Genomic DNA, 129692 nt, shown 5'->3' with positions numbered 1-129692 from the left:
GTATCACTTCCGCTGTACAATCCATATGACATTATGGGGGACATAGATGTTAAAAAAAAAAAAAAAAAAGGCGCAAAAATAAAAGTTAAAATTACAAAATATATCAAAAAGAAAATGAACCCCCGCCGATGTCAACCTAAACCATTGCCATGTGCAGTCTGTAATCGGAGACTGGACAAATTATATATATCAAAACGTCCAAAACAAAATGAGGAATTCATTCCTTTACTTTATTTTAGCGAAAGTATAGAAATTTTCAAAATCAGCTCTAAAAAGTTTTTTTAAATTGTGTTTTGAATTCTTTTTTTTTACCCCTAATGAAACAAAAAAAATATTAAACATTGCAACTGAAAATATGCTTTAAAAAATAAGCCCTTATAGGCCACAGAAAAAAATGTTGCAAAAATAATTTTGGTAGCTGCAGAAAGAAAAAAGGACCGTACAACACCCACATGGTTAAAAAACCCTAATAAGAGTCTGGTCATTTTTGGACACCATGGTCTTTAAGGGGTTAAGGAGACCACCCCTTAGATTTTCAGTTCCACCATATATTATGCATTATAGTCATCTTTTGGGAAGACCACTTCACTGCAATTTTGGATCCACTGCATCAGCAACATTTCAACCATACAATGACTTTTTTACACCATCCACCCATAAACATCAAGTTTAAATACAGGTATACATAAGAGTCTACAAAATAAAAATAGAGTAGTCAGCTCACCAGCATCCACTGAAAACAAGTGCGGGGTGTAAAGAATAACCACAAAACCTATGGTGTAATTTGCCAGTTGCATGAGGTCATTTGGGCACCTGTATATAAGAAGGACATAGCTGAACTAGAGAGACTAGAGGTCAACCAAGGTAAGTAAGGAAATAGGTGGATTTCAAAACATGTTATCAAATGTGTGGTTGTTCAGTTTGGAAAAATACAACTTGGGCGCAATCTAATTAAAATGTACAGATATGTGGATGAACAATACAATAATTATACTGGTCAACAAAATAAAACTTTTTTTTTCATAGTAAACAAAAATACACTTTTCAAGACCAACTTTTCATGCGGCTTCCAAAAATGCATTCAGTTTTCTCCTACCACATTCAGTTTTTGAAATTTGACCACCTATGATTTTTACAGATTTTTATGTATATTTCAGAATGTACCAGAAATGGAATCCTTCTAAAGTAACACATATCCAGCACATTTATCATCAATTCAATCAATTTTTATCCCTATTAAACTTTTTGCTAAACAAAACATTAAAATTAAACACTACAATTTTTAGATTTTTGAAAGATTTGCAGTAATTTTACGTTTCTGTCCTGAAGCTGTAAATAAGCCACAATCACCATACACATAGCAAACAGATGTATCGGATATTTTTGCATTTCTAGGCATTCCAATAAATACTTTTATAGCATGTGAAATCCAAGCTGAAATGAGAAATATGTTTCAGTATTGGTTGTAATAGGAGTACTATGTTGAAAAAACAAAAAAAAACGTTTCGGCGCGGGACAACCCCTTTAACAAAGCGCAGATGCCATGGGGAGACAGCAGCTTTCATAGACTCAAGAACCGGAGCTGCAAGGCTGGGTGAATGTAATGCCTGTAGGGATGCTGCCTATCCAGAGGCCAATATGAGGGTTGCTATTACCACTGAGACTACTACCGGTATTACTACTGGGGCCACTATGGGATGCACTATTATTATTGGAGCCACCAATATACGGGACTCTATTACTACTGGGGCCAATGGGGTTACAGTGTCACAAGAACAATCGGTCCTTTGAAGGGCAACAAAAAGGCTAATTTGGCTAAAAGGGACTACTTGGCATTTCACAATTGTGAAACACGTCTTTGCTCAAAAGGTCATTTGGGGCAGAGTTTGGATGAGTTAACAATGTGGAATTGCTGCAGTTTTAACAAACACAATTCACTTCCAGTGCAAAAAATCTGCAGCAGAAAATAGTCATGCTGTTGCTTTGAAAATCAACTGCGGAATTTTCACTGGATTTTTTTCCTTGCAATGCAATGAGTGAATTTACCATTGAAAATCTGCAGATTTTGATCATACCTATAATCCCAGATCCTGGATCTAAATGAGTAGTTTGCAACACAAGATCCATTTGCATCATGGAAAGGAGTTTGCTGTTCACTGAGCACTCTGTAGGGTAGATGTAGGGATGGATGGTAGTTTGGGAGAGCAGGATGAAGTAAGAGGGGAAATAGCACCACAGGGCAGGCTAGATAGGTCCTGCTAGTGGGGGACTCAATTATTAGGGGGACGAACAGGGCAATCTGCCACAAAGACCGTGATCGTCGAAAGGTGCGTTGCCTTCCTGGCGTTGGAGTTTGACACATCACGGATCAGGTTGACATTACTGGGAGGGGCTTGTTAGGGATATCATCAGAGATTTCTTAGCGTGTTTCATTGCCTGGTCTGAATTATAGTCGTGTACAGAAATCACTGACACATGACACAGTCTGTATCATCCGACAATGAAGCTCTTCTGGCTTTATTACAAAGCATATATAAGTTCCATAATGTATGATCAGAAATAAATGCCCCCATGTAATCATAAGAACTCATGATTGGCTCTAGGTGCTAATGGTTTAACGTATGTTAACACCTTGAGGTGTATTACTACCAAATACGTAATTACAAGGAACCTGAAACTTAAGAAGAATAGGCTTATTCCATATTTGTTCTAATTGCTGCTCCGCTATCTCTGGACATTCATAAGCCATAGTAACATAAAGAATGCTAGGCTGAATGAAGACGATGTCCATCTAGTTCAGCCTGTTTCAGGAAAGGATATGTGGGAGTATGAGCCTGCATCTACGTACCAGTGTACAACATGAGCTGAGTTAACCATTTAGATGCTGGTTATCCACTAAGAAGGAAGATATATAATACACACATGTGTTTGCCTAGGCTGCTGTGAGAAATATATTATTACTAGCTGATATACCCGGCTTCGCCCGAGTTAATTTGGTACTGGTGTTTATCTGGTGTTCACACGGAAATCTTATGAAGTCGTGGTTACTTTAGAGATACCGGAAAAATATATGTTCACCATTTTGCGTAGTTCTCTGTGTTACCCAGGAAACACCACGGGAGGTAACCATGCGACGTTTCCTTTATATAAAATGACATCAGGAAGTGAGAGAATTAGATTCCATACGTAAAATGTGGACGCTAATTCTTTTGCGCTTAGAATTGAACAGTCGAGGTGGGACCCATTAGCTTTTCCTATTTATGACATAATCAATGCTCGTGCCAAATTTCACATTTCTATGACACCGGAAAGTGAGAAAATTACATTCCGTACGTAAAATTTGGACGCTAATTCTTTTGTGCTAGAATTGAATATTCGAGTTAGGACCATTTAGCTTTTCCTATTTATGACATAATCAATGCGCGTGCCAAATTTCACGTTTCTATGACACCGGAAAGTGAGAAAATTACATTCCGTACGTAAAATTTGGACGCTAATTCTTTTGCGCATAGAATTAAATAATCGAGTTGGGACCCATTAGCTTTTCCTATTTATGACATAATCAATGCTCGTGTGAAATTTCACGTTTCTATGACACTGGAAAGTGAGAAAAATACATTCTGTACGTAAAATTTTGACGCTAATTCTTTTGCGCAAAGAATTGAATAATCGAGTTGGGACCCATTAGCTTTTCCTATTTATGACATAATCAATGCTTGTGCCAAATTTCACGTTTCTGGAAAGTGAGAAAAATACATTCCGTATGTAAAATTTTGACGCTAATTCTTTTGCACATAGAATTGAATAATCGAGTTAGGACCCATTAACTTTTCCTATTTATGACATAATCAATGCCCGTGCCAAATTTTAAGTTTCTATGTGAGAAAATTACATTCCGTATGTAAAATTTGGACGCTAATTCTTTTGCGCATAGAATTAAATAACGGAGTTGGGACCCATTAGCTTTTCCTATTTATGACAATCAATGCTCGTGCCAAATTTCACGTTTCTGGAAAGTGAGAAAAATACATTCCGTACGTAAAATTTTGACGCTAATTATTTTGCGCATAGAATTGAATAATCGAGTTGGGACCCGTTAGCCTTCCCTATTTATGACATAATCAATTCCCTGTGCCAAATTTCGAGTTTCTATGACACCGGGAAGTGAAAGAATTAGATTCCGTACGTAAAATTTGGACGCTAATTCTTTTGTGCATAGAATTGAATAATCAAGTTGGGACCCATTAGCTTTTCCTATTTATGACATAATCAATGCCCGTGCCAAGTTTTAAGTTTCTATGACATTGGGAAGTGAGAGATTTAGATTATGTACGTTAAATTTTGACGCCAATTCTTTTGCGCTAGAATTGAATAATCGAGTTGGGACCCAATTACTTTTCCTATTTTGGAGATAATCTATGCTCGTGCCAAAATTCATGTTTCTACGACATCGGGAAGTTGGAGAACTTTTGGCGAGTCAGTCAATCAGTGAGTGAGTGAGTGAGTGAGTGAGTGAGTGAGTGAGTGAGTGAGGGCTTTCAGCTTTATATATATATAGACTATAACAGACTTAATACTTAAAAAAATACTTATGTATACAACCCCATTCAAAAGAATGGGGCTCGTAGTCATGCCACATTTGTGCGTCTCACAACACACAAATCTCGCACGACTTCCTTGGGCATGTGAAAGCGGCCTAACCCTGTGTCAGCATGAATTTATGAGAGATCACTCCTGTCAAACCAACCTGATCAGCTTCTACAAGGATATTAGTTCTAGACTGGACCAGGAGGAATCACTGGATCTTGTGTATCTGGACCGTTGCAAAGTGTTTGATACTGTGCCGCATAAAAGGTTGGCAAATAAAATGAGCATGCTTGGTGTGGGCAAGAATGTGGGTAAGTAACTGGTCCAGTGATAGAAACTAGAGTGGGGTTATATATGGTACATACTCTGATTGGGTCGCAGTTACTAGTGGGGTATTACGGGGGCACTATTGAAGGGGTCACTTACTAGTGAGGTAATGGTAGAAGGATTGTGCAATGAAATATCAATATTTGCAGATGACACAATGTAAAGATTGCAAAATATGGATACGTTTGCAGAAAAATGAAAAGGATTGAAACTGCACATTTGCAGAGGAAATACATTCTCCGAATGTCAGAGGCTCCTGAATCGTACGTGCTGATAATCCTGATTTTATCTACCTCAGCTTTTTTTCTGGTCTGTAATAGTTTCGACCTGTTTTGTTTAGCTGAAAATTCCTTGGCCTCCCTGATGATTTTATATGGGTACCCTCGATCCTTAAATATTTTTGCTAACTTCTACTTGCTACTTACCTGTGATAGCACAATAATACACTACATAATCATGACAATTATCATAGCTATTTATAAGCCACCCAATTAGCTAGTACCTTTTATCCTTCAAGCATACCATGCTGGCATGATTTTTTCTATCATTGTACATCATGCGCTGCTGATGCATAGGATCATCAGGGTAGTTTTTCTTTTTCTTTATTTTTATTTTTATTCTTTATAAGTTTTCCACAGAAAACTGCAATTCAACATTCACCAAGTACAAAAACAAAACATATGTGTACATACATCTTTAACATTCACAGTATCAGTCATGGTATGGGACCAGGTAGATCCTGACACTATGTAATATACCTTAAAGGGGTTGTCCCACGCCGAAACGTTTTTTTTTTTTTTCAAACCCCCCCCCCCGTTCGGCGCGAGACAACCCCGATGCAGGGGTTAAAAAAGAACACCGCACAGCGCTTACCTGAATCCCCGCGCTCCGGTGACTTCTTACTTACCTGCTGAAGATGGCCGCCGGGATCTTCTCCCTCGGTGGACCGCAGGGCTTCTGTGCGGTCCATTGCCGATTCCAGCCTCCTGATTGGCTGGAATCGGCACGTGACGGGGCGGAGCTACCAGGAGCCGGTCTCAGGCACGAAAACAAGAAGACCGGACTGCGCAAGCGCGTCTAATCCGGCGATTAGATGCTGAAAATTAGACGGCACCATGGAGACGAGGACGCTAGCAACGGAACAGGTAAGTGAAAAACGTCTGATAACTTCTGTATGGCTCATAATTAATGCACAATGTACATTACAAAGTGCATTAATATGGCCATACAGAAGTGTATAACCCCACTTGCTGCCGCGGGACAACCCCTTTAACTTGCAGCAAGGGCAAAGAAAGGGAACATAGAAGGTTTGAGGGGGAGGGAAAAGCAACAGGACAAAGACAACAAAGACTGATGAAACAAAACAAAAAAAAGTGGGGGGAGAGAAAAAACAGGTCCCTATATTCCGTAAAAGAAGGCATATAAGACGTGGAAGTGAGGGGATTAATAATTGGCTCAAAACCCCTCTTAGGGAAGCTACCTAGCATTCTGTCCAGAAAGATTCTTATATTCATTAGAGTTTTGGAACTCCAGCCAATGATGCCATGTTTTGGTAAATTTTTCATGAGCGTCTTTGAGTGATGCTGTAAGCTCTTCCATCTCTCTGATCTCACATATAAGATGGAACCACAATGAAATGAAGGGCGGTAGTGTTTGTCTCCAAAGTTTTGGGACACAGGCCCTTGCTGCGTTTACCAGGTGTCTCACCTCTGAGCACCTGTAGGTATACTCCGGGATGTCACTGAGATGCAGGAGGAAGAATGCAGGTGATTTTGGCAGAGCGGAGTCCGTAAATTTGGAGGCAAAACCCGTCAGCACCACGCAGTCTCAGAAAATGTGTAATAAAATCCCCTGGCCTGCATCGCATCTCCAACAAAGTGGGGAGACTGCAGGGAACATTTTATGTAACCTGGAGGACACCCTGTACCAGCGAGAGAGAATTTTGAATCCTGTTTCCTGAATATTGCTTGAAAAAGAGGACTTATGCGTGCAAGTGTAGATTTTTGTTAACTGTTCAGGTGTAAGGGACATCCCCAACTCCCTCTCCCAGGCCAAGACATATGGAGGTGTGGAGTTCTCCGCATCCAAGGATAGAATATTATACATGCGTGAAAGGGTATGGCGTGAGGGACCCGTCCCACTACAAAGTTGCTCAAATAGGGTCTTTGCTTGTGAAAATCCTGTGGCTGAGGGTAGAGAAAGGAGAAAATACCTAATTTGATGAATTTGCCAGAAGTTCAGCTGCATCGGGTCTGTGATGTTGGTTAGCTCATTTACCGACAACCAATGTCCCTCTGAGATAAAATGGATCTCTGTAAACCTGCCGTTACGAAGCCAGAATTGAAACCCACCGACCTCTAGACTAGGAGGGAAGGCTGGGCTACCTAGGATAGGAAACGGGTGTGGGACTGGGTGAAACCCCAGATTTGTGGAGTACCCGAGACATCACTCTAAGAGTGGCTCCTTTTGTAGGATGTGACCTAAACTCCGCTGGAATGTCCCTCTGAACCCAAGGGAGGGCCAACAAGGGTATTGAGGAAAACGTCTGCTCCATTGAGATCCACTGCTTACTTTCCGAATGCCTGATTCAGTCAACCACTCTCATTAATTGGGAAGCCTGGGGGTAAGCCACTAGGTCTGGGAGGCCAAGGGCCCCCATCTCCTTAGGCATGGACAGATGACTCTGGGCTATACGGGTAGGCATATCTGCCCAGACAAACTTTGTGAGCAGGGAAGACAGGTGTTGGAAAAAAAAAAGTCTAGGAATATCAATGGGTAAAGCTTAGAGAGTGTAGAGTACCCTGGGCAGGATGTTCATCTTGAATATTAACCCCATAATGACGCAGCTCCTTTTTCTTTTTCCATTTTCATTTTTTCCTCCCCCCTTCAAAAAAATTGTAACTCCTTTATTTATCCATCGACGTCGCTGTATGAGGGCTTGTTTTTTGCGGGACGAGTTGTATTTTTCAATGGTGCTATTTAACGTACCATATAATGTACTGAAAAACTTTTAAAAAATTCTAAGTGGAGTACAATAAAAAAAGACATTTCGCCATCTTTCAGTGCGTCTTGTTTCTATGGCGCACAAACGGCAACAAAAGCAACACGATAACTTTATTCCATGGGTCGGTACGATTACTACAATACCAAACTTGTATAGATTTTTTTTTTTACTGTACTACATTTTTTTATTTTTATTTTTTAAAACATTTAATTCTATTCAATTATTTTCTGTGGTCATTTTGTGCGCGCAATAACTTTTTTTTATTTTTCCACCGACGTAGTTGAGCTAGGGCTCATTTTTTGCGTGATGTACTGTAGTTTCTAATAGTACCAATTTGGAATACATATGACTTTTTGATCGCTTTTTTTTGCGTTTTTTCCGGGAGACAGGGTAACTAAAAATGTGCATTTCTGGCGTTCTTTTTTTTTTTCGGACGACGTTCACCGTGCGGGAAAAATAATGCACTACTTTGATAGATCAGACTTTTATGGACGCGGCGATACCACATACATATTTTTATTTTATGATTTAGATTTTTTAATAATAGATATGGCAAAAGGGGGTGATTCAAACTTTTATAACTTTTTTTTTTACAATTAAAAAACCTAATTAATTTTAATTTTTTTTAACCTTACTTTAAGGTCCCCCTGGGGGACTACAACCAGCGATGCTTTGATCGCTCCTGCAGTATGACGTAATTCTATACCATTACGTCATACTGCCATTTAACAGGCAGTCTATCAAGCCACCCCACAGGGATGGCTTGATAGGCAGTCTGGCAAGGCAGCCATGGGGCCTTTCAGAAGGCCCCCGGCTGCCATGACACCTGCACGGCTCCCCCGATTTCACTGCGGGGGCCGTGCGGGACCCCCAAACATCATTCAGGGGATCTAAATGGCGCTGTCAGAATCGACAGCGGCATTTAAAGGGTTAATAGCCGCGAATGGCCGGTCGCGGCTATTGCCCCCGGGTGTCAGCTGTAATAAACAGCTGACGCCCGTGCTGTATGAAGAGAGGTTGCCCCGCAACCTCTCTTCATACATACCCCGCCGCTCCATGACGTACCTATACGTCATGGCATGGGAAGGGGTTAAACACTTGACAAAGCAGGAGAAAAAGCCCTTTATCCCTTAGGTAAGGTCTCTTTTGATGTTATTTAAGAGATTCGGGAAATTTGCTGCGTAGAGGGCGGAGTTGTCCGCCGTGAGATATACTCCTAGGTATTTGATTTTGTCTCTGACCCACTTAAAGGCGAAGGAGCCTTTTATCTTGGCCATTGGGGAAAAGGGGAGGGAAATATTGAGAGCTGACGATTTTTGATAGTTGATTTTAAAATTTGAGAACGTGGTGTAGGTATGAAGTTCATGCAGAAAGACAGGAAGGGAGACCTGAGGGGATGACAGAAAAGAATAGTAGGTCGTCCGCATATGCGGCTACTTTTAGTATTGTACCCCCCATCTGGACGCCCCCTTTATTGACATTGGATTGAATATGGCTGAGGAGGGGTTCCAAGCACAGGATAAAGAGGAGGGGGGAAAGAAGACAACCCTGTTGCGTGCCATTCAAGATATTGAAGGGGGAGGAAAATATACCATTTGCTTTGACCGAGGCTGTGGGGGAGAAGTATAGGCTAAAGATCCAGTCCAGCCCTAAGTGACAAAGCGTTTCTTTCAATAAATCCCAGTCAATTCTGTCAAAGGCCTTATCAGCATCCGTAGAAAGAAGGCACATGGATAGGGAGGTTATTTTTGCCTGATGGATGATGTTAATAGCCCTGACAGTATTGTCCCGTGCCTCCCGTAGGGGCATGAACCCCACTTGGTCTCTGTGAATTACATCACCCAGAAGGGGTGCTAAGCAATTGGCAGGGATTTTCGAAAAGAGTTTTAGGTCCACATTTAGGAGGGATATGGGACGATAACTCTGGCATTGAAAAGGATCTTTACCTTCCTTCGGGATTACCGTAAGAAATATTTTCAGGCTATCTCTTGAGGGGCTAGCACCCGAGGTAAGCGAATTGAAGGCTCTGAGGAAATGAGGGGACAGAGTTTCAGCAAATGTCTTAAAGTATCAGGGGGTAAAACAGTCTGGGCCTGGTCCTTTTCTTCCTGTACGGGATTCTTTTAGTACACAGGTAAGTTACTCTTGCGAAATGGGGGATTCTTACATTTGAATTGTGCTTTGTGAGAGCTGAGGTATGCCCGAGTTTTGGAGATAGGTTTAAATCAAAGATCTATGAGAGGATCGTACTTACTCAGAAGGGGGTGGAGCCAGATTGTAGAGGGACTTGAAATCATTGCTAAATGCCTCGGCGATCTGTTGCGGCCCATGGAGGCTACTGCAAGATGGAGAGGAGATGTGAGAGATATATAAACGAGTTCGCTCCTTCCGCAAAGCCCAGGCCACAGTGCAACTGGGCTTATTGCCGTACTCATAAAAGTGTCTCCTGCACTTTGTCAACATGCCCTTACTCGCGACATAGTCAGAAAGCGTACCTTACCTCACAATTGTATTCACTCAGACCCTGCCATAACATCTATGGTTTGTTTATGTGCTGACTCCAGGATCTGAATGCAATTGAGGAGGAGCCGAAGTTGGGCACTACGTTCTCTTTTGACTCTGGACCCAATACTGATAATACCCCCGAATAACGCATTTATAGGCCTCCCACACGAAGAGCAGGGCTGTCTCCTGATTTGTATTATTAAATATTTCTCTAAGGTGTTCTGGATCTCGCTTGTAATTAATGGGTCTTGTAGAAGAGATTCATTAAGACGCCAATGCCATATCCTGTGGTGTAATGAGGGAAAGGAGAGTGAGATGGATCTGCGAAGGATATGTTATCAATATGTGCTGATGTGATTAGAGGGAGACTTGCTTGTTGAAGTAGGAAGTAGTCAATTCTGGAGTAGGCTTTATGTGGATGGGAGAAGAAAGTAAAATCTTTTGTAGAGGGGTGACTGCTTCTCCAAGCGTCCACTAATTGATGCTCACGTAGTATCTTGCGGAACCTGCGATGTGTGGACCCAGGCAAGCTACCAACCCCTCTAGATGTGTCAGTGGATGGGTTAAGAGGAAAATTTAGGTCGCCCCCAAGTATCAGGATGCCCTCCCGGAATTCCTCCAGATCCTCCAAGGCCCCCTCAAGGAAGGAAACCTGGGAGGAGTTGGGAAGACAAAGCGAAGCCAGGGTGACTGGGGTATCTGCCAACTTACCCTTAATGAAGAGGTATCTACCTGCACCATCCTCCCGCGTGTCTAGGTGTTCCCAAAGAATGGAGCTAGCCACCAGAATGGAGACTCCTTTGGTCTTGGAGACCGGACAGGCGCTGTGGAAGACATCCGGAAATCGAATCTGCTCTGAAGTGAGTTTCTTGGACAAAAGTGAAATGCCCTCTTTTTTGCCACAAAAGGCAGAGGAGAGAAGACCTTTTCTCTGGTACATTCAATCCCTGTGCGTTAATGGAAACAATATTCAGATTAGCATTATAAGAAGACATTATTGAATTGGAGGCGCGTCCACACTGACTCCAAAAACCCAGATAAATGTTAACACAGAACGGATCAAGGAAGAGAGAAAGGGGGAGATGAAAGACAGAACAGGGAAAGCCCCCAAGATTGACCTACTGGTATAAAAGCTATAGGTATAAAAGGAGGGATGAAAAAACAAAAATATAACACACACTACAAGAAACAAGAGGGAAACGGGCAAGAGTTAGGAAAATGCAGGAAGAGAAGGACCTACAGAAGGGCGGTTGCACTCCGTTGACTGACTCAGAACTGGATTAGGTCCGCACCAGTCAACAGGGGCAATAAAGATTCTAACCTTTCAGCAAATAAACTAGGACTGCCGCCCCCCTTATCAGAGGGTTAATTGCATCCCAAGAGCCCTAAGCTGGGAAACGTAGGACAGCAAGACAGACCAGGGAGAACAGTCCTGAAAAGTAAGCCGGCACTAGATATAAACTGGTAGCAACTAGTTGACCAGGAGCCCCGGCACCTACCAAACACAGAGCTCTAAAGTGACAGGGGAGCAAAGTCAGGAGAAACTGAGGAATAGAGGGAGTTGCCCGCCAAGCAATATGAACTGTAAACCCCAAGCAATACGAACTGATATGGCATAGGAGCTGCAGCTTGGTAGAGCGTGGGGGGAGCACCTGCATTACAATGATCCCCTCTCCCTGCTTTCCTGCCACAATGAGGGACAGGCAGCCCCTACCAGAAAGTCTCCTCGCAGCCTCCCTCCCTCCTGCACTGCCCTCCCAGTACTGGCTGCTGGAGGTGGTGTGAGTGCACTACGGTGGAGACCCAGCAGATTGGGTGACACATTCTTCTGCCCACTGATATGTAACGCTGGAGCCGGTCTCAGCAGGTCTCCCTGCTCTGTGAGGAGACCTGCAGCTCCGCTGGTGAGACCCGATGTCCTGTCTTGAGTGGGGGGAACGGAGACCTGCAGCTCCGCTGCTGAGCCCCGGTAGCTGAAGGATTTTTTTTTCTTTTTTTTGCAACAATAATTTTCAATAATACATACAGGGGCATAGCAGAGTTATAAAAAGATGTCTTAATACATTAATATAGCTACTAGCCATGTATTTTTGGAGTGTAGAACGTCAAATAAAATAGTAACAATCAGATGTTATCATATGTTGCATTTTTCATAGCTATTTTCAGTATGAACATTACACAAGAATGAACAATGGCCTGGCCAGGGCCAATACACAATACAGGAAGGAATAGAAAGGTATAGGGGAGAATATAAAGGTAGGGGGGTGGGGGAATTCTCTCTCTCAGGGCTGTCTCCCCGGGGGGCAAAGATACCAGAAAGGTGGGATTAGGTTATAAGGCTCAACCCTGCTGTAAGGAAGGTATAATTTATCCATGGAGTCCAAATACTAAGGAATTTATCATTTTTATCTTCTGTTATCGAGGGTAGTTTTTCGTTTATGAGATACGAATTCATTCGGCGTTTAGGGGGGAGGGAGGAAGGAAGGGATGGAGGAAGGAAGGAAGGGAGGGAGGGAGGAAGGAAGGAAGGAAGGGAGGAAGGAAGGGAGGGAGGAAGGGAGGGATGGAGGAAGGAAGGAAGGAAGGAAGGGAGGGAGGGAGGGAGGGAGGGAGGGAGGAAGGAAGGAAGGAAGGAAGGAAGGAAGGAAGGAAGGAAGGAAGGGAGGGAGGGAGGGAGGAAGGGAGGAAGGGAGGAAGGGAGGAAGGGAGGAAGGGAGGAAGGGAGGAAGGAAGGGAGGAAGGGAGGAAGGGAGGAAGGGAGGAAGGAAGGGAGGAAGGGAGGAAGGGAGGAAGGGAGGAAGGGAGGAAGGGAGGAAGGGAGGAAGGGAGGAAGGGAGGAAGGGAGGAAGGGAGGGAGGGAGGGAGGGAGGGAGGAAGGGAGGAAGGGAGGGAGGAAGGAAGGGAAGGAGGAAGGAAGGAAGGGAAGGAGGAAGGAAGGAAGGGAAGGAAGGAAGGGAAGGAGGAAGGAAGGAAGGGAAGGAGGAAGGAAGGAAGGGAAGGAGGAAGGAAGGAAGGGAAGGAGGAAGGAAGGAAGGGAAGGAGGAAGGAAGGAAGGGAAGAAGGAAGGAAGGAAGGGAAGAAGGAAGGAAGGAAGGAAGGGAAGGAAGGAAGGGAAGGAGGAAGGAAGGAAGGAAGAGGAAAGGGGGAGGAGGGAGGAGGACGACAGTCATAAAGATGAACAAAGGCTGTATTTCCCAGACTTCTCTTCTCAACCGGCGGAAAGCAGCGGAACCTAATGATTCTTTTCGCTGCAACAAGAGAAAAATACATCCTCCATCACCACAAAAAAGGGGGAATTAGTTTGGTCAATCACTCTCGGATATTATTACACCTAATCCTCCAAAAAACAGCATATCATCACGCTAAACTGCCAATTTTTCTGCCCCCCAAAAGGCTCTGTTTAAAAGATTTTTACAATTTAACCTTTCAAAAGTATTGATACTTTAACAGACACCAATTTTTTTTCACAGGGCTGCCCCAAGCTCCATTAAAATTAAGCAACAGCGAGCTGTATCTTTAAAAAATGTTTATGGGTTTCACCTGCCCTCGCAGTTGAGCAATTTTTCAGGGGTGCACTTGTACTCTTGGTACACCAATTTTTCTGGCCCTCACCTATACTGTTATCTAACTAATTTTTCTGGCCTTCGCCTACACTCATGGTACACCAATGTTTCAGGGGTTCGCCTATACTCTTGCTACAGGAATGTTACAGGGGTCTGCATATACCTTTGCTACAGAAATGTTACTGGGGTCTGCCTAAACTTTTGCTACAGAAATGTTACTGGGGTCTGCCTAAACTTTTGCTACAGAAATATTACTGGGGTCCGCCTATGCAGTTTCTACTGAATGGTTTGAGGGGTTCGCCTATACTTTTGCTGCAGAAATGTTACTGGGGTCCGCTTATACTCTTGCCACAGCAATCTTAATGGGCTCTGCCTATACTTTTGCTATAGAAATGTTACTGGAGCCTGCCTATACTCTTGCTACAAAAATGTTACTGGCGTCTACCTATACCTTTTCTACTGAATGGTTTGATGGGTTCGCCTATACTCTTGCTACAGAAATGCTACTGGGGTCTGCCTATTATTTTGTTACAGAAATGTTACTGGGATCCACCTATACTCTTGCTTTAGAAAGGTTACTGGGGTCCACCTATACTCTTGCTATAAAAAATGTTACTGGGGTCTGCTATACTGTTGGTGCACATAGACTTCCCATCGCGGTGTTTTACCTATTTGGCAAAAATACACTGACTTGGGCAGAAATGTGGGCCAAGGCCGAGGTCCTTGGCGGGGTGAAACTCTGCCATGTTTGGGCACTTGGGGTCTGGGGATCAATCTTTGTGCACCCACAGCATAGGCGAGCCCAATGAACTCAAAGACTTCCCACTGCGGTGTTGAGCTATCTTACACCTACACAGAATGAAGTTTGTGGGGGACACATGAATTTCCCATAGCTATTTAACTCACGACACCTTGGGTCACACAAGGTGGAGGCTGGGACCGAGCCTGACCCAGGGCCCGCTCACGTATTCCCACACAGTATTGCGGGTTCTACCCCAGTCATGGTTTCTCGGCCTGGTTTCTAGGCCACCTCCTCCTCCTGCTGCTTGGGGTCTGGGGATCAGCACTGGGCAACATGTATTTTCTTTCGTATTACCACAGTTATCTGAGACACTGGTTTGGGCCAAACAAAAGGAGCGTTACTGCATTGAGACGTTCACAGCTGCACTAGCATCCGAGTCCGCTTTATGCCCACAATTAATGAGGGTGTGAGCCGAGGCCCTTGGCAGGGTGAAACTTCCATGTTTGGGCACTCTGATTTCTTTATGTGTAATACTTTCCTTAGGTTGTAGGGGCTCGCCTATGCTGTGGGTGCACAAAGACTTCCCATTGAAGTGTTTTACCTGTCTGGCACAAACACACTGACCAGGGTAGAAATGTGGCCCGAGGTCTTTGGCGGGGTGAAACTCTGCCATGTTTGGGCACTTTGTTTTACTCATGTGTAATACCATCTTTAAGTTCCTTGGGCTCTCCCACGCTGTAGGTGCACAAAGACTTCCCCATTGCGGTGTTTTACCGGTCTGGCACAAATACACTGACTAGGGTAGAAATGTGGGCCGAGGTCCTTGGCTGGATGAAACTCTGCCATGTTTGGGCGCTGATTTTTTTTCTGTGTAATACCAGCTTTGTGCATTGACAGCATAGGCGAGCCCAAGGAACTCAAAGACTTCTCATTGCTGTGTTGAGCTATCTGACACCTACACAGAAGGAATTGTGTGGGGACACATGGATTTCCCATTGCTATGTAACTCACGGCACCTTGGGTCACACAGTGTGGAGGCTGGGACCGAGCCTGACCCAGGGCCTGCTCACGTGCTTCCCACACCGAGTATTGCTGCATTGTGGAGATGTGTAGAACTGCTGGCCCCAGTCCCCTTTATGCCCACGTATGCGTCTCCTGACAATTTTGTGACGGCGGTGGCATGGGATTGGAATGATAGCCGTACGTCAATTTATCAATTCTCAACAGCATTGTGGGCCATCGCCCACACTTTCAAAGAGGGTTACTGCCTGGCCCTACCAACCCTCTGCAGTGTGTGCCTCCGGTTCCTTCTCATCCAGTACACACTTATAAGTAGGCATGAGGGTGGTGTGGCTATCAAGCCAGCGTGTGGCATGAGGGCAGCTGAACGCTGCGAAGGGAAAAGTGTGTGCACTGTGGACGCAGAGTCGTATAAGGGGGTTGGACAGCAATGCTAGCATGTAACCCAGGAGAAGAGGCAGCGGTGTCACCCGCAGGTAGTGATTGTCAATGTTTGCAGGTAGTGTGGTGCTTAGCTAAGATGTGCCAGCGCGTATGCCTTGCTAATGAGGGTTTGTCCAAAGTAAATTGTAAGGGGGGGTGACACCAGACTCTTGCCCCCATTTTGGCTTAATAGTGGGACCTGGGAGCCTCAGATGCAGCTATGCATGCTGCCCCTGCCCATCCCTATCAGTTTCTGTGGTGTCCATGACTTTCTGAGGTTTTCTGGTGTTTGACAAGTCATGGACCTATGCGGTTCCATACAAAAATGCTCGAGTTGCCTATTGACTTCAATGGGGTTCATTACTCAAAATGAGCTCTTGAGCATTACGAAAAGTTTCAACTCGAGCAACGAGCACCTGAGCATTTTGGTGCTCGCTCTTCTCTAGATACTACTAAGATCTCAGTAGATGATCACTAGAGTGTTTTGTGTTAGTTTCTCTCTGGATGTTAGTTCACTACAAGGGGTGGAAGATACATTAGAATGGGATGCAGTTAGTGGGGGAGAAGCATTCAGAATATCAGAGATGATATCATTGTTAACATTATCGTGAATCAGGTGTATTAACCCTTTCCAATCCAATGTCGGGCCTGCCCCATCATCATCATTTCCCTCCACAGCTCCGATGTCCGGGCAGGCCCGACACTGCAGTGCAGGAGTACATGTGCACCCCAATCATCAGACACATCGGGTGCAGATGCACTCCTGCACTGATCCTCATCAAGCACCCCCGAGGAGAAGGCTGAAAGGGTTTTTAACCCTTTCTGCCTTCTCCTTTACACATTACATAGCGCTCAATTAGCGCTATGTAATGCACCCTCTGTCAGTTCAGGAGGGTGCAGGGAAAATGTATTTTTTCTCATCCATTCTCCCCAGCTCCAATTTATTTGGAGCTGGGAAGAATGGATGGGAAAAAAAAGAAATGGATTGGAAAGGGTTAATGAATACATTTATAATGTCCAAATCACCCAAAACAGTAAGATCTCTGCTATAGTAGTTTTATTTACTAAGTATAAAATGCATTTATCACCAACATGTTTCAGACAAGACACATCCTTAATAGTGGCACCATAGCTGCTTTTATTAACTCAAGAACTGTATGTTGGGGTTGTGACTTCTGAGGGTTAGCCTTTGGGTGGTTTCTATTAAACACTCATTCCTTCATTGTGAAGGCATGAAGACCACACATAGCTGCTCTGTGGCACACAGGGCTTTCAGGTAGTGGAGGAGACGTCATTCTACACATAAAATACTAAAACACAGAAATCCCACGATGAGGGAAAGAGCTGATCCTTACCAGTGCTTCCCAACACAGTTCTTAGTTGCTTTGCCACAAGAGCCAGAATGCATGCTAATGACACCATCGTTGATTGATAATTTTAAAGTTCATGGTTTGGCATTTACTAAAATATTAACTATTTTTACTAAAATATCCAACCAACGGAACTTCAGTCAAATTACAAAAAAGGAAAGGCTGGTGTTGACATTACTACAATGCAAGATGCACCTCCACCGAAGTGTGTTAATGGAAGCCACAGAGCGTCTTCACATCTGGAGGGAAAATCTGCCATTGACAAATCTGCATGTTTCACATGTAAATCCACTAAGGACAATATGCAGCAACTCTGTGGCAAAGACGCATCAAAAACCTCATGCAAGGCCGGTTTAACACGCCTGAGAATCTTGCAAGACTGACAAAACTTGCTCGAATATGAATGCCATTCTTTTGAACAAGTCCTATACATGAGCGATGGTTAAGTGAAGAAAATTGTTGCATGTCCTATCCTTTTACGTTCCTTAGAACTAGAGATGAGCGAACGTGCTCGGCCCTGCCCCTTTTTCGCCCGAATACCGCGATTTCCGAGTACTTCCGTACTCGGGCGAAAAAATTCAGGGGGCGCCGTGGCGGCACGGGGGGTAGCAGTGGGGAGTGAGGGGGAGAGGGAGAGAGAGAGGGCTCCCCCCTGTTCCCCGCTGCTACCCCCCGCACCGCCACGCCTCTCCCCGCCCCCCGAATCTTTTCACCCGAGTACTGAAGTACTCGAAAATGGCGGTACTCGGGTGCGTAAGTACTCGAAACGAGTACGTTCGCTCATCTCTACTTAGAACGCATCACCCATTTTTTTATTAGGGGATAGTAGAACATCCTATGGTGTGTGATGCAAGGTTTTCCCATTGAAAACAATGGGAATCTCTTGCTGATCCCCCAACGCGCCTGAAAGCCTTGCTAAAAGGTTGCTACTTCAGACGGGTTGGAGAATTTTTTGCCAGAAAAAGTCCTTGCAACTGCATACAATTGTGTGACACCGGACAGTTTCTCAGTTACCGTATATACCGGCGTATAAGGCGACGGGGCGTATAAGACGACCCCCCAACTGTCACCTTATACGCCGGTATACAGTGGAGAAAAAAAAAAAAATTCATTACTCACCTCCCACGGCGTTCTGTCGCGCTCCGGCAGGATGTCGCTCGCTCCGGCAGGCTGTCGCTCGCTCCTCGTCCCCGGCGCAGCATAGCTTTCTGAATGCGGGGCTTGAAATCCCCGCTTCCAGAAAGCTAATACACACGCCGGCAGCCATGACATCATTGAATGGCTGTGATTGGCTAAAGCACACGTGGCTTCAGCCAATCACACTATTCAATGACATCATTGAATGGGTGGGATTGCTAACACGTGCGCCTTCAGCCAATCACAGCCATTCAATGATGTCATTGAATAGTGTGATTGGCTGAAGCCACGTGTGCTTTAGCCAATCACAGCCATTCAATGCTGTCATGGCTGCCGGCGTGTGTATTAGCTTTCTGGAAGCGGGGATTTCAAGCCCGCATTCAGAAAGCTATGCTGCGCCGGGGACGAGGAGCGAGCGACAGCCTGCCGGGGCGAGCGACATCCTGCCGGAGCGCGACAGAACGCCGTGGGAGGTGAGTAATACATTTTTTTTTTTTACACTTTTTTTTTTTTTGTATTACCGGCGCATAAGACGACCCCCGACTGCAGAGCAGATTTTTCGGGGTTCAAAAGTCGTCTTATACGCCGGTATATACGGTAGATATCGTGCTCTTTGTGTAGAGTAGTTTAAGAGACAAGGATTTATTTGCCATGTGTAAATCCATCCTAAGACTCCATTTTTTGTGTCGTTTTTCTGGGCCATTTTCATGCAATTATTACCAAGCATTTTTGAGTGATTTTTCGCTTCACAAACTTTTAGAGGCGTGTTTTCCACGGAAGTCTATGGGAAATTGCATGAAAAGAAAACAACTAGAGCATGCAGCCTTTTAAAACACTGTGTGAACCAACCGTTGTGTTGTCCAATTTGGAAGTATTGTAGCTACAATATATTCCACAGACATTTCATGCAATAAGCACATCACACGATGATACTCTTGGATAAATTTATTTCATAATTTTTTATATAAACAGTTAATTGTTGAATAATTTACACGCCGCACATGTCCTTTAATAGTCAAAGATCATTTCTGTACATGACGGTTTTAGCTCTAATATGAAAACATTGAAAAAATAAAACCGCTTTTTTTTCTTCATTTTCGAATTTTTTATTTTTTTCTTATATTTAAATTATTCTTCTTTAGATTTAGGATTTTTTTCAATTTTCTTTTTAGAAACAATGGCACATAGATATACTGTAATTTTAGGGTTTTTTTGATCCTTACATTGAATTTTAACTGCTTCCCTACCAGAGGAAAGTTAGGAGGTTAGACCTGAAAAGTCTCTGGTAGCTTAAGGAATAGTTAAAATGAGGTATTTGATGAGTGGATATAAAAGGAAAAACAGGGTTGAAAAAAAAATTGCATTTTGCAGGGTTTAAGCAGGAACAAGCAGCCAACAAAAGAAACCTATTTACTACTCAAGTAGTGAAGAGGTAAAACAAAGTAACAATACAAGAAAAATGATTGTGAAACCAGCCTAGCGCCGTATGTTCCTCCCAAGCTGTAACACGGCTGTATTCCTTCCATTATTCCAATGAACAATTGCATTGCATTCAGTAGACCTACTGGAGGTTTGAATGTTGCAACCTTGATATATAAATTGTTGCATGCGGCCACTTTACAGCCATGTAAAAGCAAATTTGGGTTAACCTATTCAAAGTCAAATGCCACAGGCATTTGGCATGGAAACAGTTAAATGGCAGGAAAGAAATCCTCCATTGCTTAAATTTACATAGATCACATTACAAGACATTAAAAATGCAGAATTAAGAAAGGCAGTGAGTGAGATGAGGCCAACAGGCAATAATTCACAAGACAAATTCCTAGTTAACATCCAAGAACAATTATAAATTATAATGAGTCCGTGGTTTATGGGTACTTGGACTGATAGCAGCACACAGATGTATAGTAGTGATGATTCAGTGAAGCACAATGCTACATCCACACTAGGTCATTCAGCCTCACATCTTTGTTCCCCTTTTTAAAGGTAACATACACAGAAAAAGTTGTATTATGCCAAAATATATATTATATATATATAAATCTTTCTTCTTTTAATGGACCGTGTGCTTGCCCGTTAATATCATAAAGGCTCTTGTGAAAAAGTATCCTACTGTCTGATTGCTGTGTACAAAAAAACATTTTATTGGAATTTAAAAGGGACTTCCAAGACTTCAATATCAGATAGCTGGGGGTCCTCCGCTCGGAAGCCCCACCGATCAGCTGGCTGAAGTTGTGGCTCTCAGATGAGGGCTACTGCCACTTCACCGCATACTAAGCACAGCAACATACATTATACAGCAGCTGTTCCTGGTATTACAGTTCATCTGAATGAGAATGAGCTGCTCTCATATGACTGAAGAAACTAATATCACAAGCCTGAGAAGAGGCCACGCCACTCACTCGAGAATCATTGCCTCTTTAATCAGCTGATCGGAGGGGGCCCTGCTGATCCGATAGCACCTATCCTTATATTTTAGTACTGGAAACCCCCTCTAAGTTTTTACTCCATGAGGTGTTCCACAATATTAGTGTCGTGGAAGATGCTGCTAATTAATGAAAAAAGAAACCAAAAACACAATACTTTTATATAAAGCGGAAAGAGATGAGACATTCATGCTCTAACAATGTAACGCGAGTGAAGCTTAAAGTGCCCCGTATACATTAGATATGAACATATCCCTCCAAAACGGTCTCAATTTATCTAATGTCTACGCGGAGAACATACAATTTAATAAACGGTTACAATAACATGGGTGAAGCCCCAGAGTTTTGTATCAACATATAAATGATAGAGATTGTTTGAGACTATTGCTGACCTGAACATATTTTAGCACAATAGCCAAATAGGAGCGTGATCCTTGTCCTTACACAAAAGATCCAAAAAGGTCACATTTGGTCACTTGGCAGATCAACTCAGGGAACATTAAAAAACTAAAGTAGTACAAAAAAAAGGGACAATTACATAGTTAAATACATGTCTGTAGAAATCTCTATAATCAATATGATCTTGTTTGCATGGAATATAATAATGGATTGTTTTTTATATGTCCAGTTTGGAAATCAAAAATTCATAACATACTTAAAAACTTCGTTGCAGGGCAACTTCACTTGCCCAAGTAACAGAATAAATGGCCGCAAAGCCAAAATGGGTGAATCACTGTTCATTTTGGCCAAACAGAGCTAGATGCTATGGGGCATAATCAGCACGCACTACTCTACTGCATTCTAAGCTATTTCCCCGTTGAAGCGATAGTTCTCTTCCTGCACAAACACCGATCTGCAGGCATCTAGGTCTTACAGGACTAAGCCATCCCCAAAATATCAGCAAACGCAGTACAAACGTGATTCTACCCCCATTCATAGAATAGATCTAGTTAATGTTCACTCTGAGCAGGAACATCTCCTGTATAATATTTGCACATTTTGAGACCAAATACGATCGAAAATTTTTAAAAACTTTTCATGTAGTGGCACCTCCCCATAAATTAGGTAACCTTTGAAGTTCATCTTGCGTTTCTGGTGGAAAATTGTGTAAGGAAAAAAAGCAGTACAATCTCATAAAAGATGCATCATTAAATTCATACAGAATCACGGCCTGAAAGGGAAGTCGTTAAAACACACACAATGGGGCATATTTAGTATTGAGGCAGTTTTCTGGCGCAAATAAAAAATAAAAAAAAGTCTAACACTTTGCAACACATTTACAAAGCATTTTCTACACTTTCGGACAGTTTTCAACACGCCGGACAATGGGGAGTGCCTTTGTGGAAATGGGTTGTGGCCAAAACTTCAGTGGAATTTTTAGTGTTCTAATTTAACAGATTTATCATTCAGCAGAGCCACAGTGATAAATCTGGGATATGTAAAGACTGTTTCAGTTTGCACTGTCTAACTATTATAAAGTTTTAGTAAATGAGTCCCAATGCTACACTTGACATTATTGGAAAGCTGTAATCACAACCGATATACTGTAAAGGTCTAGTGCAAGGCTAGGGGGAGCAGTGAATGACAAGGAATCAAAGGAGATCCCCCAATTCATGCACCACAACCTCAGGTTCCGCACAAGTAATAACAGTCTCCCGTTTTCCAGTCCGATACAAGCACTTTACAATAAAAAAGTCTGCCATGAGCCTTAAACACTTAATACAACATACTCCTTTGGAAAGGACATAGCCTAGAGCCACCTATTCACAATATTGAGAGTCCTAGGCTCCCTTCAACAGTTAAGGTCTCCTGGAAAAGACACCAAACCAGCAAAACAAGTCATGTAAGCAGTGAATGGGTGAAATCAGCCAAGTACCCCGCTTTCCTAAGAAAGGACAGGAAGTTGAGGTGACTTTAGCCACACTAGAGAAAATGCACAATTAGTAACACCTTGTTGAAATTTTAATTAATTATACATCCAAGAGGTATTCCGTTTTTTTTTTCTATTTTCTAATAAGCTAATATCAACCGGCGCAAACATTAAAAATTATAATTACTTTCACATTAATTATACCGCAACAACACTCGCACTTGACATAAGTCTGCAAGAAAGACGCTCCCAGGTACCACATGCAAATCAATTAAAAAGCAGCAGTACGGTGGAGGAAAAAGTCATCATACCCATTTCTAGAATATTGTGATTTATAAAACATTAAATAAGAAAATAAAAAACTAAACTAAAAAACGCCAATGGTTTAAATGATTCTGACTGCAAGCCGATAAGGTGAACAAAAACAGAAATTGCAAGTTGATACGGCCAATTCCTGTAAATGAAAGATTCAGGTCATCAAAAAAATTCTATCAGTCTTTATCTACACTGGTGAAATGTGACTGCTGCTTGGCGAAGAATAAACCTTCCATTTGAGACATTAGGGATTTGGCCTTTAGTAATACCTAAATCATTTACCGTTTTTGCACTTAAAACCCTGATGCGCTCACAGATTTATGAAGAGCTCAAGATACATATTGTGTAATGGAAAAAAAAACAAAGGGGAAAAAAAAGACCATATCTTTAGAATAAAACAATAGTAAAAACGAGCAACCAGTTTTTGATTCACAGTTGAAGTAACTGCATTTTTTTTGAGGGAATGTAAAATAGATCTTATTTGAATTGCTTTCCCACAACGTAACAATTTTCAAGAGACGTTATAGAGTGCTGACGATATTTAAAAAGTATTGTCCAAGCTCATTTTCGTTTTAAATTCCGGAACCCCATGCCTAAAGAAAAAAAGATTATATACTGACCTCCTGACTCTAGCACTGCATCCTCTGGACTATCCCCATGACTGTGTGTATGGGACATCGCAGGCTGCAGCAGCCAATCACAGACCTCAGCAGTAGAGGCCTGTGATTGGTTGCAGCAGCCTTTGAAATTCTGTAAACAGGCTGACTGCAGCCTGTCTACAGACCTAATGCGGAGCAGCAGGGAGTATACAATTTCCTAGTTTTAGGCATGGGGGAGCAGGAATTTAGAAGTAAAGTATTAATTTTTTTTAACCTGTGTGATCAAAGAAAAAGTTCAGAATTCTCCCTCAAGAATGATTGTGAGGTGCGCACTTGAAATTAATTCTTCAGAGCCATGAAGGGTTGGACAAGAATATATGCACAAAACCGGTATGTATTTTACTTTCCCCTTTAACGTTTTGTGTTAGGACCTTCAGTAGCAACTCGTACATCACGATTATAAAGGGATTGATGGTTGTTTTATTAGAAAATATTCTCGTGTTTTCCTCAGTCTGGGACTACCTGAGCTAGTTAAATTAATGGTGGTTTCATAGACCTATGGAAAAATGTGAGTAGAGTTTTCTGATCCAAAGCCTGAAACATATCAGCAAGAAGGACGACAAGTCCTTTTTTGTACTTCTAAAACCATTTCTGGCTTTGATCCTCAAAAAAAAAGAAAAAAAATGACATAATATGAAATACTGGTGCATCTCTCTCCACCCCCACTTCGTTCACATGAGCACTGTTTTCCCGCATTATAAGTGTGTGAAAAGATTGGTTCTAATGGAACCAATGGTTTCCTATAAAAGCGTTCACATGAAGGAAATTTAGACGCACATAGAGCTTACATCAAATAAAGATAGCTGCAAGGCTCGCATCTAAGGTCCCCGAGAAAAGACAGGACCTGACAATATATTTGGTGCGTGCTTTCCATAGATTCCTATGGTAGCTGAAACACATGCAACTCCGATTGTGTTAGCGGGCTAATTAAAATGGCTGGAATTCACACGTTAACGCAATCTTTTCACGCTCTAAATACAGCACTCGTGTGCACGAGCCCTCAAACTTACATCATTCTAACATAGCACTTCTTACTATATACTTCTAAATGGTTTGAGATGTATATTACACTGCTCTGAATTGACCATGCAGAAGTACTATAATCCACATAAGATGTGGTCACTATCAGTATATCCAAGGTAGTACTTTATCTCATCCCTAACATGGGCTATTTTGCATTAGTTAGGCTAATACATATGCAAAAGACAGGAAATGTGCTTGTGATATCAATAACCCAAAGTCATCAAATTTCAGAAATCGGACCATTGGCAATCATGAGGACTTTGGCTGTGGCTAGGCATGCAGAAACCTAGTAGACGCAATTAGATCTGGCATTCATGATCAAAAGTATTGCCTGTGGCCGTGCTAAAGCAGAACCCCCTCTTTATTTCCATGTATTAGGGAGAAAAGTAGAATAGGCTTTGAGGAACGTAAGGGAACAAAAAAAATAAAAAAACCTTTTAAACTAGACAAAAAAAAGACAGAGGGAAAAAATATAATTCATGTAATTCATTACTAAAAGGGCAGGGACAAATTGGACAATACACAATAGATAAAGAGTCAAGAGAAGTGCCTTCTTGTTCATTGTGTTACCTCTCAGGAGGTGTATTTGCATCACAAGTTTTTTCTGTCAACCCTATAAAACAATTACTTCTGTTGGCTTAATTGTAAGCCTGACAGATGGATAAAACAATAGCTAATGTATCTTCTTTCTGCTTATTAGCTGCGGGAGGATTCTGATAGCCTGCAGGTCCAGGAGAAATCTCAGGGTTCCTGTGAAGCTCTGCAGATACGTCAGCAGATTACAGAAGTGGAAATCCGGGCAAAAATAATCTTGTAAATTCTTTAAACTCGGATCACTATAAGATCCAGGATGAAGGGGCGGTGGAGCTCTATAAAGTGCAATAAAACCCCTTAGGGTGCCTTAAAACAGTGTGGAATTATTTCACAAGATGCACATAAATATGAAAAAATATTTGTGCCAAAAACCGTATGTATACATGAGAGCCATGGAGCTGAAATCTGCAGCAGATTAATCCAAGTCTTTAGCTTCGTCTTGCGGAATAATTCTGCACTGTGTGAAAGAATCCCCATCAGAAATACTGGGAACGTTTGACTCCATAGTCTAAGCAAAGCTTCACTTATCCGAATGGCCCTTTACTAAGAATGTTGTAACCAAAATATGAGACATGCCATTCCCGGAGGGGATCTTCTAACTGGCTTTTAGGAAAATCTTTTAATATCTGTTTTGGATATTTGCCATTGACATAATTTTCTCCAACTAATGCGGATGACCATTTCGCCTGGAAGTATTGACTGAATAAACCTGCACCTCGACATGTTATCAGATTACTTCTGCAGCTGGTGAGGGCCATTTTCATTCTAAAAGTTTTTTTTTAGGGAATTTATTTTTAAGCAGCTCCAAAAGGTGCCACCTCCTGATCTACAACACTATCTCTCTATATTAACGGAGACCTAATATCAGGGTAAGACTTCAGATACGTCTTCAGAAGATTCTAAATAGTAGTAGTATTAGGCTTCCTAGGATTTAGAATAATTATCTCCAATTGCAAAAGATTACTCTACAAATCAGATTTCTTACCATAATATTTGTGGGCGATTTACCATGACCCCTGATTATTTTGTTAATTATCGGAAAGCAGGGCCAATTGTATGCTTCCCTCCTTTATTAACCCTTTCCAATCCAGTTTGTATCCTGGTTTTCCTAGGGGGCTTATTATTTTCTGCCGTTATACAACAGCGCTATATGCTGGCTAAAGCCAGTACTGCATGAGGTGACACGTTGGATAGGGCTTAGACAGCAGAGTGGCTGGCAATATATAGTAAGAAAACCCCGACGGGCGTCTTCCGACATCGGAGCTGTACAGCCTTAAATCATAATGTCTTTAGACGTCAGACTGTGGATTGGAAAGGGTTAACAAGAGTTGTTCCAGACGTGACCATTTCATGCCATGGACTAATCTGCATCTGTATGTCTTAGGCCGGGCTCACACAGCCATATGCGCAAAACGCTGCATGCTGTGGAGCCGGCCTGCTGCCATGACAGTGATACTGTCCCGTACATTACAGCGCATCTCACGCACGCCCTCACGCAGAGTCTAACTTTATATTTCCCACTTTGCAACAACACATTTATGCGCCGCCCATACGCAATATAATTGTGTATGGGCAGCGTTTACGCGCAGAGAGCACATTGGGCTCTCGGGTGCTTAATATGCTGCAAAATAGAATATGTTGCTTTTTTTTGCCCTCCTTAATTACCCAAGTGTGAGCGAACCAGTAGAAGGCAATATATTTGACTGCTTGTGAATTACCACGTAAAAGGCAGTAAATGTACGCTCGTGTGGGCCTAGCCTTACATGCTGCTTTTATGGTGGATATGCAGATTTCTTCCCTTGCAATGCACTAGGTGGTATCTGCAGCAATTCTTCACCAAATTCAGTTCATTGCACATAGCTCAATGCAAAGGGTGAAATCCATAGCAATTCTGCACCTAACTCCCCATGGAGGTGTATTTTGTAGTAGATTGGTATGTGATGTACATAAAGCCAGATTGGAATCCACCAATGTAGTGAAAAAGGCTCAAACAATAGTTGTCTGAGATTAGAATGTGAAATGGAGTATTAGGTTCATTGAATAAAGCCTCAAAATTCACCTAACCTATAAAATTGCTGTAAAAATGGGTGCCATTCGCCATATTCAGCAGAAAAAAAAAAAACCTGTACAACAAACCGGCTCCTAACCACATGTATTTCTGGGTTCATACGGGTGAATCTACAATGGCCAAAAAATATACAAGCTATAAACTATAGAAAACAAATATTTGATGGGTTTTTGCAATACACAGAAACAACATCTTGACATTTTTTATCATCCAAATCAATATAAAGAATTTCAAATTAACAATTTACAGAAATATAACTGAAGTGTTAATTCATCCATAAAAGAGATCATCTTTAAAGATTGCCAAATCTTAAAGTGTTGCATACTGGAGTGCTCGCAGCCTAGACCGATTCTTTCAACCATTTTAGTCCCTCTGAGAAAAAGGGTTATTTAAAAAATAAAAAAAACACACAACTTGGTGCTTTAATAAATCCCCTCATCTTCCAGCACATCTGGGGTTAACTATAGATGTAGAATATATTGAGGTAGATAATGTGCTAAAACAAAACAGATTAAAAATAAAATTAAAATTGCTCCGCCGACCCCTCACATCCTTTAAAAGAAAAAAAAAAAGTACATGCGCATATATATATGTATAGACAAAATGAGTTTTTTACACTATTAAAGCTAATTAATTTTCTGTACAGTGATTATATTAAAATAAATACAATTCTCTCTTAAGAAAAATCTGTTGAATTACAAAAAGTAACCTGACGATACATACCGTTATTTCTGCCATTTCCACTAAACGTGTAGTGTATTTTTTTTAATCATTTTTATTTTACTTTTGATTTTTTTTATTCGTTGTTTTTACTATTGTGGTGTTTTTTTTGTCTTACATTTAAATTTGACGGGAGGGGATGAATTTTTACATAAATTAGAGCTTGATGGAGAATTTATAGGCACTGTAAGGCTGAATTTCACAATGAAATACTGGGATTTTTATACAAAAAAAAAATGGCAGACAGTGGTGGACACAGCTTGATCAGCTTTAACAAAATGCTATCCCTTTAAGGGGGTTTTCTGGGACATAGGGGGTGGGGGAAGGAGTTATAGGAAAGATTGAAGCTTCAAAGAAAAATTGAATACTCTCCTATCCAGTCTAGCGCTGCAGCCAGGTACCCGCCACAAAGAATCCGGAAGAAGCGGTGGGCGGTCAAGTGCCATTCACTGTGCACATTAACTGCTCACAGCTTCTTCCAGAAAGCGGGCACCAGAGCTGCAGGGCTAGACGAGAACCCGCCAGAATACGCAAGAATTCAAACTTTTTTCATGTCTGAGAAAACACCTTTAAATATTAACTGCAAGATTGCCTGCTAGGTGACCTGTTAAGTATTTCCACAGCAAGCAGATATGTAATAACAGAACAACTTGGGGGTTTCTTATTTTGCAGTAGAAACTATATAGCGGAAAACACAACGCTGTTCCGTAACGAGCTTGTACAATTAAAGACAATGTAGAAAGAGCAGCAAACCTTTGCTGTCAGCTTATAGATTGATCTCCCATTATTTGAACAATAAAAACGTCAAATGATAACTTTAATGATGGGTGGGGGGGACCGACCACTGGAACCCCCACCAATCTCATTTCAACTACAGCACCAGAGATTGCCAGGCGCTTGCACTCTGCAATTTCGGCCGTTTTATCCATGCAGGCACCTTCAGGACCCCTGTTCTTGAGATCAGTGGGGAATCCCAGCAATTGGCCCTCCAATGATCAGAAATGTATCCCCTATCCTTTAGACAGGGAATATCCATATAACTTGGCACAACCCCTTTACGAGAAGCTGCTAAAAGTTGTCACACAACTGACTTCTAACACGTGTAGCATTTGGTGGTGCGGAGCTCAACCTCATGATGAAGTTCTGTTCAGCTCAAGTTTCTCATGTAATTTCCACAAGAAAAAAAGTTTCTGATTGTGTATAGACTCCAGTACAAGCATCTTTCTCAAGAAGGAAAAGTCAGTCACATGGCATAAATTAAAAAGTTATAAAGTTATAAGTTGTATTATGACCATGTATATGGTCATGTAGCAAGTGATCAAAGGATCATCGTAACAACGGCACTGGTAGTTATAAAGAGATAGATCTAGAAATATATATCTATATATCTCTTACGGAGAATATTCAATACCCGAGCGATGAAAAGTGGCATTCTAATATACCGTGTTAGCAGGCAACAATCTGAGCGATATTGTTAGCACCGGTAATCTTACAGTTCCATTATTTCATGTGAGGTGAATGCTGAAAAGAAAAAAAAAATGTCACTTACACACAGTGCAGGCACTGAAGTTACTGAACCTGGGGAGGTCAGGAAAAAAAAATGTGCTAATGAGGAAATTATTTTAAACAACTCTCCTTTTGCCTCTCAGTACACAAAATGTAATAGAAGCCCGATATATACATTTCTTGCGATATACACAATCTTCTTTTTTTTTCCCATTGAAAATATTCAAACAAATTCCAGCATGCCTTAAAACAAACAAAACAAACAAACAAACAAACAAACAAACAAAAAAAAAAGATTGCCTCCAAGCACAGATCAGAATCAGATTGTATTAAGTAGTAGTTTCTGATCCAGGTATGGCGTATGAAAAAATGCCAGAATTTTTTTTTTCAAATATATATTTTGCTTTCTGTTCATAAATTTAGAAATCATTTTAACCAATAATTAATTGGGAATTTTTTTTACCATCAAAAATTATATATAAAAAAATTATTATATATATATATTGCGTATACATGAAAATAAGCAACTGCTATATTTTACTTGAAGTTCACGCCAGGCAAGACCTTATTTAAGAAGCTTTTACACATACAGAAGCCGTTTAGTGACCAGATACCTTCCTTACTGGTATAGCTAAAACACTTGCATTCAGAGAAAGAAAGGAAAAAAAAAAAAAAGAAAAAAAAAAAAAAGTCTTTTGCAAGTTGATGCGTACAGAAAAAAAAAAAAAATGCTGATCCTAATTTACAGGATAACTCCATTACTTTACTCAATCTTCGTTGTGAGCAGCTTGTGCAAATAATAAAAAAAAATGTAATAATTTACTGCACAAGCAATTAAGGTTGTGATTTAGAAGAAAGGAGGATGGTGAGCGATCACTCCCTTTTTGGTCTGATTGAGAACATATCTGACAAATACCAACCATCCCGGAGGATTGTTTAACCTATACGACCCCCCACCCCCACCCCCCCCAAAAAAAAATAAAAATCACCCCATCAATATCTCCCAGATTCTTGACCTCAAGGTGAACAGGAAACTATATGCATCCGTACCAGAAGGAACATGGGAAGGGCGCACAGTTTATGCACCTCAAGTACGAGCTCAACACATATGTTTACTGTAGTAAAATTTCAGTAGGTCAGGAAAATGAGTAGAAGATGGGGGGGTGGGGTAATATGAACTTCACCATAATAGATGTTCCATGTGAGGTATACTGGCTGCGTGCTTATCCAGAATATCTTCACTTTTTTTCTGCAAGTTATTTCCCATTTAAACGTATGGGAAAGCTAAAATCAGACATTCCCAACCTGCTGGATCAAAATACTTAAAAAGTAAAGAGCGAGCTTTAAATGTTGCCTTCTTTCAGAGCTTCAGTTTTATCGTGTTTGCTGTGTGTGCTTTAATGTCATCCAAGTGCATCTACTTCTTTCTTCCACTAAGTATTGCACACATTTACCTTGCTAGTCTGGAAATAAATAGGCAATAAAGTGTAGGTGAAAAGAATGGAGTTCCCTCCTGTTATGTCTCTTCACAGTTTCGGTTTCGTCCAATAGTCAGCCTGTCAAGTGATTATTTAAAAAAAAAAAAAAAAACACCAAAAAAAAAAACCCACAAACACACACAAGATCATACAGTCAATAACCCGATGGGACGATGAAACAATCAAAACCTGAAGAGGGCATTGGTGTTTTGATGTTCCAGCCATGGGTACAGTTCTGTCCTGAGATTTGACGGAGGGTAGTTCACTTTCAGAGGGCAGAGTTGTGTGTGTTAGGATGGGCTGGAACGCGGGAGGGAGAGAATTCGTCCATTTTTCCTACTCCCGTTCATGTGAGTATAAGGTATATGTTCCTCATAGAGGTTTCCTCGCTGCCCCTCATCCCGTAGTGAACACGAAGATGGGTCCAAAGGGGTGCTTTCCATGGTTTCAAAATCAATCTCAAGGTCATCCGTCTCAGGCGGTTTGTTTTCTTCACTGTAGTAGAAGGAGACCTCTCGGAAAGTAGTATGGAGGTCATCCTTTAGCATATCAATGATCTCCAAGAACGTGGGACGCATTTTAGGATTATATTGCCAGCACATCTGCATCAGACTCTGACTGAAAAATAGGAGTTAGAGGTAACATTAATAACTATTGTAACATCTTCTGTTTACGTCACGAATAGGAATGAGGTTATTGATACTTTACATTATCTATAGAATTTCACTAATTTGTAGTCTACGGCATCAACTTCATTACACAGAACATTCCTTGAAGGGTTTTCTCTCATTAGTATGCTTCTACAGAAAAAGGGGCCAAGAAAGCAACAAGAACCTTTTTTGAAGCCATGGTTAAATTGTAGAGATGAGCGAGCGTACTCGGATAAGCGGTACTCGCTCGAGTAATTGGCTTTATCCGAGTATCGCTGTGCTCGGGGCTAAAGATTCGGGTGCCGCTGCGGCTGACAGGTGAGTCGCAGCGGGGAGCAGGGGAGAGCGGGCGGGAGAGAAGGAGAGAAAGATCTTACCTCCGTTCCTCCCCGCTCTCCCCTGCAGCTCCCCGCTCCGTGCCGGCACCCGAATCTTTAGCCCCGAGCACAGCGGTACTCGGATAAAGCCAATTACTCGAGCGAGTAGTGCTTATCCGAGTACGCTCGCTCATCTCTATTAAATTGTAGTATCAAGCCATCATTATTTTATTTTTTTATAACAGGCTGGCTGAGTAATGAAAAGTAATTTTATGCAAAGATATACTGTTCATTTAAAGCACAACCCCCCCCCCCCCCAGCAAATGGTCTCATATTACAATTAAAGGTGATGAACATATTAATAAACCTGTCAGGCCCAGGAGATCAGCCATGTCCACTTCTCCTCAGGCTGCTCTCACACAGACCTTTTTTACAGAATTTAGCTCAGCGTATCAAACGCTGCAAAATGTCTCCAGTGATTTCAATGGTGCTTCTCAGATGAACATAGAGTTTTTAACGCCACAATTTTTAAACAACATTTGCTCCATTTTAGTGCATTTCAGCACTTAAACGTACCTCATTACCTATTGCAATGATGGGGTGTGTTAAACACTGTTGAATGTGTTTGAAAAACGCCATTCGAAAACACTGTTTAAAATGCGATTTTTTACAGATGCCTGTGTGAGAGTGGCCTTAGACTGGCTTTAGCAGGAGCCTCCCCCCCTCTTCCCTGTCTGTGGCAGGACAAAAGGATCATCAATCCCCCTTAGACTAAAAATGGAAGAAAGCAGCCAAAAAGTAACCTGTGTTCAATGCAGGATTTCTAGGCTTAATGTTCATTTAATAGTTCGTCTTTAAAACTTACAGTCTAGAGTGACAGTTTTCTGGCTGTTCAAGGGAACCTCCATCCATAACAAACTTGAGCACTTGCTCGTTGGACAACCCCTGGTACGGCTGTTCAGCCAAACTTGTTATTTCCCAAAGAACTACTCCAAAGGACCTGAAAGAAAGGAAAATTGTTGTGATTGATCATTTCAACATGTAATTTGCTGTTAGTCTACAGCTACAAAACGACTTTGGTTACACACGGTGAGAATGCAATGTCTCATTGTAACATTGTACATAAATTTCCAATGTGGTCGTTTAATTGAATGCAACATGACTTGAACTAATGGAATTTTGGTTGTAGGGGAATATCATCATAGACCACGTGCGACTACAACTTGCCTGCCACTACTCTCTACTTTGTAAAATTTTCTTTAAATTCACTATTAAAAAGGTGTTGTCCCGCGCCGAAACGTTTAAAAAAAAAAAATTCAATAGGCCCCCCATTCGGCGCGCGACAAACCCAATGCATGTGTTAAAAAAAAACCAAAAAACGTTTAGTACTTACCCGAATCCCCGCGCTGGGCTGCCGGGATCTTCACCAACGATGCACCGCGGGTCTTCTCCCATGGTGCACCGTGGGCTCTGTGCAGTCCATTGCCGATTCCAGCCTCCTGATTGGCTGGAATCGGCACACGTGACGGGGCGGAGCTACGAGGACCAGCTCTCCGGCACGAGCGGCCCCATTCACCAGGGAGAAGACCGGACTGCACAAGCGCGTCTAATCAGGCGATTAGACGCTGAAATTAGACGGCACCATGGAGACGGGGACGCTAGCAACGGAGCAGGTAAGTGAATAACTTCTGTATGGCTCATAATTAATGCACGATGTACATTACAAAGTGCATTAATATGGCCATACAGAAGTGTATAACCCCACTTGCTTTCGCGGGACAACCCCTTTAAGTTAACTTGTTACACTTTGCATACTTTTGGTCTTCCTGGAAGCAGTCATCTATGAAATTGCCCCCCCAAATAGACAGACATTATAGTCCTCCCCAGATAAACCTACTAAATCACACAATCCCTTTCCTACTAGTGGTAATGAAGTGATAACATTCAATTTCACTGTAGGCTGTAAAACTAAAACAACTGCTTTAATCGGCGTGGCAGGGAAAGGGTGCTTGCCAAACTGCTTGAGCGCTCCCCTAAAAATTATGAAGCTTTCTGCCTGATCACAGAGGAAACTGTGCAGCCATATAGTAATTACAGTGTCCCTTCTCATCTTCTCCCCCATGCCCATCGCCATCACTGGTCTAGTCTAAAGCACGAACCTTTTAGAGACTGAGTGCCCAAATTGTAACCCAAAACCCACTTATTTATCGCAAAGTGCCAACACCTCAGAGGGCAGGGCTTATCACGACGTATGATTTTACCTTAGTCATGCTAAAAAGGCCAAGGCTGTTTAAAATAGACAGCGTGCAGATTTTGACTGCTTTTTGGATGCTGAAATGCCGCGGAATTTGCCACACAAATTTCCGCTGAGGACATTCTACAGCATTTCTACCTCATGTAAACATACCCCAGCCGTAACAGTAATTCCCCCACCGGCCCCAGCCGTAACAGTGCCACCCCCTCCCCCACGGCGGCCCCAGACTCAGTGCCCCCCCGTCCCCCACGGTGGCCCCAGACGTAACAGTGACACACACACACGGCGGCCCCAGAAGTAACAGTTTTTTACCTGTTTTTGTTTAAGTGCATGAATGCAAATTGATTGGGTTACAGCTAAACATTGCCTTTTATTTAAAGGAAATATGAAATCTAAAATGTAATATAAATATATAAAATGCTGCAGTATTTATAAAATATTGATTATAGAACTTAAGGAATACCCAGCAGCTGTATATAATATATAGGTTTTTCTCTAAAATTCATACCAGACATCTGAAAATGTAGTGAATACTCCATCTTTAAGCGATTCAGGGGACATCCACCTCACAGGCAGCAGGCCCTTTCCTCCTTTACGATAATAATCGGTTTCATAGATATCACGAGTCATCCCAAAATCTAGGAAAAAAAAATAAAGGCAATGATTGGCAAGAGCAGATTGTAGATTTATAGAGCAAAAATAAAATATGGAGAAGTTATAAGAAAAATCTGCTTTAATCGGCATGGCAGGGAAAGGGTGCTGCCAAACTGCTTGAGCGCTCCCCTAAAAATTCTGACGCTTTCTGCCTGATCACAGAGGAAACTGTGCAGCCATATAGTAATTACACAGTGTCCCCTCTCATCTTCTCCCCATGCCCATCGCTTTGATTACTGCAGGGAGGTAACAAGAAGCTGAACCATCAGTGTGAGAGAGGGGTGTGCCTTGTGTAAGGTATGGAGAGCAGTTTGTGATAGAGAGCAGTCTGTCCATTCTAGTCTTCCTGCTATAGGGACATCGCAGTAGCCTGGAGGGTTGAGGAACCTGCACACCAGATATGTGATATTAGTTCTTCCTCTACTACAGACCGCAAGGGATACTGACATTAATTTTGTCTCTGCACTAAACCATCGGGGATACTGACATTAACCCTCTCTCTGTCCCAGAGCACAAGGGCCACTGACATTAACCCAATCAGTGACAGACCACCAGGGATAGTGGTACTCTAGCATAAAAAAAACAGGAAGATACTGAAAATAATCTCTTCTCTGCCCTAGACCCAATGGATGTCACCCTACACCCATCAATTACCATAGTTAATTATGATCAATTATTTGATACTATACAGCAACATGTTTTGCAACTGTTTTGGATAAGGCTTAGAAGGAACAGAGCGCAGGGTTTTAACTTCTGTACTCACTAGCTACAAAAACTTAGGAAACAAGAAAGAGAGAAAATGATAGATTCAAAGAATACAAAAAATATTAAATGAGTAGGAAAAAAATGACAAAGTTGTTTTAGCATTTTTAACAGTCAACTGAATATCAGAACTACAGCAGGGGTGTCCAAACCGTGGCCCAGGATAGCTATGAATGTGGCCCAAAACAGAAAAATTGTAAATGTACCAATGGAGCTATTGTACATTACTGCAATTACTCAGCATGTACTATTTCAATTTTTTTTTTACCAACAGGTTGCATAAATTCTATCATTTTAATACTCCATATCCCACAGGTAATATAAAATAGGATATGGAAAGAGAATATCTCACAATACCTCCAATTTTGACAGTAAAATCCTCAGCAACCATGCAATTGCGAGCAGCTAAATCACGGTGTACAAATTTCTTAGCATTGAGGTAAGCCATTCCATCGGATATCTCAGCAGCCATCTGTATCATTTCCTCAAGCGTAGGGGCTGGTCGACCAGGATTATTCTAGAAAGAAAGGTTTAAAAAAAAAAAACAAACAAAAAAACGGACACATTCTGTGAAACAGTAACGACCTTCAGAAGAACAACAAAAGCTTGTCTACAGATGAAAGAGATGGAGTCATTTGGAGTAAAAAGGAGTTCAGTCTCTCTTTTTAAGTTTTTAGCAGAAGAAAGCTACCATTATCATTTTCCAGTTTTTCCTTTTCTACAGTAATTTCACAAGTGAAATAAAGCATGAAAACCTATCCCACCTCTGCATCAGGTCGTAGTGAGCGCAAGTAGCTCTTAAGGTCACCATGTCCCATCAGCTCCATAATGACCAAGGTAGGTTGGCCCTTTGAGACAACACCTATCAAGCGAACCTGCAAAAGTCAACAATGTACCTTTGATCCAACAATAAATAATCAGGCTACAAAAAGAAACAATACATCAAACAATACATTTTCTTCACTGACTGCACAGTAATGTTTAACAGTAAGGCCAGGCTCACACAAGCGTGCTGTATGTATAATGCAGTGCTTCGCCGCCATCTAAACCGGCGTATCGCTGTATATGGCAGCGGTTTTTCAGTGCGCTTGACACTGTATCACACTTCCCCCCCGCTGCCATGTGCAGTCTTTTTTAAAATTTCTCGCTGTCACTTAACTTAGTGTATAAATACCGCACATTCGCAATGTAATTGCATATGTAAAGCAATTGTGCACCCATAGAGAATAGGGCTCGGTCCCATGTAATACGTGGTGAAATAGAATATACTGCCTTCTTTATGCTATGTATATACGCAAGTGTGAATGGATCAATGAAAATCAATGTATTTGCATTGACTCCATTCACAGCATATAAATGCTGTGTGAGCCTGTCCATGGAGAGCATAGGCCATGCGATTATGTCCCGGTGGGGACCAGAGGTATCATTAAATAAGGATTCTAATAATCTTGTTTCTGTGGCGCGACTAAAAATCCGGAGACGCCTTCAACCCCTTAACAACATAGGACATACATTTACGTCCTGTGAGTTTGAAAACTGTATAGAGGGGGATCAGGAGCAGATACTGCTCCATACAGATAGTGGCAGATTCACACAGCTGACACCTCCCAGCAACAGCAGCGATCAGGCCACGTGAGGGCTGATTGCCATGTTAGACTGCCTGTTAGATCATGATATAATGTAATACTATGGCATTACAATATATTGTATGTGCGATCAAAATGATTGCAAGTTCAAGTCCCCTATAGGGTAAAAAAAAAAAAAAAAAGTACAGATGAGATTTAAAAAAGAAAAAACCTTCAATTCGTATAAAAAAAAAACTATATAAAAACGAAAAAATAAAAACATCATGGCTATCAGAAGATGGTAGCAGAAAATAAAATCTCTGAAAAAAAACAAAACAGAAAAAGTAGTAGAGCGCAAAGATAAAAAAAACCTAATTATGCATGATTAAAACTATTAATTACATAAAAAAATTGTATTAAAAAATGTGGTAGTGTTGTAATTGTACTGACCCATAGAATAAAAGTCATTTTTGCTACATTGTATACGCCTTAAAACAAGACACCCCCTCCAAGAGATTGTAAAAAACCACCATCTTATAATGCACTGGAAAAACCTTCAGATTTCTATGGTACATTAGATAGCACCATTGGGAGAGAGAGAAAAAAAAAAAAACTCGTCACACAAAAAACAATTCACAGACATCTACGTCGATCAATAAGAGTTCTGAAACCACGCTTTGTTTTTTTTTCGGAAAGCGGGGAGGAAAAACGAAAATGAAAAAAAGGGCCATGTCCTTAATGGTGTGTATTATAATTTAAGATCAAATAGGGATTTTATTGGACATTAATATCCAGTAAAAATGAACATCGTTCTGTACAAATTTAAGTTCCTACCACATGGTGGCAGCTGAAACCCTTCATGACGGAAGCCTCGTTCAGGAACTCTATCCTCTCTCGCAAACTTGCTGACTCGTTGACAGTTTTCACAGCCACTCGAACCTCTGCCTCTCCTTTTATTATGTCCTTGGCAATCCCCTCATAAACCATTCCAAAGGAACCCTGCCCCAGCTCTCGGAGTAAGTTGATCTTATCTCTTGGTACTTCCCACTCATCCGGAATGTACACTAGGGAAAAAAAAGTGACATTACTAACTTGGTTGTCACAAATCTATGACAAATTTAACTGTGTAGTATTCATTAAAAGGTTATTAAAGGCCAAGTATACAACAGTGTTCCTTAACTCCGGTCTGCAAGTCTCCCCAACAGGTTCTGGTTTCAAGATTTCCTTAATAATGCACAGATGATTTAATAGCCGTGAGGTGTTTTATGGGCGCTTATTTTATAATTAAAATCTGCACGTGGACATTGGGCCTTAATGTTCTGCATGATGGCATAAGATTGGCGCTTGTCTTAATACATCAGGCACATCTTGGGCCATACCTGCATGAAGTAAAGAAATCTATACCAGCCACGAGCTTGTTTACATTTCAACTATAATTTACACCATCTCGTTGCAAATTATAGTAAACGCAACTAAGGCTGCCCAAAATGTGGCCGTGCACAAAAATTGTGTTTTTTTACGCTAGATAACTGGTGCGTGGACATTGGTAACGTTCTCTCAAAAGGTTTTCACTATAATCTTGATTAAGACAAATTGATGAGTCTGCGGTTTCTGTGCAGCTCCAAATCACTTCATATTTACAGATTTTTTTTAAAAAACCCGCTGTCTGAGACAGATCCTACATTCGTACTTCCCACCTCGAGTAACCTTTCTGCCACGGCTTTCTATGCAAATTGTTATGGCGCCGTTTACATGAAAGGATTTTCAGCATGATGTTTAAGGTCGACATGCAAGATCCAATTAGCAATAACCTAACAATTAATCGATAATTGTTCGGTTGCCGCATGCATTTACACCAAACAAATGCTCTTTTCTCCTTAGGGAGAGCAACTATATACTATAAACTAAGTGAGGAGACTCAAATGGCCACGCACGCTCCTCTAGGTAATATGCAAAAACCCTGAAACAGCTGCATGTACATGGAGTCTGGCTTTGCTTGTAATTCCCGGTCATTAACAAGGCTTGTATAAAAAGTCCCACTTTGACTCGAAGGAATGCTGCCTTTCAATAGGTGGCACTGTGGAGGATTTATTCCATCTCCCTTATTTGCATATTACCTAGAGGAGCGTGCGTGGCCATTTGAGTCTCCTCACTTAGTTTATAGTATATAGTTGCTCTCCCTAAGGAGAAAAGAGCATTTCTGACCCCCGTCCCAGGCCTCTGACTAGCAAAGCCAGACTCCTACTGTACACTGATGAAGGGCAAAAACCCTGAAACAGCTGTCTGTGCATGGAGTCTGGCTTTGCTTGTAATTCCCGGTCATCGTAACAAGGCTTGTATAAAAAGTCTGACTTTGACTAGAAGGAATGCTGCCTTTCAATAGGTGGCACTGTGGAGGATTTATTCAATCTCCCTTATTTGCATATTACCCAGAGGAGCGTGCGTGGCCATTTGAGTCTCCTCACTTAGTTTATAGTATATAGTTGCTCTCCCTAAGGAGAAAAGAGCGTTTCTGACCCCCGTCCCAGGCCTCTCACTAGCAAAGCCAGACTCCTACTGTACACGGATGAAGGGCAAAAACCCTGAAACAGCTGTCTGTGCATGGAGTCTGGCTTTGCTTGTAATTCCTGGTCATTGTAACAAGGCTTGTATAAAAAGTCTGACTTTGGCTTGAAGGAATGCTGCCTTTCAATAGGTGGCACTGTGGAGGATTTATTCAATCTCCCTTAATCGCCAAACAAATATGCTTAATCCAACAAATATTCGCACAATAAAAGCGCCCTTGGGGTTTATTCAGATTTCAGTGCTTCTGCTCAGTTATGGAGCAAAGGAAGGAAAATAGAACAGCCTGCTTGTCAAAATGACCGAACCGGGTGCATCTGAGGGAACTCACTGACTACAATGGGTTCCACACACTTTCCATCATTTTACTGGAGAAATAGCACTGCTTGCTGTGTTTCTTCAGGCATTTATGACAACTGCTAGATAGAATGAACAGGTTCAATCAATCATTTTAAGGCTCTCTTGATATTTGAAAGTTCCTGCAATTTATTAACCATGAAAATATGGGCCCAGGTAGACTGAACTCACCTTCACTAGCACTTAGATATTCAGGATTAGAGGATGCGTACAACGGTCCCGTCGGGCCTTCTGCATCTCTATGTAAAAACATCAAATAACTGATTAAAGAATGTTCTAGAAAGCCATCTTTCAGCAGATAAATATGGACATGATCGGTAATGGGATTAGAATAGTAGCCCACGCATTATAGGTCAGTCAAAGAATAATGGATAAAATGGTAAAAACACGAATCACTAAGGACAAAATGGTAAAAACATCACACATATGAGGGAAGCGACTGAGGACAGAAGAAAATGTCAAGCTTGTTTCACGCGGCCAAAAAACTCACACAAGATGTGTACTTTACAAGAGGCACAAATGTCACGTAAATCTGAACCCCCAATTCTTTTAAATGAAGTCATATACAAAAGCGGTGCAGGAAAAAAATGACTGCATGTGCTATCGTTGGACGTTCCACAGAACGCATCGCCCATTGATTTCAATAGGACCTTTAATGCATTGCATGGCATGCTGTGCGATGTGCATGCGAAGTTTCCCATAGAAATCAATGGGAAGCATTTCTAATCCTGTATAAAACTCGCGCAAGATGGTCGGTATTTCAGAGGCGGTTCTGCCGAGGAGAAAAAAGGGGGAAAAAAAAGAAAAACCATGGGTAAGGCACACATTCACAAGCACCATATCGGGCCAAGTTTCTCAGTCTGATATCGAGCTTGCCTGTGTGTAGGTAGCCTCAAGAGACTGTCGCCATCTTTTTGCAGCCCTCACAGCACACTGATTACAGTGCTGTGTGGACTAGTTTTGGAGAAACTTGCATTTAATTCAATTCTGACAGTAATAAGAGGATTTTTTAGTCACCGTAAAATCTCCTTCTCGTCATTGGGGGACACAGCAAAGACCTTGGGATATAGCTACTGCCACTAGGAGGCAACACTAAGCACAAAAAGTGTTAGCTCCGCCTGCTGGCTATATCCCTCCCTGCAGACACCCGGCTAATCAGTTTGTATGCCAGCAGTAGGAGCAGCCATGCGGGAACGGAAAAAAAACAATAGTAAGCAATATGACGCAAAGGTTCTAACTGTAATGAAAACACAGCACTGTGCAACCCTACAGAACGAGGGTCCTAGCCAGGATAAAAAAAAACGGTGTCATATTGAAAAGAAGAAAGGGTGGGTGCTGTGTCCCCCAATGACGAGACGAGAAAGATTTTATGGTGAGTTAAAAAAAAAAATCCTCTTTTCTCGCTCGTGTCATTGGGGGGCACAGCAAAGACCTTGGGACATTCCAAAGCAGTCCCAGAGGTAGGGAAAAAGGAAAATCCCCAACACACGTGGTCAGTTTACAGTCGCCTGTAACCTTCCGCCTAGTGAAGCGTCGGCGGACGCAAAAAAGTGTGCATTCGATAGAACTTAGAGAAAGTGTGTATGAACGACCAGGAGCCCTCCTACACACTTGCAAGGTGGAGGCACCATTGCCGACCGCCCATGAGGCTCCCACCGCCCTGGCAGAGTGTTGTCACCCGAAATGGTGGTGTCTTACCCATAGCCGGGTAGGCCTCAAGCAGCAATGAGTGAATCCGGCGTGAGAGGACGACTTTTGGAGGCCGCGAGAGCACGCCGCAGACACTCCGGTATCACGAATAGAGTTTTAGAACGTTGAAATGACGAAGTTTCAAATAGATCTTCAGAGCTCGCACTAGGTCTAAAGCGTGCAGAGCCCGTCATCTTGGGGGGACTGCCACCAGACAGAGCAATGGCAGCACAATGTCCTCATTGATATAGAAAGACGACACCGCCTTGGAGAGAAAAGAAGGAATCGGACGCAATACAACCCCATCCTCGTGGTACACTGTAAAGGGTGGCTTCGCCGTGACCTCGGAACCCTTCGGAGGGAAGTAACCGCCACCATTAGGGCTACCTTCCAGGATAATAACCGCCATGGTACCCTTGCTAATTGTTCGAATGGATGAGCCTGTAGGGTGTGCAAGGCCAGATTCAAATCCCAAGGTGGTACGGGGAGCGAAATGGGGGTGCGGTGTGAGCGACTCCCAGCAAGAAAGTACGCACAGCTGATCTGGATGCCAGGGGGCGCTGAAAAAGGACAGACAAGGCGGAAATCTGTCCCTTGAGGAAACTAAGGCTGAGCCCCATCTCCAGCCCATCCTGATGAAAGGACAGAAGGGCCAAGGAAAAACACATAAGGTGAAAAACCCCCTGCCAAAGGGCAGACCCTCTCCACATGCGATGATATAACCTCGACGAGGGCGGCGTCCTAGCCTTAATCATCATTTGGATGACCAGGTCCCAAAAAAAAAAAAATACTAGATTTTGTAAGAAACTTACCTAAAATCTCTATTGCACCCGTATTATTGGGGGACCCAGCTTTGACTTTGAGACATTCAAGAGCAGTACCCAAGGGGTGGGAATATACAAGAAGCCGCATGTGTAAAGAAGCAAAAATCAGCTTTTTAACCGCAAACAGGTGCCCTAGGCATCCTGCATGCTGAGAGACAGCAAAAAGAGGGTTTGCGAACCAGCTCACCACCGAGAAAAAAAAAAGGGGCTTCCAACTAGGAGCTTCCAATGAGACACCCGTTCTAGAAATATGTGCCGTAACAAACCTGAACATATTGTCTCTGGAACAGTAACCCTGCACTCCCGGCTCCAGTGCGAGGAAAACACCAAAGAAATCCAAGGCCCCACCAGTGGTGTCAGGAGCAACAGCAGAGAGCAGGTAGATCGAAGAACCTCCACCCAATAGCGCATTCCGCTTAGTAGAGATGAGTAGACCGGGCAAGCTGAATGTGACATTAGCACCATTAGAAAGAGGGGATGAAACTAAAGAGCTGGGGCCCCTTGACAAGCGACCGAGTTGCCAGATGTGAGCCTCGCTGGTGAGCGCGCTACTAACACAGTCTGATTAAAAGCTTTGTCTCCCTGACTGTGCTCCTACCTGCGTAGGAAAGCTTCATGGAGAAATGCTGTAGGAGTGAAGTCGCAGACCGCTCTGACTATAGGGTACTATAGAGACATCCATAATAGGGGAGAATGTGAGGCCTGTTCGACATGATGACCCATGTCCACATTGACACGGCTGACTGAGCCTGCCGCCCCAGTCCTAGAAAGCAACGGATGCTGGTTTGGTTCCGAGGCTGCCAAGAGAAGGACCCATAGTGGTTTAGCATGTCAGAGCTGACCTGAGGGGACCTAGTAGATGGATCTACTGCCCCCAGGCTCCTTGTTGGAGGAGGAACCCCCCCAGCCTACCACTATACCTAGATAAAGCGAGATATCCGGACTGGATGTCCATCCCACATAGCGGCGTGAGTGCACATAGTATGCAGCTCCGGGCGGCCCCAGCCCACGTCTACTCCTGTATGTGAGAAGTGCTAAAGCTGCCTGCAAAGATAGTGCAGACGGCCACCATAGGGAAGCTAGCCGTCAGGTACGGCTCCCCCATTGCAGAGTGTAGGGGGGAAAAAATATATGTTTGTGGACTTCTTATGCCCCGTACACCTTCCCTAAGGAAGTTACTACCGATGTCAGCAAGTCCAGAGTACTGCTGATAACCAGTCTGAATGCACTCTTGTACTGCATCGAGAGCACACATGGCACGTGCTTCTTGCCTGCAGTCAGACACGGACACTGTGTTAAAGCTGCCTGTCGAGAACCGCAGGCAGCACCCCTCAACGAACTAGCCGCTAGGCAAGGCCCACAACCTGGTCTATAACAGACCTGAGGGGCGCTGAGTCCAGAGGCTTCCTGTGCAAGTACTCCTTCCACATGAAGGATACCACAGGTGTCAGCAGGGCCGGAGCCATGCTGCAATTAGTTTGCAAAACGAGATCTTCTCCGGCTGGATGCCTGTAGCGAGAGCGCAAATACATAGCTCTGGCCGGCTCCTCTCCACGTGTCATTGTGCACACGGACACTGAGCCAAGGCCGCCTGCAGGGAACTGCAGGAGGGGCAACTGGAGAGGTACCAACAGGCAAGACTCCACCCGGTGAGCGATAAGTCCGGGTACTCATTCCAAGTGGAGAGTACCCATGCTGAGAGTCATGCTGGCAATTTATTCGAGTACAATTTATTTAGTTCATAAAGACAAGATATTCTCCGTCCGGATGTAATCTCGTACTGTAGCGAGAGAACACAATAATATGTGGCTCTGGCCAGCCCCGACCGCATGTCATCCTGGATACGGACACTGCGCTAAGAATCCCTGCAGGGAACTGCAGGAGGGGCAACAGACGGGGCTCACCTGTATTCTCTATTGGATGCAAATCGTGTGGCGAGAGCGCACTTGGTATGTGGCTCTGGCCGGCCCCTGTCCGTGTGTCATCCTGGACTCCGACACTGCGCTACGGCTGGCTGCAGGGAACTGCAGGAGGGGCAAGAGGGAAGCTACCAATATGGTAGGCTCAACCCGGTCTGGAGCGGCATAGAAGGTACCACAGGTCAAATAACTCGAACACTGTTGTTCACCACACGAGATAACCTGTAGCTCGGTGTAAATCTCATACTGTGTGCAGGTACTCTTCCCCATATTGGAGGAACCACAGGTCTCAGTAGGACCAGAATCACGCTAAGGTTCACTGCGTTTGCCCTCCTGAGTAGGGGGAGATTGGAGAGTAATACTACTTTATCAACCTGCAGGAGGAGGTGGAGCTATGGCGCCAAGAATGGAACACCTTGCTACTGGTGAGGGGGTGGGGGAACAGGAATTATGCAAACACACTACAACGCGCGGGAGCCAATACATACATGCCCATGGCGGCACCAACCAAGCCATGTGACCGCATGCAGAACACGCGTGTCTACACAGGAAAAAGTTGCTACCCCAACCAGCAGCCAGGCCGTACCTGAAAAGCCGCCCAGCCGCATGGCGGCAGGTCAGTACCTTAAGGCCTCATGTCCAGGGGCAAAATATGATTTTAAATCCGCAGCGGATCCGCACCCCATAGGGATGCATTGACCACCCGCGGTAGATAAATACCCGCGGATGGTCAATAAATGCTCCATTTTTTTAAAAGTGAATTTTAAAAAAATGGAGCATGAAAAAAAACCGTGACATGCTCCATTTTCGTGCGGGAACCCATGGGGACGGCTCCCACAGGCTTTTATTGAAGCCTTTGGAAGCCGCCTGGATCCGCGGGAGACCTAAAATAAGGATAACTTACCCGCAGCGGACCGGGCAGGTCTTCTCTTCTTCACGGCCGGATCTTCTTGCTTCGGCCCGGCGGATGTGCCCGGCGCATGCGCGCGGCACGCTGCCGACGTGCCGAGTACATCCGCCGGCCGAAGAAAGAAGATCCGGCCGTGAAGAAGAGAAGACCTGCCCGGTCCGCTGCGGGTAAGTTTATTCTTATTTATTCTTCTTTTCATCGCTCATGTCCGCGGGGCAGGAGGGACCCGCTACGGATTCTCCATGGAGAATTCGTAGCGGGCCTGATTTTCCCCGTGGACATGAGGCCTAAAACTATCGAAAGCCGCATAGTAAAACACAACATGCTTTTGAATGGTAGGAGAGCAACCCCCCCCCCAGATTAGACACGAACCCACAATCCCTGGCTTAGGATGTCAGTGCCTTATCCATTAGGCAACTAGGGCTACATGCACTGACTTGCAGGCATGCCGCCTGACAGCGGAAATCAGTTCCTCCTGGATACATCATACACGCAGGAGAATGACACTGTTCACAGCAGGACATAGCAGAAAAGACAAACAGAAGTATGACATAGTTCACACCGAACAGAAACTGCGCAGAAATGCAGCAGAATGATACTGCTTATAGCAGGACAAAGCAGAACAAACATACAGTAGTATAGTACAGTTCACACAGAACAAACTGCGTAGAGACACAGAAGAATGATCCTAATTGCAGCAGGACATACCAGAACCATGCAGTGCTTACAACTGGCCCACACATGACTGCTCCAGAGAACCAGCAAACACTGACAAGGAGCTCCCTTGGCTGACTGATGCCCCAGCACAATCAGCCCCAGCACAATCAGCCCCACATGTGCTATTTTTCTTACCTGCTCCTGTATACTCCGCTCTTTTAAGAAAAAAAAAAACGGCTCCTCAACTCCAGCATAGCTCAATCCTCACCATCGCCTGCCTTTGCACAGAGAGGGTGTGTGGACCGCCCGGAAAAAAAACCAAAAAAAACGGGGAGCTCTATGGCTGGCGGGTTATAGCACCCTTGGGGTCAGCCAGCCATCACTTCCAGCAGAGCACTCACCCCAAACATCGCCTGCCCTGCGCGGGGAGGGGATGCTGATACGGACTAATGGGGGGCTCTATGGCTGGCGGGACACACACAGGAGTACCTGGGTGGTCCTCCGTTTTTTTCTGAGGGGAGCAGGCAAACAGAAGGACTGTTCTACTTCTGCTCGCCTACTTGGTAGGGTTAAAAGGGAGTGTTAAACCTCCCCATTAGCCCTGGCCCATTCTTGAGAATCCATTCAGCCCTTGCTGGTGAGATCATCCAGCTCCTATTGACACTAAGCTAAAAGGGATTAGTCGGGTGTCGGCATGGAGGAATATAGCCAGCAGGCGGAGCTAACACTTTTTGTGCTTAGTGTCGCGTCCTAGTGGGAGTAGCTATATCCCAAGGTCTTTGCTGTGTCCCCCAAGGACACAAGCGAGAAATAATTTAAATCTCCCAATTGGTGATCCCCAATGGCCCCCTCGTAATAAGATTGTATGGTGCCATTCTGTTGTCATCGTAGTCCAGGGCCTTTTAAAGGCCCCCAGGGCTGCCTTCTAGACATGCCTATCAAAGCATGGCCGGTGGCATGTCTTGAAGAACTGCCTGTCAGAATGGGCATTCTGATTCAATACCATGTATGGGTATAATACTGTATAAGCAATAAAACAATTTTAAGTTTAAGTCCCGTTAAAGCTCAGGGTAAATGTTAGGAAAAGATTTTTTTTAAATAGTTAAAATTAACACATTTGGTATAGTCGTGATCGTACTGAACCACAGAATAAAGTTATCATTCTTGTCATAGTGTGTACATCAAAACCATATTCTCCCAAAGATGGCGAAATTGGGGGGGTTTTTTGCATATCACTCAACTTAGAAAATTTTTTACAGTTTTTCAGTATATTAAATAGTACCAATAAAAAATACAGTGCATTCCGCATAAAAAAACAGGCCCTCTGACATCTACATACAAATAAAAGCTTTATGATTTTTTTTATAGTTTGAACCATTGAATGCTATAGATCACTTAAACCGCTTTAATTACAGTATTACCTATACTCAAGTATGGAAAGTCCAAGAATCACTCACTTCTTTTTCTGGACCATGCAGATTATCAAAGTGACGAGGAAAGCAAACAGTAAGAGGACTGGACCTATGACGATCTTCAAGATGTTACCTGGGTAGTTCACTGAGAAAACATAGTTAAAAAAATTATATGGTAACATACATCCTTGTACAGCTGAAAAAAAAATAAAAAAAAATTTTACATAGATTAAGGGCTACACTGCGCATGTCCGAGAATCTGGCGTCATGGACACGCGCAATGTGATTTTTTTTTTTTTTTTTAAATTCCCGGTCTGTTCGAAACGCTGTCCTCTTGCAATGCCTGTGTAGGGCAGTGTTTTCATCCGCAGCCCAAAGAAGGGCTCTGTATCATACGCAGAGAAAAACTGCATGCTGCAATTTATTTCTCTGCCATATGTAAATGCTGTGTCCACACGCTGGTGTGCGTGGAAGAATTAAATTTCATTGATTTTCATTGCCTCCATTCACTATGTGTCACGCACACGTAATATTTGGTGAAAAACGCCCGTGGCCATTAGCCCTAAAGAAAACAAAAAGGATGTACTAATCCAATGTTGGACTTTAACGCAGCTGCAACACAATTCTTACACTATAGTATATGGTACAAGCATGTCGACAGCGGACCATACACCAGTATATGAGCTTGTTGGACAACGCATCTCAAAACCACAGATGGGAATGTGGAGTTGACCCCCATCTGCAGCTCTAACAGCCTCCATCCCTCTGCGAAGCTTCCCCCAAGATTTTGTAGTTTGTGAGAATTTGTGCAGATTCAGAGAACTAAATCTTTTGTGAAGTTCGGCACGGATGTTGAATAAAAAGGTCTGCATCACAATTAGTGTTTCAATGCAGGGTAGAAGTGTTTGCTGCGGTTGAGCACAGCACTCTGTGGGAGCCACTTGAGTTCCTACATGTTAAAAACTTGCCAAATCATGTCCTTATAGACCTCGGTTTGTGCAGAGGTGCAACGTCTTCCTAAAACAGTTGCCACAAATTACTCTTCACTGGAAATAAGGGACCGACCCTAAACCATGTTAAATCTGGTGGGATAACGTGCTGGTTTTTCAACAGCTACATCTTGCAGTATGTAGCATTCTCCATGAATCTGCCCAACCAGATAAGTCCATCAGACTGCCCGATAGTGTATTGTAATTCATCTCTCCGTAGGACACGTTTCAGTGCTCCAGAGTCGGGCACATGATGTACACCACGCTGATGTTTGGAACTACGCATGCCGATCTGCTCAAACAAGAAAACCCATTTCTGGGACGTTCTTGCGCACTTTGCAGCTCTGCAGCGAGCGATGTAACAGAGGAGAATAGATGTTTACATAATACCTGCTTTGACACTCTGCAGTCCGTTTTGCGAATGTTTGGTCCAGCACTTTGTGACTAAACTACTCTTAAGGTCCCTTTATATAGTACGACTCTCAGGTGCCTAAGTGACTGAAAGTCGTTCCACGGACTACTGCCCGGCTTTCACAGGAGCGATCGTTGTTCCAAGTAAATGGTGGCGGAGCGGACCATCTCCATTCACATTAAAGAGGAGCCTGTCAAACAATAACTCTGGATAGATCATCAGTCGTTGATGGATGATCTGCCGCTCGGGATTCTCGTTCATCAGCTGACTGTCAGGCCCCACTGTTGAGTGCAGCTGCCCGTATGCAGTCAATTCACAGGGAAGGAAATGCCGGCTTCACTCCAATTGAAATCAGCGGGAGATCTGCAGTAATACAGGACTTCTAGTCCTGAACATCAAAAAAGCAAGAAGTCCCGTAGTAGCGCGGGGCACCCACTGATTACAACGAGAGTGAACTTCCACCAATGTTGGTCTATGGAGACTGTCTGGCTGTGTATTTGATTTTATCCACCTGACTGCAATACAGTGTTCAAACATTTGGTCATGTAGTGTAAAACAAGATAGCGCACAATTCCTCCGGCTGATAACCAGGGCCATCTATCAGATTAGCATAAAAGCCAATATGGCTCATAAAGCAGAGCACAGAAAAGATAGATCATGTATGCCACATGTAAGGATCAGTCTAGAACTGTAAATGTGTGAAATATGTAATATATATGTCGCAGAGCAATGCATGGAAAATATTTCTTTATATTTGAAGCAATTTTAAATGTTAATTGGATTTTTTAATTTATTTATACACCACGTTGTGCAATTCCTAATAAGACAGAAGCTTTTCCAGTCAAAATAAATGATACCTTTTCACATAATAGACCTCTCTGACCTCTAAAACTAGAGGTAGCAATTGGCCAACTTCACTACTAAATGATGCCAGGGGCTGTTATTTGAAATCTGGAGAACACTGGCAAACTAGAGGTAACAAGGCATCTCCGGGTAGGACAGTAGCGTTAAAGTCATTAAACAATATTTATAGAATATAAAAAAGGTTGATGGGAAAAAAAACAAATATTTAGGCCGCCTGCAGACGGGCGGGTCGGATCCGAGCGCCTGCAGGGACCAGCGCGTACTCACCCGCGCCCCCGGCTGTTTGATGTGCCGGCTTGCCGGGCAGCCAGCGCATGCGCAGACCAGAGCCGGCGGCGGGGGAGTGACATTAGTAACGCAATCCTATGCAGGCTTCCAGCGGCGGAAATCCCGCTTGTGTGCAGGCGCCCTTAGGCTGCGCTCACACGCCCATAAGCAGAATTCCCTACTGGCCTCCTGCAGTGTTACTGCTGTGAGCCCGGCCGTGACCCTGCGTATAGCCACAAAATTGCGGATATACATGCGGACTATATGCAGTACAACCATAAACAATAGGTTCTATGTCCTATCGTAGACATACAGGGTAAAATAGAACATGCCAAGTTTTATATTCTGCTTGCAGATTACACAATTATGATATACTGATGTGATTAGAACTGTGAAAATCAATGCATTTGGTTGATCTGCGTATTACTGCGGATCATACACTTGCGGAGTCCGCAATGCAAATCTGGTCACGCAAGACCAGCCTAAGACACTGCCAAACATCAAGTACATGGAATGTAACAATTGAAAATTGACCTGACTACATTCAGCATACCGTATATACCGGCGTATAAGGCGACGGGGCGTATAAGACGACCCCCCAACTGTCACCTTATACGCCGGTATACAGTGGAGAAAAAAAAAAAATTCCTTACTCACCTCCCCCGGCGTTCTGTCGCGCTCCGGCAGGATGTCGCTCGCTCCTCATCCCCGGCGCAGCATTGCTTTCTGAATGCGGGGCTTGAAATCCCCGCTTCCAGAAAGCTAATACACACGCCGGCAGCCATGACATCATTGAATGGCTGTGATTGGCTAAAACACACGTGGCTTCAGCCAATCACACTATTCAATGACATCATTGAATGGCTGTGATTGGCTAAAACACACGTGGCTTCAGCCAATCACACTATTCAATGACATCATTGAATGGCTGTGATTGGCTAAAACACACGTGGCTTCAGCCAATCACACTATTCAATGACATCATTGAATGGGTGTGATTGCTAACACGTGCGCCTTCAGCCAATCACAGCCATTCAATGCTGTCATGGCTGCCGGCGTGTGTACTAGCTTTCTGGAAGCGGGGATTTCAAGCCCCGCATTCAGAAAGCAATGCTGCGCCGGGGACGAGGAGCGAGCGACATCCTGCCGGAGCGCGACAGAACGCCGGGGGAGGTGAGTAATGAAAATTTTTTTTTTTACACTTTTTTTTTTTTGTATTACCGGCGCATAAGACGACCCCCGACTTCAGACCCGATTTTTCGGGGTTCAAAAGTCGTCTTATACGCCGGTATATACGGTAGATATACTTTCTATTACAATTTAAATATTGTATGCCATTTGGATAATGAAACACAATCATCCACTTATAATTAGTTATTCTAATAATGCTCTGCATGCTCGCAGAGAAACTGTTACTCGTTTTTCTTTCCCATATGCTTCCCAGGTTTCGATCCGGATAAGTGGATTTCCCTTTTTTCTTGCTGTACCCACCCCAAAATTTATAAATAAAGAATTTATACAAAAAAAGAAAAATTGTCACAAAGTTTCTTTCTGCCTAATGAGAAATGAATGCTCACCATGGTCTGGTACATAAAAATAAGTAGTCTGAGTCCAAGAACCATTCCCAGCCAGAGAAGTGGCCCGAACTCTCACACTGTAGTTTCCTGGGTGAAGTGAACGTAACTTTGCTCCTTTATCCTGGAGATACTGTTTCTGAGAAACACAGAGATTTTCTTCCTGCAAAGTGATAAAAGAATATAAAATCACTACAAGACAATAGGACATCCGAAAAATAATATACAAATCTGCTAAACATTTACCTGATTGCCTCCAAGACGAGAGTATTGTACCTCATACAAAATAGTCAAGCCATTCGGTTCCTTTGGCTCCTTCCACATGAGGTGGATGTATGGCGAGACATACTCTGAAGTCACTGGCTCCTCAATGTTATCTGCTTTAGCTGGAATAAATCAATTTGCTCATTCAGAAATTAGGTCTACAGATATTAAATATTGACTATTTTGTGTTACAGCATGCTATGGCAGAAAAAGAGGCCACTTAAGAAAACGTGCGACTACTAGCAATTTTCAGTCAGTAGAAGAAAGCAATGTGCAGCCATCCTTAACCCCTTCCCGCTGCAGGGCGTAAGTTTACGTCCTGGCAGCCTGGTACTTCCCGCAACAGGACGTAAACTTACGTCCTGGAGATAGCGCGGGATCACATATGATCCCGCGCTATCCCGCAGCGGGAGCCGGCTGTCAGTCACAGCCGGCGTCCCGCTGCAACAGCGGGGGGTCATCGGAGATGCCTCCCCCACTGTTAACCCCTTCCCTGCCGCGATCTAAGTAGATCACGGCAGAGAGAGACTTCACAGAGGGAGCCGCGCTCCCTCTGTGTCTCCGGCCGGAACTCGCGATGTGATCGCGAGAGCCCGGCCTGTCACCATGGCAACAGGACGCCAGACACTGGCGTCCTGTATTGCCTATAATCGCTGTACAAGCAATAAGGCATGGCATGGCAGAGCAGTAGCTCTGCCATGCCTTATACCAGCGATCATCAGGGCAGTGATTAAAGTCCCTCAGAGGGACACAAACAGTGTAAAAAAAACAAAGATTAAAAAAAGAATTTTAAAAAAATGTAAAAAAAAGAGTAAAATAAAACCCCATTTTTTAATGCTTTTTCTCAGATCAGCATAAAAAAAAAAGGTAAAAAAAATATAAAATCCCACATATTTGGTATTGCCGCGTCCGTAACGACGCGTACAATAAGTTGCACATGCTTTTGACTGTGCACGGAAAAAAACGCTAAAAAACTGAGGCAAAATGCTAATTTTTAGCATTTTGCCTCACTAAAAACGCAATAAAAGTGATCAAAAACGCCGTATGTACCCCAAAATGGTACCAATAAAATCTACAGCTCGTCTCCCAAAAAATAAGCCCTCATAGAGTGCCGTACATCAAAAAATAAAAAAGTTACAGGACTTTGAATGCAGCAATTTAGAAAAAAAAAAAAAAAAAAAAAAAGATTACCCAGAAAAAGGGTTTTTATTGCAGAAAAGTGGGAAAACCTAAAAAAAAATGTAAGAATTTTGGTATCGTTGTAACCGTACCGGTCCGCAGAAAAAATGGAATGTCTCATTTATGCTGCATGAGTACCGCTGTAAAAAAAAAAAAAAAAAAAAAATAAAATCTATGGCAGAACTGATGCATTTTCTCTCCCTGCTATCATTAAAAAAAAAAAAAAGGTTTTACAATATAGTCTATGTACCCAAAAGTGGCACCAATAAAAACTACAGTTCGCCACGCAAAAAACAAGTCCTCATACGGCCGCGCCGACGGAAAAATAAAAAAAGTTATGACTTGATAAACTGAGAAGAAAATCCGCCAAAAATTGTTGTGTCCTTAAGCCCAAAATAGGCCGTGTCATGAAGGGGTTAATGGGGTTCGCCACTTTCTGAGCTTTTTTTTGCAGGTTGGCTGGGAATACACTGCACTAATATTACTGTTTGCTCAGAGAAGCACCAATCTTGTTAGAAAACACATCTGACAAGCAAACTCTGATATCATTCGCTCATTCAAATGAGTCTTTTGGTGTAAATGGACCATTATTCAATAGAGCGCGGTTGATGAATGTGTATGGTCACACGTCCGGAGGTTGACTATTTTAGAAGGAAACAGTGCAGGGAGTACATAAGATTTTTGCAACAAGGTGGCGGCGCTTCTAAGAGGACAGCGAGCAAACAGTAATATTAGTAAGTGAGCAGTGTATGGTTCCCACCAAACCTCTAAAGGGGTTGTCTCACGAAAATACCATGTCACCTAATTACAGGATAGGTGATAAGTGTCTGATCAGTGGGGTCCAAATTCTAAGAAACCCATAAGAATGGAGGTCCGAGTGCCCTAAAATGAGCTGAGCGATAGTCACACGTGGTGCTGTCGCTCCATTTAACTCATTGAAAATTAATGGTAGAAAAAGCCTATATGGTCCATCTAGTCTGCCTTTATTTCATTCTTAGGATAGATGTATACTTGAATATTTATTGTTGATTTTCCAACCACATCTGCTGGTAATTTGTTCAAAGTATCTACAACTCTTTCAGTATACAAACATATACCCCGGATGGACCCTTGTGGTCACCACTTGTAACTGGTCCCTGTTCAGAACACTCCGTTAACAATATTCTGATAATCTTTTAACCAACTGTGAATCCATCAGATTATCAAAGGTCATGTTCAATTTTCTATAACTTATCCATGAGCTCTTTACACGGAAATGTATCAAAGGCTTTAACACTAGAGATGAGCGAACGTGCTCGGCCACGCCCCTTTTTCGCCCGAATACCGCGATTTCCGAGTACTTCCGTACTCTAGCGAAAAAATTCGGGGGCGCCGTGGCGGCACGGGGGGTAGCAGTGGGGAGTGGGGGGGAGAGGGAGGGCTCCCCCCTGTTACCCCCCGCACCGCCACGCCTCTCCCCGCCCCCCGGCGCCCCCCAAATCTTTTCACCCGAGTACTGAAGTACTCGAAAATGGCGGTACTCGGGTGCGTAAGTACTCAAAACGAGTACGTTCGCTCATCTCTATTTAACACCTATTGTCTATTCTGTGGATCAGCAGTATTGTTTTTGTGAGGCAACCCCTTTAAAAATAGGTTTTCCCAACAGCAATACTACCAGATATGAAAAAAAGTCAGGTGAGACACCTAGAACCGAAGAAGGGTCATTTAGGATCATTCTGTTTACACATCCACAATAGACTTGGACAGGGACCGTGCATGTGTACCGTCTTCTGACTGGAACAGGGACTTGGTCTGATAGGGGATCTGTTCCCGAGAACAGAGACACCCTTATGACAGGTAAAGTACATATTCCCATAAAAGCAATTCCTCAGTAAACCCACTTATTATAGTTTAAACGGCCACTCCGTTTAAACTATAATAATTGGGTTTAACCCTTTCCAATCCAATTTGTATCCCGGTTTTCCTAGGGGGCTTACTCTTTTTCTGCTGTTAAACAATGGCGCTATATGCTGGCTAAAGCCAGTACTGCATGAAGTGACACATTGGATAGGCTCCGACAGCAGAGAGGCTGGCAATATACAGTAAGAGAACCCCGACGGACGTCTTCCTACATCGCAACTGTACAGCCTTAAATCATAATGTCTTTAGACGTCAGACAGTGGATTGGAAAGGGTTAAACGGAGTGGCCGTTTAAACTATAATATTGATGTGATGTTTTATGTTCATTCATGATGTAGCTATCCCCCTAGTATTGAAGTGAGATAGAAATAACTAAACCAAGGTAATTGTCTGAAACTACCAGCCTCTTTCTCCTCAAATGGTCATGTTATCTCAATTCTGACCAACTCAGATCTGCTTGGGATTATGCATTACTTTTCTACTCAAGTTCTCAGTTTGTGTGATGCTGTTATATGGATAGAACACAAACGGTGTTGAGGGGATGCAGAATCTGCTGTCAGTTACTGATGACACCGCTATGATAGAGGAGAGCACAGCTCATTCTCCTGACTGTATATTTATGGTCTAATTTATTATTGTCTTTTATAACCAACTAAAACAAGCCAAATTCTTCCACCCCGACCCTCTCCCCCAAGCAGGAAAAAAATTGCATATCCTGCTGTGAGGATGCGTCATGGGATTGACTGATTGAAAGTGAAAATAAAAAACATCTCCCTCTCAACATGGTGCCCGACAAGCATCAGACAGGCATGGAAGTGGCTAGAATACACAGATGAGACCTCTAGAATGCGACAGGTAACCAGGTAAGGGGTGCAGACAAAAAAAAAAACAACCTAAAAACGTGCTTTTACCGGAGTGGCCCTTTAAAGATCAGTATAGTGTACAATGCAGATGTGCTTTTAATTCCCATGCGACTTGTCATATATAAAAAAAAAACTGATTAAAATATTAAGTTTGACAAACTGTACCCTGGATGGATCGCTCACCTTCTGGCATGGTTCTGGCACTGACATATGCAGCTACACTACAGCCAAGTGAAGGTTCATGGTTGCAGGCATGGATTTCAATTCGATATGCAGTGAAATGCTTCAGCCCAGAAATGACAAACGTTTCCTTGAACCAAACCTTCTGAGAATGCTTTTTGGGCTCAAGATCATCAGGTGCTCCAGTTGAGGTTACATTGGATAAAGGATTGGGCGTCACCTGATCTGACACGGTATTATTTGCAACACCAAATGTATCTCTGCGTTTTCTAGAGGGTCTGTAGTAAAAAGTAAAACAGATCTGTAAAAAACTCATTTTACTCCTTAGCACTGTAGCCTCACCCACAAACAATCATTTAACACCTATCCACAGAGTATGTGGTAAATATATAATCATTGTGTCCAGCCTTGATCACTAGAATGGGGGTCTCTAGTCATCAGGCTTTCACTAACTGTTGTGCATTTATAGGATGTATTCACAAGAGCAGGTAGTGTTAAACCCCTTAGTGACCAAGGCCGTTCGCACCTTAAAGGGGTTGTCCCGCGAAAGCAAGTGGGGTTATACACTTCTGTATGGCCATATTAATGCACTTTGTAATGTACATTGTGCATTAATTATGAGCCATACAGAAGTTATTCACTTACCTGTTCCGTTGCTAGGGTCCTCGTCTCCATGGAGCCATATAATTTTCAGCGTCTAATCGCCAAATTGCAGAGCCTTTCAGCGGCCAAAACGATGTAGAACCCTCCCCCCACACAAATTACTCCATTTTAAAAACTAGACCTCTTAAAGGGGTTGTCCCGCGCCGAAACGGGTTTTTTTTTTTTTCAACCCCCCCCCCGTTCGGCGCGAGACAACCCCGATGCAGGGAAGTAAAGAAAGTTTACCGGAGCGCTTACCTTAATCCCGGCGGTCCGGTGACTTCAATACTTACCGCTGAAGATGGCCGCCGGGATCCTCTGTCTTCGTGGACCGCAGCTCTTCTGTGCGGTCCACTGCCGATTCCAGCCTCCTGATTGGCTGGAATCGGCACGTGACGGGGCGGAGCTACACGGAGCCGCTCTCTGGCACGAGCGGCTCCATAGAAGACTGCTGAAGACCCGGACTGCGCAAGCGCGGCTAATTTGGCCATCGGAGGCCAAAAATTAGTCGGCACCATGGAGACGAGGACGCTAGCAACGGAGCAGGTAAGTAAAAAACTTTTTATAACTTCTGTATGGCTCATAATTAATGCACAATGTATATTACAAAGTGCATTATTATGGCCATACAGAAGTGTATAGACCCACTTGCTGCCTCGGGACAACCCCTTTAATGAATTTATGTAGGGGTCTACTGCAAGTTTTTACCTCTAAGTTTTTGAATGAGCAAAACTGAAGGAAACAAATTTCAATTTTCATTTTTTTGGCTATTGCTTCATTTTAATAACGATTTTTTGTTGTACAGCACACACATAAAAATGAGGATTGACACCCTAAAATGGATACCCCTGTTTTTCCTGTATTCAGAAACATACCCATTGTGGCCCTAATTTTATGTCTGGATGCACAATGGGGTCCAAAATTAAAGGAGCAGCCGGTGACTTTCAGAACAGACATTTTGCTTGAAGGTGTTTCAGGCCCCGTTGCACACTTGTGGAGCCATTGAGTGGCCAAAACAATGCAGAACCCCCACAAATTACCCCATTTTGAAAACTAGACCCCGTAACCAATTTATTCAGGGGTATACTGCATATTTTGATTCTACACTTTGACATAGGTGCTTAAAATGAATCTAAGCAAAGCAAACAGGATACCCCTGTTTGTCCCGTGTATAGAAACATACCCATTGTGGCCCTAATCTACTTACTGGACACATGGCTAGGCTTATAATGAAGGGAACACCCGTTGGATTTCAGGGCACAACTGAAAAAATTCCAGGCCCCAGTGCCCACTTGTAGAGCCATTGAGCGGCCAAAACTATGGTGAACCCCCACAAACGACCCCATTTTGAAAACTAGACACCTTAATGAATTCATTTAGGGGTGTATTGCGAATTTTGACACAGTTTTTGAAATAATCTAAGCAAAGCTGAAGGAAATAAATACGATTTTTATTTTTTGGGCAATTGTGTTATTTTAAAAACAATTTTTTTCGTACAGCACACATAAATGAAGACTTGAACCTCAAAATGGATACCAGTTTCTCCGGTGTTCAGAAACATTCCCGTTGTGGCCCTAATCTTCTTACAGGACACATGGCTAGGACTATAATGGAGGGAACACCCGTTGGATTTCAGGGCACAACTGAATAAATTCCAGGCCCCATTGCTGCGTGGTATGTCCGAATAGTGGGGTAATTACGGGGGTCTGGGTGAGATGGGCACATGGGGCAATAAAAACGGGTATCCACTCTCCACTCGTGCTTTTTGGGGGGCATTTCTTGACCTCAGCGGCAGGGATGGGGTGTAAAAAGTGGCGCTCTGTGAGGCTCTGTAAGCTCGCTGAGGTGCGGCGGTCTCACACAGAAGGCGCTCAACAAGCTGCTCCTGGAACTGCAGGAAGGCGAACGTTACCGGGGCTTCTTGTAAATTACGTATTACAGGTAGCGGTCTGAATAACGCCAGGCTCACAGGGCCATATGTCTTAGCTGTGAGCCTCGTTGTGGCCCTACGTATGACCGCATAATGTACTGTGCATAACTGCTTACTCTCACAGGCGGTCATGCGCAGTACACCTTTTCTTCTTTATATTCCCCGCGCCGTTGCTTAGTGACAATGTAACAATGTAGTTACGTATGGACTGCAGGTATATCCGCTACCATGGAGCACAATGGACTCTATGTCGCCGATATCCGCAGTAAAATAGAACCTGCTGCGTTGTTTTTTCGTGAGTGGACTACATAATTGCAACCAGATAATGTGAGCGGAATTGTGTAATCCAATACATTTGATTGATCTGTGTATTACCTCGGATGAAACGCAAGTGGAATCCGCAATTTCTATCCGGTCATGTGAGACCGGTCTAATGGTAGATCGCTACCTTTTTATCACGTGACCACGGACCACTCATTGAGGCCACTGGTGACTGCTCCAGGCTCTCGGTGACCATTGGTCGCCAGGAGCAAGGAGATTTTAAATTTCGCAGGCTACCCGGGTCCTACGTATATATGTGTCCGGCATTTTGCTGGTGGGCGCATACGCAGAAGCCAGAATGATCCATGGAGAGGATGATTGTGTCGGGGATTAAATGCGAAGGCCTCCGGGAAGATGTTTCATCTCCCCTCACCGATCTCATCGGTGAGGGGAGATGAAACTTCAACTTTTTAGAGAACTTTTACGTGATCGCCACTATAACAGCGACCCCGTGACCAGGACACATACCGAGTCTCCCTGTGACATCTCCAGGCTCTCGGCCACCTTTGGTCGCCGGGAGCAAGGAGATTTTAAATTTCCCGGGCAATCCTTAACTTTTGAGTATGCTGACGGGCGCAAGCGCCAAAGCCAGGGTAAGGCCCACGGATAAAGATCACATCGGGGGACCTTAGTTATTTAATTTCATCTCCTCTCACCGATATGATCCATAAGCAGAGATAAAATTTTAATTTTTAAACTTTATTAATTTTTTTTTTACACTTTTTAACTTTATATGATCACTGTTATCCATCGGGTCCGATGGATAACAGTGATCATGTGACTGGGAACCGCATACAACAGTTCCCGGTCACATCTCCCTGCACTCGGCTATCTTTGACAGCCGGGTGCAGGGGAATTTTAAATTTCCTGGGCTCACCGGCCTTCTGCACATGCGCGCTGATTGCATTGGGGAAGGGGTGGGGCTTTAATCCCTGCAGGAAACATGTTTCTACGTCCTGAAATTAAAGCCCACTTGGGCAGGATGTAAAAGGACTATGGGCTGATCACTAAGGGGTTAAACTCTCATAAAAACAGTGCTGCAAAATAGCACATGGTTCATCTCCATTTGGCATGATTTCCGCACACCGCAGCTTGTACAAGTTAGGCATCCGTATTCCACAGCAAATCCCACCCATAGTGTCCATGAAGAATCACTTTTCCACAGCATGCTAACGTAAACCAATTGGTTTCCACTCACAGTTGAAAAATTACAGCAAGCTCCATTTTTGCGTGGATTCTGCGCGGACGGCTTGAAGTCAATGGAAGCCATCCAACCTGCGGTCCTTCCACAATTGTCTTTGCCAAAAACAGGAGTTTAAAACAAAATTTTTTTAAATCTGTACTGCGCACGTCCGACGGCGAGCAGTGCAGACCATCCGCAGTACAGATTGAAGAAAACCAGGTATGCGCAGACACCGCTGCTGACAGGGCCAGCTTCTGCATGTGGAATCAGACCCGCCCGTCTGCATGCAACCTTAAACTCATCCAAACAGTTGGGCTTATTTACTAATACTGTCTAAAAATTAGACAGTGCAAACTGATTATAGACCGTGTTAAAATGCAGAATGTGCCAAGTTGGTCACAGTAGCTCTGCTAAATGCTAGATCTGGTTGAATTTCACGACTGACTAGTCTTAGTTTAAACTACCTATTATTTGGCTTCGTTTTAAGTCAAATACTGTGCCAAAATTCTGGCACAATTTTTCAAACTTTGGCATAATTTAGGCCGTGTCCCTTTTCAGTTGAGTCGGAAAATTGTCTCAGAATGGCTACAAACGACACTAAGTGGCAAATCTTCCTCATTGTGTTTCAACTGTACAATCTGCATAAAATACTGCTTCCCGTGCTGGATGTTTTTTTACTGCGTGGCGCACTACCTGCCTGTGTGAACAGGCTTTAAAAAAATAAATAGTTCCTAGATCTGTCTAAGATTTGTACAAGCAAGCTCCATTTCATTGCTCTCTGAAGGCATTAAACTGGTCCAGACGTCTTGCTTTCAAATCTTACCTTGGAATGAAGACCACATTGTGCAAATAATTCTCAAAGGTTTTCTGGAACGCCAACTCAGTCTGCTCAAGCATAATTTGAGCCTCACTTTTCGGGCAGGAACAGCAAGCTTTATTTGAACCCTCATCTGTATCATTGATTTTAGTAGAATCATCCGTTTCTTGAGGAGGTGACACTACCCTGGAGGGCAACTTTATACCTGTGAAAGCATGTACTGGTTAATATCACGGTTCGAACAACGATAGGACAAGATAATTGGCACAAATGAGATCTGAATGTTATGATTAAGTATTGAGAATAGTGACAGATTTCATGAAACAAATATTTCAGACCAAGTTCTTAGATTTCACATAAGCAAGGTCTTCTCCTAGCTTCTGGTTTTAAGCACTTATGTTTACTATAAAATGTATACGTTAAAGGGGTTGTTCCGATGTGACAAATGAAGGTCTACACTTCTGTATGGCCATTACAATACACTTTGTAATATACTTTGTGCACTATTAATTAGCCATACAGAATTTATATACTTACCTAAAGTGTTGCTTTTTCAGGCCTCAAGCTGCCATGGGAACCAGTTGGTACCTTGCGATCACACTACAGGGTGCTGATGGGCGACAGAAAGAACCTCCTTCCCCATCATCTGCTTACATGATACAGTTGCTATTTTTGCATGTAAGGGATTAAGCTGCCGAGATCGGAGTTTTCTTCATTTCTGCTTGTTAGAGCAGGAGTCTGGCTGTCAGTAATCAGCCAAGCCACCACCTTAAAAAGATGTATTTGTAGGTTTTTTAATGCCCAATAGTGAGGGCAGTAAAAAGATGTATTGTGGTCACTAAGGAGTTAAAAACTTTTATGACCATTGAAGTTGTAGATACATTTTCTTATGCTTTTAATTTGTATTGTGGTCTCTAATAGAGTGGCCAAAAATGGCATCCAATTTGCTTGTGTGCACCTGGTGTAGGTCGTTGATATTATTTTATGTGGTTACTGCAACTAAAACCTCTGCTCCAGTCACAGACTATTACCTCTCTGGTCATCTGGTCTGAGTCTATGCTATCTACTATTTTTTTTCGCTTTGACTAGGATTTTTGCTAACTGATAGAGCTGGTTTACCCAACGGCAGACACACAATCAGGAGGCAGGTGGCAAAGCTGCTCTTTTGCAAGACGGTTGCTCTGTAAGGGATATTGCAGTTTTTTAATTTGAGTGATGTCAATATCAGCCCATCTTACTGCCACACTGGTATATTTCTAGAGACAGTCATTTTACCCTTCTGTGCATGAAATACGCAGCTTACCAGGTTTACTCATACTGTGCTATGCATGTGAAGATTGTGATTCAATGACATCAACATCAAGTATTAACTGGGTTACTTAAATGATTTAAGTTCAGTCTTTAACCCCTTAATGACGCATCCCTTTCCCCCCCCCCCCCCGCCCCTCTAAAAAAAAAATTGTAACTCCTTTATTTATCCATCGACGTAGCTGTATGAGGTCTTGTTTTTTGTGGGACGAGTTGTATTTTTTAAAAGGGGTTGTCTCGCGCCGAAACGGGGTTTTTTTTCCCCATAGGCCCCCCGTTCGGCGCAGGACAACCACAAGGGATGTGGTTAAAAAAAAACAAACATATTACTTACCCGAATCCCCGCTCTGCGACGTCTTCCTTCTTCTTCCTTCACCAAGATGGCTGCCGGGATCTTCACCCACGATGCACCGCGGGTCCTTTCCCATGGTGCACCGTGGGCTCTGTGCGGTCCATTGCCGATTCCAGCCTCCTGATTGGCTGGAATCAGCACACGTGATGGGGCGGAGCTACGCGATGACGCATAGAAGGGGGCAGAGCCAGAACGCCGCTCGTGCCTGGACCGAGCAGAAGGGGAGAAGACCGTACAGCGCAAGCGCGTCTAAAAAAGCAAGAAGACATCAGAATTAGACGGATCCATGGAGACGGGGACGCCAGCACCGGAGCAGGTAAGTGAATAACTTCTGTATGGCTCATATTTAATGCACGATGTATATTACAAAGTGTATTAATATGGCCATACAGAAGTGTATAACCCCACTTGCTGCCGTGAGACAACCCCTTTAATGGTGCTATTTAATGTACTGAAAAGCTTTTAAAAAAAATTTAAGTGGAGTAAAATGGAAAAAAAAAAAAAATGATGACCGTCTTGTTTCTATGGCGCACAAACTGCAACAAAAACATAACTTTACTCTACGGGTCAGTACAATTGCTACAATACCAAACTTCTATAGTTTTGTTTTATTTTTAATTGTACTACTCTTTTTTTTCAAAGACAATTTTTTAAGTTATTTTCTGCCGCCATCTTTATCACAGAGTAACTTTATTTTTTCGTCGACGTAGTTGAGCGAGGGCTCATCTTTTTTGCGGAATGTCCTGTAGTTTCTCATAGTACCAATTCAGAATACATATGACATTTTAATCGCTTTTTATTGCATTTTTTTTTTCAGGAAGACTGGGTAACTGAAAGTGCATTTCTGGCGTTATTTTTTTTTTTTTTTGGACGACGTTCACCTTGCGGGGTAAGTAATGCGCTACTTTGATAGTTCGGACTTTTATGGACGCGGCGATACCAAATATATATTTTTTATTTTATTATTATTTAGATTTTTAATTATAGATACAGCAAAAGAGGGTTGATTTAAACTATTACTTTTGTTTTACAATTAATAAAACTTTATCTCACTTTCACTTTTTTTTTGCATGTGTGAGGTCAACACAGATGACATGGCTGATGCAGTCTAGCCACATATGGTCCGTATGAAGAGTTAGTGTTTCACAGTCCGATCCCTAGATGGTTTGGGTTACCCAGTCCTGAAGAAATCTGCGAGCCATTGGAGGTAGAGGATAAGAATAACAACAAATATAGCAATAATCTCTGGCAAGGATTAAAAACCCAAAGAAAAACAGAAACACTCCACACTCACCCTTCATACAGTAATCTAGCTCAAGCAGTTCACTATCCTCCGGTTGTTCCTGCCAAAACACCAGGTAGTGAGTGACGTTCCCATTGGGTTCAGATGGTGGTTTCCATTTCAGTATAATCTGAGAGGATGTGTTAGATATAGAGAATGGGTCAAGTGGAACTGAGGGTGCTGAAAGTAAAACACATTATATGATTAAAACATAATTAATTTTTGTTGAAGGTGTTTAAAATAAAACCGAAGACACTTGAACGTCCCATTAGACATCTACTTACTGGTTTCATTTGTTCTTATATAGATTATCTCACTCTTTGCTCCATACGATCTTCCCCTTTCATCTGATGAAGACACTAGAGTCTTGACAAATATGGCATATTGCGTCCAGGGCTTTAAATTACGTAACAAATACCCTGGGGTGGTGGGTGTCTTGCCATCTGTAGTGCGTTGTGGAGGATCCACATCCACCACTGTCCAACTATTGGAGCCACATGCATCCTGACCGTCGAACTCTGTAACATTCTGATAGGGTCTTAAGAATGGAAGACACAAGAAGCGCAGATTAATATGCAAACTATATAGTTGCTGGTGATGATTTAATACAGTACACACGTGCGGACCCATCTAGTACTACGGTACCAAGTAGGCCACAAATAGTGCAACATACACAGAAATGGTAAAATGCACACATTGCAATTCACTTTTTTCAGCTGAAAAGCATAAAGGAACATAAAAACCTATTTTATCAAACTAACAAAAAATGGTATACAAATAGTAATTCGCCAATAACAGCAAATGACTACATTCTAAAACAAACCAAAATCTGAGACACAGTTCGAAAACCTCTATGACATAACTAATTTCCAGGAACCTTTGGGCTCTGCCATACAAGGTGTGTTTGTGGAACATTTTATGCAACGTAAAACCCCGCCACAAAAAATCTACAGAAAATCCATAGCAGCGGAAAATGCACCAAAGTGCACGTCTTTTTTCACAGATTTTGGTGTGGAAATGCTGCGGATTTCACCCTTTGCATTACAGAAGGTGAAATCCACAATATAAATTGACATGGTGGGAATTTAAGATCTGCGCTACAGGGCAACTTGCAGTGTGGATTTTTCACAGGTTTTGATATGACTGGTCGTACTCTTAGGCCACGCAAAAAAATTGCGGCTCGCGTGTGGAAAAAAAAATGTTGCGTGAACTGAGAGCTAAAGGCATGTTATACATTTGTGCATAATTTGCTTGTTCAAATGATCGGAGGTGCATGCTGTGTGTTAATCTAGCTCCCACAGGAGTCAAATAGGAACTCCTGCATAATACGCACCAAAGATCCTATCTTTTGACGCAGCACACGCCTTAGATGCGGGCATTGTAGCCACACATCCTATCTTTTGCAGGTGCGAGCATTTTGAGCGTCTAAAAATCATTCATGTGAACATTTAAATAGGAAACCATTGGTTCTCATAGAAGCTGTCTTTCTGCATGGCTATTTGTGCGTAAAGAAACAAAAAAAAATGCTCATGGGGCGGATCCTTCAAAGCTGGTTGCAGTTCCTTGCACAGCCAGGTGGCCACCAGCATTGCAACAACTTCTTTCTCGGAATCAGTGATGGTCCAACTTCTTCAGGAAGTAAAGGTATATGCTAGATAAGAATATTTGTTTATGTAGGTAAACTCTGCAATTCATGGAAATAAAAGGTTGGACCACCACCCTGGATCCTGCATCTACTTCACTGTCTTGACCACTACAGGTGTGAACTTGAAAGCTAGCTGCAGATGTACTTCATAAACAACCCAAACGATAACCACTAAAAGATTTTTACAAATGGATTTTCCATTCAAACAGATGGCAGAAAAGAACTATATGAGTGTATGCAATGACATATTTCCTTTAGAGTGCCTGTTCGTGGGCGAATCACGCCTTTTGAAGCTTTCCATAGCACTGCTATGGGAAGTGCCGGCCCCTGTCCACGAGCGGAGAATCATTGCGATTCTCCGTTCGCGGCGGGCAATTCTCAGCATGCTGCGAATTGCCCCGATTCTCCGCGGTCAGCCTATATGTCAGATAGGGGTGATCGGCGGAGATTTGGCGGTGGAGATCCGCCGCGGGATACCGCAACGCCCGTGGACAGGGGGCCTTAAGGGGTTGTCTGCAGCACAGAACTGCTGCGATCATGTAAACAAAACCCAGCTGGGAGGTCACGTGTGTATACAGGCACATCACCTCTAATCATGTAAACAAAGCCCGGTGAGGAGGAGGACTGTTGCAGGCATGTAAATAAACCACAGCCAGGACGACAGAAGATGCTGGATCAGCTGGAAAACTATATACTTTATAAAATTTCCTGCCCTCACTGAAATTTTTTCTTCAAATGTTCCCTTCCTTTTGGCTTTTTTTCCGTTTCCAGCAGCGAACCATCCAGATTGGGCACCTGCTTTGCACTCACTTATCTATAGTATGTACAATCATACTCTATTGTGGTGCCGACGTACTTAGCAGCGTGGATTAATACATGCTCCCACTGGGAAAAAAAAATTATCTTCCACCTCTATTACAAACACCCAGTGTCTACATGAAGATCGATCATTCTGGTCTTAAAAACATACAGGGAGGATCCGGAGGCTGCTTGTAAGTCTATGGAAGGGATATTCAGGATTTCCGAAAACCACGCATGTACTCCAATAACTTTAGAAAGACTTAAGGATGATAATACTTACGCTTCTTTATAATGAAACATAAATCCCAACAAATCTCTGTAGTCAGGTGGCCAGTATGGGTCCCATTTAACCACTACCTTATCGAAGCCTGATTTTATAAGGTTGAAGCGCAGCACATCAGTCGCACCTGTAAAAGGATTATTACACCCATAAGAACTGATGAACTACTATTAATGGTATCAAAGCTTAGAGTAACTAAACTTTTAAAACTTTACATACAAGCAAAAATAAAAAAACTTTGCAACATAACTTTAGAGAAAAAGCTTCCTTCTCCCTTTTCCCCCTGCACTGATCACTTACTCTACATGTACTAAGAAAATCTGTACACAGAAGTAGAGGAGAGAAAAAAAAAACAGGAGGGAATACAGATGGTCATCATTCCTGTAAAAATCATCAGCTTCAGCTGAAATTCATCTAACGCACTTAAGAGGTCCTGTTAGGTCCCCCAACAAGCTTGATGGGCTGTCTACCTTTATTGCCATGTCCCTCCCCCAATTTAATTCTGGTTTAAAACTCTCACCAGTTTTCCTGCAACGCCTCCCTTTACTTAGAGAGCCCAATACTAGTTCACTGTCAGGTGAGCAGGTCCTGATGCCCAGTGTCAATCAATGACTGAACATTTCATTAACAGCAAGGAGTAAAGACTACATTTGGCAGGTGAACAATGAAGGGCGAGTGGGGGTTGGTACCAAGATAGAACCAGCAATGCAGTCATCAGGGTTTGTAAAACTATGCAGAAGTCCTAAGAGTGTGGGCTGTACTGTACCCCCCAGATGAAGAGAATTGAGGACAATAGCAGAATACAACACTGTATGAAAAATGATCATTAAATACACAAAAGATGGTTTTCATGTGTTTTACAATGGTGTGTGTTTAGTTAAGTAATGATTATGATTGCAAACTACACAAGTCACCCTAGGGTGCTTTCACACCTGCGTCAGGGATTCCGTTTTCCTGCTCCGCTCAGGGAACAGGAAAAGGGAATCCTTGTGGCCGAACAGTTCCATATCGGAACGGAACTGAACAGCGCCGGACAGCCGCATTGTCTCTATAATGGGGTCTGCCCATTTTCCCCCCAGCTGCCCAGTTGTGTGACGGGTGCGGCATGCAGCACTTTATCTTCTGGTATTTACAACCACACCTGTGATAGAACCTCCGGCTGGATGTTTCGGCGCAGATCGGAGACCAGCCGTACACCAGCATTTTGTATAATTTTTATGTTCAGTGTTCCTAGAGAGGATTGACTTTTAGATCATTTTCACCATATTTCTCAAACATGTGTACATATAAATAGATGTAATTCGTAACATAGTATGTTAGGCTGAACTAAGACAGCCAAAGAGCCCATTCGGGGGGAAAAAAAATCCTTCCTGACTCCATAATGGCAGTCCGAATAATCCCTGTATCAATCTTTGATAGGTCCTACCTGAGTGTAAGACCCACATCAACAACCCGATGGTCACCTAATGTCTATATCCTGTAATATAGCGCTCTAGAAAGACGTCTAGTCCCCTCTTAAACTCCTCTATGGATTTTGCTATTACCACTTCCTCAAGCACAGAGTTCCACAGTCTCACTGCTCTTACAGTAAAGAACCCCCTTCTGTGTTGGTGATGAAACCCGCTTTCTTCTAGACTTAGCGGATGCCCTCTTGTTACTGTCGCAGTCCTGGGTAAAAACAGATCATGGGAGAGATCCTTGCATTGTCCCCTCATGTATTTATACATAGATATTTGGCTGCCCCTTAGACCTTTTTCCAGGGTAAATAATCCCAGTTTTGTTGGCCTCTGGGTATTCTAATCCTCCCATTCAGTTTATTAATTTAGTTGCCCTTCTTTGAACCCCCTCAAGCACTACAATATCTTTCCTGAGCAAAGGTGTCCAGAACTGTACACAGTATTCCATGTGAGGCCTGACAAGTGCCTTATATAGTGGGAGGATAATGTTCTCATCCCTCGCCCCTATACCTCTTTTAATGCACCCCAAGACTTTATTAACTTTCGCAGCAGCTGACTGGCATTAATTGCTCCAGTTAAATCTACAATCCACCAGTTTCTGGGAACAAGTTCTTTGAGAACAATTAAAGATAACTACCTTGCCCAACTTGTGCGGGAACAAACGAGAAAGGGGGCCATTCTGTAGTACTAACTAACAAATCGGACCGAATAAAGGGGGTACAGGTTGAGGGACACTTGGGGAACAGTGACCACAATATAATCAACTTCCAGCTGTCATTAAATAAGACAAATAAGCTAAACTTTAGTAAAGCAAAATTTGATCAGCTTAGAACTACTATCAGTAACATTAATTGGGACAACATCCTCAAAGATATCTGTACAGGGGACAAATGGAAAAAGTTCAAAAGGATCCTAATCACCTCATGTGAGCAATTCATTCCCTTTAAAAATAACTTCAAGTAAAAGGAAACCAATGTGGCTCGACAAGACAGTAAGAGGGGCAATAAACGAAAAAAAGAAAGCGTTCAAACTACTAAAACGGGAAGGCAGCGAAGAAGCACTAAAATCGTACAGGGAGAAAACTAAATATGCAAAGATAAGATCAGGGGTCAGAAACGCTCTTTTCTCCTTAGGGAGAGCAACTATATGCCTTTCAATAGGTGGCACTGTGGAGGATTTATTCCATCTCCCTTATTTGCATTAAGATAAGATCAAAATTGCTAAAGAGGAGGCAGAAAGACTGATTGCCAAAGAGAGCAAAAACGACCCCAAGCTATTTTTCAACTATATTAACAGCAAATGGATTTGCACTGAGGACACTGGCCCTTTAACAAATAATGCAGGAGAGATCATTGAAGATGATGGAAGGAAGGCAAACCTATTAAATAGTTTTTTTTCAAGTGTATTCACAAATGAAAAGAAAATGCCACATGAGATGCAGGGGAATAAAATGAACCCCTCACAAAATCTCATACCTAACACAGGAGGAGGTACGAAACCGGTTCAAGAAGATTAAAAATCGATAAATCGCCAGGGTACTAAAGGAACTAAGTGATGTGATAGCTAGGCCGCTATATCTAATATTTGTGGATACTATCAAGACCGGGGTTGTACCATTGGATTGGCGCATTGCCAACATGGTTCCAATTTACAAAAAGGGGTCAAAAAGTGAGCCTGGTAACTACAGGCCAGTAAGCCTCACTTCAGTAACTGGAAAAATATTCGAGGGGTTTCTGAGACGCCATTGAAGAATACCTCAAGGAGAACGGAATAACTCCTCACCAGCATGGGTTCATGAAGGGTCGATCATGTCAGACTAATCTGATCAGCTTCTACGATGAAGTAAGTTCTAGGCTGGACCTGGGAGAGTCTATTGATCTCGTATATCTGGACTTCTCTAAAGCATTTAACACTGTGCCGCATAATAGGCTGATATATAAAATGACAGCTCGGATTGGGTGAAAACGTGTGTATCTGGGTAAAAAATTGGCTCAGAGAAAGAAAACAGAAGGTGGTAATAAATAGTTTATACTCTGATTGGGCCACCGGGTTGCCACAGGGTTCAGTGTTAGGCCCCATTCTGATAGAGGGGCTGCACAGTAAAATATCAATATTTGCAGAGGACACAAAATTATACAATATAATCAATGCAAAGGAGGACCATATGCGGCTACAAACGGACCTAGATAAGCTGGGGGCTTCGGCAGAAAAATGGCAAATGAAGTTCAATGTTGATAAATGTAAGTTTATGCACATGGGCAGGAGAAACGGATGTCACCAATATACAATAAATGGGGTACTGCTAGGGAAAAGTGTTAAGGAAAAAGACCTGGGGGTACTGGCAACATAGAATGTAAGGCCTAGAAGTTCATCATATCAATCTGATCAAATTGGTCTGGCATGATCGACTCCTCATGAACCCATGCTTGTGAGGAGTTATTCCGTTGTTCTCTGAGGTATTCTGAGAGTTACCAGGCTCTCTTTTGGACCCCTTTTTGAATATTGGAACCACACTGGCAATGTGCCAATCCAATGATACAACCCCCAGTCTTGATAGTGTCCATAAATATAGTCACAAATCACAGTGGTATGAGATATCTATATAGTCGAAGCTAAGGCCGTCACAGATATAGAATTTAAAAATTGAAATTTTATTAGGAATTATTTTAAAAAAATCAAGGCCAACCAACGTTTTACGCAATTGTTTTTCTTTGGTTGGCCTTGATTTTTAAAATAATTCCTAATAAAACATTTCAATTTTTAAATTCTATATCTGTGATGTCCATAAATATAGGAAATAGCGGTCTAGATATTACATCACTTAGTTCCCTTAGAACCCTTGGATGTATTCCATCTGGGCCTTACGATTTATCGATTTTAACCCTCTTTAACCGGCTCTGCACTTCTTCCAGTGTTAAGTATGCAATATTTAGCAGGGGGTTCCGTTTTTTTTCCCTGCATCTCGTGTGACATTCCTTTTTCATTCGTAAATACACTTGAAAAGAAACTAATAGATTTGCCTTCCTCCCATAGTCTTATGATTTCTCCTGCATTATTTGTTAAAGGGCCAGTGCTCTCCACGCAAATCCTTTTGTTGTATATTATCAAAGATAAATTAGTTTAGGGTTGTTTTTGCTCTCTTTGGTGATCAGTCTTTCTGCCTCCTCCTTCCTAGCAATTTTGATCTTTTCATTACATATTTTGTTTTTTTTCCCTGTATCATTTTAGCGCTTCTTCGCTGCCTTTTTGTTTTAGTAGTTTAAAACGCTTTCTTTTTTTTGTTTATTGCCCCCTTAGTCTTGTCGAGCCACATTTGTTTCCTTCTACTTGTAGCTCTTTGGTTTTAAAGGTGATTAGGGTGTTTTTAAACTTTTCCCATTTCTGGTCTGTACAGATATTGTTTAAGTATATATATTTTTAGGAGGCCAAAAGGTTAGTTTACAGTTGAACTCCAGGATAAGCTCTTACAGAAGGGTTATTTGACTCGGTAAATGTAAGGCCGGCTGCACACGAACGGGCCGGATTCCGGATACCGCACCAGAATCAGACCCCGTACCCGGCCTGTGACCCCACGTACCTGTCATTTTCTGTGCTGTGTATGGGCCAGACGTATCGCTTTCTGACATGCACAGTGCAGATTTTATTTATTTTTTTTTAGACCCCCGGCTGTACTCCATCACTAGGAATCTGCAACCTTTCCACAACGTCAATTGCGGAAAGGCTGCGGGTCGGATGGCTTCCAATGACTTTAATGGAAGCCCTCCACGCAGAATCTGTCAAAAATAGAACGTGCTGCGATTCTTCCTCCGCGAACAGAAAAATCACAATTGGTTTCTGCTCGTGTGCAGGAAAAAGAGCTCTTCAATAATATGCTATGAGGATGGTATTTGCTGCGGAACCTGGAGGCGGACGCCTGCTCTGGATTCCACGATGCAAATCTGGTCGTGTGCAGCCGGACTTGGGCAATAACTGTTTTTTTTTCCAAATATACATCACTTACAAGATGCCTGGTCCCCATTAGTCTTGGTTGCAACATCATTTTTGTCCTGGCGACTTGCTGCTCCCACTATTCTCACCATTTCATTAATTTCTCTTAGGCAGAGCCGAGGGTTGTAATGAAAAAAGAGCCTTCCTTTTGCAATTTTTAAAACGTGCTTTTGCCAGTCCCATAATTGTCGCAGGTTGGCGTTATCCAAAGCATAGAAGGCGTATTCACTGCAATTAAAAACAATTATTCAGCAAAAATGTAAAGTATTACTTCTGAACTGGAGTGCTGCATTGACTTTCCATGCAATTAACATGTATTGCTCAGGGTAAATGCTTTTCCAGAATGAATAATGAATGAGAATTCGTTCGTTTGTCAGTCGTTCAGTTTCTGCATGCAGAAAACTGAACGACGGATCAGCCGTATGAACAGGCAGTATCACTTATGAACGACTGTCCAGTTACGGTGTATAAAAGTGGGTGGGCCGGAATGACCACTGGTCCGCTAAGGCTAAAATCACTAGCGATGGAACGATTAATGCTAAGACGACTTGTCGGGCATCTGTTCCCGACACGTCGCCCCGAGTAAAAGGGCCATAAGAGAAAAGACATAAATAAGAGGAATGACAATGCATGGCCAGTAATTAAAAGAAGTCCCATGTATCAATGTTTGCCTATGAATTACTCCCCCTAGCATTATTAAATCTGGTTATGGGACAAACATGTGAGGTCAACATGGGCATCTTAGGAGAGAAAGGTTGGAGAGAAAACCAGATTCACTCATATGGACAAAAGCAGTTATAATATAACTAGTAGTTAGTATTACTTATAGTACCAGTGTTTCTGGTGGCACAATGCGCCACTTATAATATAATATAGTGAATGACATCACATGTAACTCACTGAATGACTTGTGAGGACGGTTTGAGTTGGTCAAAATACTGAAGGACCTGTGATGACGTCAACGTCATGCGATCAGGGGTGGAGCATGTAACTCACTCTCTCGATGAAGGACCTTTGATTATGTCACCGTCATGTGATATGGGGCAGAGCACGTAACTCAGTCACTCGCGGACAAGTGGACTTTAGTACTTTGATTGCCATTGAGAATGCAGCCTCTACCACTACTAACTAGAGTCAGAATGCCATCTATTGCACTTCGCGCAGGAAAAAGAGCCATATAACTGACATGAGGTAATGCAAATCAACTCCAACATTTGGCTTCAGGGTCACTTTATATCATCCTTTCCACGGCTCAGTAACGCTACTTAAAGGGGTTTTACCGCGAAAGCAAGTGGGGTTAAGCACTTCTGTATGGCCATATAAATGCACTTTGTAATGTACATCGTGCATTAAATATTGGCCATACAGAAGTTATACACTTACCCCCTCCGGTGTTGGCGTCCCCGTCTCCATGGCACCGACCGAAGCCTTCTTCTGCCTGGATTAGGCGCGCTTGCGCTGTCTGCCCTCTTCGGCGTGCTCGCGCCGCAAAGGTATTCTGCGCATGCGCAGAAGACCTGTGTGGCGCGAGCACGGCAGAGCGGCCCCTTAATCCAGGCAGAAGAAGGCTTCGGTCAGCGCCATGGAGACGGGGACGCCAACAGCGGAGGGGTTAAGTATATAACTTCTGTATGGCCAATATTTAATGCACGATGTATATTACAAAGTGCATTTATATGGCCATACAGAAGTGCTTAACCCCACTTGCTTTGCGGGACAACCCCTTTAACAAAAGGGTCAGGGTAGTACTATAGACTTGAACGATCCTCTTTACCCTCAAAGTCTGAATGGTGTATATTAACCCCTTCATGACATGGCCTATTTTGGGCTTAAGGACGCAACCATTTTTGGCAGATTTTCTTCTCCGTTTATCAAATCCATAACTTTTTTATTTTTCCGTCGACGCGGCCGTGTAAGGGCTTGTTTTTTGCGTGGCGAACTGTAGCATTTATCGGCGTAATTTTTGGGTACATTAACTATGTTGTAAAACTTTTTTTTTTATGATAGCAGGGAGAGAAAACACATCAATTCTGCCATGGATTCTTTTATCTTTTTTTTACAGCGTTCATCATGCAGCATAAATGAGACATTCCATTTTTTCGGCGGACCGGTATGGTTACAAAGATACCAAAATTCTTACTTTTTTTTAGGTTTTTCCACTTTTCTGCAATAAAACCCCTTTTTTTTGGAAATCTTTTTTTTTCTAAATCGCTGCATTCAAAGTCCTGTAACTTTTATTTTTTGATGTACGGAGCTATATGAGGGCTTATTTTTTGCGCGACGAGCTGTAGTTTTTCTTGGTACCATTTTGGGGTACATACGAAATTTTTTGATCACTTTTATTGCGTTTATAGTGAGGCAAAATGCTAAAAATTAGCATTTTGCCTCAGTTTTTTAGCGGGGTTTTTTTTCTTTGCGCTTTTTTCCGTGCACAGTCAAAAGCATGTGCAACTTATTGTACGCGTTGTTACGGATGCGACAATACCAAATATGTGGGGTTTTATTTATTTTTTTTTACCTTTTTTTTGCTAATCTGAGAAAAAGCATTAAAAAATGGGTTTTTTACTCTTTTTAATCTTTGTTTTTTTTTTTTTGTTTTTTTTTACAACAACATTTGTGTCCCTCTAAGGGACTTTCACCACAGCCCTGATGATCGCTGTAATAAGGCATGGCAGAGCTACTGCTCTGCCATGCCTTATCGCTTATACAGTGATCTCAGGCACTGGTAACACAGGACGCCAGTGTCTGGCGTCCTGTTACCATGGTGACAGGCCGGGCTCTCACGATAACATCGCAAGAGTCGGCCGAAGACACAGAGGGAGCTTAGATCGCGGCAGGGAAGGGGTTAACAGCGGGGGGCGCAACTCTGATGCCCCCCCCACCGCTGTTGCAGCGGGACGCCGGCTGCGACTGACAGCTGACTGAAAGCCGGCTCCCGCTGCGGGATAGTGGGGGATCATATGTGATCCCGCGCTATCTCCTGGAAGTACCCCGCTCCCAGGAAGTAAACTTACACCCTGGAGCGGGAATGGGTTAAACACCATAGACCATCAGTGCACACTCACTTTCCTTCAAGGGTTTCTCCATGAATTAATCGTAGTTTCCGGAAAAATGATAGAGACACTAAAGCATAAGATCGTCTGATCTTAAGATATCCAGTAATTTCCTCGATTAGACCAAGATTCGCTTCCAATTCAGCGGCAATATTATCTGTAGGCACAAAATCAAAATATAGATAAAATATTAGATGAATGTTCATTTATACATGCAGGAAAAATATTAAAAAAGGACATACAACACTGGTGATGCTTCTATTGTAGTGTTATTAGCAATGAACATCAAGTAGATTCTCTTTCGTATCATAAAGCTATAGGCTGGAGCAATAAGTAAGGCCTCTGTATACATTAAATAACTATTAGCAGTGAATCCGTCGCTGATCTCCTGGGTCCGGGGCTGTTCCTGGCAGAACAGGATATGATTGATCTGTTTTTTTTCTCCCTTCTGCAGATGCTATCGCATCTCTTCCTGAGATAAGGACCAATATTCACACCACAGGGTTGATGCTTCTGCATAGCGTTGGTCAATCACTAGAATTAAAATACCATATGGCTTTTTATTACTAATGAGAAGAGAATCTTTGTGAAAGGTTATAAATTTGTGCTTCCCTACTACGATTTATTTCTTTTTCAGTACTTTCCAAACAGAAAATTGTGTGAAATGCACCATAACAGGCGGTAAAATATAACTAAGATATAGGTAGCTGCTTTGCAGAAATAAAAGGCAATTTCATTATATACCGTCTGCTAAGGAAAGCTCCAATTTCAAGCTATCCGTCAGAAAGTAACAGATCGATTTAAAAAGTCTGAAATTCATTTGTAAACACCACTGTCTGTAGTCTTTAGTTTTAGATAATTCATGCAATCTGCTGCATTTTCTCGTATTTAATCCAGTAATAACTATTCTAGAAGGCTGCAATACTCACTGCCACCCCGGATAATAATGGCGAGACTCCCGCTGATGACTGTGCATCCTTTGAGATCTTGGGCAGAAGTGACAGAATCTATAACTTTCTCTTTTTCTTTCACTACACAAATCTTTGGACAGGGTCCTTCACACGGTTCACAGGTCAGACTGCAGGAATAAAAAAGTAGACAGATTATACAGGCTTGTAGAAGTATCGATCATATGGACTGAAATGGAATACTGACATATATTCAAGTTTTCAAAACAAAATTCTGCAACTCATACTGGGGCAGATTTTAACATTGGAAGTTTGACAGTTTACTGGCACAAATTGCATCAGAAAACCGTCTTACATTTACATCATTTGCACCACATTTACAATGTGTTTTTAGACCCTTAACCCTTTCCAATCCAATTTCTATTCTGGTTTTCCGGGCTTACTCTTTTTCTGTCGTTGTACAACAGCGCTATCTGCTGGCTGAAGCCAGTACTGCATGAGGTGACACGTTGGATAGGCTCCGACAGCAGAGGGGCTGGCAATATACAGTAAAAGAACCCCGACGGACGTCTTCCAACATCGGAGCTGTACAGCCTTAACTCAGAATGTCTTCAGACGTCAGACAGTGGATTGGAAAGGGTTAAACGAAACATTATGCGCCACTAATTGTGCAGACATTTCTGGTGCAACCAAAGCTAGGTACAAATTTACACTAGACCGTCTAAAGATACGCCAGATTTATCATCCAACAGAGTCAGGCCACTTTCACACGGGCGACAAAAATCACACGAGTTTCTCGCGATATGTATGTGAAGCCCGTGCTTTCCAATGAGTTCCTTCACATCAGCAATGTTTTGTAGGCTGCTACATTGTGAGAAGAAAAAAAAAAAAAGTGGCATGCTTTATATTGCTGCGATTTGCAATATTTTGTAGCCCATGTTTACCTATGGAGCCTTCCTTGGTGTTGCATCGCACAAAATCGCTGTTTTCGTGCGGTGTAACTTTTACCATAGGAATACCTACAGTTTGTCTCTAAAATAAGCCCTAGCTGCATAAAAAAAAAGAAAACCCACAACAAAAAATGCATTACCTAACAGGCGCTATCCGCTCTACCACACGTCTCCTACCAAAGCTCAGCCGCCGCTTCCTGGTCAGGGGGTTCATAAATCCCACTTCCAGGAAGCGCTGGCTCGGATTGGTTCATCAAGCGCTGCATTGATTGGTTCTCGAGCACCGCAGCTCAGCCCATCCCTGTCCTGACCAGGAAGCGGCGGCTGAAGACTACAAACAAGTGTGACAAGCTTCGGGAGGATAAGTGCGGTGGAGCAGACAGCGTCTGTTAGGTAATTTTTTATTTTTTTTTAAGGGAAGGGCTTATTTTTCAAGCCTCTTTAAAAGAGAATCTTGCAGATACCCTTCAATTAAAATCCCTGTCTCAAGAGTGAAACTTCAGGGTCCTGCACTAAACATAATACAGCGTATTACACACCCTTGACCTCAGAAGAGGTGCCGATCCGAAAGAGAAAATGCAGAGAATTACTTACGTAGTGGAGTTAGTGGTATATCCAGACGGACATTCTGATATGCACTCCCCCTTGTGAATGACATACCGGGGACAGGAGCTATCCGTTGAATTCTGACACTTATTGTGAAGTGCTTGGCATTCATTGAAACTGATGCAACGCCATCCTAGCAAGCCATATGAGCCCAGTGGGCAAGACTCAACACATTTCCCCTCATGAAGGTAATTACGACATGCCACACATTTAGTTGGATCGCTTGGTTCCATGCAGCTCCCAAGGCACTCGCTGTGACAACACTGGTCATCGGACGTACAGCCATGGTATTTACATGCAGCTGGGCAAACTAACAAAGAAACAAAAAAATTAGTTCATAGAAAGGTCCCTATTTAGATATACAATAAGGCCGATGTCCACGGGCAGATTTGAATTGCGGAATCCGCACAGGGGCACCAGCACGGAAGATCCCTAGTTCAAGCTGCCCATAGGGAACCATGGGCGTCCGAACTTGAATTTACACATGCAGATTTGCTTTCCGGAGTGCGGAAAACAAATCACAGCATGCTCCATTCTAGTGCGGATGGCTTCCATGTCAATGGAAGCCGTCCGATCCGCGGCAAAGCAGGAGCTTTTTAAAAATAAAAAAAAATTGTACTGCACCTTCCAGCACTTCCACTCGCATCCGCAGTACAGAAAAAAGAACCACCGGACAGGTACGCAGATTCCTCGGCCACTGGCAGGGTCGGATTCCGCTGGGGGCTCCCGCCAGTGGACATGAGGCCAAATGCAGAGAAAGCTTAAGGCCTCATGTCCACGGGGAAAATCAGGCCCGCTATGGATTCTACATGGAGAATCTGCAGCGGGTCCCTCCTGCCCCGCGGACATGAGCGCTGAAAATAGGAATTTAAAAGAATTTACCCGTCCGTAGCGGGCGGGGAAAGTCTTCTCTTCCTCACGGCCGGATCTTCTTTTTCGGCCGGCGGATGAACTCATCACGGCTGCGGCACGTCACCGACGTGCCGCGCGCATGCGCCGGGCACATCCGCCGAGCCGAAGCAAGAAAGATGCGGCCGTGAGGAAGAGAAGACCTTCCCGCCCGCTCCGGATGGGTAAATTCTTTTAAATTCCTATTTTAGGTCTCCCGCGGATCCGGACGGCTTCCATAGGCTTCAATAGAAGCCCGCGGGAGCCGTCCCCTCGGGAGACCCGCATGAAAATGGAGCATGGTCCGGATTTTTTCATGCTCCATTTTTTAAAAAATCCCTTTTATTGACCATCCGCGGGTATTTATCTACCTGCGGGTGGTCAATGCATCCCTATGGGGTGCGGATCCGCGGGCGGGAGAAGAGTTAAAATCTGCTGCGGATTTTAATTCTTATTTTGCCCGTGGACATGAGGCCTAAACTACATGCTTTATAAAACCTAGTTAGTTACATTTTCATATTGCAGTCGTACGGATGTAAGAGATAACGTCATCCACTGAATAAGAAACAGCCCGATAACTTACGGCCCTTTTACATGAAATGACTGTTCAACAAAAACGTTCAAAAGAGAGAAAGTGAACAATTTTTCAGTGTAAACACGACTAACAATCAGACGAACAATAAATAGTTTGCTTTTCGCTCAACGTTCATTGTATGCAGCATAGAAAACACTGTTGGCTCGATCACCAATGGTTCGGTTTGAAATACTGATTGTTCGGTCGTTCTCACTGATACAGCGAATGTGAGCAACTGAACGATTTCTCATTCGAACGAGCCAACGACGCATCTGCTGTATAGACAGGCTGCGTGAGACCAAACGAAAAAATTTGGCAGGTCTAAAAACAGACCCTTACACAGAAAAAATATATATATACAGGTCAAAGTAAGCCAGGCTCAAGCTTATAGTACCACGTTATATACAAAGTTGGGCGCAGATGTCTGGCCATACTGTTCAGCATTACCTCCCCACCCCCTACTTCTTTAGTCATGCATGGTTAAGGGCTTATGAAATTGTGAACATCTTAATAAATTTAAGTGAAATTTATGCCTGCAGTTCTTTAAAAATGATGCACATCCCTTGCAACTATTTCCGCCCAGAAGAGAGAAAATGCGCAGATTTTGCAAAAAAAAAAAAAGTGTGCAAAAATTTGCAAATACTGGCGCCAAACAATTCCAGCGATAGTTGGTAATGCCGTTGTGCCAAAGCATTTATTTCTGAATGGACATCCGCCGACGTTCAGATGAGTCAAAAAAATAAATCTGGTCCGGCTGGGTTTCTTTCAACGACACCTCTTATTGGAGGGTGCAGCTTCATAGGGTTTCCCATTTTTCGTATCTGGCTTCAGTTCTAGCTTCCCTTTTGCAGTGTGGCTTTCTGTAGGACCCTTAGCAGTAGTGAGTACAACAACTGTCAAGGTGAAAGCAGGAAGGAAGCGGACGCACTAATGGTCCTGACAACGTGTTTTAATCGTGATTGTATGGCAGCCATATCCAAAATGTTGTAGTCCACTAGAAAAGTCCCCGCGCTGACCATTCCGACTGCTGCGGGGGTCGCTTGTGGTCAAGTCCAACAACAAACAAAGAGGAAGTGGAAGCAAATGTATCATTACTGAAGGGCACAGTAGCAGAGAAACTTCCGAAGTGATGAGACCTTCACATATGTGCAAAGGCAGGAGAATGTGTGTTTAATTAGAAATAGCAAAAATAGGTATTCAGCAGGTTTTCCTGTAATACCGGGAATGTCTACAGCCAGAACTCTGTAAAATCTACAATCAGAGGTGTTTACGGACAAAGCCTCGGGCAGTGCTGACAAGGCACATCTGCATGAGTACATAAGCAGATAAGGTCACAGCGCTGCGTTCATCCCCCTCCAGATCCAGGCTCGCTCCATTCCAGGACTCCGCATCTACCCAAGTGCCGCCCTTATACTTCACCAATCACAAGGCGGCTGGAAACAGCCCAGCCTGGGATCTGCCCTCTTCTCTTCCAGAGCTTTCGCCCTACCGAAGAAACCCTTGATGTGCTTGGGTAAAAAGGAACTATACACTACAGGAATAACCCTTCCCATGCTGGGTGCGGCTAGGAAGTGAATGGGGAAGTGTTTGTGTAGCTTGCTGCAGGGGAATGAAGCAACACCATGGATTAGGAGGAGGCACTGCGCAGGGCTAGAATATATATATATTGTGGGAGGAAAGGAACACAACCGCAGACACTTGTCTCGTATCTTCTATACAGTCACAATATAGAAAAAGGTTAAACAGACGGAAATTGCAGCAAATTCCTCGTGAGGGACTATATAGTTATATGTAAAGCGATGGATGTCATGACACATACGTTGGATCTGGGGGCGATAATTAGCGTATATTATCCTAAATTAACAGAACCGGCACAAACTGTACGACTTCTAACATGTGGATAGATTTGTCAATCACAATTTTTTTTTCTTTTGTGCATATATGACCATATTTGACAATCCCAATGACAATATGTTCTACGAACAAACGGTCCATATCTTTACTACTCATCACAAAGCACAATTAAGTGCTGAAAACCAACGTCTAACGCCGCTCACACCAGCCGCTGTTGGCAGGGATTAGCACGGTGTCACGAACGACACGCTAATTGCAGTACAACTCTCCCATTGATTTCAAATGGGGCCTTGCAGACCTGAGCTCGAACGCAGCATTTCTACCGCTGCGATTTTCAAGTGCTGTCTGTTTTTTGTTCCTGCGTTTTCTAACGCACCTCATCATCTATTACGGTATTGGTTTGCGTTCGAAAGCGCTATCAAACGCTGTACCATGCGTTCGAAACCACAGCTCGAAATCGCAGTAAAATACAGTGATGACAAGTGGCGTTTATCTGCATGCATGTGAGAGCAACCTAAGGCCACTCACACAGGCGCTTGGGAAAATGCAGCATTTTTCAATACTGCGATTTTGACACGCGTTTGACAGTACTGAAAACTATCCCCATTCATTACAATTGGCGGCGCATCGCGTTTGAAAACGCTGAAACGTTTGAAAATAGAAAAGACCGCGCTTGAAAAAAGGCGGTGTCAAAAACGTCTTCAAACGCTCATCCGAGAAGCTCCATTGAAATCAATGAAGGTGTTTTTACAGTGTTTAGTGCTGCGTTTAAAGGGGTTGTCCCGCAGCAGCAAGTGGGTCTATACACTTCTGTATGGCCATATTAATGCACTTTGTAATGTACATTGTGCATCAATTATGAGCCATACAGAAGTTATAAGAAGTTATTCACTTACCTGCTCCGTTGCTAGCGTCCTCGTTTCCATGGAGCCGACTAATTTTCGCCGTCTAATGGCCAAATTAGCCGCGCGTGCGCAGTCCGGGTCTTCTTCTTTCCTCAATGGAGCCGCTCGTGCAGGATGCCGGCTCCTTGTAGCTCCGCCCCATCACGTGCCGATTCCAGCCAATCAGGAGGCTGGAATCGGCAATGGACCGCACAGAAGCCCTGCGGTCCACCGAGGGTGAAGATCCCAGCGGCCATCTTCAGCAGGTAAGTAAGAAGTCACCGGAGCGCGGGGATTTAGGTAAGCACTCTCCGGTGTTCTTTTTTAACCCCTGCATCGGGGTTGTCTCGCGCCAAACGGGGGGGGTTTGAAAAAAATAAAAAACCCGTTTCGGCGCGGGACAACCTCTTTAAAACGCTTAAAGAAAGCGGTGTGTGAGGGTGTCCAGAGGCCGGCTGCTCACGGACATATTTACCAACGCAATACGCAATGAATAGAATCCATTGATTTTCATTAGTTCATTCACATTTCCGTATCTTGGTTGCACAAAAAAATAAAATAGAATGGCACATATTCTATTTTTCTGCATATTTGTACACCAAAGGTCCACAGAGGTCAATGGGGGGTGGGGGTGGGGGGTGCACGTGCAAGTGAACATGCCTTGAGTGCAAAAATTACAGTAAGATACGCTGATGAGCGTACAAAAAAAAAGCAGCGCTTGTTCCACAAAAAAGCTACGCACATGCGCGCAAATATGCAAACGCTTGTGTGAAGCCGGCCTTGGGCTACTTTTACGGTGATCGATAAGTCGTTCACACAAATGTACGCTGATAAGAGTTCGCTCGCGCAGCCTGTTTATACAGGTAGATGAATGTGAATGACTAGACAATCGCTCGTCACATGCAAAGACGTGCAAACGATTATTTTTATACCTGCATAAAACGAACGAGAAGTTAAGAAATTCTTATCTGGCATTCCTTCAGTGTAAAGGCAGCCAATAATTGTGCGAAGTTTGACGAAGTGTGGCGCAGAGTGCTATGGCAGCGGAAATGCAGTCCTTAGCTCTCACTCACAAGCTGGTTCAATCCCCATGTGGTTCAGGGAGCCTGCTCAAGGTTGATGCAAACTTCCATCCTTCCGAGGTTGGTAAAATGAGCTTGCTGGGGGGTAAAATTTGACTGGGGAAGGCAATGGCAAGCTACCCTGCAAAAGCAGTCTGCCAAGAAAATGTCACCCGAAGAGTCATCATGACTCTGTGATTGCACTAGGGGACCTTATCTTAGCAATCTAACAAGGTTTTCAAATGATAATGGTCCCATGTAAAATGGCCCTTAAAGGGGTTGTCTCGCGCCGAAAGGGTTTTTTTTTTTATTCAATAGGCCCCCCCGTTCGGCGCGAGACAAATCCAAGGGATGGGTTAAAAAAAAAAAAGTTTATTACTTACCCGAATCCCCGCGCTGCGGCGACGACTTTCTTCCTTTACCAAGATGGCCGCCGGGATCTTCACCCACGATGCACCGCGGGTCTTCTCCCATGGTGCACCGTGGGCTCTGTGCAGTCCATTGCCGATTCCAGCCTCCTGATTGGCTGGAATCGGCACACGTGACGGGGCGGAGCTACGAGGACCAGCTCTCCGGCACGAGCGGCCCCATTCACCAGGGAGAAGACCGGACTGCGCAAGCGCGTCTAAAAACGCCGGAAGACAGGGAATTTAGACGGATCCATGGCGACGGGGACGCTAGCAACGGAGCAGGTAAGTGAATAACTTCTGCATGGCTCATATTTAATGCACAATGTATATTACAAAGTGCATTAATATGGCCATACAGAAGTGCTGAACCCCACTTGATTTCACGAGACAACCCCTTTAACTAGCACTACTCTAAATTGAACAGGAAACACTTTCTTCCTCTTCTGACAGTCATAACATCGAGGATGCTGTGCGAGGGCTCCATTTCTGGGGGACAACCTGTGATTTCTATTGGTAAGGATGCCTGCAGACGGGCAGAAATTCCGCAGCGGGATTTCCGCCGCTGGAAGCCTGCATAGGATTACGTTAACTTAAACGCTCAGGTCCTCGGCGAGAATTCGCCGGATCCAACCCGGCCGTCTGCAGGCGGCCTAACAAGAGTACATAACATTTTGTTCGCTTTTTATAAACAGAAAAAAAAAAATGTTACTTTGAGACAGGATGAGAAATAAATACACAAACATCAGAATTGTGCCTCTTTGAATCATGTTCACTGTTCAGGACCAAAAAAAAGCATTACTTTGATAGATTAGACTTTTAAGTATTCAGTGATATCAAAATAGGTTTTCATATTTTTAGTATTGGAGGGTTTTTTTTCCTTGTAAATACTCTTCTCTTTACATGTTTTTGTAGTCCCCATAGGGAACTTCTTAAACCTGCAATCGTTTGCCCGCTCATATACTACAAGGCAATACCATAGTATTGTATTAGACTGCCTGTCAGAATGCATTATATATCAAGACATTCATGGCAGCCCAGGGGACCTTTAGGAGGCCCTGGGCTGCCATAATAACTGATTAGCACCCTGCGATATCATTGTAGGGAAGGCGGAGGGGGGGGAAATCTGGACCACGAAATGCAGATCAGGGGCTTTAACCCTTTCAGTGGCGGGTTTCTTACCCCCCTGTCAGACCCACCAGGGAAGGTTTTTTAAATGAGCCAATCATTTAATTTCAACTAATTTTCCAGTTGCGTTCCAAGAGCCACAACTTTTTCATTTTTTCCATTGACACGGCCATATTAGGTCTTTTTTTTTTGCAGGACAAGTTGTATTTTTTTGATGGCATCATTTTTGGGTATATATAACTTTTGCAAAAAAAATTGTAGGGAGATTGGGGGAAAAAAATAAATTCTGCCATTTGCAGAATAAATAATGTGATAAGAGTCTTTGAGTCAATACGATTCCGGCGATACCAAGTTTATACAGTTTTTTTGTGTTTTGCCATTTTTGTACATTTAAAACATTTTTTCTTCTTAAAAGGTTTTAAGAAAAAAGTAAAAATAAGATTAATAGATTTTATTGTAAAGAAAACAAAAAAAACCTAAGTTTAAAAATCGACCCCCTTTTGTCATATCTATTATAAAAAAATCTAAATCCTAAAAGAAAAGGCAGGAATTAGGTCCTACCTGTTAATTCCTTTTCTTGAAGTCATCCTGACAGCATACACCTGGAGGTTGTCCGCTGGACACCTGGTGGGACAGGAAGCGGAAAATACAAAAGGTAACTCCCACCACCGGCTCACCAGTGTGTACCAAATAACTACAGTGACCCGGCTTTGCTTAACCAATCATTTTTAATACAGAAACCATAGTACAATACGTTACTTCACGTAAAAATAACTCAAGGGGAGGGAAAAGCCCCTATGCTGTCAGGATGACTTCAAGAAAAGGAATTAACAGTTAAACCTAATTCCTGTCTTCCCCTCGTCATCCTGACAGCATACACCTGGAGAAGTGCCAACAACCGAGGGCTTTAGGGAGGGACCACTGCCTGTAGCATCTTCCGCCCAAAGGCCATATCACGGCTGGCCCCCAGGTCCAGGCGATAGTGTTTAGTGAAGGTATGAGTGCTCGACCATGTGGCGGCCCTGCAGATCTGGTCGGTTGTCGCCTGGGCTCTCTCCGCCCAGGAACAGGCGACCGCCCTAGTGGAATGGGCTCTAACGTTGCCCAGGAGTGGGATCCCCTGGGATCTGTACGCCTCTTCTATGGCCCTCCTGACCCAACGCGCTAAGGAGTCCTTAGTAGCGGCCCCTCCTCTGCGTGGACCCGGAAATTGAATAAAGGGATTGTTAGACTTCCTGAAGGAATGTGTAACCTCCAAATACTTCAGGACTGCCCGTCTAACATCTAGATTATGGAACCTCTGCTCCGTGGTGTTACGGGGTTCCTGGCAGAAGGAGGGAAGTACTATTCGCTGTTCTCTGTGGAAGTCTGAGAACTTTCGGTTGGAAAAAGGGGTCAGGCCTGAACTCTATTTTATCTGGGAAGGTGGTCATGTACGGGGTCCTAATAGAGAGGGATTGGATCTCCCCGATCCGTCTGGCGGATGTGATGGCAACTAGAAAGGCAACCTTATAGGAGAGGATCTTCACTGATAGATCTTCCAGGGGCTCAAAGGGGTGTGCGCAGAGGGCCCGCAAAACAAGGTTCAGGTCCCATGGGGGCATGGTTTCCCTTATAAAGGGGTGGAGTCTAACTGCCCCTTTCAGAAATTTCTTAACTAGCCTATGGTCGCCTAAGGGGAAGTCAAAGAAGGCCCCAAGGGCGGCCACCTGGACCTTAAGGGTACCAGGTCTTAGCCCCATGTCCAATCCATCCTGTAGGAACTCCAATATCTTGTTAATGTAGGGCTGTTGGAGGTCATGTATACTATGCCCCAACCACCTAGAGAAAGTATCCCACACCCTAGAGTATATATTTCTGGTGGATTTTTTGAGGCTCTCACATAAAGTAGTGGTCACCCTCCCTGATAGGCCCTGGCTCAGGTATTTTACCCGCTCAGCTTCCAGGCCGCCAGTCTGAACTGTCGGACCTTTGGGCATATCAGGGGACCCTGCTGAAGGAGGTCGTCTCTCTGCGGCAGATGTAGAGGATCCTGTGTCGAGAGAGCGGCCAGGAGCGGGAACCAGGGTCTCGGGCCAGAATGGGGCCACCAGGATAACGGAGCCTGCGGACCCCTGAATTTTCCTTAGGATCAGAGGAATCAGGGGGATAGGTGGGAAGGCGTATGCAAGGTCCCAATCCCAAGCCTGGGATAGTGCGTCTATTCCCAGGGAGTCCCCGTCTGCTCCCCTGGAGAAAAACCGGGGACACTTGGTGTTCTCCCGGGAGGCGAACAAGTCCACCTTTGGTGTCCCCCATCTTTCTATAATTAGCTGGAATGCGTGTGGATGTAGAGTCCACTCCCCGGGGTCTATCTTCCTGCGGCTGAGATGGTCCGCCATGGAGTTCTCTGGGCCCCTTACGTGGTACGCTGTGACGGGAGGTTTCCGCTGCTCTATCCACCCGAGAACTTTCGCCGCCAGGTCTTGGAGTCGGGGGTTCCGCGTGGATCCCTGGTGGCGAATGAGGGACACAGTTGTTATGTTATCCGAAAAGATCTTAATGTGTCTACCCCTGATCTCTGTCTCGAAGCCCCGAATGGCCTTCCAGACAGCACAAAGTTCTATGTAGATGGAGGATTGAGTAGCTTCCTCCCGGTTCCAGCCCCCTTGGACGTAATGACGGTCTAAGTGGGCCCCCCAGCCAGTTGCACTTGCGTCAGTAAAGATGGATACTGGGGATGCGGGGTACCAAACCGTGGCTCTGGCAAGGTTAGAGATAGACATCCACCACTCCAAGGAGGACTTTATCTTGTGGGTAAGGACGACGCTCCGATCCAGGGAGGCGGGGGATTTATCCCAGTTGCTTAGGATAAAGTCTTGGAGAGTTCTACAATGTAACTGGGCCCAAGGGACTACCCCGATGCAAGATGTCATGAGGCCGAGGACCTCATGCCTCTCCTAAGGGAGACTTTGATGGTTAGAGAAAGTGCCCGACACGCGTCCTGGATCGCTTTTTGCCTTTCTAGGGGAAGGGATGAGCACTGGCGGTGTGAGTCCAGAATAACTCCCAGAAATTTTTTCTTTTGCTCGGGCAGAAGACTGGATTTAACGGAGTTGATGATCCAGCCTAATGACTCGAACAGACGGCGTGTGAGGTTGACCTGGAGCCGGAGTTCTGAAGCCGATCCTGCTATGATCAGGAAATCGTCGAGGTATGGGACAATCAACACCTTGTCAGTCCTTAGTGCCGCCACCATCTCTAACACCAGTTTGGAGAACACCCGGGGTGCGGAGGAAATCCCGAACGGCAGACACGTAAATTGAAAGTGAGAGACAGACCCATCTATCACCAGGGCAAATCGCAGAAATTGCTGGGAATCTGTGTGTATAGGGACATGGTAGTAGGTGTCCTTTAAGACCACGGTGGCCATGACACTATCTGGCGCAATTAAGGGGATTGCTGACTGCACCGATTCCATTTTAAATCTTTGATAGGAGATAAATTCCTGAATAAATCTCAGATTAATTATGGTTCTATAGGACCCGGTTTTTTGACGATGAACAAGGGGGAGTAGCACCCCTCACCCCTTGAACAGTTCTTCTGCGGGAACCCGAGTGATGGCCCCTAGGGACAACAGCTCCTGCACCCCCAACTGGAGGGCCTGAGCAGACGACAGTGACTGGCAGGGGGTGACCACGAACCTCCGGGGAAGAGGGGAGGAAAATTCAATTTTATAACCTTCCGAGACTAGGCGTAAGGCCCAGGGATTGGAGGTCACCTCACTCCATCTAAGGGCGAACCCCCTCAGCCTACCCCCTACTTGTAGGATCCTGGAAGGCGGATTCTCACCCTTTCCGCCTTTGGGATAGGACCAGCGTCCGCTTTTTCCTTTCCCCTTGTATGTTCTAGAGGGAACAAAGGGAGGAGGGTAGGAGGAGGGAGGCCGCTTGAAGGATTTCTCCGACGGTAGTCCCTGGCTCTTATCCGATGCCTTCTCTAGGAGTGTATCCAAGGAAGGCCAAAAGATTCTGTGTCCTTGGAAGGGCAGGGAACGGAGTTTGTTCTTGGAAGAGTTATCCCCTGTCCAGGCCTTAACCCAGACAGCCCTCCTGGCCGTGTTCGAGAGGGCTGCTGAGCGGGCCCCGAACCTCACCGACTCCATAGAGGCGTCTGCCAGAAAGCCGGTTGCCTGCTGGAGGAGGGGAAGGCAGTTGGAGATGTCTTCCCTAGAGCCCCTCTGAGAAATCAGTGTCTGGAGTTGGTCCAACCAGACCGTCATAGATCTCGCCACAGATGTGGCCATGATGTTGGCTTTAACGGTCAGGGCCGCAGTCTCCCAGGCCTTTTTCATTGCGGAATCCACTCTGGTATCTAGTGGATCCCGCAGTTGGGAAATGTCCTCAAAAGGGGAGGGCTGCTTTCTTTGAGACCCTGGCGACCACCAGATCTACCTTAGGGACGGTTTCCAGGAACTCGATATCTTCTGGTGTGAAGACCATCCGATCCTTAAATTCCTTGGACAGGAAGAATTTCTGATCTGCCTGCTTCCACTCTGTCAGGATCAGCCGTTTTAAGATGTCATTAACTGGAAATGACGGTTTTGGCTGTGGTAGGAGCCCCCGGAACAGGCTATCCTGAAAGGATGGCTGCTGTGGCACCTCTTCCTCCACCTGCATGGTGCACCGGACCGCAGTTAACAGCTGACCCAGGTCCGCCGATGAAAAGCAATACTTCCTTGCATCTTCCATGGGCGGCATGGATTCTGAGGGAGAATCTTCTAGGAGTCCCTCCTCAGAGTCCGACTCTTCCATTCGTGACCGCCTTACCCTTTTCGTGGGGGGCGGTAGAGAAAGATGAGAGAGAGGCTTCAATCTCCTCGCGGATCATGGATCGGATGTCCGACATGCCCGAAGAGCCCTCTTCACGGACCACTTTCTCCGTACAGTCCGCACATAGTGGCTTGGTGTGGCCCTCTTCTAGCCGCCACAAGCAAACCGGACATTTGCGCACTCGCTTTTTGGCCTCTCTAACCTTTTGAGCCTCTCTGTCCTAAGAGAAGGAGACAGCAAAAAGGACTTCCAGCACCTGATACTTGTTTTCTCAATCCTACCCCCCCCCCCCCCCCCTCCGGTACAGACAGTGGTCTACTCACCAGCAGGCTGCTTTCAGCGTCCTCTCTGGCTGACATCTTCAGTAAGGTGCAGACAGGAGAGATGCAGGGGAATCCATCCTTTTAAATTTTCAAATTTGGCGCCGACAGGCCCCCTTTAAGCTAGGCCCCGCCCCCCGTGTGACGCGGCCGCGCTGACGGGACGCCGCCGACTAGGACACACGTGGAGCTGCTGCCGCGCGCACACCGACCGGACCCGCACCCGAGTGCCTCTATCCACGCTGGCATACCTGTCTAGATGTGGATCCCCGCTGGAGACGCCGGCATCCGAGCCCTGCAGGTACCGGGGCTGCTTCCTACCAGTACGACTACCCCACTGGGCAGCGTACTGGGGGAGGATTTTCCCACAGGGGGAACAGTGCTGGGTAGATCCTGCGGGTGAGGGTCCCCTCGTAGGGTCTCACCCACGCAAGCCCTGCCAGCCCGAACAGAGTCGTCCCCCCACGGGCGGACAGGCTGCATGGGAGTCCTCTTTCTTCATTTTACCTCCAGCATACACCTGGAGGCTCCGCTTGGACTGTCCTGTAGGGACAGGAAGACACTGGTGAGCCGGTGGTGGGAGTTACCTTTTGTATTTTCCGCTTCCTGTCCCAACAGGTGTCCAGCGGACAACCTCCAGGTGTATGCTGTCAGGATGACGAGGGGAAATACATATTTGGTATCGCCGCGTCCGTAAAAGTCTGATCAAAGTAGCGCATTATTTACCCCACAATGTTGTGAGAAAGAAAAATAAAGAAAACGCCAGAAAAGCACTTGGTCACCCTGCCTCCCAGAAAAAAAATGCAATAAAAAGCAATCAAAAAGTCGAATGTATTCCAAATTGCTACTATCACAAACTACAGAACATCCTGCAAAAAATGAGCCCTCCCACAACTATGTAGACGAAAAATTAAAAAAGTAATTGCACAAAGACGATGCAGCAGAAAAAAAAATGTAAAAAAATTAAAGGTCTTAAAAAAAATACTAGTACTAATACAGCAAAAAAACCACCTATACAAGTTTGTTATCTTCGTAATCGTGCTGACACACAGAATAAAGTTATCATGTCATTTTGTTGCAGTTTGTGCGCCATAGAAACAAAACGCACTGAAAGATGGAAATTTTTTTTTTTTATTGTATTGCACTTAGAGTTTTTCCAGTTTTTCAGTACATTATATGGTACTTTAGATAGCACCATTGAAAGGTACAACTCGTTCCACAAAAAAACAAGCCCTTATACAGCGACGTCGATAAATAAAGGAGTTACGATTTTTGAAAAGGTCCGGGGGGGTGGGTCATTACGAACGCAGGGATACCACATGTGTAATTTTGGTTTTAATTATTTTTATTTTTTTTTTTTAAAGTAAAAAGGGAGAAAGGTAGTGTTTTGGTGTTTTTTTTCCCACAGAGACCCATCAGGATCCCCTGATCACATTGCGGGGGTCCGATGGCGACAGCGCTTTACATGCTGCGGTCGCATAGATCGCGGCATGTAAAGGGTTAAACGACTGAGATCAGAGGTTCTCTCTGTTCTCTGCTGTAAGAGCTGGTGCCCGGCTATCATTTGACAGCTGAGCACCAGCTCTCCCTACCACAGAGACCATTGGCCGGCTTCTGACAAGCTGATTGTCTCCGTGGCAACCTGTAAACAAAACAGTGCAGGAGTTTAAAAAACAAAGTAGGAAGTTGCCGGGAGATATCTTCCTGCTTCTTTTTTTAAAGTCCTGCACTGTTCTTTGTGGGTCTATGCAGGCAGAGCACACTGCCACAGCTTATGGCATTGTGCTCCGCAGGTCCCATAGTGAAACATAGCCCAAAAAGCTTCTGGGCTATATCACTATGGGCAGTCGAGCTCGTCCCGGAAAATTTCCGGGCGTTACACTGAATGATGTCAGAATTGTAAATAAAAAAAGATTTTTTTTATATAAGATATACATCTTTCAATCAATCAGGTTGTGTTCGGGCTGTGGACTGTGGTTTTTATTGGTACCATTTTGCAGTACACAACTTTTTGATAAATTTTTATTACGTTTTTTCTTGGAGACAGAGTGGACAAAAAAAAAAAAAAAAAACACACAATTCTGGCATTGCGTATTAGGATATCCTTCTGAAGACCACTGTACAGGATAAATATTTCATTGTTTTGATAGATTTTTTTTGTTATTAATAAATTTATCAATCTATATAGCGGCAACATATTCCGCAGCGCTTACAAGACAGGGGGAACAACAAAACCACCATGAAGTAATCAGTTAATGGAAACAGTAGGGGTGCGAGACTCCAACGAGCTTACATACTACAGATAATGGGCTGGTACAGAGGGTAAAGGGGCTTGAGATGTGCACGGTGCGGCGAGGTGGAGAGTGTGGGCTGCCGTGTGGTGGCAGAATAGATATGACTGCCAAGGGCAGTTGATTACGGCTAGAAGGGATTGCAGTCAGTAGGACAGGGAGCATGTTTTCAGGCAGAGTACAGAGGGTTTTAGTTTAGGAGATATTGTCTGCCTCCCTGAAGAGATGCGTTTTTTGTGTCAACGACTGCCCAGATAGTTTTGGGTAGCGCGTTCCAGAAGACCGGTACTGCTCTGGAGAAGTCTTGGAGGCAGGAGTCAGATGTTAATGGGTCCATGGGTGGTGGATTGAGATGAGTGAGGCAATGTAGGGCGGTGTGTTGCTGTGAAGAGCTTTATGGATGAAGGTAGTGACTTTGAATTGAATTGTGTATTTGACGGGCAGCCAGTGCAGTGACTGGCACATGCGTCTAGAGTAGCGTCTGGACAGGAAGAGGAGCTTGGCTGCCGCATTCAGGATGGATTGGAGGGGTGGAGGGGGGAATGGTCTGGCGCGGGGGAAGCAGATCATCAGCGAGTTGCACTAATCGACCTGAGAGTGGACGAGGGCAGCAATGAGCATTCTTAGCATGTCGACGGTGAGAAAGGGCAGATTTTTGTGATGTTCTTGAGGTGCAGCTGACCCGTTCGAGCCAGAGATTGGATATAGGGTGTAAAGGAGAGAGTGGAATCAAATATAACCCCAAGGCGTGCTGCCTGGGAGTTATCATGCCACACACCAAGATGGAGATGTCAGGATGAGGTCGGTTAGTGGAGGGCGGAAACACCAGTAGGTCAGTTTTTGAGAGATTCAGTTTTAGGTAGAGAGAGGACATGGTGTTAGAGACAGCAGACAGACAGTCTATGGCGTTCTGGATGAAAGCTGCTGTAAGGTCACAGGAGGAGGTGAACTGAGTGCTGTCAGCATAGGGATGGTACCGAAAGCCAAAACACCTGATGGTGGGGGGAGGGGGTTGGAGAGGTTTAAAGGGGTTGTCCCGCGCCGAAACGGGTTTGTTTTTTTTCAATAGCCCCCCCTGTTCAGCGCGAGACAAACCTGATGCAGGGGTTAAAAAAAAAAAAACGGATAGTACTTACCCGAATCCCCGCGCTCCGGTGACTTCTTACTTACCTTGCGAAGATGGCCGCCGGGATCTTCACCCACGGTGGACCGCAGGTCTTCTCCCATGGTGCACCGTGGGCTCTGTGCGTTCCATTGCCGATTCCAGCCTCCTGATTGGCTGGAATCGGCACACGTGACGGGGCGGAGCTACGAGGAGCAGCTCTCCGGCACGAGCGGCCCCATTCAGAAGGGAGAAGACCGGACTGCGCAAGCGCGTCTAATGGGGCGATTAGACGCTGAAATTAGACGGCACCATGGAGACGAGGACGCTAGCAACGGAGCAGGTAAGTGAATAACTTCTGTATGGCTCATAATTAATGCACGATGTACATTACAAAGTGCATTAATATGGCCATACAGAAGTGCTGAACCCCACTTGCTTTCGCGGGACAACCCCTTTAATTTAGTTTTTCTGCTCCAAAAATAAGGCTGAGAGACAGAGTTATGCTAAAAAGCCCAAACCCAAGTGTGAATGTAACCTTACCAACAAAAGGACTGTATCCAGATATACGTTAGCATATTTTTTTTCAATCTATTTCTGATTTAAGTTAAACACATGGTTTGAACTAAGCCTTAAATATTTGTCAACTGCTGCAAAACCACAGCGCTATAGGGTGGTTTAACATCCGCACTTGGGATTACGCTTTTCTGCTCCATTCGGGGAATCCCTACGGGTCCACCCGCTTTACGTCCAGCTGCCCGGGATTTGGACAAAAAGGAGAAAGTGCTGTATGCAGAGCTTTTTCTGATATTTTTCAGCCGGATCTGCGACAGAACCGCTGACCAGAAGCTCTAACATAGATGTGAAACTGGATTTACTCCGATAGGACCTCACTGGGTACATAAACAAAGTGACAAGACAACAAATGGCATTTGCATGTTGAAGTAACAGATGTAATGGCATCCATCAGCCTTTTTTTTGAAGGCGGTAAAGCTTTAAAGGGAACCTGCTGCCAGTTTTTAGCACAGTGAAACAATCTCTGCACTACAATAGTGTAGTTGTCTTTCCCACACGGCTGCTGTTATCAGTGTTGATAAAAGAATACTTGTGTAATAGAGGTTTAAAAATCTCCTGCGCTATCCTATTTGTTGCCAGCTTATCCGCGTATGTGCCAGGCGCGGACGGCACAGCATCATCCACGTCACAGGGGCGTGGATAGGTGGAATAAAAACACGCCGTTTAGGAAAGTCGCCCCTCCCACCAGGCTGCTTGGCTGCATTTACATATGGTGCAGGAGATTTTAAAACATTGATTATATAGGTATTTTATCAACATTGATAGCAGTAGCACTGTGGGAAAGACTGTCAACCCCTATTGTAGCGCTGATAGTTTCACTGTGCTATAAACCGGGGCAGGTTCCCTTTAAGCTAGCTTTGAACAAAAGTTTAAAAAAAAAAAAAAAAAGCCTGCTTTTTTCAGTAATCTGATCCAGGGCCTCCAACAAGGCCGGTAATTCCAGCCATACTGCATACCAAAGACACTGGGTGTCTAACATCCAATTCCAAATGGAGGCCATGCTGAAACCCGAAGATGAGAAGGCCTAATAAAAGCACTTCTACAAATGCATTTTTACAGTTTACCTCGTTTTAGGTGTGTACCAAGTTAAAGGAAATCTGTCACCTACAGAGTCCTAATAAGCAGAGCATGTTGGCTGACAGGGGTTGGCCCGCTGAGTTCGGGGATTTGTTTTGCTTACGTTCCACATCATTCCCCTGGTGTGAGGGCTGTAGGTCGCTGGTCAGCGCATTGAGCGGGGCTGTCAAGTAGTCCACCCATTATACAATTAGCATGGGCGGACTAATTACAACGCTGCTCAATGCACTGCAGTGGCGACTTCCAGAGCTCACACGGGGGGGGGGGGACACGGACACCACTTACATCCTGGGATTCACCGGATCACCAATTTTCAGCCCATAAGCCTAGCTTACAGGGTAAAAGTATTGTGGCATAGTCTCTTTAACTTAATTGATTTTGCATTCCTATTAAAGAGACCCTTCGGGCCTGGAGAAACAAATGTGGCCGTGCCACTTCTTGGTAGTCTAAAGGCTCATTTACATGCAAAGAATCTTTCAAACGATTGAAAGATTGACAGTTTTAGCGATCAGTTTGCATAAAGTACTAATGGGCAATAATTCCTATTAGTACTTTATCAGCCTAGTTTGCGGGCAAATGAGCCTCCAGGAGAGCTGCTTGCAGAACTCAGCATGTTGTCCTTTGTATTCATATCAGCAGCCCGTGCGAGAACAATGTAATCAGCTTGCTCCTGTGCAGGGGCTGCAGAGAGAATACAATGTTCTCTCTAGCTCCCACGGAGAACACAGCATGCGGTCTGAACTATGGTTTTTAAACTCACTAAAAAAAATCATCATTCTGACAAAGAGTGCACAATGGTAGCATTTACACAAAACGATTATCACTTTAACAAGTTTTGAGTGATAATCGTTGCGTGTAAATGGGCCTTAAAACACTACCTTCTGCTCTGACTGGTGAGTGCCGCCCAGCACTGGTTAAGCAAAGCAGATGTAGTGTCTTAGGCCTCATGTCCACGGTCATAACGGTAAAATGCTGTGGGTGTGTCTGCAGCGTTTTAGGGATTTTGTGGGTCTCTGCAGCGTTTTAGGGATTTTGTAAGCACCGACTTTTTTGTTTTAATTACGCACTCTGTTTCACAGTGGGGATGCGTATGAAAACACTGCTCGTATGCATTGTGTATGGACAGTGTTTCATAAGCTGCCTATACAAGTGTATAGGCTCACACTGTGTGGTATTCAGTGAAATAGAGCATACTGCAATCTATTTCTCATGTGTATCAACATCTATTTCTCATGTGCATGGATCAATGAAAGTCCATTGACTCCATGGCCATGCAACGCACGTAGTGAAAATACGGTCATGGACATGACCCCTTAGACCAATGATATATACTAATGTATAGTGGCATTAGGTAGTCCGAGAGGCTGGTGTGGCTAACTTTGTTTCTCCAGGTCCGGGCAGTCTCTTTATAATTAAGAGAAATCTCATTTTTGATATGAGAATTGCATTAACAGCCATTTCCTAATATTTTACTATCAGCCGTGCCTCTTGGCTGACAATATGTACAACATACACTGATCAGGCATGGCATTAAAACCATCTGCATCACTATTGGGTAGGCACTCTGTGTCACACAGTGTGGTATTTGCAGCCGCATGGGACAGAACTTCCGGACGGAGATTCCAGTGCAGATGTGAAACAGTCCTTCGATTACCCAGAACTGTGACTTCGATAAACACTAAACACACACCACCACCACAGTTCATGTCACTTATCGTGCACATTGAGCAAACCTCCGAAGTACAGTGAGAGAAAGTAAGTGAACCCTCTGGCATTCCATGGATATGTGCATTGATTACTAATAAAACGTGGTCTGATTACGTTTGTTATTCAAGTCACAATTCTAGACAAAATTGGACCACAATCAGCAATCAATGCCAAATTCCAGGTACTACAGTCTAATGTCTTGTTGACATGTTTTCGATTCGCGTTTATCATGCATAATTGTTTATAAGCCAACTTAGACAGGCTGACTGTAGTGCTCTTCAACAGGGTAAGTATTAAACAACAAAAAGTCATCTCTCTCATGTCAATACTTCTCCAGTCTTGAGAAACTCCATAAACTCAAAAATCCAGTTTAATGAGACTACTCCCACTACAATGGGCATTTGTGATAAACACACACTGATCAGTGCTAAGGGTCCATCCATTTAGACAAGCCAATTTCTCTTTTGAACAAGCAAATGACGTCGGAGAAATAGTTCACTCTTTCACAGTCGCAGTATAAGTGACTGAGAAGGATCGAACGAGCGCTGGTTAAACTGAATAAATTGACCCTTCCGTGTCTCAATGGCAAGAGAGGATGTCACACCTTTGTCATATGGAGGAATTGTGTGCGGAAAATGCAAGAAAAGTGAACAAATACTTGTCAGTGTGGCAGCCAATGATAGATTGAGTCTTTCACAGAGTTCCAAAATTTGTTTTCTCAGGCAAGATGACTATAGGACCCATTTGTGGACCATCAGATTGGCAGAATAAGTTTACCTGCTGTTTTCCCCTCCCCTCCTTGCTTATCCTATTCCACTCCCTACCTATATACCTTTAGACTTTTTAAGTATTGAAAGGAGTATGATGTAGGATTTGGCCTGAATTGTCCTATTTTGTGTTATTCCCTGACTTGTTAAATTTTCTTGTCCCAAGGTCCTACGCGACCTTCTTGAAAAGTTTAATTTTATGTGATAAAATTCTTAATAAAGCAGATAGAACATAAACTGAACGAGCCAACAATTGTCTGCATGCCTGTATAAAATGAACAAGAAAGTAAAAATTATCATTCGATGTTTGCTGTGTTTAGTGATAGTGTTCGCTTTCACTCGTTTGAACGATAAATTGTTCTGTGTAAAAGGGCTTTGACACCAACAATACATTCACACAGGCTGGAAATGCTGCACATTATTTGCAATCTGAAATCAGATTGGCCATTGCACATTATTGCGGGGATTAGCGGATATTTGCTTTAAGTTAATGTCCACTTTGTGCATAAATAAAACAATGGTTACAAAAAATATATCAGTTCCAATTAGTGGGAATTTGCTCCATTGGTCATAATACCTATGGCCCTATGGTTTACTACTAGAGATGAGCGAACGTACTCGGATAAGCACTACTCGTCCGAGTAATGTGCTTTATCCGAGCACCTCTCTGCTCGTCCTGAAAGATTCGGGACGCGCTGCGGAGCGGGGAGCTGCAGGGGAGAGCGGGGAGGAACGGAGGGGAGATCTTTCTCTCCTTCTCTCCCGCCCGCTCTGCCCCGCTCCCCGCTGCGACTCACCTGTCAGCAGCGGCGCTCCCCGAATCTTTCAAGACGAGTACAGCGGTACTCGGATAAAGCACATTACTCGGACGAGTAGTGCTTATCCGAGTACGTTCGCTCATCTGTATTTACTACTGTCCAACAGCTGCAATGCAAATGAACCTTGCTTAAAATTATTGCAAAAATTATTCATGGTGCAGGAAGTGTCTGAGTGCATCTGTTTCTCAGGGAGCGTTCCTAATATGATGTACTAACTACCACCCGTGTCCTAGTGATCCACAACCTTCAATACCAGTTCCACAACCAACAAAAGAAACCTCTTACTTTTCTGACAGTGATCCTGTGTCCAGCACCGGGCCCCGAAAACGGTATTCATAATTGTAGATGGGCAGCTGGACTTTCCTTTGAAAGCACCGGGACAAGAATCCCCACATTCCTCCTTGTTATCTTTATTTAGTTGGATGTAGTTGTCCTCAACAGAGTCGAGGATTTTGGACCAGTCAATAGTGGAGAGGTAACAAAGCTCATTGTTCTTTTCAATTCTGACGGAGCCCCTGCTTATATGCATGAGGCTGTGGAGCCCAATCTCCTTCAGATGAACCATCTCAAAAATAACAAGGGCGTAGTTGAAAAAGAGTCGGGTACCACGGATGACAGTGAGATTTGGAAAGAGATCTTTGAGGCTTTCCAGGCCGTAAACGCGAAAGAGCAGGAGGTAGTCCGTTATCATTGTGAGGTTGGGAAAACTCAATTCTCTAAAGTTTTCGCGTTGGGTGCTGAACATAAGCAAAATTTGCAGATGACCTTCAATCACAGTACATTCCTCCAGATCATCAAATCTTGTCAAGTTATTCCGGATATCCATACTGGGACATACTGTGGAGTAGAAAACAAGCAAGTTAAAAAAAAAAGATAATAAATATATGCACAAGTCAAAATCTAAATTGTATACAGTGTGTGTATATGTGTATATATGTATACACACACACAAAAATTATTTATATCTCCATATAATGGTGTTATTTTGGATTAGTAATTCCTGTGGTTGGGTACATCTGTATTCTACTCCTGTGGAATTGGCTTCATTCCATTTTATTCTGCGCATAGCGGCATTTTATTAGCAAGGCCATATGCTAAAAATATGGCTGAAATATGGCCTCGAGACGAAGAAAAATCGCAGCATGCTCTATTTTAACGAGGATTCCGTACCGACGGCCTCAATAGATTTCTATGGATGCCAGCGATCTGCAGCCCATACGCAATTAATATTGCTTATGATCAGCGGGAACTCTCACAACTTGATAGGAGGAGAGAATAAAAAAAAAAAAGCTGGCTGGAGGGGAGAGAAAGATCTATCTTCTGCGAGGGCGATGCTCTGTGCATAGCGTACATTCACGTGAAAAACCAACATCCATCTGCGGTCATTCACCGTTTATTTCCGCAAAGGATCGCAGGTCTTTCGCTGTGAAAATCTGCATTCGGAATCAGACCTATTCGCGTGAGCTCGGCCTTACCTAAAAGACTACAAAAACTATCACTGAAGTTTGCCTATAAGTTCAAAACTACATTTTGGGCACTTACATGTAATGTGGACTAGTATGACCTTATAAGTAAAGGCCCTTTTACAAGGAACGAGTATCATTCAAAACAGTCATTAAAACGAGTAAAAATGAACAATAATTTGTTTGCTTTTCCTTCATTTCATGCAAGCCTGAAAAATCATTGTTGGCTTATTCGGTAATCCTTCAGTCGTTTACATTCACTGGTACTATAAGCGTAATTTAATCGCGTATTGCACATACACGCATAATATGCAGTTAATGGATCCAATGAAAGTACATTGATCCATTTACATGTATACATTGCATATAATACACGTGTAAAACAAAAAAAGGAGGAAAAAAAACAGCATGTTTATTTAACTGCATATTACACACGATAGAGCCCTATTCTCTATGGCCGCACAATAAATGTTGTACATGTGGAATTACATTGCGTATAAGTGGTGTTTAGACAAACTATCGCTAAGCAACTGTGCGGCAAATTTAAACATGGAACCAGGAAGACTGCGCATGACAGCATGTGTGAAATACGCTGTGGTGCACAATCCAAAAACCGTTGCCATCGAAGGCAAAACGCTATTTAACCCTTTCCAATCCAATTTGTATCCAGATTTTCCTAGGGGGCTTACTCTTTTTCTGCCGTTACACAACGGCGCTATATGCTGGCTAAAGCCAGTACTGCATGAGGTGACACGTTGGATAGGCTCTGACAGCAGAGAGGCTGGCACTATACAGTAAGAGAACCTCGACGGATGTCTTCCAACATTGGAGCTGTACACCCCTAAACCATAATGTCTTTAGACGTCAGACAGTGGATTGGAAAGGGTTAAGAGCGCATACGCTCATGTGAACTCGGCCTTAATATGAACGGCTGAACAATTTATCTGCCGCAGGCTGCGCAAGTGAACTCTGACATTGTTCACTCGTGCAAACGATAAATCGTTAAATGTGGAAGCACTTTAATTTGGTCCTATAGCACAAAACATCCATTGTAGCAAGAAGCCTCATCCGCATTAGGCGGCCAGCATTGAGGCCTGTATAACTTCTCTGCCATAATGCATGCAATTATAAATACTGGAAGTGTCGGGGTTAACCCAAGTGGTTCAGGAGAAGAAATCACATTCCAAGAATTAAGAAGCAAACAGAACAAAAACGTCTTGGGTTTCCTTCCCACAAATTAAAGGGGATCTGTTAGAGTTTTGCACCAAGTTGTCCAGGAACCCGTGAGCCACTAGAGCCACTCACTAGTCCAATATCATTCTGTAACGCCTCTCACTAGCCATAGAAGATGATGCAGATACTAAGCCATACGTAGCTATACATACTCCATGTAATCTCAGCTCCTTCAGAAATCACAGCACTAGCGGACTCCTTTTTCTATGGTTTAACCCTTTAGTGACAGGCCTATTTCAAGCCCTAATGACCAAGGAACTTTTTTCGTTCCCTCATTTAACAAGTTCTAAAACCATCATTTCTTTCTAGCTTTTCACAGACACAGCTATACCATGATCTGGTTTATGTGGGGCGAGTGGTGGCATTAAAAGCTACAAATCTGGGGTACATACAATGTATAGATAATTTTTTACTAACTTTGGGGGTTGCTGTGGGTTTAAAAAAAATGTAAAACATTTAAAAAAAGGATGCAAAAGAGAAGCCAAGTCTATGATTCTTACACTTTAAGTATTGTGCCATTGTAAACCATCACTAGCAATTCTTAAAAAAAAAAAAAAAAAATTTAACATGCACCCAATTCCTCAGAATAAGCCAGTGTGTACATAAGAAATAGCACTATTTCTGGCCATTATAGGACTTGCATTCTGAATTTATCACCATTAATCTTCCCTGGAGGCTGCATTGACTCAGTTCTCCTAGAACTGGTGGGAAGAGTGTTAGATTTCATGATGTCTACTGTACATTGCACACAGAGAAGGCTGCAGACACACATACATATCATCATGCAGGTCACTACAGAAGTACTCTGAGCAGTAGAGATGTGATAACACAGTAAGCAATCACTTACTGTAAACTGAAGGCAGTGTCTGTATGCGTTTCTGCTTTTTTCCTCTTCCTCCTCCCCTCTGTTCTCTACAGACTTTAATGAGCTGGATGACTCCCACTACCCATTCTACTGTGGTGCCCTCTCAGTAAAAAAGATGACAACTAACACCAGGCAACAAGTTGGGAAGAAGGGAGACCCCTAGTGGACAACACTGTAGAGTGAGGTTTTTCAGCACAAAAATATGCTTGGTAGATTAAATAAAATTGTGAGAACTAGCAAAAGTATATTAGCGATCAAATAACCAAAAGTTATTGGAAAAGTTAGTGACCATTTAAAGAATTAGCCATTTTCTGATCACACATTCCTTTGCCATTCTGGCTGAAGGGCATGCCATTGACAACTGGTACCTTGCCCACAGCTGCATTTGAAACTTCCTATACCGCCCACTCACTTTTGTAAACCTGTCCATAGAGACTCATGACTATCTCTAATAACTCAATTATTATACCTGGGCTTTAACCCAAAGGCTTTTTAATGGTGGGAACCGAACTACCTCATCCGTTTCCCACCCTGAGGGCAATTTTGTTTTATTTACTTCCACCTCCTATGGGAGAATCTTCCGTTTCTCATATGTATGTAGTGGAAAGACCCCTTTAAATATTGTTCAGCACTCAAAAAAAAAAAAAACTATAGACAGATGTAGAACCTAAGTGAAATAATTAAGTAGATATATTGATACGGTCTAAAATGTAGACAGCATAAACATAGACAAAACAGGTAGAAGAGGTGCTAAAATTACCACAGCCGCACACGCTTCGTGATATATTTGGCGCATCTTGCTATGCATTTTCTATCTCTTTACACCACTTTTTTTTTTTTTTGCTTACGTTACACCAATATTTCCTGCCAATGTTATGGCACGTGCCATTATTAAAAATTGCCAATTTTATAGCGTTTATCCCTTTTCTAGACAGCATTTAAAAATTTCTAGTAAGTCGCAAATAGCATCTAAAGGGCATAACATATCGGACACATGAGTGCACCAGTTTTTTGGTGCACCTGAAGCCAGGACTTTGGTGCATTTTAAAGGGGTTGTCCAGCGGCAGCAAGTGGGGTTATACACTTCTGTATGGTCATATTAATGCACTTTGTAATGTACATTGTGCATTAATTATGAGCCATACAGAAGTTATCAAAAGTTTTTCACTTACCTGCTCCGTTGCTGGCGTCCTCGTCTCCATGGTTGCCGTCTAATTTTCGCCGTCTAATGGCCAAATTAGACGCGCTTGCGCAGTCCGGGTCTTCTGCGTTTCTGAATGGGGCTCCGTGTAGCTCCGCCCCGTCACGTGCCGATTCCAGCCAATCAGGAGGCTGGAATCGGCAATGGACCGCACAGAAGCCATGCGGTCCACCGAGGGAGAAGATGCCGGCGGCCATCTTCACCGGGTAAGTAAGAAGTCACCGGAGCTCGGGGATTAAGGTAAGCGCTGTCCGGTGTTCTTTTTTAACCCCTGCATCGGGGTTGTCTCGCGCCGAACCGGGGGGGGGGGGGGGGGGGCCCCGATAGGGTGCAAAGTATGCTCTACAATGCCGAAAATAGAACACGCAGCGTGCGATTTTGATTAAATATGCTGCGCAGAAACACTAGTGTGAGAGGCCCTATTGAAGGGCATGGAGCCGTAGTGCTGCATAATACATGGTAAAAAAAAAAAAAAAGTTTGCGGGAGATTGGCCTTACAGTACAGAAATGCACTGTGGGCAATTGAGTAACATGCACGGGTCAGTAGCTGTAACTGTTGAGTAATATGCCATTAAATGTTTAAAAATAAACCTTCAAACATGCAAATAAGTAAGCTTTTATCAACCAAAATACAATCAGAGAAATCAAACTGAAGGAAGACAAAGCGCGTGTCAACCAACGGTTTTCATTACAGTATCTTCCATGCACCTGAAGGACACCGTTACACATCTGGAAGAAACCATCAAGCGCTTGTAACTACAACAGCTACATGAATGATCCTTATCAATCCACTGAAAACAAACTTTCCACCCTATGGTCACATTACTGCGGTGGTGGATGTATACTGGCATGTAGCCATATAGGACGTTGTCAATAGGGTCTGAAAACGATGGCGCTGCAAACTGCTGCAAGTTTGCCTTATTCAGGATCTGCATGCTGATTACTCCCTTAGTAGCCATATAGAAGTGCAGGGTCACACAGAACACAGTCAGTTCTCTAGTACAAGAGTTGCAAATGTACAATCAGCAAACAAAGCCAATAGTGAACCTTGCGGTACTTGCACCCCTTTCCGTGTACATTACTCATGGTTTATTTATTCTAGCAAGGGGAAAAGTGCGCAAGTACACAGAATTCCGCCGAACACAGACGCACAATGGTATAGTGGTTAAATAAATAGGGAAGGTACAACACTTTCTAATAAACAATCCGTTATCAACTCAGTATGCGTTTTGTGCAAGGAAAGAAAGGAAAGTATGTAAAACAAAAAGTAAACCTCACAAAAACCGTGCTCCCAATCTTTTGTATAGAACGCTGCACTTGTGCTCCCAACTCTCTGGACGGAAACGGAGACCACGTTCCATGAACTAATACATTACCCCCAATGCACTCTAGAAGCCAAAAGGTACTTCTAAGCCTCATGTCCACGGGGAAAATCAGGCCCGCTACGGATTCTACATGAAGAATCTGCAGCGGGTCCCTCCTGCCCCGCGGACATGAGCGCTGAAAATAGGAATTTAAAAGAATTTACTCATCCGGAGCGGACGGGGAAAGTCTTCTCTTCCTCACGGCCAGATCTTCTTTTTCGGCCGGCGGATGAACTCATCACGGCTGCGGCACGTCGCCGACGTGCCGCGCGCATGCGCCGGGCACATCCGCCGAGCCGAAGCAAGAAAGATGCGGCCATGAGGAAGAGAAGACCTTCCCCGCCCGCTCCGGATGGGTAAATTCTTTTAAATTCCTATTTTAGGTCTCCCGCGGATCCGGACGGCTTCCATAGGCTTCAATAGAAGCCCGCGGGAGCCGTCCCCGCGGGAGACCCGCATGAAAATGGAGCATGGTCCAGATTTGTTCATGCTCCTTTTTTTTTTTAAATCCCTTTTATTGACCAGCCGCGGGTATTTATCTACCCGCTGGTGGTCAATGCATCCCTATGGGGTGCGGATCCGCGGGCAGGAGAAGAGTTAAAATCTGCTGCGGATTTTAATTCTTATTTTGCCCGTGGACATGAGGCCTTAGACAGAACGATTATCGTTCAAACGAGCAAAAGTGAGCGATTATTCACTCAGTCTAAACGCAGCCAACAACTGAACGATAATCATTTTTTGCAGGCGTACAAATCGTCGGCTCGTTCCCTTATCGTTCTGTTTAACCAGCGCTCGTTCAGTCCCTCTTAGTCACTTATACGGCGAATGTGAAAGACTGAACGATTTCTCCTTTGAACAAGCCAACGATGTATCTGCCAGTATAAAAACAGAGCGAGAGAGCTAGCGGTGACGTCAAGCGATCAAACGATAAATTGGCTCATCTAAAACGGACATTACATATAGTTTGATAGATAAGGGTCCCCTCAAGATTTCGGCCCAACAACCCACAGGCCAGCTGTCTTACGATTTTTTTCCATTAGCTCCACACAAGTCAATGTGGATTACAAAAAAAAAAAAATTTAAAAAAAAAGTAGCGTAGCAAGCTGCACTCTTTCTTTAACTCCTATTCACTTCTATGGGAGTGGAGGAAAAAAAATATAGGAATAGTTCTAGTTCAGCTGAGTTTCTCAGCCAGATATCGCACGCTCCCATCTGTAGGTAGTCTATTCCAGTGTTATCAGGGATGAAATCTGTGAAATAAATCTGCAGAAAAATTTGTGTTACACATTCAGAATCTGCTGTGAATTCATCATGGATTAGCAGAATATGCAGACCTACCCCAATAACCCTAAAGTAACAAACTGCAATATTACAGCGTATTATAGAAGTGATCAAAGGATCGCAAATTTAAGGCTCTTGGCGGGGGGAAAAAAATGTGTGTTCATAAGAGGGGGGGGGGGGGGGGTAAAAAAAAAAAAAAAAAAAGGTACCAGTCAACACTACGGCTTGGTTCCCACAGGGCACATTTGCCGCAAACTGCTGTTGCATATCCGCACTGCGGCAAAACCGCTGTATTTGCAGTGCAATGCAGCACAAATGAGATTTGCCAAAAAGCTGTTCTCACAGGACGGATTTTTTCCCGCACAGCCGCAGTGCGGAAATGCAACAGCGGCGCGGTTTTAAAAGATGCAGCATGTTCATTCTACGGTCTTTTCCTCAGCGCTTTTTTGTCCACAGACCTCTATGGACACAGCCAAAACCGCTTGCGGATTTTTCCACACGAAAATCCGCAAGCCCAAATTAACCTTTGAAGCGGTTTTGCCGCAGAAGCAGTTCTTCTGCGGCAAAACCGCAACGGAAAAAAACGCGGCAAATCTGCCCTGTGTGAACCCAGCCTACAACTTTAGAGAAAAAAAAGTCCTATTAAGCTACATCAAAGAAATGACATAAGGAAATACTTTGACAGAACATTGGTTTTCACTGTGCTAAAGTTGTGAACTTTGCTATAAGTTTTGTCATATGCCATATTTACCCCCCAAAAGATAGTATTACTATAGATACCAGTCATAATTTAAAAGATTTTAAGAGGTTTTTTTTAAACTTTTAATAGCTATCCGGTAGGAATCTCACCACTGAGATCAATGGGGCTGACAGATATAGCCGAGCGCGTTTGTGGATAGGTGATAAGTCAATTGTTGGACAACCCCTTCAGCAGGCCTTTTGTTATTCCATGCTGCCTTTAGAGAAGACTGCATAAACTAGGCGACAGGTTCTCTGTTAAGGCCCATTTACACCAGTGAATGATCGCTAACAAAAAAAAACGCTTATCTGCGATAATCGGTGCATGTAAATGTGCACCCATCGTGCGCTTTTCGGGCACTGTTAAATTCAAGCTAACCTAAAAATCGTCCTTCACTTTTATCAGAAGTTCTCCAGGGGGAGTGCTGATGGTATTGTTTCCCCGTGGAGAACAAAGGATCTGAGCGCAGATAATAGCCTGGGCTATTAACTGCTTTCAGTGAAGGCTTCATTTGCACACCTAATTGGTATTTAAGTAGCCGAGTAGCTACTTAATACTTTATGCAAAATGATCACTCAAAGCTGTCACTCAAACTGTCGTTTGAGCGATCGGCCCGTGTAAACCAGCCTAAGGCCGGCTTCACACGAGCGTGACGGGCTCCGCTGCGGAATATTCCGCAGTGAAGCCCGTCACGGCGCCCCCCAGAGACCCCATACTTACCAGCAGAAGATAGCGTGAAGACGCTTCCCCGCCCACCGCCGCCGCGTCATGTGGCACGCCCACCGCGGGAGATTGCGTGAACGGACGGCTTCCATTGACTGCAATGGAAGCCGTCAGCGCGTACACCCGCGGCAAATAGAGCATGCTGCGGGTGAGGACGGGAGATTTCACGGTGCGAAATTCCGCATCGTGAGCATTGTGCTATTAGGTTCAATAGAACCTAATAGCAGGGGGCAACGCAGCGGATTTTTGCCGCGAATTTACACCGCGTAAATCCGTTCGTGGGAAGGAGGTCTTAAGGTCAGTTTCAGACAAGCGTATTTTGGGCGCATTTATACAGCCATAATGTGGAAGAGTGTCCTGGCTCAACTGTGGATGTATTAACCCTAACCTGAAGCATCATCAGGTCCCTATGATGTTCGGGTCAATACACTCGTGATGGCACTGGGACACTCATCTGAATTAAAAGGCCATGAAAAGCCGAGATAGAAAGGCCTGGCCCCTCTGTTTCCGGCCACCTGTCAGAAACAGAGTGCTTCAGCGCAGCTTTGTTTGCGTCGTTCTTATTGAAGTGACTGAAGCAGGGTACAGCATCATACAACAGACTATGCTGTTTCCACAGCTCCAATGCACTTCAATGGGAGCTAAGCAAACATGGCTGCAAGAAAGTTCTTGGCTATCTCTATAGCAGCAGATTCCCATCTTGGCTATGAAAAGCAGAGATGGGAATAACCCTTTGAGGTATAAAAGGGTGCGTGTGGCCCGGCAGAGCCTGACAATGTCAGCACTAACTGGACAACGTCTTAGGTTTTACAATCCAGTCCTGTCTCTTCCTCTGGTTTCCATCTTTTATGCTAGATATTAATAAAATAACGAGGATTAAACTTTTCACGCTATGTAGCTTTGATTCTGACCAGTAAAGTCCCACCAGATCTCACGTTTCCAGCTCCGTGCAGAGCAAAGACCTGCATAGAACTGGGACCGAACTACAAGGTTTGATGTGTGAATCAGAGACCACTTTGGTAACAGTTTCACAACTGGACTTGTCTTTGTAGCTGGATAGAAAAAAAAGTGTCATTCATGGCAGGATGCAAATATTGTGAAAGACAGAAAAGGTCTACGTCTCATACATTTAAGGGGTTTTGCAGGGAAAATGCTATTGATGACCTAGGTATTATTGCACCTTATCACCACCGGAAGTTAGGGGTGGTGACGAGGTACCAGCTGTTAAACAATTTAGTAACGCCCCAGCTTCTGATTACTAAATTCACACAGGCCAGGACGACAATGGCGGTGAGCGGCGGCGCAGACAGGGCAAGAGGCAGCGGAGGAGACCGGGCAGTGCCGTTCTGAGACGGCAGGAATACAGCGGCGAGCCTGGGAGCATCGGCACAGGTAGAGGCGCCGGAGGACAGCGGTGACCTCTTTCTTAACACTACCATTTAATGTACTGTATCGAAAATGCAATTTTTAAGTGGGGTAAAGAGGAAAAATGCAATTGCAGCATAGAACACTGTAATTATAGGCAACCTTTATCTTTTTCTACTCTAGGATTTGTATGCTATAATCTGTCCCCGTTTGGCTGTTCCACTGAAGTCAATGAAAGACGCCCGTCTCGCAGCACTTCCGCAGTGAGCACTGAGGAAGTATTGTGGGATCTGCATCCTCGCAGAGCGCCGGCGGCTACTGCGCATACGCAACAGAGCAGCGGTCAGCACATCCGCAGCGCCGTCCGGAAGACACCGGATAGGTATGCAGGGGTCATCGGCTGGGCAATGGCGCGAACTCCGCTGCTGGAATCCTGTCTGCGGGGTCCAACCCGCCCGTGTGCAGGAGGCCTTCAAAAGAGCTTTTCAACGCCATATTATGAGACTAATGACCTTTTCATTTTTCCACTGATCGGGCTGATGGGGGGCATTAGCCCTTATTAAAGAGAATATGCTCCAGCATTGTGTTTAGTATAGATTTGCACCTCCAATAAAATATTAGGCAGCATTATGTCAGCGGTCCTCCACTATCTCTGTTGCTGTTTGATGGTCAGACTACGGACCCATTACATGTTGAGGAACGGATTAAGAGAATCCCACCTCGCCGTACCACAGCGTTTGACGGTAAAAAGCAATTAACATGCCCATCGAGCTCCATGTGTGAATGCGGCCGAGAAATCTCAGTGAAATTGCAATGTATTGCGTATGTACAGCCTTGAATACGCAACCCACTGAGAACAATAGGGATGTATGCGCGTAATACGCAGTGAAACAGAAAATGCTACAGGGTTTTCTTTTCATGCGCGTATTACACGCAATGTATACACAATGTATTTTCATTCATTCTATTCACCGCAGTGAAATTACACTTGTGGGAAGGAGTCCTGCAGTGTTTTTCCGGACTATGCGCACTTACTGCGCATGACTATCTTACGCATACATCTCATGCACGCAGACTAAAAAAAAAATAATAAATGCCCCACTCCGTCTCATAGCAGAGCTGCATATGCATTATCAGCCATATGCAATATATAGTGTATGAACAGCGTTGCATATACCGTCCAAAGAAGAATATAAGGCTTGTGCTGCGTCATACAAGGAGAAATAAAGCATGCTGCCATCTTTTTAAATAAATCTTGTTATTTGTATAGCGCCAACTTATTACGCAGCGCTTTCAGGTAATTATTTACCCCCCACCAAGCTGGGTTCTCATTTTACTGACCTCGTAAGGATGGAAGGCAACTTTGAGCCGGCTACCTGAATCATGTGGGGATTGAACTTGCAACCTTCAGGTTATAGGCAAGAGCTTACACACTGTGCCACACGCTGCTCTTTTTCTTGCACATACATACATGCTGCACTTACACGCAAATGTGATCAGATCAATGAAAGTCCATTTGCTTTAACTGATACCAGGAGAAAATGGCCTCCAGGACTGCCCCTTATTGGCCAATGTAATACACTAAAATACTGATGTACTGCAATGTATTCAAAAAACTACTATTTCTGATGAAACACAAGTTCCCTTGTGGATCAAACACAGTTTAATAAAAACGGCAAAAAAAATATTAAATAAAATTCAAGGCTCCACAAAAGTGGCATCCGTGCATTCATAATGGCCAAAGTAAAAAAAAAAAAAATTTAAATCACAGAAAGTGGCCATATTACTTACTGATAGGCCGCCTGCAGACGGTTGGGTCGGATCCCGCTGCGAGAATTCTCGCAGCGGGACCAGAGCCAAGCCCCTGCAGGGACTAGCGCAGCACTCACCTGCTCCGGCTCTGTGATGTGGCGGCTGCTGCCCAGCCAACGCATGCGCAGAGCGGAGCCGGCGGCCGGGGAGTGACGTTTCTGTGCAGGGCTCTGTGACCCCCGCACAGAAATAGAGCGTGCTGCGATTTGTTTTCTGTGCGAGATTTCACGCGGACGGATCGCGGCCGTCTGCATAGGATTGCATTTTCTAACGCAATCCTATGGCAGCTTCCATGGGCGGAAATTCTGTGGCAAATACCGCCGCGAAATTTCCGCCCGTGTGCAAGGGGCCATATACTAATACAGGAGGGTAGGTAAAAACACCCCATCCTTCAACATGCAGACAGCCAGACTGCTACATGGAGGAGTCACTACACAGAATCTGCAAGGATCTGTTACAAAAAGGATCTGTCATGTCTGCCATTTTTACAAGCCGTGTAAACCAGAAGCTAACCCACTTACACCTCGTAAAAGGTCAGCGCACCAGCAGGAAATATGTATTAAAGGAACAATTCACAGAAGATTAAACACAGGGAAATGCTTCTAAGCTAATGCCTTTAATCTCCTATGAATTGTAGGTGACTTTAATAAGGATTATCTATATTTCTGATACATCCCCCCGGTGTGCTGACTTTTGTAGCATACTAGTTTTTTCAGCGTCTGCATAAGTGACCTTTTGTTACAGACCCATTACTAACAGGTATCAGGCATTCTGGCTGTTTGAACACACCTTTGCTTTTTAGCCGTTTAGCGCACGCATGAATATGCATCAATATGCAGTGCCGAGGTCTACCAAAAGTGAGCAACTCCAAAAGCAGTCCCAGCATGCAGTGCTGAGGACCTACTGAAACAGTGCACCTCCAAAACCAGTCCCAACATGCAGAGACAAGGCTTACCAAAACCGTGGACTTCCAAAAACAGTCCCATCAATGGGGTGCCGAGGCCTACCGAAACCATGCCCCTCCAAAACCAGTCCCAACATGCAGGGAAAACCAGTCCCAACATGCAGGGACGAGGCTAACCGAAACTGTGCACCTCCAAAAATAGTCCCAGCATGCAGTGCCGAGGCCTACCGAAGCCATGCCCCTCCAAAACCAGTCCCAACATGCAGGGACGAGGCTAACCGAAACTGTGCACCTCCAAAAAAAAAAAAACCCGTTTCGGCGCGGGACAACCCCTTTAACTATATGGTTATTGACTGAAACTCGACAAATTTTGCCTCTACAAATGATAGAAACATCTGCAATAGTTCTACTGGCTATTGCTAAATGATCCTGCATTGATGCGAATGTTAGTAATTCCAGCACCATACACCGCCTGCTCGGACGAAGTCAGATGATGAACACAAGTCACTTCAGAGCCTTTTCCGGTACTCTCTAAGCTCCACGTGCCCCACAGTTTTGTCCCACAGGGTTAACACGCACTCAGACCCATCGACCTTTGTAGGAGTCCAATTGTCTTGCAACCCAAGCTAAAACACCAAAACCACAAGAGGTCATAAATCAAAAGGTGTTAATTGATACGTCTCCTTAATCCGTTAAGGCTAAAACAGCATGCCCAAAACTACAGGGTTGCAGTTTTAAAAAACTAAATTAATATTTTATAATAAGTTTTTTCCCCCTTCCCTCTGAACAGCACAGTGAATGTGCATTTTCCTGCTGTTTGTTGACAGCAGGGAACAGAAGAACTTTGGACTTCAAACTGTGCTGAACTTTACTTGTTTTTGGACACTTTCCCCTTGTTAAAATTAAAGTACTAATAGCTGAAAGCACACAGACAGATCATTCCTTCAACACGTTATAGATCTGCTTTAGAATTATAGGAAATAGGATTACATACATAGAAAAAGTAAAGATATGCATCTGTATAATGTATGACCAGATTTAATTCTAGTGCCTTACTAGGTTATTCCATACCAGAGCTGTCCCACGGGAAAGGTTTCCTACTTTTCGTTGATAGACTCTGTTCCCGTTTTGGGCAAAAAAATACCCACATACAGCAACAACCAAACACACATGAATTTGCATATTCCGAACGGACGATCGTTAACCATTAGCGTTAAGCCTCTTTCCATTGAAGAGCTCCATTATGGGAGGCGAACGATAAGGCCTGTTTCACACGGGCTACAAAGTCTCACTACAAAACCCATGTATGTGAAGCTCATTGTTTCCAGTGGGTTCTTTCACATGAGATGTTTTGTAGCCTGAAAGAACCCATTGGAAACCATGGCCTTCACATTTTAGCATTGATGAAACATTTGCTTCTGGTCACTGGTCAGTCAGCAGAAGCCCTAGCAGAACTCGGAGTGCAGCTCCAGAGTATGACGGGTTTAAGGCTAGGCTGGCATCATGTTTGGACTTTACATTTGGCTTGACCATTAGAAATATTCCAACCAAAGTATGCAGCAGAGATTAACACACAAAACTAAATATTAGCCAGGATTGCAGCACTGGTGCTAGAAGGAGCGGGGGCCGCATGTTACCGTGTGAGGAAAAGGGGGATGTTATGAAACAAGGTGCCTTTAACCCATTTCAAATGTCCAACAAAGCAGCCAGCGTGATAATGCTAGACACTGCTGGTATTAGTGTATTTTGACGCCACCAGGATTTCCTGGCGGAGTTAAGAGTGACGGGGGGGGGGTGACGTCCCCTCACTGTGATTGGATGCACAGAAGCACCGTGTAGGTCGTGGAAGGCCAGTAACAGTGTCTGAGAAGTGCCTAGAGCAGGCCCCCCCATGCAGCATGTCTAAGGGGGTTCCTTGCTACAGAACCCTAAAGCCCCAACCACCCTGACAGTGAAGCGGCTACTCATGGCCCAACGCCGCGTTTCCCCCTCCCCGGTGTTGTTACTTTGTGCCCGATCCAGGGAGGACACACTACCGGCGTCCGCACACTGCTGCAACACATGTCGGTCCCAAGCGAGAACCGGGCAGTGCTGCAGTCCCGCACCTTTTACATCACCGACGCTGAAGGGAGGCCGCATGACCGGCAGATACTGTGAGACCCGGCAGCCATCCCTGTGCCCTCCCTGCAGCAGACAGATTCTCACATCGGCTAGGAGAGCGCGGGGTGGAGGTGGGGCTCTTATGGTCGTGCAACGACGGCAGCGGCAAAGGAGAAGACACTTCCTCATCTGGTAGCTTGCGCCTTCTGGGTCCCTAGCGAGGAAGCCCCTTGCTACAGCTAGAGTATGCGTTGACCAGCTACAGTGGACTTCCAGGACATACAGCCCTGCCACCTGTCCATCCAATCATGTACAGGGGGCGTCACCCCCGTCACTCTTGACTGCACCAGGACTTCCTGGTGGCGTCTAGATTCACTAATACCGACACTGCTTACTGGCCGATTGGGTCAGTGCTTGACTAAAATCACGCCAAACTATAAAGGAGGTCTGAAAACAAATATTTTGTTCTTATTTTGACTTCTGTTTTCATCCACCATCTTCTAACGCCTGGGCTGACTTTTTTTTTTAATGCGTTCATTCTGCAGCTATCCCCCACCAGTATATACGAGTCGGCTAGTGTTACCTTAGTTATTTATTTCTTAAACCCCCTGGCTCTTTCTCCTCATGTGATCGTCTTAGACCTACTTTGGGGTTAGGGATTCATTTTCTAGTTAGATTTAATCTGTGTGATACTGTTACATAGATCTACCACTGAAACAGCTTAAGGAGGCGCTGCATCCAACACTCCGAAAAAGGGGTGGTACAATGGTTGTTTTTTTCCTCACCACTTAGGCCTCCCTCACGCAGGCGCTTCTTTCCGTGATTAACGCTGCGCTAAATCACAGTATAACTCTCCCATTTCCAAAAAAAACACTAAACTTTAGTAAAGCAAAATTTGATCAGCTCAGAACTATCGGTAACATTAATTGGGACAACATCCTCAAAAATAACGGTACAGAGGACAAATGGGAGAAGTTTAAAAACATTACATTTCCCTTATGTGAGCTGTTCATACCCTTCAAAAATAAAAGTAGAGGGAAACCAATGTGGCTCGACAAGACTGTAAGGGGGCAATAAACAAAAAAAAGTAAGCGTATAAACTATTAAAATAAGAAGACAGCGAAGAAGCGCTAAAATCATACTGGGGAATAAAACAATATGTAAAGAAAAGATCAAAATTGCTAAGGAAAAGGCAGTAAGACTTATCACCAAAGAGCAAAAATGGCTCTAAACTATTCTTCAATTATATAAACAGTAAGCCCGGCTAACACAGGAGGAGGTGCAGAGCCGGTTAAAGAGGAAAAAAGAAAAACAAAGGATAAATCGCCAGGCCCAGATGGAATACACCCAAGGGTTCTAAGGGAACTAAGTGATGTGATAGCTAGACCGCTATTTCTTATATTTATGGACACTATCGAGACGGGGGTTGTAACACTGGATTGGCACATTGCTAATGTGGTTCCACTATACTAAAGGGGGTCCAAAAAAAGAGCCTGGTGACTACAGGCCGGTAAGTCTCACTTCAATAACTGAAAAAATTTTGAGGGGTTTCCGGCAGGGTCACTGATCTGAAATGTTGCTCCAGAGATTACTCTGGCTGCCATTATGGAGCGAGGAAGGGATTTTTTTTCCTCCAAATGAGCTAAATTGGCTTGTTGGGGGTTTTTTTTGCCTTCCTCTGGACCAACAAGGGAAGGGGGGTGGTTGAAATAGGCTGAACTAGATTAACATAGTCTTCATTCAGCCTAACATTATGTTACTATGTAGCACTGCAATTTTCAAGGATTTTTTTTGTCCTGTTTTAGACCAGGTTCTCTCCAAAACAAAACAGATATGAAAAGCAGCCTTACAAATATTCCAAGACCCACAGGACACCATTGTTTCAAGAGATGCATTTAACCCTAGATGATCTGGATCCCATAGCATCACTCCAACAGTGGTAAAGACTTGCCATTACTTCAAGAGGTTCTCTACCTGCCGGCACTCCTATACAATACTGCGTCTGGCGTTCTAGCAGCCTGTCATGTCGCTCGATAGGTGATAGGTCCGCACAGCAGTTGACAGCGACAATATGTCAGGTGACAGTGATGCTTCAGATGTCACATGTACCATCCCTACCCTTATATTAGGAACTGATCTACTAGCAACTGAATGTGCTGCTGGAATGTACGTCTACCAGAAATACTACAGTTGCTTTACTATTCATACATGGCCTTACATGCATGTATAATAAATACGGAAAATCTCTGTACTCCGTTGAAAACTGTCTTCTCCCCCTGCGTGGGGTCTTTGTGGCAGAGTGTTGCCATCTTACTAGTTAAATCTCAATAAATTCTTTTGAAATATAATAAATACGGAACACTTCTGTACCAGTAAAATATATATAATTTTTTTCCCTTTTTACTGATCTGTCTTTTATGGCATTATTTGATAGGTTATCCAGGTGATTTTCTAAATTATCATACAGTTTAGATCAAGTGAGGTAATTATCCCCCTCTACTCTTAGTCAGACCTCATCTGGAATACTGTGTCCAGTTCTGGGCACCCCACTTTAAAAAAGACAGACAAACTGGAGCAAGTTCAGAGAAGAGCTACCAAGATGGTGAGCGGTCTGCAAATCATGTCCTATGAGGAACGTTTAAAGGATCTGGCAATGTTTAGCTTGCAAAAAAGTAGGCTGAGAGGAGACTTAATAGCGGTCTACAAATATCTGAAGGGTTGTCACAGTGCAGAGGGATCAGCCCTATTCTCATTTGCACAAGGAAAGACTAGAAGCAATGGGATGAAACTGAAAGGGAGGAGACATTAGATATTAGAAAAAACTTTCCGACGGAGAAGGTGATCAATGAGTGGAACAGGTTGCCACAGGAGGTGGGGAGTTCTCCAATGGAAGTGTTCAAACAAAGGCTGGACAAATAGTCTGGGATTAGAGATGAGCAAACGTACTCGGTTCGGGTGTTTTTGGACTCGAGCACCGCTTTTTCCGAGTAACTGACTACTCGGACGAAAAGAGTCAGGGGGCGCCGGGGGTGCACGGGGGGTTGGAGAGGGGAGTGGGGGGGAAAGAGAGCTCCCCCCTGTTCCCCACTGCTACCCCCCCCCCTCCACCCCCCCGAATCTTTTTGTCCGCGTAGTCAGTTACTCGGAAAAAGCGGTGATCGAGTCCAAAACCACCCGAACAGAGTACGTTCGCTCATCTGTATCTGGGATGATTTAGTGAATCCTGCACTGAGCAGGGGTTGGGCCAGATGACCCTGGAGGTCCCTTCAAACTCTACCAGTCTATGATTCTATTATTTCTATTAAAAAAAAAAAAAAACCACAAACTTGACATTTTTCTTCAAAATTTTTCCCCTACTTTTACTTCTTGGGCCCCTTCACACTGGCGATTAAATCGCATGATTTCCCAGTGCTGTGAGAAATCGTAAAATTATGAAGCTAATGGCTTTATGGCTTGCGATGCAGCGTTAAAACTAAATCGCCCAACTAGACCGCTGAACAGCATTATGCTTTCCCATCTCCTATCTTGAGTGTCATGCAATACATCTATCTGTGTTACATTCTAGGACAAGTTTCTGACAGTCAAAGATCTTTATGAATTTAAATACAAGGTTATTCAAAAAAAAAGGAGCAGATTGGTAGATTTAATTACATGCTACATAAGAGGTCCACAATCCGCACATCGCTGATAAGAGGACGGTTCAGAGTTCTTTGACACCCCAGCAAGTCAAATTTTCTGTCACAGTTTTTTTTTTTTTTTTTAGTTTATAGGAAATTGGCGACACCGTGGGAAAAAAAAAAATCATTTGATGCGCTTTGATGTTTACCAACTGTAAATCCATCGTTCAAATGAAACGCAAATTCCAGCGTTGATTACAAAAACAGCCGCCTTGTAGAACTTGGTTGCACATAAACCTCGGACACCTTAAGACAGTAAACAAGACACCCGGCAGGGGCTGCGGTAGAAAATGGAACTCACTATGGTGTCAAACTCTGAACCACTCCTCTGTATGGATTGTGGACCTCTCTTATGTAGTTTGTAATTAAATCCCCATTTTTTCAGCTTTTTGAATAACTCTGTATATTGACACTTTTTTCTATTTTTCAGAGAACACCTTTGACGTCTACATAGCTAAAGTTTCTCACACCAAATGAATAATTCACACCAAAGGGTCCTAAATGCAGTTTAGTGAAGAAACAGTGCATGCTCAACGCTGTTCGATTGAAAATAGAAAATACTGCTAAACAAACCAACTCATTTACATTACAGTAAGCTGACAATAAAAGGAAAAAAAAAATCAAGGACCAATGCCATATTTCATCTGTTCTTGCATTTCCATTTTTCTCTTCTGTCATAGAAGAATAAAAGTGCTGGATGAGTTACATGGCAGACCCCAACGACGACCAAGTGGACTCACTGACTAACCAGGGTATCATAGCAGAACACTGTTCTTCGGGCAGAGTCCTACTATGCTTTTGCCATGTGGTTGAGATGTGGCAGAAAGCTTAGGCCTCATGTCCACGGGGAAAATCAGGCCCGCTACGGATTCTACATGGAGAATCTGCAGCAGGTCCCTCCTGCCCCGCGGACATGAGTGCTGAAAATAGGAATTTAAAAGAATTTACCCATCCGGAGTGGTTCGGGAAAGTCTTCTCTTCCTCACGGCCGGATCTTCTTTTTCGGCCGGCGGATGAACTCGTCACGGCTGCGGCACGTCGCCGGCACGTCGCGCGCATGCGCCGGGCACATCCGCCGAGCCGAAGCAAGAAAGATGCGGCCGTGAGGAAGAGAAGACCTTCCCCGCCCGCTCCGGATGGGTAAATTCTTTTAAATTCCTATTTTAGGTCTCCCGCGGATCCGGACGGCTTCCATAGAAGCCCGCGGGAGCCGTCCCCGCGGGAGACCCGCACGAAAATGGAGCATGGTCTGGATTTTTTCATGCTCCATTTTTTTTTAAATCACTTTTATTGACCATCCGCGGGTATTTATCTACCCCGCGGGTGGTCAATGCATCCCTATGGGGTGCGGATCCGCGCGCGGGAGAAGAGTTAAAATCCGCTGCGGATTTTAATTCTTCTTTTGCCCATGGACATGAGGCCTTAGTCTATCTGTTGCTCGCAGCCACGCAGTTTGAGGGCCTCCCTCACACAGGCGTCTGCAGAAACACAGCGTTAAACGCTGCACTTACTGCGGCTTCCGCCCGATTTCAGCAGCGCTGGCATGCGTTATGCCAGCATTTTGGCTGCGTTTTGACCACAGCTGGAAGCGCAGCCAAGGCTGCTGATAAAAGACGGGGAAAAAAAACCTCACCTAGCTAGTGAAATCGCTGTCGGGACCTTGTGAAGCCGGCCGATTTCTCTGACTGGCTAAGCGCCAATGACTGACAGCTGGCTGAGAAAATCAGAGCAAGAGACTCCAATGCATCCACATTCAGGGTCAATACTTGGGCATAAGATAGAAAGTTACAGACAGAAAAGCCGATCCGCTGGCTGCCATCTCAGACATATCCTGATGGCAATCGGGAAACAACTAACTGTTGGTAGAAGTTAGCACAGTGTTCAATCAGCTGCCAGTTAACGAGAACTTCACATTAAAAAAAAATTGGAGGTGATTAGGAGGAGGTAGAAGCCGAACCCTAAATCTCTAAGCCCTTAAAGAACAGGGTGTTTCGATCCTAAAGAACCAGACACTTTTTAGGGATTTTACCAGTGTGGTGGCCCTATTTTTTCCTTCAACGACCAAAATTATTTTTGCTGCGTTTTTTCCCCCATGACATATAGGGCTATGCTTTTATATATTTTTAACTGACTTGTTTTTTTTTTTTGCTTTATTGGGTGTAAAAAGAAATTTTTTTACATTTATAGTTGATTTTTTTATTAGTGTATTTACACTAAAATAAAGTATAGGAATGGGCTCATTATTGTGTTTTAGACGTTTTGATATACAATATGTATAGTTTTGGATTACAGGGCACATACGGAAATGGTTTTGATTTGCGTCAGCAGTGGCTTTTTTTTTTTTTACAGTTATTTTCATCTATGTCCCCATGGCAGCTGGGGCATCCATAGGAGCTGCAGTTACAGGGGCAAAAAATCCCCCTGCAGTAACAATAGTGACTAACAGAGCTGATCAGGGTCCGTTAACCCTTTCCAATCCATTGTCTGACCTCTGAAGACATTATGATTTAAGGCTGTACAGCTCCGATGTTGGTAGACGTCCGTCGGGGTTCTCGTACTGTATATTGCCAGCCTCTCTGCTGTCGGAGCCTATCCAACATGTCACCTCATGCAGTACTGGCTTTAGCCAGCAGATAGCGCCATTGTATAAGGGCAGAAAAAGAGTAAGCCCCCTTGGAAAACCAGGATGCAAATTGGATTGGAAAGGGTTAAGAGTACAGCTGCGGGATCCTTTGGCCGCTTTCACGCGGCAGAGAAAAATTGCACGCGATTTATGTGTTGTGAGATATAGGCAGGTTGTACACAGGTGACAAAAAGCGCATGATTTTCTCACAATGCAACAGCGCTACAAATCACATGTATGTGAAGCCCATGCTTTCCAATGCGTTCCTTCCCATTAGCGATGATTTGTAGGCTGCTACATTGTGACAGAAAACAGGGGTTGCTGAATATTGCCACGATGTGCTATTTTTTGTAACCCATGCTTCCCTATTGAACCTTCCTTTCTGTTGCATCGAACGAAAACGTGGTCTTCGTGCGTTGCAACTTTTACCGTAGGAAATTGTACTGTAAAAGCCCTAAAATAAGCCTTAGCTGCATAAAAAGCAAAGCAAAAAAAAAAAAGTACATCACCTAACAGCCCCTGTTCACTTCGCCGCACACCTTCGCTCCAGCTCCAACACACTTGCTTAAAGTTCTTCCTCAGCGCTTCCTTGTCAGGGGTTCAAAATCCCCACCTCCAGGAAGCGCTGGCTGTGATCGGTTCGTGAGCGCCGTGGCTCAGTCAATCAGAGCCAGCGCTCGAAGAAACCAACAGCCATCATATTGAATTTGAAACTCCAAACCTGGAAGCACTGAGGAAAAAACTTTAAGCAAGCGTGCCAAGGACCTGCAGAGAAAACCTGCAGCGGAGCGGACAGCGGCTGTTAGGTGACAATTGTTTTTATGCAGCTAGGGCTTATATTTCAAGGGTCCGTCTGTTCGTCTCCCCCCCCCCCAAAAAAAAAAAAAAAACAGCAAAAGGTGCTACAAAGTCAAGCTACTTTGTAGCAACACAAAATCGGGATCTTGCCGTAATAAGGCGCAGCGATATCGCATTGCTGTCGCCCCTGTGAAAGCGACCTTATGAACATGAACCCTATTCTTCTGAACGGGGTCATGCAGATTTTTTTTACCTGCATTGCGGTCCTAGCTTTGCAACACCTCACCCATTGTCTTCAATGGGCGTGGCACAGCATCACTTTTGAAAATAGTCTAAAGGCCCATTTAGACAACGATTATTGCCCAAAAGATGTCTTTTGAGCGACTTTTGAGCGATAATTGTTGTGTCATTTACAGCGCAAGATGATCGCTCAAACATTGAGCGATCACCTTGCGCTCCGAGCGGAGGATGCAGAAGACAAGTGGGGTGTCCCCGCTTATCTTCTGCATCCAGCACCCGACTATTATACAGCCGAGCGCTCCGTGCCAGGTATGGAGAACACAGCTGGACCGCTCTATTCCTCATACTCAACCTGTCATCAGGGAGCGAGTTACAGCTGAAACAATAGTATCAGCTGTATCCCGCTGTGAATCCCTGATAAGACTCTTTGTTGTCTTTTAAGCATGCTGAAAGACAACGATGAGCGACAGCTTAACGAAAACTGCACGATGTCAGTTACACACATTGATTATCGCTCAAGACAGCTTTTGAGCGAATTTTGAGCGATAATAGTGTCTAAATGGGCCTTAAGGCTACTGGTTTTTGTTTTTACAGCGTTTAGAGAGCACTTGAAACGCTGCACTGAGCCTACATACATTTCAATGGAACTTCTCAGACAAGCGGTTTAAGGAAAAGTTTCTAAAGTGCGCTAAAACGAATACTGTATGTTCTGTTTTTGTGCATCCAGCACATTTTTGGACGCACCCACTCACCCACTGTGATGATTGGGTGCGTTAAAAACACTGTCAAAAACGTAGTTCCAAAACACTGTAAAATGCCACTTTTACAAATGCCTGTGTGAGAGTGGCCTAATGGGGCACCTGGCGGTCACGTGATTGCCAGGTCACATAGTGGAAGTAATAATTCCACTTTTCACTTCTACCTTTTCTTCAGGGTCCTCTAGTTGATTGCAGGAGCAGAGGCTTTAATCCCGTGCCGCATTTTTGCTATCAGCGGGGATTAAAGCCCAGGACCAAGCACCATGTATTCACCGTGCTTGGTCCATAAGGGGTTCCTTCAGTGAGGAAGCTCAGCATTGTTAGCCTTAAATGTTTAGAAAGCCGGTGAAGGAGTCTTGATTCCACCCATGGCAAAAAATGCCTGTAGACATGTCTTGCTTTGAGCACTTCCGGCCATTCCCCCCAGCTACAACACATTTTAAGGCATTGAAGGAGACGATTGCCTCAATAACATTGCTCTCATATGTCAATGTGTTGAAATAATTTATCAACATGTTGGGAAATCATCTCCACAGATATTTGCTATTATTGTTGTTGCCACTGCTTGGAGTGGATGAATACAAATACTGTCCATTTTTAAGCTGGCGATACATGAAGATGCCGATACTGGCATCACAGTTTAAAAGGGATATTCCCACGATCAACATTTATCACCTATCCACAGACTAGGTGATAAATGTGTGATCTGCGAGGTCCCCACTGCTGGGACCCCTACAAATACGGCTCCGAGCCCCTATTCCTCGTCATTGCATACCAGCAGTCTTCTCACTGCAGCAGGGGTCTCGGGACCCTTGTTCTAGTGATCAGTGAGACGACCAGCGATCAGACATTTATCACATATCCTATGGATAGATGAGAAGTGGCAATAGAGGAACAACCCCTTTAACATTGATAAAGGCTCACATTTATTTAAAGGCTGGACGAATCTCAGGCTTTTAGCTAATTACAACAATTATGTGTTTGGCTATAAATGTTATTGGAGGAATCCTACAACTTTATCACTGTGAGCTGCAGGTCTGTCTTAGGGAGCAGAAGCCGCGCCGTACCCTCTTGTTCTAACAATCAGCGGAAGTCTTAGATCCCATACCAAGCCTCTAGGCCGGGCTCAGAAGATAGTGTGACCCAGGGTGGAGCGCACAATGTGCCATCACAAAACATAATGCTCGCAAAGATGGTGCGAAGTAATATGCGCACGAAATTAAAAAAATAATAAAATAGGTGCGAGTGGCCCAATAGAAGTCAATGGGCTATTGGTGACACTGATAATACGCTTGTGAGAGAGCAGCCTTATTCTGATAAGTAGTGAGCCTGTTCGACACATATCTGCATCTCAGAAAGCTTTATTATGGGATTTGTGCGCACAATATGCAGCCAATAGAATCCACTGATTTCACAGGTTTCGTTCACAAGTGAGCATTTAGTTTCATTCCGCAAAAATAATGACGCATGCAAAAACTACAGTAAAAAGCAGTTACACGCACAAATACACAACTCCTAATGCGTAAAAACACTAAGCAAATACGCATACGCTTTTGAGAATCCGGCAATAGGGCACATTTATACATGCGAGAGGAATATGGATATGATCTATAGGGCACTTATAAACCAGAAGAAAATACGCCCTGGGGTTGGTTTCACAATCCCGAGAATCTTGCATGAATATCAACAACCCCAATCTTTAGGTCATACACATAAGTGAGACAGAAAGTGATTCAAGGTGGTTTTGATATAAACACGCCTCGCATCCGTGGTGTGGAAAGGGGGCATGTGGGGAACCGCATGTTGTCGAGTGTGATATTGGGCTCTGATTCACAGTCCGATATCGCACTCGCCCGTCTGAAGTTAGCCTGAGGGTGTTATCATAAGGGTGAGCATCATATCAATCTGAGAAACTCAGACATACATCATGCTTGCAAACTTCCCATTTTCTATACAAATGCAATGCATGAAAAATCGTATGTTGTTTCAATAGGGAAAATTTTAAAAAATTACATAAAAGTCACATAATGCATGCTAAGGCAATAGGATTTTTTTTTCTTCTGTAGAAAGATCGCCCAAAGATTGGACCACCATGTAAATACACCGCCTGCAAATAATGGGTTCTACTTCCATGAATCTCGCAAAGCACAAATCTGGCGTAATTATATTAGCCCTGTGAATACAGCCTTATTAGGCACTTTTGATGGAGACCCCACCAATCACTAGAATGAGAGGTTTGTGGTGTGCTTTAGGGTGGCATACAATAACCCAAACTGATTGAATTGCAAAAAAAAAAAATGCTGCAATTCCCATAAGTGAGCCCCCCTTTTTGGCTGTAGTTTATATGCAACTATGTTAGCAGTGATTGTCCAATCAGTAAGGCTGGGGTCACAGCGGAATGGCCGCACCGAGAAAAAACCGCGAGAATTCCGCTGGGAAAGCGCAGCTTCAAAACCCGCGGCCTTTAACCACGGGGTTTTGGAGGCGTTTCGTCATCAGCATTCCGCTGCAGCCATCTATCCCCATAGAGAGGAGAGGCCACTGCGGAAATGAAAAAAGAATTGACATGCTGCATCTTTGTTTTCCGCACCGCATGTCAGTTTCCGCGCGGCTTGGCCGCAGCATGTGGATAGGATTTTTGCAAAATCTCATCCACCTTGCTAGCTAATCCTGGGATTAGGAGTCGCGGGCAGACGTTGCGCCCCGTGTGGACCCAGCCTAACAGTTCATGCACATAGCAGACTCCTATATTAGCTGGCACCTCATTCTCCTATAGAAGCCATGCTTCTATAGGTGACCCCTACATAATAGGAGGGGACGTATAAGAAAACCAGCGGTGTACCTGTGTATACAGAGCCTCTAGCAGCACAGATCCAGAACACGGAAGAGCGCATGAAGCCCTTTAGCCGACGGAAGGCATTTAGAACATATCCAACTGCGTGCCGCGGTTCTCTGTGATGAACCCATCATTAAAATGAACCTAACATTAGATAGGTTCATCACGGAAAATCGCGTTGACATTAGTGCTCCACTGCGGCGGAATATCGCTCACGATATTCCGTCCCGCCCGTGGACATTCGGCCTTAGAGTATTCAGTCGTGAATTATTTTCTTCATGTGGACTGATGTTATGTGAAAGGAAAAAATAATAATTACAGCATGTCCTACTTTGGTCCATATTCATGAACCAAAAATCATCCATTAAAGTCCATTGGCTGCTTAAAAATACTTTTTAAATTTTTTTAATTTTTTTAAATTTTTTTTTTAAAGATGGAGCGAATGTGCATTACCATTTATTTTCACTGCAGTCTTTTTGCACACCCCACTTTCTGTGGGTCGTGATAAAACAATCATCACTTGGGCCTTCTGTTTCATTCATTTAGCGTACGTATAAAAACGGATGAACACATGAATGCAACACGGACATAAAAGTATATGCACCAAAAACACAAAGTCACAGACCAAAATGGTGTACACCTGTGTGCGGGAGCCCCGAGTGTCTGAAAGGTTGTTGGAGAACGGGTGGGGTATACAGACCCCTCTCAAGAAGCATCACCAGAAGGAACATGGGCCAGGGTGTTCTCCACTCCCCCAATATGTGGAGGTACCAGGCTAATGGTAAGCCACACTGAAAGTACCGTCAGATAAAGCCCATTTACGTCCGGGGTAAACACCGATTTACATAAAAGTAAGGCCAGTGACACACAAACGAGTCGGGTTCTACATGCGGGAGCTCGTAGAGGAATCCGGCTGTGTGCCCGGCCGGCGTCCTCATGTACCTGTCTTATTTCTTCTTCATCTGTACTGCGGATAGACCTAGCGGCTGGCACTGATTTCCATTAAAATGGGGGTGCGCAAAATAATGCACACATCACTATTCTGTTAAGTTCCAAATGTGTGGTTTTTTTTATTATTACGCTAAAAAGCCATTTAAACCTGGTTAATAGAAGAGTTGTACCGTGGCGCTTGGGGCGCCGAGCTAATCGTGCTAAAGAGCAGTGTGTGCGAGAGCGGCCTAAGGGCCAGTATTAGGCTGCCCTCACACCTGCGTTAGGGCCCGGTCCAGGACTTTTGTCTCCCCAAGCTCAGTTTTTGGAAGTGAAATAAAGTGGAGGGAGAAAAAAAAAAACAAAAAAACAGATCTGTTTCTCTCCCTCCCCCCCCCCCCAGGCGAGGTTCCCCCCGTGCGACGGCGCCTTCCCCGGACACGACCCCCAGGCGAGGTTCCCCCGTGCGACGGCGCCTTCCCCGGACACGACCCCCAGGCGAGGTTCCCCCGTGCGACGGCGCCTTCCCCAGACACGACCCCGCAGGAGGCCCCCAGTGTGTCGTTGAGGAACGGCGCCTTCCCCGGACACGACCCCGCAGGAGGCCCCCAGTGTGTCGTTGAGGAACGGCGCCTTCCCCGGACACGACCCCGCAGGAGGCCCCCAGTGTGTCGTTGAGGACGGCGCCTTCCCCGGACACGACCCCGCAGGAGGCCCCCAGTGTGTCGTTGAGGACGGCGCCTTCCCCGGACAGGACCCCGCAGGAGGCCCCCAGTGTGTCGTTGAGGACGGCGCCTTCCCCAGACACGACCCCGCAGGAGGCCCCCAGTGTGTCGTTGAGGAACGGCGCCTTCCCCGGACACGACCCCGCAGGAGGCCCCCAGTGAGTCGTTGAGGACGGCACCTTCCCCGGACACGACCCCGCAGGAGGCCCCCAGTGAGTCGTTGAGGACGGCGCCTTCCCCGGACACGACCCCGCAGGAGGCCCCCAGTGTGTCGTTGAGGACGGCGCCTTCCCCAGACACGACCCCGCAGGAGGCCCCCAGTGTGTCGTTGAGGAACGGCGCCTTCCCCGGACACGACCCCGCAGGAGGCCCCCAGTGTGTCGTTGAGGACGGCACCTTCCCCGGACACGACCCCGCAGGAGGCCCCCAGTGTGTCGTTGAGGACGGCACCTTCCCCGGACACGACCCCGCAGGAGGCCCCCAGTGTGTCGTTGAGGACGGCACCTTCCCCGGACACGACCCCGCAGGAGGCCCCCAGTGTGTCGGTGAGGACGGCGCCTTCCCCAGACACGACCCCGCAGGAGGCCCCCAGTGTGTCGTTGAGGACGGCACCTTCCCCGGACACGACCCCGCAGGAGGCCCCCAGTGTGTCGGTGAGGACGGCGCCTTCCCCGGACACGACCCCGCAGGAGGCCCCCAGTGTGTCGGTGAGGACGGCACCTTCCCCGGACACGACCCTGCAGGAGGCCCCCAGTGTGTCGGTGAGGACGGCACCTTCCCCGGACACGACCCCGCAGGAGGCCCCCAGTGTGTTGGTGAGGACGGCGCCTTCCCCGGACACGACCCCGCAGGAGGCCCCCAGTGTGTCGTTGAGGACGGCGCCTTCCCCGGACACGACCCCGCAGGAGGCCCCCAGTGTGTCGGTGAGGACGGCACCTTCCCCGGACATATCCCCGCTGGACGTCCAGGTGACATCCCAGTCATACTGCCACCTAACGATAACGCAGGGTGTCACAACCGTGCTAGAAGAGGCGGCGCCCCCTGCAGGCGGGCCCTCCCCAGCTGTTTACCATCTCGACCAAAACCAGCAGCCGTGCGGCCTACTGCTCTGCGCATTCGCCGCCCCCTCGCGTACAGCCCGCGCCGCCTCCCCCTGCCGATACCGCGGCGCGTCCTGTACGCGAGACTGCAGTCCGCTAGGCCTCGAGCGAGAGAAGCGCACCGTAGCCGTGTAGTTCGGCCGTGACGCCGCCTGCACCGTGGAGCCCCCCCGCCGTCACACATGACCTCACGCCGTCCTTACTCACTTTTTCCGTGGCTTTGGCCGCACATCATCAGGAGGACTGTGACTGCTGCCAGCAGAGCGGACCAGCCCGGCCTGCGCGCGGGGTTATTCTTGGGGTGCCCCACACCCCCCATGACATCCTGGCCCATGCCCAGCACGCTGACGGGCTCCCGCAGACACTTCTTGTTGGTTTCCAGCGATCACTTGTAAACCCGCCGGGCGCCCTGCTTTATAAGGCGGCGGCTCTTCGGGCTCCCATGGCGAGCAGAGCGCTGGGGCCCCGGATGTGCAGCTCCTCTCACACCGCTCAGAGCGCTGGGGCCCCGGATGTGCAGCTCCTCTCACACCGCTCAGAGCGCTGGGGCCCCGGATGTGCAGCTCCTCTCACACCGCTCAGAGCGCTGGGGCCCCGGATGTGCAGCTCCTCTCACACCGCTCAGCGCGCACAAAAATAAATTAATAATACATAGAAATCCCGAAAATGGCAGAAAAATAAGTTCCTGCAGCAGAAAACACAAAGCAGCTATTTCTGTATTCCTGCAGCTGCCGAGAATCAGCAGAAGTCTGAAAAAAACAATGCGCGGCACGAGGAGACGGACGAGGGGCCCGGCGGCTTCACGACCTCCTGGAGAAGAGGGCAAAGCATGAGAGAAAGACGCGGCGGCGGAGGAAGTAGTGCAGCGGCGTCGCCATGTAGTTGTTGTAAAGTCTGTCGCCCCCCCCCGACCAGCATCCAACCAGTAAACAAGAGCTGCCAGTCAGCTGGAAGAGAAGGGGAGGCCGCTGCAAGACCCGGGCTGGATCCCTGGAATGGCGTCAGTGGGAGGAGAGGGCTGTGAGGTAAAACACACAGCAGGCGCTGCTAATCCAGCATCCCCGTCTACATTACCACAGTCCAGCGAGTATGGCGCTGTTCTCCCTCCACACCTAGCTGGGAAATAAAAGGTGTAACTTGGGGCGAGAAACACCTCACAAACGCCTCACATCGTATACGGGAAACTGTGATCCGCCGGCGTGTCAGAGGATTACCAAGGGTTTGCCATAGATTTCATATGAGCACCATGCGATGTCTATTAACCCTTTCCAATCCACTGTCTGACCTCTGAAGACATTATGATTTAAGGCTGCACAGCTCCGATGTTGGAAGACGTCCGTCGGGGTTCTCTTACTGTATATTGCCGGCCTCTCTGCTGTCAGAGCCTATCCAACGTGTCACCGCATGCAGTACTGGCTTTAGCCAGCAGATAGCGCTGTTGTATAACAGCAGAAAAAGAGTAAGCCCCCTAGGAAAACCAGGATACAAATTGGATTGGAAAGGGTTAAGGTCCCATTTAAAACAATGGATGAGGTGTTCCCGAGGGGAGGCGAAAATATAGGCCAGGCAGCGATTGTGTTACCTCACAGCATCGCTCCTGTGTAGGAACCCATTCAAAAGAGTTCATATTGAAAACAAGGGGCGATGCATCCCGAGGGGACGCCAAAATATAGGCCAGGCATCGCTCCTGTGCAGGACTGCAAAAGAATAGAGTTTATATTCGCGGCTCGCGATGCACAAAACCCGGACGGATATCGCGCTTGTCGATGTGCCATTTACCCGCAGAGGCGAGGCGTTTTTTCACGTAAAAATGCCTCACATCGGCGAAATTGCAATCGCTTCACAACACGCTGACGTGCGCATCGGGCGGTATGTGAGCGCCATGTGATGTCTATTAAGGTCCCATTGAAAACAAGGGGCGATGCATCCCGAGGGGACGCCACAATATAGGCCAGGCAGCCATTGTGTTACCTCACAGCATCGCTCCTGTTCAGGACTCCATTCAAAAGAATAGATTTCATATTTGCGTGACTTTTGTACGTCTTGCAACACAAAACTCGCTCGAAATTCGCCCTCGTGTGAATGTAGCCTGAAGGATTGTCCCCACGGCAGTCTTCACTACGCTGTGGGATTCTTTCTGGAGGGAATGGAGCTGGTGCCAAAAACAGCGTTGTAAGGCTAGGTTCACACGGGGCGTATTCCCACCGGAAATCACGCAGTTTGGCCGCAGCAAAAACCGCAAGATTTCCGCCGGGTGAACCGTGGCGGCTTTGAAGCGGCCCGGCTGCTCGTTTTTCCGCTGCGGCCGGCGCTCCCATAGAGGAGAGCGCGGCTGCGGCAGAAATAAAAAAAAAAAAATACACATGCTGCATATTCTGAAACCGCGGCTGCGGCCGCCCCAGCCGCGGTTCCAGCCTGACTTACCGCAGCGGATTGGCCATTCCGCGTGGACGAGATTTCTGAGAAATCTCGTCCACATGACTGGCCAATCCCGAGATTAGTGGCCGCAGGCGGAATTTCCACGGCAAATCCGCCCCGTGTGAACCCAGCCTAAGAGAAGCGTTCGCTGTCGTTAGTGAAAAGGTTTCTACTGTCCATTTTACAAGGGTTCTGCTTCTGTCTATTACATGTGGAGTATAGAGCAGCATTGGCGTATAGTGTATACTGCCAGTATAACGGAATCCGCTCAAAGCTATGACTTTTTCTCCGTGAGCGGAAAATCGTAATTGATTTCTGCTCATGTGCAGGAAAAAAAGCTTGCCTAAGGCCCAATGTCCACAGGCGGATTTGATTTGTGGAACCCGTGCG

The 129692-nt window shown here is 44.4% G+C and overlaps 1 protein-coding gene across 1 annotated transcript; it reads right to left on the bottom strand.

The window, feature by feature from the left end:
* Window positions 1-30600: 30600 nt before the first annotated feature.
* INSR (insulin receptor) lies at window positions 30601-127801 on the bottom strand. The gene is made up of 21 exons (XM_066604559.1): window positions 127092-127801; window positions 98433-98984; window positions 77871-78192; window positions 76348-76496; window positions 75431-75575; window positions 72379-72593; window positions 66922-67048; window positions 64480-64733; window positions 64208-64375; window positions 61260-61458; window positions 56364-56638; window positions 52222-52361; window positions 51979-52138; window positions 47915-48014; window positions 40630-40697; window positions 38374-38603; window positions 36739-36849; window positions 36332-36491; window positions 35067-35196; window positions 33170-33304; window positions 30601-31955 (listed from the first exon to the last, which is right to left on the bottom strand). The coding sequence occupies exons 1-21, from the start codon at window positions 127216-127218 to the stop codon at window positions 31628-31630; spliced, it is 4095 nt and encodes a 1364-aa protein (XP_066460656.1). The 5' UTR covers window positions 127219-127801; the 3' UTR covers window positions 30601-31627.
* Window positions 127802-129692: the final 1891 nt, after the last annotated feature.

The sequence above is a fragment of the Eleutherodactylus coqui genome, chromosome 5 (genome assembly GCF_035609145.1).
Source record: "Eleutherodactylus coqui strain aEleCoq1 chromosome 5, aEleCoq1.hap1, whole genome shotgun sequence".
NCBI lineage: Eukaryota > Metazoa > Chordata > Amphibia > Anura > Eleutherodactylidae > Eleutherodactylus > Eleutherodactylus coqui.
This window is presented reverse-complemented; position numbering and strand designations above follow the sequence as displayed.

Coding starts and splice junctions, on each gene's coding strand:
- INSR (XM_066604559.1), bottom strand. CDS start 127,218: ATGGGCCAGGATGTCATGGGGGGTGTGGGGCACCCCAAGAATAACCCC. Junction 64,376..64,479: donor TATAAGAACAAATGAAACCA/GTAAGTAGATGT, acceptor TTTTACTTTCAG/CACCCTCAGTTCCACTTGAC. Junction 36,850..38,373: donor GTTTCAGCTGCCACCATGTG/GTAGGAACTTAA, acceptor TGACTTTTGCAG/GTTCGCTTGATAGGTGTTGT.